The following is a 116187-nucleotide window of genomic DNA, read 5'->3' on the forward strand; positions in this document are numbered from 1 at the left end:
TAAGGTGCAATCCTACAAGACTTCTCATGCACATCCTTGAAAAGCTGCACTGTATAGAGAGGAAATTGTGAATAGAATTTCATAAAGTACATGCCAAACAGAAGAGATTCCTTTGTACACCAATGTTACCTGGGCTAGAGTCACTTCACTTCTTCCTAACATTCTTCTGGGAAAGCTGTTCTGTATTAGGAGGCTGGAACAAGTACTGAAATAAACAGCACAAGTTGGATAGTCTTTGAAAAAAATCCACACCAAACCTTAAATGCTACCCTGTGCATTTAAGAACCTGTCTCTCATGTGATTTGGGGCATGCAATAGCTGAAAATTGCCCTTACCTAGAAGAATTGTACAGGACCTAGTTAAGCTGTGCTGTGTGCCTATAGGCACACATTCTTTCTCTGACCCTCTTTCACCTTGCCTGAGGCACAGTAACTATATCTGTATTTTGGGAAAACATAGGCAGACCCTCCTTCCAGTCACATAAAATCTGCTGTCTGGACTGCTTTTTTGTTTCTTGTCACAGAGAGAGGGAGAAGGCTGCGACTGCTTTCAATACTGACTGCCTGTGTGAGGAACTGAAGCTGCAGGAGGGATGAATGGTGTTAATGCCAAGTTCCAGAGCAAGAGAGGACTTTAGACGATGTGGGATGCTCCACATTTCTCAGAGGCCTGGTTTTCCTGGATGAAAAGATAGCTGGTAGGTGATTAAGAACTAGAAATCTTTTCATGGCGATTTTTGGATTGTAAGTAAGTAAGGGCAAATCTCCCTGGGTTTCCTGTTGGCATGCTCTTTGCCTGGATCCCTTTCCCTTTGCACAGTTCCCTCAGCCACATCAGCTGTGAAAACCTTTTCTCCAGCTGGAAGGATGAAGTGTGTGGGAACTTTCCAAGGCTGCATGTTGGTGACAGCATGGGGGGCTCAGGTGAACAATGACCACCTTTTATTTTTAATACAGCTAAATGTAAGGTTGTTCAACTAGGAATGAAAATTTTAGGCCTTACTTATATAAGATAAAGGCTGTGTTTAGAAATCATGATCGAGATAAAGGACCGAAGGATCAGGGTGAATAATCTTTGTAACATGAGTTCTAAGGAGGGTATATTAGCAAGACAAGAGCCTAAGCAGTCCTTGATTGTGTGAATAAAGGTCAGCCACAAACAGGGCCACAGTTTCCACCACATGTAGCAAGACTGTATACAGCTTCTGTAAGTAAACCAAATCTGAAAAGTAGGAGTTGTGCTTTTCAGGATGTTTCAAGGCATATAATTATTTTTAGCCCTGCAAACCAAAGTTGTCCGATACTTGTTGTGTGAAAGCTGAAGAACTCCAAGGCACTCAAAGCAGCCTGTGGCAAGTATTGGTTTCACTCCCCTGGGACATAAATTCAGTGGCTGGATTGAGTGTCCCAGACTCCAGGGGTGCCTTGGAGCTGGGGTACATCTCGGCACCTGGTGCATCTGAGCCCTCCTGATGGTCCCCAGCCACAGCCACCTCTTCTCCCAGCCATGGCAGAGGTCCTGTCCTGTGGGAATGCTGCCACAGGGCCTGGACATTCTTGTCCTTTTGGAGAGTCCATCAGGACACCGAGATGGTGGCCATCCCACCAGGCCATGGGTCAAGGTTTGAGGGTGTCTATGTGAGGGTTTGGGTCAGGAGTTTGAACTCAAGACTTTCATGCCAGGAGCAGTGCCAGGAGAGCTCTTGAGCAGTGCATGGTGAACTACAATGAGCTCAGTTTAGGTCCACTGGGCTTCAGTGAGTTACAAAAAGTGCAATAACTCCAGCTGGAGACAATCAATGTAGAGCATGGCTGGTTTAGTGACTAGGTCAATCCCTTGGATTACCAGAATTAAAGATTTGAGATCCCTGCTTTGAATCGGGATGACTCGTACATGTATCAGCCACATTCCTAGACAATATTTGCATTGTTGGTCTAATTCTGAGACAGTTTGACAACCTCCTGTAAATCCATGTGTTTCCATGGAAAGCTTTGTTTTACATTGAGAAAGGTGCTTCAAATAAAACAGTATCCAGAATCAGCTCTGTTTCATATTTTAAAAAGCATATTGACAAACTGAGAAGTCTAGAAAAGAGCTACAAGGAATACTGGAGTCCTGGAAAATCTTTTTTTTGCTGTAAAATGTCTTTTTCGTTTATCTTGAAAGATAAATGGTGCCTGTTCACTGTAGGTAAGTGCCTATGAGAGCAGCAGATTTACTAGAATACAACATTTTAAGCTTCTGAAAATATAAAAATCTGCAAATGGCTCTCATGCCTGGGAGCTGAAGCTACTCAAATTCAGAACAGAAATCAATGGCAAATGTTTAAGATAAGAATAATCAATCATTGAAGCATCTTTAAGAGAAATGGATTAGACCTGCCAGCAAACACTGTCACTAAACGAGGATTATTTTAAAAATGTCTCAAGATTCAGCAAAAAGTTTTTGTATAAAATAAGTTTTAATTCAAGTGGAATTTCTGAACTTGCAGTAGGAATCTCTTGATGGCAACTCATGGTATCTCTTCTGCAGAAGGTCAGAGTAGATGACTATTGAAGTTAAGGTTTTGCAACTATTTTCTCCTCATAAGTTAATATAAAATTAATGATAATAAAATTAATGATAATAAAAAATACTATGTCAAAAATTTTCTCACTAGACATTCTGTTAAAATCTACTTAAATGGAACAAGGTTTGTTTTTCTATTCTTTTTTCTTAATTTTTCCACTTACTAAACTATAATGTAGGCAATTTTTCAGATCTTTCTTTCTTTTTTATGTTTTCCTGAAAATATTTCAATTTTTCATTTAAATTTTTGACTTTCATTTTAACCCATGTACACTTTTTGAGAAACATTGGACAAATAGCTCTGCTTGACTCAAATATGTATTTTATTTTTCCCACCACTAAAAGAATCTGTGACTTATCATCTGAGCTCAAATCTTAGGATTTTGAGAAAAGAATCTGACCTCACACTCTGGTACATTTCCCCATACTGAAGGGCATGTAACCCCTGGGCTGGCATGTCACTTTTTTCCCTTGAGGACTTGTTAAGTAGCAGTCTTAGTTCTAAAGAGGTGACAGAAAAATAATTTGTAGATTCTTGTTTATATGGATGTTCAGTAGTTATGCTTAATAAAGAGTAGCAAATTGCCATGGTAAAGGCAGATAAGTACCTAATGAAGGCTAATTAGTATCAGACCACCTCATTGCTAAACAGGGTTATAGCTGGCTAAAAGAGAACACAAATGATGAATTTCACTGGTATTAGGGATTATTTCAGCATGGGAAATAGATTGTCCTGCCCAGTGTCACTCTTTTTCTAGTGAGAATTGTATAATTTTATTTTAAGGGACAGTTCCCTGTACCCATGAATGTTTCACAGAGATGAATGGCAAAGGCTATGAGGAGTTTTTAACCATAAATATTTGATGATTTGTTTTCAAAATATCCTCTTTGTTTCCTACTGAGTATGCCTTAGATGAGGAAAGCTCCCAGGGATATGTAGAAGTTGTGCACCTAAAAACACAGAGATGTCATTCTGGAGTGGCATCCCTCGTGCTTTCTTGCTGTGTGGTGAATCCAACACACTGTTAAAAATACAGTACTCCTTCATTTCGTGTAAAATGAGAAGCTTGCAAAAGGGTTAAGTTTCAAAGAAGGTTCAATATGTGCTTTTGATTGTCTGAATGTCAGTCTGAATCACTTTATTTCTAAAAGCAATAGTAACAACTTAAAAATATCTCAGCTGGATGACTATAGTAATCACCTCATCTTATTAATTTCAAAAATTTGCACGTTGTGACTTCAGAAGAGAAAAAGGGTTCAGAATCCACCTTCATTTGTGTTGGCATCCCATTTCAGAGAGTCCCAAAAATGAACAGAGTTCAAATAACCCCTGAAGCTTAGTTTCAAGGAAGATTCCTGCCTATGAGGGAATAAGCTCATATTCAAATCCAGCCTCTTTCACAGTGAGAGCATCACCACTGGGATCTCCAGGATTTTAGAAGCTTGTGGCCCTGAACACAAGACAAAGTGTTGCCAATAGGTTCTTCCTGAAGGCGGAAGCTCAGAGGTTGAAGGAGAGGAAGGAGGAAGGGCAGGGCTGGGGAGGGTTGGGTGTGAGCAAGAGCTCAATTTTTATTCAAGAAATACTGCTGAACGATGAAACCTGAGCTGATTCATCATCTCAGATCCCAGGCCTATTTCTGTGAAATTCTAATTAGTCTACTTGGTGCTTGTGGTCAGCTGTTGGATCAAGTTACAGAACTGCATGTGTGTCTTGGTTTCAGCCAGGGCAGAGTTGATTTCTTCTCATTACAGTGTTGTGTTTTGGAATCTGAATGGCAATGGTGTTGCTAACACACTGATGTTTTGAGGTTTTTGCTAAGTCATGTTTATCCTAAATCGAGGACTTTATTTTCCCTCGTCTCATGCTCTGCCCTTGAGGAGATGCACAAAAGAAACTGGCAGGGAGCACAGCTGGGACAGGTGACCTGAAGTGACCAGAGGGATATTCCATACCATGGAATGTCATGCCCCGTATATAATCTGGGGGGAGTTTCCCAGAAGGGTGGTTGATCCAGGCTGGGGAAAGGGGATCTTGCATCAGTCAGCAAGTGGTGAACTACTGCACTGAGCAATACCAGAGCTGGAGAGAATAAACCTGTTTAGATCCTGATTTGAAGAGCCTGGAGCACTGGGCAAGTGGCAGAGCATCGTGGGTGACAGCCTGGGGTCCCCAGCTGCAAGAGCTGCCAGTGAAGCTCCTCCATGGGAATGATTTATCTCTGCAGTGCATTTCCCTCTGACTAAGCAACGGGCAACCATCATCTTCAGCAAATGCATTTGTAAGGATGAGTGTGCCATGGGGAATATGCTGTCTTCTCAAACACTGAAGGAAAGGGAAATTTTCTTTTCTAGCCTATAGCTGTAATTATTCTATTGTGTTTGAATTACTCCCAATATATGTCATGAATTGGAATGGACCTTATGGGATGTGTCCAGATGCAGAGCTTCCAAACATCCATCTAGCTCAAGAATAAACTGAGTCACATAAGGAGCTGAGGACTCAATGCCAGACCTTTTGGTACACTTCCCTTTAATGACAGGGCACTGAAAAGCTCCCTTTGTAAGGAGCTGGGTGCCTTGGAGAGGAAGACCTGAGATCTAGCTGCTTGCTGAGAAGGAGCTGTTTTTTTGGTTAACTGGAGGCAGTAGGGAATAAAAGAGAAGGCTGAACACTTTCTTCTAGTTTGTATTTCTAGGTAAATTTTTTTCCCATCTTGCTGCCAGTTTCTCAGTCTTGAAGCAATACTTAGTGGCCCAGAAATGCTTGCCTACCACTAGAAATCCTTGGTTCATATGTCTGTCTGTCATGTCCAAGAAGGCTGAAACATCCATTTCCATTTAAATCCATAAGAGCAACAGATTTATCTTTTTTTATTATTATTTTATTTTTTTCCTTTTTTCAATGCTCAGCAGAGTGACTACCTAACCTTCTGTCTAGAGCAGTGGAAATAAAAGGAAATAAACCCAAGAAAGGCTCAGTAAAAGTGTTCCCTCCTGATGCTCAGCCTGTCCCTGGCCAGTTTCCCCCTAGTTTGTATACTGAGCATGATGTTCTATGGTATGGAATATCCCTTTGGTTATTTCAGGTCGGCTGTCCTGGATATGCTCCCCCCCATTTCCTTGTGCACCTGCTTTCTGAAAAGTCCTTGAGTTTGGGTAAACACTACTTAGCAACAACTTAAACATCAGTGTGTTAGTAACAACCTTATTCCCATACTAAATCCAAAACACAGCACTGTAACAGCTATCGAGAAGAACATTAACTCTCCTGGTTGAAACCAGAGCAGACAGGCAGCAAACTCATTTGTTTATGAGTTTTTGAATCCCAGCAGGTCTTGTGGATGAACAGAGACCCTCTATGGTCAGCACTCCACAGGCAGAGGCAGCTCTAGCAATGCAGCTGCAAGTTTTTAGGCACTGAGGATGTTTTACCAGTTCTCTACTTATTCCTCTACCTCTGCTCCTGTCACTGCACAAGGAGTCTTGAAAACTCAGAGCCTTTGCTCAGCTACCATGTAAGTTGTTCTTAGCTCATTTATGTGTTTTTCTCTGACATTTTGTATGGCTGTTTCTGTGTCCTTATGGCTAAGATCTCGGGCATGTGAGGAATGGTGTGTTGTCTTCCTGTGTTATAAATTTTGCTGAAGCTTTTGGACTATTTGTTTGTTATGTCAGAAGTGTAGGTACAGGAGAAATGAGACCTGTTAGGTACTGCTGACTTCTGTTGAAGATGTTACATCACTTTTTCTCCTTTCTGTGTTATAGTGACCTGAAGTCAATCACCTTTCCCTTCTGCTTTGTTCACTGCAATCTCAGTATGAGAAATGTCCTAAAGTCGGGATGGAAGTTTCTTTACACTACAGAGCATAGCTAAGACTATGTAAAATAACTTGTATATTATTAGGAAAAACAACCAAGAAAAGAAATCTTGTCTTGTTTTTTCTGAACATAAATGTCATATCTGTCTAACTCTTCTATTTTTTTCTGCACTTACCTTAAATCAGGTTTATTTGCTTCGTGTTTGCTACAATTGCCTTTTTCACATACACCAACAGCAAGCTGTTAAATTAAGCAGAAGAAATGGGATACCTCACTCAAGTTTCCTCATATTTCCCTTGGAAAGCACCCAATATTTTGGGGCTTTTTGACCAGCAAACATTATTTTCTCCCTCATGGGAGCCAGCCACAGATACTTTTTTCTGTGCTTTGTTCTCTGTGCTCCTTTAGCTGTTCTAATTTCCTCTCTTTCTCCTGAGGACCACAGAGTAGTTAATCCAGGTAGCTGAACACAGAGGCTCCCAGGAAGCTGAGAGCTCTGTGCAGCACTGCCACTCTGCACCAGGCAGTGCCCACGAGGGGCCCCAACCCCACTGAAAACTCCTGATTAAGACCCAGCAGCATCTGACACCTAATTGCTTTGTGTGGGAGTTCTCAGTGAAACATCCTGAGACCGTAATGACTTCTGCAATTGATGGCACCTCTTGGTGCCCTTCTGGTTATTTAATTGATTGCAGGCTGGTGCTAAGGAAAACACAGCTTGTGGGTGCTTGGGCTGTTTATTAGCCATGAATAACCACGTGGGTGGACAGCTGTGTTGTGCTGATCAATACACAGAGCTCTGAGACAGGGGCACAGGGAATTTGGCACCCAGGCTGTGCAGGGAGAGAAGAGTTTCCTTCTTGCCCTTGCTCAGCTGGCCTAAACTCTTACAAGGGTCGACCACTCCCAGGTGTCTGGAGAGAAATGTTTGTACCAGGCATGAAAGACAGGCTGTGTGCTGATGCTGCACCACCTCCTCCCAGCTGAGGAACTGAACAGGACAGCAAACACTCCACCCAGATTTTGAAAAAGTACTGCTTTTCAGTGTTTTCCTGAGGTTTAAAATAGCAGATTTCTCTTTTGCTCTGCTCAAACCACACTCACTGCACAATTATGTTGAATACAAATTTTAAATACTGAAAAATGTGTTTGTACTGATGAGACAGTAGTTATTTATACTTCAGCTTCTGTGCCTGCTTTTGTGATATCTAGTATGTCAACATCCTGGCCTTCAGGTTTTTTAGTTGTACATCTGTGTATATGGTCATGGAGCAGACACACAAATAGTAGGGACATTGAAATACAGTATTCCAACTCATGGAAAACTGGGAAATTCTTATTATTTTGTTTGTTTAGGCTTGGAACAAAAGCTTGTTTCCACAACTTCCCATGAAATGAGAGATCCTGGAAACAGCTTTCAATATTTTATGCTATATGGTGCATGAATTTAATTGATTTATTTACAGCATCATTTAGAAATGCATGCAATAATCAAAGAATAAGTGGTGAAGTTGTGTTAAATGAAATTTTCATTTTGCTGAATTTTTCATTTCTAATTTTGAATTGCTTTTCTGATGCTTGCTTCAGTACAGGTGAGCATAAGCATAACACCTCTCTCTCGCCTTTCACTCTAGAATAATTTACTGATTAATTACTGATTCACTCTAGAATAATTTATGGGGGAGATATATCCACAAATGGTCACTGAGCTTGTATTTGCTCTGAGTGGAAGGTAAATTTTAAATTTCTTTTCAGATAAGCTACTGACCTGATGAGAAACAGCAGAAATTAAGGATAAAACTCATAACACTCCTTCCCTAAATTCAACATTTCATCTCTGTTTTTCCTTTAAGTTCTTTGCTTTGGGGCAGCAGTACCCACCACCATGAACATATTTTGTTATCAACAGATTGGGATCACTGCTAGCCTTGGAGAAACTAGAGGTGGTTTCAAGGCAGTGACCTAGAGATGAGGGGTGCTTTATCTCATTAGAAGGTAATCAGCACTCTCTGGGCCCCTGAGGAATTACTATTTCATCATTAGGTCCATAACCTAATAGAAAGAAAAGCCCCTTGGAGGAGGTTTCCTGGAACAATAGGCAAAAGGCAATAGAGCAGTAGATAGGGTGTGCAATGGAAATTACTTTAATCTAGAGTCTTGAGGCTTCTCCTGATAAATTAACAGCCAAGGGTGTATTTTTGTATTCAGTATATTTATTGCTTACCCATCACAGTCACAACCTGTGTCCAGCATAACAGGAAGAGCAGCGACTTGTATGGAACTGAATCCAAATCTGTTATTTTATTTTCCCCTTCTGTACAAAATGCAAACTTAGAGAGGGAGGGGTGATGGAAGTGGAAAAAGTGCATGTAAGCTGCTGCCTGTCCTTTCCTTGCCCTTTGGGTGATTGTCACATTGGGCCTTTGCAATCAGGTTCTTGGTTCCCTTTGTAAGGCTCCTCTCATTTCAGGTTAGTATTCATGTGGGGTGATGTTATGGTGAAGTGGCTTTCCTGGCACCTTCGGTGGGGTGCATGCTAACAGGGAGTGATGGAGAGGAGAAAACGTGATGGGGATGTCAGACCCTGTTAACAGAGCAGTCCTGCTCTGCCCTTTCCAGCTTGCACTGCAGCAGGCCAGAGCTCTCTGCCTTGCTGCTTTGTTCACCTCTCATGAAGAGCCTTTGTGAGGGATGAGAGGGGCAGGTCCATGCCAGCATTGACCACTGTAGCCAGGGTAAGGAAAGAAGGCTGTTCTCCTGTGCCCTCAGGAAACTTATCTCAAAGGTGGCTCTGCTGCATTCAAGGACAGGTAAAACTGGACATAACACTTCTGCTGTAAGGACCAAAAGCTCTGTCAGAACAAAAGACACTCCTGAATACAGGGCAAAGGCATAAGAACCAATCAGCTTTATTTTCTCCCTATACTGTTTGCAGCTTTGCATAATGGATTTCTCATCCTCCCTTCCCTCTCTACTTCTTGTCTCATATTTTCCCAGTGTAATATCTGTTATTATAACCATTGTTACAGCTGCATCTAGAAAACCTGTGAAACCCTGGGGCTGTGCACATGTGGACTGAGAAGCATCTCTATCTAACTGTAGCTGTTCAAAGCTCTCTAAGCCTATCGCTCTGGCTGTTCCCATCATCAGTATAGGCAGACAAAACTGTATCCAGAGAGACCCATTTAATAAGGTTCCTTAAATAAGGGAAACTGATGTTTCTAAATTGCCCCTAGGAAGGTGTCCTACTTCTGACAGATGAAGTGTGACATGCCTCATCTTCATTTCTTGCTGTGGCTTCACAATTCTTTGCAAACACCACTGACTTTCACTTTTCAGCCCTCTCCACTCTGAACTGTGACTGCCAAGGGATTAACACATATTTTAGTATGTATCTTTTAAAATATATATTCCTCCCTTTCATTCCACTTTCCAAGCATTAGAGGAGTAACTCTATAAGTGTTGATTAAAGCATTATCATGCTGACTGTATGCTCTGGCTTATGACCCAAACACACCCAGAACAACAATCATGGTCATTCCTGTTCTCTGTGAAATGCTATGGAAACCTGTTTATACTTCTAGCCTGCTGCATGTCTCTGGTCAGCCACTGCTCAAGGCTGTGCATATGCCATAAAACTTATCCCTCTTCTTTTTTTCCTAGAGCATTTCAAAACCAGGAATTTGAAATCACAGAATAAGCTGTGTTGGAAGGGACCCTCAAGGATCTCAGGTCCAACTCCTGACCTTGCACAGCACCATCCCCTAGAGTCACCCTGTGTGCCCAAGGGTTCAAGTGCTGCTTGAACTCTGAGGCTGGTGCTGTGACCACTTCCCTGGGGAGCCTGTTCCAGTGCCCAGTCACACTCTGGAGGTAGAATATTTTCCTGATATACAACCTACACCTTCTCTGACAAAAATTCAGGCCATTCCCTTGGGTCTTGTCATTGGTCAGCACAGAGCAGAGGTCAGTGTCTGCCCCTCCTCTTCCCCTTACAAGGAAATTGTAACTGCAGTGAGGTCTCTCCTCAGTCTCCTTTTGCTTTACCCGCTCCAACGCCCACAAAAAAATTAAAAATTAACAAATCAGCATTTTATAATAGGAAGAAAGTTTCACTAGAAAGTTCCCAACCAACTCCATTATTTTGTAGTTGTCTAGTTCTTGTCTTCTCAGCATGAACAGAAGGCTTCAACCCTCCCTTTTATTAAATTATTGTGACTTTTTTCCATGTAATGGAAAATACACCAATTAAATTACTTGGAAACTTTTGATTTAATTATTTTTCATTTTAAAAACACAGCATAACAAAATCTGGGATTTGATGTCCGTATTTGATATGTCTTGTTTATATTTTCTGTGGAACATCCACTGTTTTAATAACTAAGCCTGTATACACTGAAATCTGCTCTCATCCTTATCTCTTGGCTACTGGCAGGAAGGCTGAAGCCTAACCCTCCTGTTGAAAGATAAAATGACAATCCGGCCAGACAATCCAAGAGTATCTTAATTTTTCCCAGAGTGTGACTTTTACAGAGTTCTTGCTCCTTTGGGCTTCTGGCGCTGCTTAGTCTTCCCATCTGTAATGGGAGCTAAGGTAGATCTGTGCTGGAAAGATTTAACTTCTTTGTTCCCTATTCTTTTATTAGGTTGCATTTCAGAAGGATGAATTTTGCAAAACCACAGGTCTATTGTGTCTATAGTTCCAGAAAATGATTTGGTGCAGCTGCCATCAGCAATGCTTCCATTTAGGAATATTGCTCCTGCACCATATGGATTCAATAATCTCTGCTCAGCCCTGCTTATAAGTGTTTTTTGACTGAAGGCAAAATGATAGTAGTGATTATGGGGGCAGTCAGGGAAAACCTTTGGTCCCTAAACTAAATGAATTAACTCCAGAGTTTTTTGAGGCATTCCTTCTTATCCCTTTCCCTTTTACATTGCTTTGCATTTTTAAGCCAAAGGCTTTGATTTCAAAGTGATTTGTTTAGCACCTTTAGCAAGCTGTTAATGAGAGAGAGAAACCTGGAGAGGTAGATGAGACTTGTCAGAGCAGAGACAGGTGAGGAAGAAAGGGACAGGTAAGGGGAAGAAGGAGCAAAATAAGGAAGGAGAGGGTGGCAAGACAGAACAAAGAGCTGACGGAAAGGGGTGTTTTTGTCTCTCCAATTCTTCAATATCATTCTTGCTGATTTTATTCTTTTCCCCCATTCTGTGTGTTGGCAGAAGTGAAGTTGGCAAGCTCCATGGAGAAGAAGGTGTCAAGCTTCTAGTGCTGCCAAGTAGGTTCCCACATCTAGACGGTGCATGCAATGCTTGGCAAAAGGCCAGAAACTTTGTTAATGGATTTACTAAATAGCAGCATTTGTCTGTATTGGTTTTGTTAGGGCACTCTCAGAACTCAGGGTGAAGTAGGTAGCTACACTTTACCTAATTTTTTTCTGCTAATAGATGTCCTCAAAGCAAAGCACTTAATAAAGACACTTCTGGCCTGGTGGCCATTGTCTCAAGATGTCTCTCCAGATGACATACATTATTAGATATTACATTAACTGCAAATATTACTGGCTGTATTTGATGACTGAGGCAGAAATTTTTATGGTGCTAAGTGTGATTCTCCTCTTTTAAATAAAAAGGTAACTGTTCACAGCCTAGTGGTGAAACTGTGAGTCAGAGTGAATGGTTTAGGCAGGTAATTTGGCATATCAATGGGTCTTTTCTAATGTGTAGAACCAGCACTGACAAAATCCTTTTCAAAATATATGTGAGAAGACAAACAACAGTTTAGCATCAGTTCTCTGAATTTACAGGTAGCCTTAACTGTATGCTTCACAATGTGGATGTTAAATATATGTATAAATAAGAAATGTGCATGCTGAAAATAGTTGTGCCTTGGGAAAATGGATTTCAGGTACCTGTTTGTGTCTCTATTGTGATTCTTACAAATGTCTTTTGACCATAAGTGGCTGCCCCTTATTTTCCCACCTTACAGCCTATCAGTAGAGTCCCTGCTCTGCAGGGTGCAGGTTTAGATACAAGACAAGTAAATAAATCTATTCAAATACATCAATTTATCTGATTTCTCTGAGACAAAGGCAGGTGGTAAATTAGATTTTCTCCCTTTCATTGTGGAAAGGTGCAGGTGAAGAGGGGTAGTGAAATGGCTGAAGGTGAGCTTGGGCTGAAGAAACTGTAGAGCAAATGTCAGAGGCAGAAAGTCTTTGGCAGAGAGGTTGAGACAGGTGTAAAGTCCTGTAAAGGTGGAAAAAGTGAAGATCCTCAAATTTAAGAAAGGAAAAAAATAGGAAAAGGAAGCCAACATAGACCACTTTCTTAAAATGGGTTCTTCTCATTCTGGAGTGGCTGGACAAAAGTATCCTGGCCCTGACAGAGCTGATGCACCCACCATGCCCAAGAGATCCCCACTTCAATCCCTTGTCAAACTGATTGACTGTGCTCCAAAAGCTAGATTTCCCTGGCTAGGCATGGTCCCCAGTCACCACCACTGGCTCCCTTTGCTGCTTCTGAGCCCTGTCTGCTTCTGACGTGGGGGTGAAACAGTGTCCTGAGGCCCCAAGAAGCTGAATATGCACTTTATTTCTTTATCTCTACTCCTAGACACTTTCTGAGGATGCCATGCAGATACGTTTGCATTTGTAAGGCAAAGTGAGCAAAATATGTATTTGGCTGTTAGTGGTGCCATCTCTACTCAAAGTTAAAAATTTATTTCCTTGGCTATAACAGGACAGCTACAAAAGAATCTTACCTGTTCCCTTTCAATACTTGGATGACAGGAATATCTGGAGGTATGTTTTATTGGAGGCTCTTGTCAGAATGCTCAAGGGACATTGTGGTTAAAGGTGACCTTTTCTGAAGGAGGAACAAAATGTGGACAAAACAAGGACAGGTGAAGTTGTACTTCAGACCTCTCTTGAACATCACACTTGCCAAGGAAATCAGAAAAAGTTAGAAATTTTTTTCTGGTTACTACAGACACTTTCAGAGCCTGTGGCTAATGGAAAACCATTTTTCTCCATCTATCACCATTACATTTCACAGAGTAGTTCAGTCAGTAGGAAAGTTTAATAAACAGAGATACCACATCCAAACACATTTTTACTATTATAATTCTCTGTTTAATGCAATGCTTTAACTAGGAATACAACTCAGCAGAAGTACATACACATATATTGCATGTAATTTTAGTTGTCTCTTCAAAATGTTTGACTCTCATCATCTTATTCCTTCATGGCTTGTTTTGATGAAGTACCTTCTTTCTTCATCTTGTATAACAAATTAGAATGCTGCTGAATAACACAGACATTTTTCCTCCAAATGGAACACAACATTACATCCAAATTCCCAGTTAATATAACTTTATCAAACATTGCTTTCACTGTATGAATGTTGTGTATAATATATCTATACAGCATATATAAATATATATCTATAATGTATATATAATCAAGTGGGTCAGCTTTATACAGCTAACCATAAACTTGTGCTTATCTTATTTATATGAGATCAAATGTACGGCATCAAGAATTTGACCAATCTTCTACTTGTAAGATTCTCAGTTCCTGGTTTTACCACATGATTTTGGATATCATATACAAGTAATGCATTCCCTTCTTTTTTGCAGTAGTATTTTATTTTGAAGAAAAGAATGCAGGTTTTTTTTAAATATATATATATATATAAACGAATAACAAGTTTTTCATATAGTTAAGTTAAAAAAGATCTCATGAAGAGATGAGGTTCTCCCTCATTCATAGAGCTTGAAGCGTAATTTGACATTCATTGTAGATATATTTACATTATAAGCTTCTCTGGGTAGTGTTACACATAATGTATTATTTTTTACACAGTCAAGATATGGTGTTGGTCATGTTAAAACACACTATCTAAAGGTATTTACAAATTCCTAGTCTCTAACTTACCAACCAGCTCAGCTAAGTGGCACCAGAAATAAGGGACAGGATAGAAGAATGTCTGTTGATTGGCAGGCATGGTGCTCCCAGCAGTGTTTTTATCATTTTTACAGCCACTGCTACCATGATGTGCTTCAGGGAAGGGCTGTCTTTGGAGCAGAGGTGGAGAGACAGAGTCTCCAGTGGGGGCAGAAATCCCTACCTCTTCCCTGAAGACTACATGGGGGAAGCAGAAAAACAATCCAAAAGTGACTTGTTTGTCCCTTCACAAGTAAGAACACACCAACCTTGTCCCCCTGTGCTTTCTCCAGTGCTGTCAGGTGAGTCAGTCTGGATATTAAACACTCAGTGAAATCCTTCCAAAGACATTGTAGCACGGGCTGGGATCACACTGCCTCATGTACCACACAGAGCTGCTTCTGCCAGAGTCAGAGCACTTTGGGACATGTCTCAGAAAATGGTTTCTGTGTGCTTCTTGGCAAGTATGATCCAAAAAAAACCCCAAAAAACAAAAAACAAAACAACCCCCCCCCCCCAAAAAAAAAAAAAAAAACAAAAGAAAGAAAAAAAAAAAAGAAGAAAATAAACTCACAGTGGAAAGATGAAAAAGACAACTTACTGAATGGCACTTTGGAAGGCAAAAAGAATTTATTTTCTTTTATTTGGTTATTACTGGAATGAAATGCGTCTAACAAATCTACCCAGTACCCTGAAATATGAGGCCTGGAAGGATTAATATGCTCATGTAACCCACTAACTCCACTACGTAGCAAAAGAGGCCCCTGCAAAAGGAGGGAAGTAAAAATACAGGAGAAATAATTGTGTTGTGGTAAATGATTCATGTTCAACTCAGCCTTGCTGTAATTACATTCTTAGGTTTGGACTCTCAGTGGATACTCTGCTAGTAAGCTCATGAATGAAAGGGGATTCAAGGGAAGGCAGGGCTGTCTTTCTGTTGCACAGAGAATTGCAGAAAATGAATTTGTGCATGTGGCAGCACAATATTCCTCTACAAGCACATTCACTCTTTAACATCATCCACCCTTGTACCTAACACAAAGGTAACAAAACTGGGCAACAGAAGAACTGATTTGGTTTTGTTTCATGTGAGGGTTTGTTTTACTTCCAATTTAAAACCCATGCAGAATGGATTTATGGAACTTGCCACTCCACACAGTGGCTTGGGCTCCAGTGGAGGAGGATGTTGCATGCTAGGGAAGGCAGTTTTTGGGTGGGGTTAGAGAGGTTGAATGCCAGCATTCACAGTGCCTGAAAGGCAAGTGGAACTGCAAGCCTGTAGCTGTAACATGGGTGACACTTGTTAAAGTGAGGAAGGGGGAAAACTTTTTAGTAAAACTGGGGCAAAAGAGGAAAAACAGGCAGAGAGGCCACAGCAAATTAAAGACCATCTTTGAGGTTCCTTCAAGGCAAGATTGTCTATACATTTTAAAAAAGAAATATTCCTTAAAAGTCTAGAGCATTTCATGACATACAAGAACTGAAAAAGCAATATTGTATAGAAATCATACCCTTGTAAGTGTCTGTAGTGAAAGAAAAGATAATTTTAATTCTCTCAGTTTCTACCACTTGCACTGTCATCATCTGGGACTATTAAACTCCAAACTCACTGCCAGCAAACACCCCCCATGCACAGGGCCAGAGTTTGTTCTCCTGCCCTTTATTTTGTCAAACTTCAGATTCTCACCCCTAGAAACACCACAATTTGCCAAAAAAGTGAAGATTTTTATGAAGTATTCTAAGGGGAGGGAGAAAACAACATCAGCATCACTCTTCTCCACTCTCTCCCCTGCCCCCAAGCTGCATTCATGTCAGGTTTGCAGCAGGATGGCTTTGACTATTCAGTCCTACTAGGCCTCTGCCATGATTAATTTTGGGGCACAGAAGTGGCAAGGAAAGATAGTCAGCAGAGGTGAAAAATTCAGTGTGCCACCCCAGCACCACAGGAGAAGCTGGAGCTGTGTCATCTATTAGGAATATCTCATTCATAAGAATGAAGAACAGAGATCAAAATCAGTCAAAACTGGGGAAGGGAACAATGAGTTTGCTAGCAAGTCCCACAGACAGATGGACACATTCAAATCCATAAGGAGACAAAATAACAAAAAAAGTCTCTGCCCTCCTGCTCCTATCCCTGGATGGCCAGGAGCTGCTGGGCCACTTCAAGGGTTTCTTCAGCCGTGTGTGGGCTTTTCTCACCACAGCCACACTTCTTGAATGCACCTCTTCTTGTCAGTATGTTTTCCTCCACCAGAAGAGTATAAAACAGAGGGCTGATAGATTCAGCACTTGCTTTTGTCCTCTTCATGCTTTGTGAATGCCAAACAACTGATCTCTGGGGTCCACTTGAGCACTCCCATCCCTGTGAGCTTTTGTACAGCAAAAAAACAATGAAAGAAAGAAAAAACAATCTGACCTATATAGATGCGTTTGTTGTCTTTGGACTGTCTTTCATCAGGCAACATTCAAATACTTCGCTATCTTTGAATAGATCAAATGACTCCTAATAAATCAAATGAAAATCTCAAAGAGAAGGAAGGCTGACAAGTTTTTCTTAGATTTTGTTCTCACTGGAAAACAGAGTTAAGTATTGCTTCAGCTTTCTTCCTTTCTTCCTTTCTTCCTTTCTTCCTTTCTTCCTTTCTTCCTTTTTTCCTTTCTTCCTTTCTTCCTTTCTTCCTTTCTTCCTTTCTTCCTTTCTTCCTTTCTTCCTTTCTTCCTTTCTTCCTTTTTTCCTTTTCTTTCTTTTAATTTTCTGTTTCTTTTTCCTTTCTTTTTCTTTCTTCCTTCCTCTTTGACCACAGACATTTTTAATACTCAGAAAAGTTGCCCCTGGATTGATGCATCTCCAAGTTGCTGTTCTCTTCCTGGAGCAGGAAGGTAGGACTGTCCCACAACAGCACAAATCACTCCCCATGGGCTGCCTCTTTCTGGAAATAATGAAAGAGGAAGAAAAGGAGGCGGCAAGAAGTTCTAGCTGAAATTTTTTGTTGTTGGTTATAGCTTTTGGGATTTTTTTCTTTTTGTTCTCATGTGTTACCTGCACAGTGTGCTTGATTTCTGTGTGAAACAGAAGTGGCCAGAGCAGCACATGGTGTGGACATGCCTCTGGGATCCTCTGGCCAAGCCCAAGGTGAAGATGAGGCAGATCCAGCAGCAGGGCCACCTGGGGCCTTGGGGACCACAGGGTGCAGGTGACAGCCAGGAAAGCCGAAGTTACCCAGGGAGAGCTGCTCTTCAAGACTGATATCTAGATCCTGCAGAACTATCACTCAGAAGGGAAGTGAAACCTGGTGAACGTAGTTTGGGACACAAAGGAAAGACATGAATGCTCAAAGGATATTCAAGAACCAATTTCTTAGTAGTTCCGACCCATTATCACATTTTTGTCTTACTGAGCCACAACCAGCTGAAAACCCAAGAGGTTCCCAATACCTGAGGGCACATTCTGCCTCTTCTCTGCCTTCAGGAGGGGCTAAACAGTGCAATAAGAGTTGCTTCTGTACCTCCCAGCAGCTGGCAAGGCACACAAGGCAGACAAAATGCCATGCAATATCTTGAATATTAGCTGGCTGTTTTTCACATATATAAACCATGTAGAGTTGTGTGTTTGCATGCCTGTGGATCCGTACGTAGGTGCACTATGTCATCTGTTTTTACACTGTTTAATAGTCTGCAAATGTAAATGTACCACGGAACTGTTATGGGGTGGAAGCACAGAGGACTGTGTGTCCTGCAAGCCTTTTAGATATACTATAACACAAATCAAAGCACCTTGTCTCTTAAGATCAAAAGTGAGGGTGGTGCTAGGGAAAAACACTAGAAAACTTCAAACTCATAATTTTCCTTTGCTTGTTTTTTGGGTTTTTTTTTGTTTGTTTGTTGGTTTGTTTTTTTTTTTTACAAATGCTGGCCCAAAATACTTTTCTTCCTGTGGTATTTTGAGTGTCATCATATCACATGATGAAGTATAAGTGCAACCTATCTGTCCCACTTTTTAACCTGTAGGAGCATCCTTAGCTGTTAGATTAATTCATTGAGCAAGTGATAGCTTCAAATGTGTGAATAAAATATTTGCACATCTGATAGAAAGCCAGAGTTAAAAGACTAAATATGGCTGTACAAATCATTATTTCCCAGTTTGAGTACCTGTACTATTGATACCCACAGCACTTGCTGAAAGAAAGAAGCAGGTGTTTCTTTTATGCAACTTTTCTAAGGAAGTCAGATTTAGAAATCGAACATATTTGATTTTATTATATCTTGGGACTTTATCTGGATTTTTTTACCACAAAAAGGAATGAACAACCCAGGAATGCATAAGTCCTTCTTTGACCTGTCGAGATAAACCTAGAGAATGAAGTTTTAAAATTCAAGCAGTGCTCAGTTTGGCAAGCTTTGTCATTGACTTATTCTTCCTTACAAGCAGGAAGATCAAAACAGTGATAGTGGATATAACTCAAGGTAAGTGAGGGTTGCAAAATTAGATCCTTGGCTGTATAGAGACAGTTATATTAGGATGAAATCACTAGGGGTATAAATTCAATGACTTCATATTAAGACATATTAATCCGGAGTTTTAACGTGGCCTTAATTTACTGCAGTTTAATCCTCCTCATTTTCACTTTCTGCTGGGAACTGGTACTACAAAACACGAAAATTGTCATGATACCAAAGTGCTTTGACACTGTGTTCCAATAAGCTTGTCAAATGTAAAACTTAATTCTGCAAGATTAATTTCTCTGTAATCTCAGAGGCTGCTATTTTGAGGTGAATTTTGCAATACTCTAAAACTGTAGCATGAAATAACAGAATGAATTTGTGTCCTGTTTGGTGGGTGGCTTTCACTCCAGAAAAGAGACCCTTAGGACACTGTGTATGCTCTTTTTGGTAACAAAATATATAAATGTACCTTTGTTTGTGCTGGAAGTCAGAGGTACTAAGAAGAAGGTAAATAAAATATGCGTAACTCGTAGACAATCTCTGTTTTCAGTAATCTGATACCCTTTGACCTGCCCACAAAATGTTTAGTTTTGCTACAGTAAATATCAAATATTGGAATACTAAATTCTTTGTCAGGCAGAAATAATCAAAATTTCATGTGTATTTGCTACTCTAGTGTAGAGTAGCAAAAAAATATTTGAACTTAATCCATGCCAGACTCCCATCCAGATTATTTCAGTATCTGGTTTTCTACAATCACAGTTTTCCTCTCTGCCATTTTATTAGTGTTACCCCTTGGCTTAAAGTCAAAATATGGCTCTCAGGTAGTACAAGGCAATGTGACCAGTATCTTTTCCAGAAAGCAAACATCTTGTCCAGGATTCACCCAGAAAGAACCCCAGTTTCACACTAAGGGCTTAGCAGAGCTAGATCCAGATGGGTATGTCAGTCTATCTTATTCTTTTCCTCAATCAATTAATCAAAAATCATCTTTTGATAGGTCAAGAGCATGGTCATCTAATATTAGCTATTCATTCTGTGAAGCCTCAACATACCTCTTCATCTGTACATCCAACCTTAAATGGATGTAGCCTTTCATTTTCCTACTAATAATCTTGTTTCTATTCTTCAGCTGAGACCCTCTGGCCATCATAATGGCAGACTGGATGAGACCTTTAATTTACAGCTTCTTTTGGTATTCAGTCTTGCCCTGGACAACTAAGGTACACAAAGGAAGAAAAGGCTGATGGAGGTAATAGACAAATCCACAGGTCGATGTTACATGACGAACAAAGTGACCAAAATCATCTCAAAAGCTTTGGTTTACATGGATGCTGAAGAAGTCTTTGCATGTAGCAATCTGGGTGAGACCATGTCTTTTCACTTTGATCTTGTCATGATGAAGCAGTCACAGAACAAAAACCCCTGGGAGGGGGCAAGCAGCAGACTTGGAACGATATACAATGATTACATGTTGCACATAAGTACACTTTCAGAACTGATGTGGTTTTGGAAATGGTGGGGTCATAAACAACATAAAAAACTTCCATCATGATTTACCTAACATTGAGCTTCTTACACGACAGTGGCAAAACAGCTTTAGACAACTTTGAGCTTTAGAAAATTTCTGCTATGATTGATTTGGATTATGCAATGATCATCCAAACTCCTGTGCCTCTCCCACACAGTTATTACTAAAATTTGGGGTTTTTTTAACCTAGATGAAGATGTAATAAACACACACAGGAAAAAACAAGAAAAAGAGAATGAAAGAACAAGTATTTTACACAGAATGACCAAAAATCAGAGACTTTGAAGCCCTTCTGCAGAATACTCTCAGAAAGTAAGGAACTGTGCCTCCAGTCCACATACTTGATTAATTTCTCAAACATCCCCGTGTCCTAAAGATTTATTTTCATTTATTAAAAAAATGTTTTAAAGTGTAGTCCTCAGGGGTACAGCTGATGCCCCTTATCAGTATTTCCACCAACATCCTGGATTGCACATTCCATAGAAGAGCATAAAGTGCTATAGCGTTGAGGGTTTTTTAAATTTAATTTGGAACTTCTTCACCCTTTCTATAATTATTTTTATTATTATTTTTACCTTGTAGCTCCTATATTCTTGTAATGACACATAAGAAGGTGCTTAAAGGTCTTCTTGAAAGTGGCATTGCAGAGCGCGTAGCAGGCAGGGTTGATGGTGCTGTTGATGTAACAGAGCCAGTAACCTATGGTCCATACGGTGTTAGGGATGCAGGATGTGCAGAAGCTGTTGATGAGCACCATCACATTATATGGGGTCCAGGTGATGATGAAGGCCAGGAGGATGGCCAAAATCGTCCTTGTCACTTTTTTCTCTCTAGAAGGGGGTGGTTTCTTTTTGGCTGGCTGCTTTGTCATCTTGACAATTTTCCGGGCTACGCTGTTCTGCTTCTCCTCCCCGTTTGTGCCTACGATCTCCACAGTAGTGTTGGTAGGGGCACAGCAGTCCCCCTTTTGGGACTTGGTGACTATCCTGATGCATGTCAGCTTGGAGTTCTCTGCTTTGACATGGGCTTGGGAGGCAGAAGCCTGTCTGGTATCTTTGGTAGCTTCATCCTCTTTCAAGTTGGAAGCAACCACACTGATGGAGGTGGAGTCGTTGGAGCTCTCCTTCTCCCCTTGAACAGAGTTATTGGTCACAGTCTCCTCGCTGGTTTTCCCATTCTGAATTTTGCTGTGCTCCAACCCATCTCCGCTGGTCGGGATATTGTTATTGTTTGGTTTCACTATTTTACCTTGGACAAGGCTGGGGGAAACTGTTTCTTGGTTTTGGGCGGCTTCCTTCTTTCCTTTCTTTATCCGACTCTTACTGGCCCGAGAGATTTGCCAGTAAAGGACAGTCATGATGATAACAGGCAAATAGAAGGCTGCAATGGCAGTGCCAAAAGTGACAGCAGGGTTGGAAAAAAACTGGATGTAGCAATCCCCATCTGGGACAGTCCTTCCTCCCACAATGAATTGCCAGAAGAGAATTGCAGGGGCCCAGAGGATGAAGGACAGCACCCAGGCGGCTGCGATCATCATGCCGGCCATCTTGGTGGTCCGCTTTACGGGATACGTCAGAGGCTTGGTGACACAAAAGTACCTGTCAAAGCTGATAATGAGCAGGTTCATTACAGAGGCGTTGCTGACCACGTAGTCAAGAGCCAGCCAGAGGTCACACACCACAGGCCCCAAGGGCCAGTAGCCTATCACAGTGTAGAGGGTGTACAGGTTCATGGAAAAGATGCCGATGATCAAGTCAGCGCAGGCCAGGCTGAACAGGAAATAATTGTTGACAGTCTGGAGGTGCCTGTTGACTTTGATTGACACCATGACCAGGATGTTCCCAATTATGGTGACCAGGCTGAGAGACCCTGCCACCAGGACGATGAACACCACCTCAACAGTTTTGTAGGGGCTCTCCAAGGCCATCACATTTTCAGTGGAAGAGTTTATGTACGTTGAGTTATTCATTTCGCTTCTGATAACAAGATACCCAGTTACACCTGCAGAGGAAAGGAAAGAAAACAGATACCATCAGGAAGTTAGTCCCTTTGCCTTTAAGGAGTGGATCCCAATAAACTGACTTGGCAAAAGTTTAAAGCTAGAAGATGCATTCAGGAAAAAACAGTTGGCTTTGGCTAAAGGAAACACCTTACAGTGTTTAGTACAGTACAGTTTAGGAATAACAGAATTATTCTAATAAATTCTAGTTCTAAATATGTGAGAAAGGCACACATTTGGACCAAAACCTATATTTTTAAGTTCTTGGATGCATTTCTCTCTTTGCTATTTTTTAAAACTAATATTGACTTGAATATTTTGGAACTGAACCAGCACATTGTTTTCTTTCTTGCTAACAAAATAGTTCACTTGGCTCATTTCAAACCCTATTCCAAATAAAAGGTCCAGAATGGAGGGTGTAACATTCTTATAACCCAAAGTGAAGCTGTAATCTACTGAGATTACTGAGATCATGGGGAGGAGATCTCTGTTTCTGTCTTTCTTCCATTTTCCACCTGGGCATGCTTCTGTGAGGTTTATGGAATGGATTTTTATCATATCTCCCCAAAATTTTATCACCCTGCAGTTCATTTTTTAGGCGATACATACAAAGATTTTGGCACTGCAATTAATTAGCCTTTCAATAAACAAAAGAGGGTGGTTCTGTTGAAATTAGTAAGCTCACCTGAGTTAAGCATTTGGCTATCTATTTAGTTGCATACATATTTTGTCTCCATTTTTTTCAATTTTAGTAAGATTAAAGTTGTTTTTTGCTTACCTTTGAGTATTTATACTTTCATAAGGCATTGTTTTTCTTTCGGGATTTTTTCTAAACACAATATTTATCTTTTGATGCTTGCTTGATTGGACTTTCCCCATTATTTTTCAAATCACAATATTTTTAATCTGTATCACATTAAGCTACAACAAAAGGTCTGAAATGGATAGCAGGGTATTGCTAAATAAAGAAACAGATAAAAATCAGTTCTGTTTACACATAACAATTCTTTTTGTGCCCCGTATACCCTACTGGCAGTGCTCAATAAATAGTAATTAAATTGCTAGTGATACACATTTGATAGAAGACTAAGGGAACAGTGCATGCTTTTGCCTTCAGGATATATTCTATCCTTTTGTGCATCCCCTGGAAGTCAATAAAATGCACTGGAATTGTGCAGCCCATCTCTGAGCGCTCATTATTTATGAGCTGCGCTCAAGGGACTATTGAAGCGTGAAGGCCAGATGTGACAGGGAAGTTAGGGTTTTTTTCTAATTACACTATTCTGCTTATTTTTTCAACCACGCATAAGGCATCACTTCTTTAAGAGTCTCTAAACACGGTGGTGCAATCAAAGGAAGACAAAAATTATCTATGTATAGCTCCTCTATACACCAGGGATTAGAGAATTCTCCTCTGGTCCCTCTGACTAACCTGCTGATGCACAGACACATGCAGTCCACGTCATTTCAAAGGAGAAATACATTTCTACTGTCATTTCAGAACTGTGCTTTTTTATTTTTTCCCCCCCCCTCTTTCCTTTTTTCCGGATGCAAAAGAAAGAAGATGATACAAAATGTCACGGCAGCGGCAAAATCCCTTCTGACCCTTCTGAAAAAATAAGCAAGTCTGTCTCCATGGAAAAGTCAAAATGCTAAACCAGGGTAAAAGGTTTCCTGTCTGAGGCAACTTTGTCATCTTGCAATTTATACTGAAAGGAATACAACTGGCAGAGGGTGGGGCTCCTGCACTTGCCTTTCCTGTGAAAAACAGCTAAAATTTGTTTGCCAATTCCATGTTGAAGTGAATACATGAATAAATAGAGGAACATAAGGCTCAAACAGACATTTTTTTCTAGCTATCTATTTAGAGGTACATCACTAAAATCTTTGGGATCAGGTTCAAGAAAAGAAAATAAGGAAGAGGAATGCTTTAATTCAGTGTGTGTTTCATACAGTAAGACTAGGCTGAATGTAGCAGAATTTTTACTCGGTGCAAAAACATTGACAGGACACCTGTCATTGATAGGACTGTCATTTCAGCGATTCCCAGTCTATTTTCCTCCCAAAGCTTCACTGTTGAGCAGGTGGTTATCCAGTTAGACGTGTAAGACATCAATTTTTTGGACAAGCTAAGGATTTCTCCCAAGCAGAGTTGTTTATGAACATTCTTAACAGAATGTATTTTTAATGGAGAGATAAAAACATGCATAGAGTTGTATTGATATAAAAAAAAAAAGTAAAAATAATCAGCTGAAGAGGGTTCATGGTCCAGGGCTCTGCAGCTACCTCTGGTGACAGAAAGTGAGTGGGGGAGCAAAATGGAAATGAGTGAGAGTGCATCAGAGATGAAACAATTGTGCTTCATTATAAAGAAACAAGTGTTTCTTTACAATATATTTTTGAAAAACTGTTCAGAAGCTCTGTTTTGATTCCACTGAAGAACAAAATTAATTTTAAAAACTTGAAACTTGTAAAACCAAATTACCATCTCCCAACTAAATTTATTCCTCAGTCTTTTCAGGTGAAATTTTTACCCACTTTCACTGGAAATATTGGTAATTCAGTAACAATTCTGATTTTATGGGAATCTTTGGGATGCAAAGAGATGGATGAAAGCTAAAAGCTGATCTTACTTGCTAGGAATAGGATTTCATTGTGTTAATATGAATGGGAGCAAAGCAAAGAAGTCCCCTTCCCAGTGGTCTCTTTTTGCACAAAACTTTCCAGCCCTGAAGAGGGTGGGTAGCTCTGGAGTTACAGGGAGTTACATCTTTCTGAGGTATGGGGAAACAGCTGCTGTCTCCAGCTCCAGTAAAAACTTCCCTTTGGCAGCACCAGTGTGATTGTAAGGTGAAGCATATTTTGCTGTGGATGTTGATGGGAGGGTGTAGGGCTGGAGACACATCTGCCTTCCCCTGACAAATGCTGTCACTGCCCTGAGTACTAAAATTCCACACGCAGGGGCAGGGGTGTGCACGCTTCCTAACCCAAGAGCCTCCACAACCTTCTGGGCTCCTTCCTGGTGGGTTGGAATCAGGTGCACAGAGAGGGTTCTGTTTCTCCTCGTGGCCGCTTGCTGCCTCCCTACAGGGCTGCCTGTGGATTACTTTTGTTTTTGTCTTGCCACAGAGCCCATCTCTCCTGCTGGAGAGGCAGATGTTATGGGAGCAGATGTTATTCATCAGGCAGACCTACGGGGCAGAGGCGTTTTAAGGTAATATGACCTCCTGTGTGAGAAATACCAGATCTTATTCTTGAACAAACAGAGCTCTCCTCTGCAAGCCCACGGCTGTTTGTGTGAGCTGCACAATATGGCACTGGCTCCCATGGGCTACCATAATTTATCCTTCTATACTAAGTGCATTCTTGCTAAACAGAGAATACCCAGAAAAGGCGAGGAATGTCTCTCGTGACCTGAAAATCAACCAAGATAATTTTATGAAATATATTTCAAAATATATATGACTTTTTGGAGTAGATACACCATAATCGCTGCACGGAAAATGTCCAAAAGCCAAAAAATCCACATATAAAATAATTATTGTTTGATATTTGATATGTATTTGGGAAATGTTCACAGTGCAGTAGTTCCTCCCTCTAAAGAACTCAAAGAACTCATAGTACTGAAAATCATCCCCTTGTACTGACTGGGCAACTGGGGCATACTTAAGCATTGCATCCTGCTGAGTTGTGCTTTCCACTTATCCTGGCAGGAACACATCCATTTGGTGCAGGCAAATCTTGTAGCAAACATTTTAATTTTAAATTTAAAATATATCTCCAACATCTGTCACAAAACAGACTACAGAAATGTTTGGTATATTGAAAAAAATGGCTGATACATCACGCCTGTCAAAGTTTGTTAGACAAGCCATTCTTCTGTATTGTGCATATTGACAAGTTAAATTTGGTAAGGATTTAATGTCTTCTTTGAATTCTCTGCTACCAGATAAAGGTCAAGACATGAAAGAGGCAAAAAATGATCAGCACCTGAAAGTTATATTTGTGATTTAAACAGGATTACCCAAGAATGTATGTGCATTGTCATTCTGAGCGCACATCTAAGTCTCAAGCAGAAGGAAATATGCTTCTTTTAGTTTCTTTTTTTGATCTAGTTCCTCCTCATCCCAAACCTATGTAAGATGGATTTGATGTTTGCTGTAGCAATTATGGGAGGTTTTTTTCCCTGAGCTGATTTTTATCCTGGGCTGAATTGGCTTTGATTCTAAATTTCTTCCTGGTACCATTTTAAACTCACAATGTAAAAATAAAAAGAGAGAAACAAAATCCCTACATCTGTGATAAATATCCTAGGTCTGTTAGCCAGAATTTATTGCAGGCTTTCAGACAGAATATAGATATAGTCTGGAGTTTTGGTGAAAATACATTTCAGAAAATACCCAAACCTGAAGACTAAAATCTTCAACACATGGATTATCTTCTGCAATCCTTTTGAAACTAGAAACATCTTTGCTAAGTGTTACTGTCTTGGTGTGGTCTGTTTTTGGTTTTTTGTTTGTTTTTTTACTTTCATGCACTTCGGTTTATCTCAATCAACACATGTCCTGTAAAAAAGATATCCTGTGGGCCTGCGTGGATCTACTTTTTCCATCTAATTGTGAAGGATATCTAAGGGCAAAATTTAAAATTTCTGCACAGATCTTGAAACAAGTAGATCAGAGTCAAAATTTTAATATTTAAACAAGCAAACCAACAGTGTACCACAAGCAACAACTGAAACAAGGCAGAAATAAAAATATTCCCCCAAAGCAGCAGGGGACTGTACACGAGTAGGTGTCAATGCTGGCACCAAAACTGCTGCTTCAGGGCAGGGTCTGAGGATTTGTAAAGCTGTTAACTACACCTTGCACACTGCTGCTCTTGCAGTCTCAAACTGCAGAGAAAGGAAATACAGAAAAAACCATATAGAAGTAAATATAGTGTCATGAGCCCAACTTGTTGGTATTAAATATCACACAAGTAGAAATATAGACAGTATAGTAAAGAAAGCCCTCAAAACCCAAACAAAAAATAATCTCTCTAGTTTCAGGAAATAAATAATAATAATAAAAAAGGTAGTTTTCCTCAAAGATGTAGATAACAAAGTACTTTTAATATATTGGTACTGCTATTACTATTACTGTTGTTATGATAGTCACCCATAAGGCACACAAAATATTCCCTTTCTGTCAGTACAGGTTTGGCTGCAGATATGTTTTTGTTTTTCAGGACCTGTGTAATCAAGAGAGAATTTGCATTCTGTCTTTGGGCAGCTGATACCATTACAAGCTAAACTCTGCATCCTACTGAACTGGGCAAACCTGAAAAATATGCTTAATAGGCATGGTTCAGTCTAACTGGTTTTGATCCACAAAAGGGGATTTTCACCTCCTGGACTAGAGGAGATACTTTCACTCACATTCCTCCTTATTCTCGCTAGGATTATAATAAAAAACCTTGGTCCAAAACTAGTGAGAAAATAACCAATTCTCTTTGTGAAGTTATGAAAGGTTTTCCTCCCTGTTCTTGTGGAACCATGAGATTTATCCATATGATAAAAGTGGCTGAATGCAATGGTCCATATCATTCCTTCTGAGTCCCACCTGCAATCCTGTGCACCTCAGCTTGTCAGAGCTGCTTACACAGTAGAGGGAATTTTCAGAACAGCAATTGTAAAGCAGAGGGTTTCAGCACTACATTTCAGGCAAAGTAAATAGCTGGGGCTGCTCGTGCTGTTGCAAGCTAGAAGAGAAGAGCATTTAAAATATTTTTTGTTTGCTTGTTTGGTTTTGTTTTGTTTTCAGGTAAGCTGTAAAATATGTCTATTTTCTGAGATCAAAATAAATTTATAATCCATAAATCAGAGAAAAATTAAAAATTTAGTCTTTGGAGTATGAAAGGCAAAATTGAAGCATCCCACATCTTTCTCTGGAGGGCTGAGTTAAATGGATAGGATCTCCATCTAGAGGCACAGATAAGCAGCTGCCACATAAAACAGTCATTTCCAGCAGTAAAATGGCTTAAAAATATTTTTAAAACTTACTTACCTCTCAGGCAGAGGAGACCAACATTTTATTGCAATTTAAATTTTATTGTAATAAACGAGCACAGATATAATTTGATGAAAACCTGAAACCATTACAGGTAAATATTCCTGGAGCAAGCAGTCTGGGTGAAGAGGTTTATGATCTGGGAAAAGCTCAGTCAGTAAGAGCATGGTTCTAATAACACCACAGTTGTGATTTCGATCCCTGGATGGGCCTTTTCACTTAAGAGCTGGACTTGCTGATCCTTGTGGGTCCTTCCATATCAGAATATTCTGTGATCTAGTTAGACTGGGGCAATCAGTGCACAGAAACATGTGCTTAGGCCTGAGACTATTCACTGCAATCACTGTCATTTAGACATCAATTTGGGCATGATACAACTCAAAGAGATTGAGTTGGCACATACATACATACAGAAGGCCATAAATGGGTTGGAAGAGTGGATGATGTCATCAAAAGGTAAAATCTAGGGATTTTATTTCATACCACATACACATTGCATCAGTGCACCTATACTGATTTCTACTGGCAGAGGTTATAGGAGAGATAGAGAAGGGACATCAAAATGACAGACTTCATTAAGTCACTTCTCCTTCCCACCTTGTTGATTTTTTCCACCAATGTTGTTGGAATTTGACTGAAGCTCCTCACACCCATTACACACACAAGTTACAAGTTACAAGTTACAAGCACTTTAGATAAAATAATCATGTTAGAACTCAGACTAAAATTATACCTATCCTCAGCCATGAGACAGCAGAAGAGTTAGTTAAGTTTCTCTTCAGACTGAACTGAAGATCATTAGGTTCAAGGATATATCTTCTGAAGGAAGAGTGTGGTGAGAGTTAAGTAGTCCCTCTGCAGCCCAGCACAAATTGGAGGCACAGTACTTCATTATCCTCAGATCACCTATCACACCTGTGCTTTTACATACAAAAACCTTATGAGAGCTACTCAAAGTCCCTGAGTGACAAGTGTGAAGCTGGTGAAAGAGGAAAGGGATCAGAAGAACCAGCTCAGAATTTATTATTACCCGAAGCTAATGCATAAGAGAAATGTATTTCTTTAAAAAAAACCCCAAAACTTACAAACAAGCCTAAAAAAAAATCCCACAAACCAAACCAACAACCAACCCCCCTTTGACAAAACAAAATAATAAAAAACAAAACCCAAACCTCAGTCTTTCTAGTCTTTCCTGGCTTTTTTTTTTTTCTTTTTTTTTTGTTTTTTACTTTTGCAAGAGCCTGTAGGAGTATTGCTCATGGAAATACCCCAGAGAACTGCAATACAGCACAGGGAGGGTCTCTCAAGGAACCATGGATTAACCCCCTCAACCTGCCAGTGACTCCAGAAATGATTCTGTGATATTTCAGTGAATGTCTGCAAATCCCTTCAAGTCATAGAGGTCCTTTTGGGATCATGAATAAATCCATGGAGACTCTCACTCTGCTCCTCAGACAGAATCAGAGTAGGGCTTCTGATGGGAATATTAACATATGAGAGCCCAAAGAGACTCTTACTGAAGCTAAAGAAAATCTTTCCTTTTCCCCAGGTTGTAAATGGTGTAAGTACCTGGCTTTTGCAAGGGATTTTCTTATTCCCTCACTAAGATCTATCAGATAATCCTCAAATCTTCTTTGGAAAGTGCCTTATTTCTTTATGCAGCAAATGCTTTTAAAATTCTTTTAAACACCATCATGGTCAGTCTCACAAGAAATTCTCAAGAGCTTGAAAATGTAGTCTGTTCTTCTGTGTCCATAAATTCTGGGGATTTCTACACATCTTCCATTTTACTTAACAGCTTACCTGAGATGTAAATCAGGGGCACAGACAAGAATGCTGACTCAGATGTAACAGGGAATGGCTCAAATTCTTTGCAAGTATTTAAGCGTATATTGAAGTTCAAACTTGTTTCTGAGAGGGAAACTAAATCTTGTTTATGCCTGTATTACTGTAGACTGCATTTGAAGCAGTGATAGTGAAATACTGAAGGAAGTTAATTAGGTTCTTACCTTACCAGAAAACAGTCATATCTAAATTTCCAAAGCAGAATCTATATTTCGAAGTTCATTCTGCAGTCTGAGAAAAATTTGTGAAAGATGGAAAGAGAAGAAATGCCTAACAAAATACTTATATAAACATATAAGAATCTCGGATGAGGTGCTTTCTACAGCTAATTATAAATATGTTGATCACAACAATATGTTGATATGATGATTGTTTTCTGTGAGTCTGCACAAACATCACCCCTTTTGTGAACAGAGAGCCTCAAAGATTACATAGTCCTTGCCAAAGAAAGGAGAGATTTATTTAGCAGTTTTTCATAGCTTCTGCAGTAGGATAGGTTCCCTAAGTCTCTGACTGTGCTATGTTTCACTATATGACTGCTCCCAACTTTAATTACATAGACTATAGCTACAGACTAATTGCATTTTGACTCCATTACAGGTTTTAAAAAACTGTGTCTAAATCTGGCTCTGATGCATGGGTCCAGATATTGGTCATAACATGCTGCAGCTACTCTTAACAAGGTAAAATACTTTGCATTCATTCAACATGCCTTTAAGAGAAGGCTCTGTTAAAAAATAATGTAACATTTAGCAAGCTTAACTTAGTAACAGGAAACTGAGGGACTTGTCTCTGTCCATGTACCTTCTCTAAAAATTATATTCATCCTCACTGGGCCAGGTAGACTAAAATTCATAAGCAAATACTCCCAAGCTCTCTGCACCTTTTGGTTTTTAAAGAGACATTGTAAAGTCTGTTTGCACCAGATTTTGACCACACTTGAATATTGACAAAAATAAAATAATGGAAACATTTGAAATGTAGAGTTTAAGAAGGGATAAAATGGATTATTTGAAGCAAAAAAAATTAAAAAATTAAAAGCCTGAGGGGCATTAGCTAGCACAGGATGGAGAAGAGCATTACTGTGTGGAAAAATCTCACCAAAACAAGTTCACCATGTTACTTTATCAATGAAGCAAGTCTGTGTGATACAAAATTTCCACAGTGATGGTGATGAATATATTTGATGTCCCTTGCACTTTGTATTCTATATAAAAGATGAATTTTTAATTAAAAGAGAGAAAGAAGTTGATTTTGAAATTCAGAAACCATGCCATTGTATTTTACCACATGGGAACCTCTTTCACACTGTGGCAGAAACACCATGTCAGCTTCAGCACAACTCTTGGTATAATGACTTGACCCACTGATGAAGTCAGGTCCTGCCCCAGTTGTGGTGTTGAGGATCTCAAACTCCTTTCATTATTATCCTGAAATTCCACAGTTATGCTGTGCATTGTTCTCTGAGTTTCTTTGTCAGACTTACCTTTTACTGCCTGCAGGCTTCCTGTTTCTCAGCCACCTTTCCACAGCAAACATGTCTAAGGACAAAAAGACTACTGACTGATATATTTCATTCTCTGAGGTCTCACTTTACCCTATTCTTCTGCAGTGGTCCAGTGGTTCTCTGAACCTAAATCCATCTTTACATAAGAACTCTTCAAATTGGGACTTTGTGGCAAAGCAAACTTTAGGGGAAGTAAAATTAAATCTAGATAGGAATAATACCTAGCAGTGTACCTAGGGAACAATCTCCTCCATCAATCTGCTGTGTCCCTGAAGTGTCATGTTGGAGATTAAATCCCTCCCACTGTGCCATGCAACAGCAGCAGAACCACTCAGCAGTGATTGCTGCATTGCAACGTGACTCCACACAGCACAAACTTATTTGAAGAGCACAAGAACATACCTAGAGAAATGCATACAAGGATGTGTGGGGCAAGAGAAAATAATAAATGGAGTGAATGTGAGAGAGAGCAATAGGAACAAGACTGAGGCATGAATAAAAAAGAAAAGAAGTTGATTAGAAGAAAGCAAGACATGGTGACTGCAAGAGAAGCAGTTCTGCAAGAACATTCACATGGGCTCTTCAAATTGTCACCTGTTTTCAGTCAAAATTCCTCACTGACCCTAGTTTAGCACCTGTCTGTGTTATCCTATGACAGCCCACAGAGAGATAGGGTAACATTTCTTCAAGCCTTGCACTTTGGACAGTGTAGTAGAAACAATGAAGTGACTTGAAGTTCTGAAATCTCACCTCAATTGTCATTCAAACATTTAAGTTCTTAAATCCACTACCATTCACTGAGACTTGGCTTCCATAACCTCTTCAAAGAAGATGACAGAAATTATTTTATCAAAAAGTTATAATCTTCTTTCATAATCAGAAATTCCAGTGTATTTAACATTTGTATAGAGATTATTTTTTCCCAGTATGTTGCCTTTGTTGTTTTGTTGGTATTATCTAGGTCGGGAAGAGGAACTTATTTCCTTCTTTTCCTATCATTATTTTCTTGTCCATTTCTACAGAAAAGCCATGACCTTGAATATGGGATCATTAAGAATCATTTCCACAAAGGGTCTGCCTCTAAAAGGTATGGGATTCTGATGAACAAGTGGGATTCAGATTTTTACCTCCAGGTAAAGCTGGCAGCTATTAAAGAGTTCTGTATTTCTTTCTGCCTGTCATCTCTGGGGATGAATAAAATTTTCAAAAACACAATGGGAATAAATTACATAAAGTGAACAGAAAAGGGGAACTGTGACTGAACTTGGGGAACCCCTGGAGTGGGGAATCCACATCCCTTCTGTGCCAGCTGCACGTGCAGAGGCACAGCTCAGCGCTGTGGAACAGCCACAGCTCTCCATGAGGTGACATCTGGGGAATTCCAGTTGTTTTGGTGGTTTTTTCCCCTGCTCCTGGTTGTATTACTAAGTGTTGCCTCAGCATCTCCTCTCCTCAACAGTGACACTTTCTCCTCAGATATTTGCAGCAGCTTTGCGTTAGGACTTGATCTGCAGCTTGGGACAGACCTATATCACTAATTCATCCATTTCCCCTTTCATTTTCCCTTGCTGCCTAATGCAACACCTGCTCCCCTTCAGCCTCTCTGGTCCTTATCTTGTTCATCAGCCCTCTGCTGCTCACATCCATCTCCTGGCTATCATTTCTCCTTAGGCAACCACTGTGTTGCTTTTCTCATCCTCTGGTCTAACAGGTGTTGGTTTTCCTGGAAGTGCTCAGCTCCCATTTCTCTGATCACTTTAAACTGCAGAAAGACCAAAGAGATTCCTGCAGTCTCAAATAAAACTCCTAAGGGCTGTAGCAGGATGCAGTGATGGCACACTATGGTTCTGCCATTCCACTGAAAACAAATATTGCGGGAGGTTGATCACTGATTCTAGCAGACAACCTGCAGAAATAGTGCTAACCTTCTACTTGTAAGAAACTGGCACATCACTACTGACTGTTCCAAAATTATGAGACAATTTTGCTCCCTCTTTAAGAATTATCAGTGGGGCAGAGTATCTTTTTACAATATCCTTTGTGTAGGAGAAGTGATGTAAACTGTTTTGGATGAGAAATGCAGAAGACTTGTGACTGCAGAATCAGGAGACATAACTAATCGTGAATACTGGAGTATTCTGTCAGTCTGTGTGTTAGACCATGAAGGAAACCAGACCCCTCTGAGCAGGGGTTGTTTTTAGGAAGCATCAAGAGCAATCTGTGATGAGGGCAGTGTGAAGGGGTGACCTCACAACAGCATTTGAACAATGAGAAAGTGTCCAGTAGTAACAGATCGGCAGCAAGCCTAAGGGGAATGGAAGATTGTAACATTACCTAATTTATGTATATATAATAAACAGTTGTATTATAGACAGAATGTACGAGTATGCTCAATTATTTCCCCATAAACACCAGCACAGTCACTGCCCAGAGTGGAGGTGAGATAACCCAGGTGGGAAGGTGGAATGAAGATGGGAGGTGATTTTCCCCTGCTGAAATTTGTGGCTCTCTGCAGCTCTTGGAGTCTGAGGCTGAACAAAGCCTCAGAAACACCACGCTGATTTGCAGATGTCGTGTTCCCCGGTCGTGCACGCCTTGTGGTACTCTTTGAGAAATCTGTGGCTCAAAGGCGCATTTCACAGCTCCTTGCTCTCAGTCACTCACGCTATAAGCCTGTGACTTCAAAGGGACAGCTGAAAAGAAATGTTTGCAGGGAAAAAAAGGGAAAAAGAAAAAAAAAAAGAGAAAAAGATTGTCTGCTTGTCCTTTTTTTTCTGTTCATGATATAACAGGCTTAAGATGTTTTGGTATAACTGCTTCTCAGTGGGTTATTTTTCCCTTCTTATTTTACAAAAAACCAAGGAAAAAACCTGGCAGTGAGGAAGAAAACAGCTGTGTGATCCCAATCCAGATGCTTTCATCTTAGAGTGGGCTTGTCAAAGAGCAGGCAAATGACTTTCCATTCTCTAAGCAGGCCCCTTGGGTGAAGCTGGACTGATGTCTAAGATAGTGACCCTCAGTTTTTCATTTTAGGCTTTTCAGCAGCAGCACATGCTAAAGCACTACTGCTCGCTGCTGCAGACCCAGTTACAGAGTAAACAGGAAAATCTCTGAGGGCTGGTGCTGCCCTTTCAGGCTGTAGGCAAATCACTAACATGACATTTTCTCGTTTCTTAGTGGGAATGAGGTTCTGTTCTAAATTCAATACTTTTTAAGGCTTTAAACATGTTATCTATAAAATCAATGTCCTCCACATAAATAAAGTCCTGAATGTCTCTAATGAAATTCCTAAAGTGATTTTTTGATTTGGGTTTTGTTTTTGGTTTTTTCTTAGTATGTATAAAACTATATTAAAGTAGGATTAGATTTTTTTTTAAAATTTTAATTAGTTTGGATCTGTTTGGTGACCTATTCTTGATCAGTTGTGATATGCAATGCAATCCCATTGAAGGTTCAGGGCACTGAACAACATCAAATAATTAAAATGCAGACATTTTTATTTGTAGAAAGACATAGTGGATGGATTTACAGTCAGGTTAATATTTAACCTCTTAATCTTTCTAATGTTATGGTTGGAAAATGGCCTTTAAATTTAATTATCTGCTTCTGTACATTTTCTAGTTTGCAAATGAGCATTTAAAAATGTAATTTTTCTTTACAGAGATCTTTTGTACCCACTCATAATAATTCTGGTCATCCTAAACAAGTGTTATCCAACCCACCATGCCACTGACATAGGCATTTATTCTCTTCCTGACTGTGTAAGGTTTGTAGATTTCAGACCTTGTAGTTTAAGGGATAATGTGCTTTCTCCCTAACCCCACCAAAAGCATTTCAATGATAGCACATTTGCATTGCATCACTTTTGCAGAGAGGATCAAGCATCCAAAAGATGGCATTCACAAATGTAATTATATCTGGTAAGAATTAAAATGTCTTTTCTATCTACTCCTGCTGGATCTTGTGATTTACTAAATTCATACCCAAACCTCTGCACAGTCTGTTTATAATTGAACATAAGAACACGTTCATAGCTATTTCCAAACACAAGTATGGCAGAGAGATTAAGAGAGCTGAACTCTTACACTTTGTCTGGAGGAATCTCTTCTTGCTGCCTTGTAATCTTCACAGGTGAAGGGAGATTGTTGCTCTACATCAGGCAGTGAGAATCTGATGCAATTTGTCTTGTGCTAAGCAGAGTCAATATGACTTCAACTCCCATGTAAATACACATGGACTTCAAACACAAACAGAAATTTGTGTTTCAGGAATTCTAGCGAATTTGTCATGACCATGCAGCACATGACTTGTGATACTTCCTCTTCTTTCAATATTGGGGAACAAGGTAATGCTTGAGAGCAAGTAAATGGTGATGCAGCTTGTTCTGGTATCTGGCTGAGAATAAAAATAATGTAGTAGAAAGAGGAAAAAAAATCATCCATTTCCGAGCTTCTCTTTTCAAAACTTGTGATGTGCGTTGTTCGTCTGTGATCAGGAAGTGGTTCATTCTACCTTTGTTTGTTAGGGTCAGGATAAAAATAAAGCTTCTGTAGTGAATTTGGATAAGTGAGCCTGAAGTTTTGGTTTTGCAAGGCTCTATGCAAGGAGTGACAAGAGACACTGAGATTTTTCTCTGTCCGAAAAGAAAATTCCTGGAGTTGTTTTGAGACCTATAAGCAAACTGACAAAGGTAGTACTATTAATGATGGTGAATGGCAAGAAGTTTAGTGCTTCACCTTAAATAATATTTTTTTTCTTTTTGTCCTCCTATTTTAATTTGAGAAGGTGTTATATGGCCAAGAGTGACTCTTGCAAACACAGAAGTTTGTTAGAGCTAATCACAAGTCAAGTTATGATTTTTTGTGCTTCCTTAAAATGGGTTGATTCTGCAACAGATAGAAAATCAAAAGCTCATAATGCCTTCAAAGCATAATCTCTCTTTCTCCTTGTGTGTATGTATAGAATACATACTTTACCTCTATTGTGGTTTTGTTATTTCTTATCTTTTTCATTCTTTACTAATATATTTCTCAAAATGGTTGATCTGCATTACATTTTTTCCTCTCTATCTGTTTGTCATGTCATTGTGTACACAAGGGGTTTGGACAGAACTGTGAAGATTAGACAAAGAAAAATAAATCCAATATGATCAAAATTATATGTGCTAATCAACAATAACCAGTGTTTCTGTCAGAAAGTGCATACCCATTAAATGTACAGTGTGTTTATGTCTCTCCTCTATATTGTTTGGGTTTGAGATTCACAGAATTAATCTGAGCTCCCTCTGTAGCTAACAGAGCTATCTATTCGTGACAAAAACACACAGATAATATTTGCTTGTGCTAGAATCACTTCATCTGCTCTGCAAACACGCTACTTTTGTGCGGGTTTAGAATTAATTAAATATCAGGCTGCTCGTGAAAGCAGCAATCACTGGGAGGATATTAGAGAATGTTGATGGATTGAGTTGTGAAATTCCACACATCAGCATTGGCCCTGGAAGCCTGACTTCAGAGAGTGCTGAGAGCAGGGCTCCACTGTACAAGCCACATTACTCATCCACACTCCAATTTCAAAGCCTGAAATCTCATGGTAAATTGCTCTGAAAAGAGATCAATAGGTCAAAAACCCTGTGTATGCCAATGGCAAAATTTCTGTTGCTTTTGGTAGGCTCATGACTTTCCTATGAAATGGGAGAAAAGCAGGATTGGTGTCTGGGGACTAGTCCTAGTTCATTGTTTTATTAGGTCCAGAATCATATTCTGCTCTTCCCTGCTGTAAACTGTCCTGGGATCACCCCTGCTATTCATCACTTAGCAGAAAGCTCTGTGTTCAGTAGCTGCTTGTAACATTAAGAGTGCCCAACCAAGCGTTTCCTCTTTGTGAAGGACAATATTTCTCTTTTCTCTCCTTAGCACACGGTCATGCAGCACTACCTGGGGCTGTGACTGTTGGCAGGTTATTGGCATATATACATTGAAAAATAAAATAGAATCTGTCAAGTATAACGTTGGGTTCAGGTTTGGAACCTAATGAGCTTCTGATATTCTGGAGCTGTAGACACACTCTGCTTTGCAGGCTGGTTTTCCAGGTGTATTTACTGGGCAGTGCTCCGCTACTTTTAAGCACTTTTAAGAACCTGCTGCAGTTCACCCATCCTGTTTATGTCCAAATGGATCTCCATGTATATGACTATTATAAGTTCATAAAGTAACACAGAACCTTAACCGAGAAAAGGACTTTGTAAATGGCAGAGACTAGCAGAATCATCATAAAAAGAGCATAGTAACTGTCCTATGAAGATTGTGATAATCAGCAGAACAACTGAGGAATAAAACACCATCTTTTTCATTCACCTTTTCTATGGAGCAGATGCGGATAACAGGTTTCCTTTATAAATTGGAAATGAAAACTCTGGGCAAAGCTGCAGGGAGAAGAGCTACTGGGATGTCAGGGGATGGGATGAGTTGGAGGAAGCCCTGACAAAGACAAGGTCATTATAGTACAAAGAGGAGGAGAGGAAGGAAATTATGACTGCCATGGGCAAGTGTTTGTCTGAAGAAAATAAAGTAGACATAAGTCATCATCATTTTTACTCAGGCCTTGTCCCTCAAGTGAGTAAGACAAAGAAGCAAATACATAACAGCAAAACAAGTTGAGCTTCCCCATTTGCCCTCCCACATCCTAAAAGAAATGTTTCCTGTAGCAGAAACATTATTACAAGACTCAGACTTGTTTTTAGCTCCTGTATGCCACTCCTGTGGTGTAAGGTAATAGAAAAGGTTCCAGTCAACTGTGTGTTTTCCCCCTGCTGTAAAATCTCTGGGTGGTTTAGACCCAACATTTTAAAACACTTACAAATGTGAATAACCTCAAGATACCACAGGTGGCCACATCTAATAGTTTAACTCAAAGACCACTAATTAAAGCTCTCTCTATGTAAAAGGAAAACAAAAAGCAAAGCTACATGTATGTCTCCCTCTCAAAAGAAAATCAATGGAGACTACAGGAAATTTCTTAGAGAACTGTTGGGTGGAAGATTGGTTCTTTCAGTCCAGTCACTCAAGCCACACGGGGTGGCTGAAGTGATGCACTATTCCCTGTGGCAGGTGGGCTCTGCTTGCAAGCCTGGGGATACAAATCACCACTGGGGTTAACACTGTGTTTCCTCCTTCTACTGACATTGTTTTCTGCCCTGGTTCTCCTAAGTTTTACCACTGTGGTGGCAGTGGCTCTCATCCACCAGACAATTGCTTTGGATATCTCCTTATTTCCCACCAGCCTCTGGGCTATGTCCAGGGACGACTGTGTCCAGCAGATCAGAAGTATCTCAAATATACAGATTTCTAATTTTTTAAAAAAATGCTTTTCTCCAGTGACTGATGCATCTTGAAATGTATTTTGAGAGCAGAGCACATGTCCAAGGTCAATGACAAAGGATGCACTGTCAGACAGAGTGAAGCACAGGATCTTTGAGGGAAGGCTGAGGGCAGAGAGAGGCTTAGCCTGAGAAAGAGATGGCTGTGGGAGCAGCCTGCCAACACCTACAGGGAATCTAGTGAGAAAACAGAGCCAGTCTTTTTATAGTGGTGTGTAGTGGGAGGATGAAAGAAAGAAGACAAAAGGTTTTGATGACATTGAAGAGAAAAAAATCATTATGAGGCCAGCAAAGCAGTGGACACAGATTTGTGTACAGACTCCATCCTTGGAAGTTTATCAAGCTGCAACAGATAAAATCCTGAGCAACCTCAGCTAAACACTGACCCTACTTTGAGTATTAAATTGGAGTGGAGACTTCCTGGGGCTGTATCCACATGAATGATTCTATATTTCTGTGATTCTAGCATATGCCATGAGTTTGCAGGTGCTCTGGATCAGGAAAGCAGGAACACAAATATATCTGTTTAATATGGAGTCAGAGATGGCAAAAGCAGCCCACGTGATTGTGCAGAAAGCAGTCTGTGAGAAAAGCACATTGGAGACAAGGAGGAACCAGCATCATGCAGGTCCTTGGCTTCTTATCCAGCGTAAGTCAGCATCTGATCTGCACCAGAATCAGCTGCCCCAAAGTTTGTCCAAGAGGAGTCACCTGTCTGCAGCTTGCAATCTGCTGCTTCCCAGGAACAGGGAATCTGAGAGAGCCCCTTTGATTCCCCAGCTGATTTCCACAGCTCTGACCTGTTGTTGATCACTAGGTAGCCTTTGCAGCCAGCCTGAAAGAGACCCTGAGGATGGATAGAAGGGCCCATAGAGAACAGCTTAACTCTTACAGTTCTGCCCTGATTACAGCATCTTCCTGGAGAAAGGTTTCATGTGAGCAAAGCTGTATGCTGGCAAAATTTCACCACAAGAGCAGCTCCTCAGGTGCATACTTCAGCTCATTCCAAAGCAACATGCCTTTAAGCACAAGCTCCATGTTTAACACTTTTTTCTACTCTTGCCCTACCACAAGTTCACACAGCTGTTGTAATGAATCACATGAGAAGATCCCAAGCTCTGCACTGTCTGCCAAACAAGAGTTACTTTGCTCTCTTGTGCATAAGCAGGAGAAATGCCTGTTTTAGCAGGCCCTGGCAGAACTGTGCAATAGCAGTGAACAGGATCACACAGCAGAAAGCCTTTCCGTCTCCATTACATGATTTTCATGTATGAAAATGAATTACATGAATGTAATTCATGAATGAATTACAAGATTACATCTTTTCTGTCTTTTCCCTCCCCTCCAAATTGCTTTTACTGGTGGCAGTGACAGCTGTCCATCTCTGATCCCAAGCATGCAGGTCTTGAAGGAGCAGCTGCTTCCTCTCTGAGCATAATAGCCCTGACATGAATGGAGTCTGCAATGATGATGCAGCTGAGATTAATTTTCCAGTGTAAATTCTCAGCACAGAAGTATCAAAAGTGCCAACCACAACCAGTTCAAACACAAAGGCTTGCAGGGAGGTAGCCAGACTCTTTGGGTTACCATTTCTGCTGTTAACTTGGAGGTTCTGTTCATCCATTGCTGAAGAGGATGAGGGAATAAAGATTGAGTCCATTTAAAGAATAATCAGTTCACTGATGCTCCATGAAGAGTTACCTCTGTAATTAGTCTGGCTCTAATTACAACCCAGCCAGATCAGCGTTCTCAGTTTTTTGACTGTCATTATAATGTAAGAAATAGACTTTGCAAAATACTTGAGTATGAAAAAAAAAAAAAGTAGAAGGATGTGTTGTGGCAGAACTGTTACACTAGAAGTGATGATTGATATTGCACATGATGACACAGAGCTTTTGAAAGGAAAAGGGTTTTGGCATAAAATCAATAACTTAGATTGAACTTTTCTGGAATCAGTGTCTGTCCCTGAAAAATGTGGGCACAGCACTTCATCCCTAACCTCAAAGGCACGTCTAGAACCCAGAAATGCTAATGCTTATGGCAGTCTATTTATCCATTTCAGTCTCCTGCCTGTACATTTTTTTTCTCTTTTTCCTGCTCCAGGTTTATCTTGCAACTGGGAGCTCAAAGATCTACAGGTCATGGGTGATGTCTCCCTCACCTCAGAGTGATGCTGGGAACAATAGGAAGGCCAAGACACCTGAGCTGGTCTGTGGCTTCATGGCTTGCCACAGCTCGAGGCATGGAACAAGGTTTGTTCACATTTTCATTTTCTTATCTGTTTACAGGCAATGAAACAGGCATGCACTGAGGGATTTTAGCACAGGCTCTGTGGGCAGTGGTGGATTTTGGGGCACATCACTGACATCAGGCATTTCCATGTAAACACACAGAGCTTTTGCTAAGGGAGAGCTACAACAATGCTCAAAGAGAAGGGAGAAATCAGGGTCTAAGAAAGGAAAAAGGGAAGATAAGAGGATTCATTTAAATGCAGTGGAGCTGAGCTAAAACCTGGATCAAAGCCTTGAAATGATAGCATGAAGTTGGTGGAAGCCTGGTAGAGCTGGCCCAAATGAGACTACTAAATAATAAGTGACTCATGCTTATAATTCCCCCTCTCTTTCATCTTTTTGTGCTGAAGGTAAGTGAATCCTTATTCCATTCCTATATTCAGTGAAACCATAAATAAGGAAGTTATTAGTATTTTGCAGCTCCAGCTGTAATGATAAAACCTGGAAAGGGCCTGAAAGGTTTTCAGTAGTTTCACCAAAAATAGCAAGAACAAAACAAGTAGCCCATCACCTCCAACTCTTATCAATTCTTTTCATATTAAACTACTCTGGAAAGATATAATGCCAATTTTATATATTATTGCTTCATGGATAGCAGATAGATTGTGTCATCATAACCACCTCTCTTTTGCTTTAAAAGTTCTGTCAGTGAATCCAGTATCAGAAAAACTCCCTGGAATACCTATACATTCTGACTCATTAATTCATTCCTTTCCCTAACTGGTTCTCTGATGCCATTTGAAATGAAAGTGCCGAAAACATTCCAAACACATTTTCTTCCCTAAAGATTGTTTGATGCATAGCACAGTGTTTTCCATCATTTGTATCCACTAAGCTGTGGACTGTCTCTGTCTCTCTGTTCTGTCATTTGCCGTGCTCCCAGGAGATTAACAAAGATAAGTTATTTAAGTTTTGACGACTCTGCAGGGCTGCTTTCAAAGTGGCTTTTTTTTTTTTTTTCATGCTAATTTTTTTCTGCTTGGAGAAAAGTGTCTTTCCTTGTGGAACAAACTTCTGAAAAACATTCTGCTTGGTATTTTCTTTTCCTGCTAATCTTTTATCTCCAGTGTTGTAGACATTCAGGAAATAAAAGTGCCAGTTCTGAGACCTGAATGGCTGTGATGCTTAGAAGGTGTTGAAGAAAGGTCTTGTCAGAGGGCTACCCTTCTTTGGATTCAGAGCAAGTCCCCTACGTTTGGCTGTTGTTTCTGAAAACGCTCCTGCAAACTTTCTAAAGGTTGTCTGAATTCAGAAAAAAATCTTCTTTATGGCACTTATAAGATTTCATCCCTTCACAATATGGATTGTTGAAATACCTCTTTAAAGTATACTTTAAATGGAGAAGCTCACAGCTTTAAAGAAAGTCACAGTTTTCACATGTCTTGCAAGAAATTGTGAACTATTTTGAATCCTGTGAAGGAAGTCAAAGTATGGGTGTCCAGAGGAGTAAAATTTTTGATTATTATTGTTTGATTTCCTGGTATATTTTATCATATTCAATAGAAACCTGAGTAGCTTTCTGCAAAGAATATTTCAGTTACTATTAACACCACTGGAAAGGAATAGAAGCCATGCAGGTATCAAGAGCCATGTCATGTGTCAGCATGCAGTTCAATACCTGGCTTCTGGTTACAGATTTACTGATTAATTACTACAGAACAAATAGAGAGTGAGGGAGAGAGTTTTCATACCTACAGCAGCTGATGTTTAACAGTGGTACCTAAATTAGCAAACTCACCTTTAGCTCTTCAGTGAATGAGGATTGGGAGGTTTGTCACAGACATTTGGCTTTTCAGACCTCTGAATCAGGCACCCAAAATCTTCCACTCTGCTCCCTCTTAGGGTCCTAACCCAAGTATCTCAGCTGAGCCATTTATTCTCTGTTATCCACTTTATTCTTAGGGAGTCTTTCAATAATCTCATCTTTGTCTCATCTCTCCTCCACAAATTATTGTGCAACCTGACCTGGAGAAAACAACAGTCAAATAGGTATATTATAAATACCTTGCAAAGAGTGGAGTAAACAGCATGGTAATAAAGCTGACCAGCCAGCCTCCCTCATGAGCTGCTTTTTATTGTGTTCTGCTGCTCTGTCATTCCCCTAATGCTGCCCATTCGTCTTGTGCCGGGTTACAAGTCAAACCTGCCTACACTCATGTTCTCTTGGGGCTGGAGAGATCCAGCTGTGGCCTGCTCATGGCAAATAAACTGTATCATAAAAATACAAGGGTTCCCCCATAATTTTTTTGCCTGATTTTTTGTATCGTTGCTATGGAATAGATGATTGCAACTGGACAGCCCACAAATGCCTTCCTTGGCATATTTCAGACAGCTAGGCATCGTTTATTTGAGATGCCAGGGCAATATCAGAGGGATTTGGGGTGTAGAATAAGAGATATGGATCTAAGCAGTGTGTAGAATTGAGGGGAGGTACAGGGAAATGGAGTTTACCTATGAGTAAACCAAGCAGTGTAAACCAAGCAGTGTAAATTTGCTGGTGCTCCTCTGGTGTAACACTCACTGGGGAAGGAAAAAGCTGCTTCGTGAGGTGAGGGGGGAACAAAGAAAAGAGAAAAAATCAAGCATGCTGTTGTAGATTATAGTGGTAATTTATATGAAAGCGGCTGCTCAGTTTCTCACCCTGAGTCAAACTGAGACAAAAGGTCAGTGAATGCAATGATGGCAGTTCAGTATCTACTTCAATAAGCAGCAAAGTGACTTTGACCTCTGCAATTTTTCAACATGAAGAAAGATTGCCTTGGTTTTTTTTGCACTTAAAGAAAGTAAATCATATCCAGCTCTAGAAAGTTCAATAAACCCTTCTGGTTAACACATTTTAGAAACTCCATTCAAACCGTGTAGTTAATCTGAAATCCTAAAGCAGATGCTTTGACAACTCTACAATATTTACATCTTCTAATCCTGTCACTACAGCAGGGAGAGGCTTTTTTGTGCTTCACTATAGAAATAGATTTCCTGCTTCTTGTTTTTCTGTTGAGTCATAAAAAATTCCCTGCTAAAAAAGAACCAAAACCAATTTACATTATGTCTTTTCATATCCTGGTTCAATTATGGCATTTATTACCTCAAAAGTTACTTTAAATGCTTCATCTTTTCCAAGAAGTAGGTAATTAAATAAATAAACAATAAATTTATAAGCTTCATTCTGATATTTACCACAAAGTCCTCTAAGCAGCTGGTTCCAAGCTGTATAATGACTACCCTGGGTTAGGATTCTTCCCTCTGAACATTTCAGATAGAAAGGTCTTTTATCTCCTCTGTCTCTACTAAGGTTAATTTAGCTGACCTGCTGAGACATCAGAGACTGACAGTGTCTAGCTTGAAGAGAAAAAGGAGAGGATGCAGTGATCACATGAAATGCACTGTGTCAGACTGAGATTGAACTCAATGCTTATTTTGCCCCATTCCTCTCAGCTAGGAGCTTTAGAGAAATTTGAAAGTCCACAGATGTGACTGGCACAGGGGCTGGGTTTTCACTGCTGCACATATGGCTGCAGAGCACACTGCACTGAGTGGTTTGTGGTCTCACCATCATCTAAACAGGACTGAACGTGTGGCCTCACAAAAAGTACATGTAAAATGTTCATAATACAGGTCTGCAAGACTATCTGCACAGGGAGATGGCGTTCTGGTTCTTGCTCACCTGTGGCTGGATTCCCAGGACAATTTCTAAGCACTACAACTTACAGAGACTTTTGTTTTTTCCTTTTTTTCGACTTACAGCTATTCATCCTGTTGTTTGCTTAGGAGCTTCCTTAATAGCTGATAAGATTTGAAGCAATAATAGACACAGAGGGAGGATTAGAAACTCACTGGGCAAGTCCTGTGTTCTCATGGTCCAACACTATTTGGCTATCACAAAGTGTGCTGAGATCAACCCTGACCATGCACATCTTTCAGCCTTTGTTAGACCTTTAGATCTCCCAAATATGGTGGTTTTTTGAAAAAAAAAGTGCTCCCTCTCTGTGCTCTCGTGTGCTCCAGGGACCTTAGTTTAGTCCTGCTGTGAGGATGAGGCGGAAGGCTTGGAGAAGATAATGTATTGGCTTTTGTATCTGAAGGTACTTACACTGACATAATTGCAATTATTAATACTGCTGACAGGATGTGCCCAATCTATAATTTGAGGTAATGTTTGGCAACTTGAGCAATACGAATCATGAATCATTCATTAAGTGAGCAATGCATTTAATGAGTTAGAATTAATTTTTAGATGTCCTCTGTCATTTTGTTGTGTAACTTAAGGTCACACTTTTTGTATATCATCATTTCATCGAGGTTTATATGCGGTCTCTACACTGCAAATATATTATTTGCTTTAGTTAATTTTTTTTTTTTTTTTTGCTTATGGGAAAGACCTTGGGAATGGTGCCTGCTCAATATTTCAGATCCTCTTTGATTCTACATTAACATTACCTACCACTCAAAAAATAACCAGAACGTGACAATGTTGCTTGGAGCAGGGATCTGTTTCGTAGTCAACAGGTTTCCAGGCTGCCTACTATTCAGCCAGACACCAATACATTCAAATTTATTAGTTTTTTTAATTGCTTCACCAAAAATCCTCAAAGGTTTGTGACCTCAGAACGTGGTACCATTGCATTGTGTCAGCCCAAAATGGAGTGGCTTAGGCAGAGAAGCCCATCTTTTCTGAGATGTATGAAAGGCATCTTTTTCTGCACTGACTCAGGCTCCATTTTGCTTCCAGTACATCCTAATAAATAACTGAGAAAATCCCCTCCTTTCTGCACAGTTCTGTAGCTTGCAGGACTGTGCAAAAGGAACATGTTCATTTTAGTTGTACATGTTCTGTCTCTGGAGACAGTCATCCCTACACTCCATCACCAGAGGAATGAAGACAAAACGCCAGCTTCCTGAGAGATCTCTGAAATGTCTTTAGCTGCATAATAATTGATGTTTTTTATGGAGTTCCAGATCATTTACTGATATTGAACACTTCACTGGTTTAATCCTTTCTCACACAATGTGTAGACAAATAATAGCTTGATAGACTTCATCATTCATGAAAGGCAGACAGAGCAGGCAAGCCAGCATGAAAATATTTTAATTATACTTTGTCAGAAGTATATAACAGGAGATAAGTGTGCTCTTCTTTCACCATTTTCATTTGGAGAATTTTCCCAAGTCTAAATTTATTTGCTATTAATTGCACTTGGGTTCAGGTGCTATGTCCAGAAGACAAGAAGAAAGTGAGACAAGATAAGAACAAATAATAGCAGAATGCTACAGAACTTAGGAGAGCAATTTCTTGCTTGAGGCAAGGCTTGGAAAAAAAAAATCTTCCTAGAAAACAGAATAGGATAGGACAAATCTCATGTTTCATTAACTCTTTGCTTTATGCAAGTTTAATATGGGACAATGCTACAGAGTACCACTGGACACAAATCAGCAGGGCTAACTCACTGCAGAAAATCTTCCCTTTGGTAGATGTTCTCCAGCATAACATGTGCTCTCCAGGAATTTCTCTCTAGCTTCCCAAACTATATGTATAAAGTATAAGTATCTAGAAGCATGAACAAATGGCATCTGGGGCTGATGAAGAACATGGTAAACTGGATTTCTGATCAAATAAAAAAGTTATGTCATAATTATTTTTTTTTTCTGGAGCTGGATCCAAGCTTACTAAGCTAGAGGGGATTAGTTTTGGGATAGAGCCCCTGTGAAGGCTTGCAAGACAAAACAGGATTGTTGACAATATAGTTATTGCTCAGCTTCTGCTTATGTGGGTATTATTATTTTCATGTTGTATACAGTAGTACTTGATAAAGGTTGTTGAAATTATTTTGTCTCCTGTGCAAATGTAGTATTGCTTTTATATGCGACTGCTGTTATGTTACTGGTGGCTTATCTTCTAATAATATGACACAGTAGGAAATACACGAGAGAATTCAAGATAACAAAATGGGGTAAACCCACATAAACAATTCTATTTTCTTTCTTGTCAGAGTTATCCTAGCATCATAGACATCAGAGTCCCCATAGTGCTGAGATAGATTGTATTGGAGGACTAAAGATAAGACATAAAGTATTCACTTGGCCTTTGGTGAGTGCAGAAAATGGTGAAAAACTTTTCTGTCACCTCACTTGCCACTTGAATGTCTTAGAGAAAGAACTAAAGAAAGGATTTCCAAGTAAGATTTCTAGAATTTTCTCTATTCTGCTACCATTTAAAGGCAACAACAAAGTGCTTTAGACAGTCACGGTGGTGAGGTCATAGCAGGACAGGGAATTGAAATTCTTCCCATCCTAAAGCTCTACATCTACTATCAAGGAAATGGGATCAAGCCTGAGGTTTCCAGCCAAGCACCTTGTTCAACAGAAACTCCAAAACACAGGCATGTATCCAACATGTAACTCATACAAACACCAACTGCTTTTTTAATCTTGCCAAGTTTTTAGTGTCAGTAAAATTTCCCTGCAGTGAGAAACAACAATTCAATTAAATGTTGCATGAAGCCATTTCCCCTGCTGTACATTTGCTGACTATTAATGCATCCTGTGCTATTCAACTCAAGGTAGGCAGACATCTCTATTTAGCTCTATTTAGCTTTCTCAATGCAATTAATTTAATTTTTATGACTTTGTCATGATTGATATTATTTTCTTTGCCAAAAAAATTCCCTAGCATCTTCAATTCCTTCTTACGCTGAATGAAGTAAGATGTCTCCCTCAGTGGGAGGAGGGAAGATGTTCCCTCAGTGTCTTTAGACCTTCACATTTCTGGTTTTTTATTTCTTAAAGAGAAGATAATTGAAACAAAAGACAAGAGGGCTGAAACCACTGTGGATGAGACACTTAACTCTTCATTTTATTCACTTTTTTCCTCTTCAGTTTTATGTTTCTCATTAAGAAGAGGCCCTTAATTGTTGTTTTTTATTTCTTTCCCTAAGAAGGTTGCTTTGATTTCAAAGCTGATGTTTGTAGATGGATGCACCTGAGACTGCCCATTGCATTTATCAACTTTGTACGTGATGTAATTATTTAGGAGTGCATTAGAGCCTTACATATTCTATCTTGGCTAACCTAACCACTTCCATCATCTAATTTTGCCAACTCTATATTTCCCTTTAGCCCATTGACTTCATTAGGGTGGTAATAATTGCAGCTAATTAAGAGCAACTATTGCAGAGAGTAGTCCATTTATCTGCTTGACCTTATACTGAAGTTTGACAGTTATTATTTCAGTTGCCTTACTATCTCATTGGGAAAGCTTTTTCCTTAAAAGTGTGCACTCTGAGGAGAGCTGAAGGATGGAGGTGAAGAGTCTTAAAGAACATAAACCAAGTCTTAATAGGACTTGTGGATATTCAGGTACTTCAAAGCCCTCATGCTATAAAAACTTGCATTGGTCTGAATAGCTTCTCGGCCAGAGAAATGTGGAAAATTGAATTGTCTCCCTGTAGGAAATATCACTAATTTGTTTTCAGCCCACACTGATGAAATTTTGACATCTCAACTATTTGCACATAAAAGAAAGTGGAAAACAATCTTAGTGTGGAAATATTGGACTGCAAAATGTTTTCTCTCTTGACCAAAGAGAAGATCATTAATCTCAAAAGGCTGATGTATTTGGCATTCAAAAATTTGTACAATACTTCTGACAATTGGATATATTAGTGTTGGGATTTTTTTTTTGATTGAAACATTTTTTTATGAAATGTTCTATTTGAAATATTATATAACTAATATTACAGTGAAAACATCCTGTTTTGCTTCGTGGTGGTGTATTTTTTTAATTTTTTATATTCTAGATTTTTAAGAAAAAGATTCATTCAAAAGATTTTAGATAGCTTCTCTCCTAGTGTCTATTTTCCAGCAAAAAACAACAAAAGGAAGAAGTATCTTTGAGAGGACACTCTCTTGGTTGAATGAAGACATAGAGAGCATTCATGCAAGTGCATCCATAAAAATGGATATCCATGAACGTGCCAGAGAAAGGGCATTTTGAAAAGATGTCCATTTTAAAAAGACACCACATGTTTCAGCATGAACTCAGAAATTCACTTGCTTTCACTCGATTATTTTGGGCCTTGGATTATTTTTGACATGATGGTTAACACATTTTTTTAATGGTTTCTAGTTTTCATTTCCATGAAAACATTTTTGATAAATTATGTGCTCTCTTTATTTGCTGTAGTTGTTAACACAATATGGGAGGAAATAGAGGAGAAATGTTTGTTTCAGTATGGAAAGGGAACCTAAACCCAATAGAAGGAAAATCCTGGTTTTGATTTCAAGTAAACATCTGTGCAACTGGAATATTTTTTTTTTTTTTTTTTTTTTTTACAGCTGTCACCGAAAGAGAAATTTGATGTAACTTAATGTTCAAGTTACCTTGTTTTATTTGAATTAGCTTGGGTTATTTGGATGAGAGAGCTCTGTGGCAAAATGCATGCCACCTTTCAGATTTCCCGAGGGCTCCACCTCATCTCTGCCACCCCAGGCAGGGAGCCCGTGGTGTTCTCATCCTCGCTGCAGGCTGGGCTCACAGGAGTCATTAGGAAGAAAAGTCAGCAGTGTCAGACATAAATGCTTCTTTTGGATTTTTGTGACGACATGAAATGGGAACCAGGGTTTTGGAAGACATGGTCATACGTATTTTATCTGCCAGCAAACAATAGGTTTATCCCCTACAAGTTGATGTCTGATGCCAGCAGAGGCTACATACCCATGCATATACAGATTCTCATTGAATCACACTGACCTTTTGCATATGACACAAATTGAATATTTTAATTAAACTTTTTCTACCTCCACCTCAATTTTTTTCCTCCCTAAATTTGGCCTCCACGAATCCCTGAATTGCTTCACTCTGTCAGGCAACTCTCTACTGGAAGTGACAAGTTTGTGCTGATAACAGTGACACTGGCAGCAGGTAAAGTACAGGAATATGGGTACCACGGTGTTGCACTCCAACAGAGGCATCTGAGACAGGGGAAATGGATTTCGTGTTTTTAGTGATTAAATACAAGGATCAGGGAACCTACATCAGCAGTGATTGAAGAATGTGGCCAAAGAGTAAGCTACAATTAGTATTTTGTTTTTCATTTACTCCAGACTCAGGCTGGAGCTATTGCACTTTCAGGAGTCACTAAACTGCACAGAGAAATAACATCAAGAAGACATTTTATATTTTAAATTAACATTGACCTTCCATTCACCTTTAAATCCTCTTGGGTTACTCAACTTCATATTAGAAGTGTTCATCTGCCTTGCTTCTACCCCCCTTCATTGGCTGTGTAATTGGAAAAAGTCAGTACAAGTGCACTTCTGTGGTTTGGTTTTAGTTGCTCATACTAACAACACTGCGGAATATTGCAATATTCAGTGTAGAAAATCACTTGTATACGATGGACTTTCCTAAATATCAATTTTGAAACCTCTTCTAAAACTGCCTGGGGTAGATGGGTTTAAATTGAGATATTTTGCAGTCAAGCTAAGGGAGCTGGTGAAGGCAATGGTAACCCATAATGGATTAGAGGAATTTCAACAACTGTAGTGTAAACACTTCTCTGCTAAGCTCTACTCAAGCACCATGACTTTGTATTTCAAAACATATTGAATGCTTGATTCCTACTCATTGTCTCTCATATTTTGTTTGGGAAAATATGGAGCATTTTTCAAGCAAATTAGACTTTTCAGTGAAAACTGGGTGAAATATAAGGTTGCAGTTTGATTTCCTGAGATATTTAACTGTTACATTTTAAATGAAAGCAACGAGAAATAGAAATGAAGAGGTCTGCCATAGGTTACCAGCAAAAAACTCACACTTTCACAGTTCAAGTCCTGGTACCTCACTTCTTCCTGTCTCTATGTGAAAAGCAAAAATATGTCTGGATGATTTGCCACTTGAGGAATGTAAGTTTTATCAGAATTAATTAAAATCTATAGATACTTAGGAGACCAGTAATGTCCCTCTTCCCTCAAAATCAGAATTGAATTCACAAATCTCTTTTTATTATGGTCAAACTCAAGCTAAATTCTCCTCTGTGGAAATTTACTTGAAGAAAACATTGTAAATTGGCCATCTGTTGGATTAGACAACCACAGTCCCAGACCCACAATCCCTCATCATCTCCTTCTCTCTTGCCTTCCTCCTGTTCAGCACAGCACGTTTCAAAGACTAAAAAAGCAGCTCTGAAGCCTTACCCCAGAAACCCAATAATATGCCCTGAGGAAACAGATTCTCCTTCGAGGGCAAGTCCCTTTGATTCTAATTCCCATGCAGGCTTGTTTTCCTTCTCTTCTCCTATACTGGGGCTAGATATGGGCATCCCCTGTGTCTCTCCAGGGCTTGTCATTGCTTCACTTTTAAAACCTCGAGTGCTCTTCAGCAGTTGTGAGAGCTTTGGGCTCACTTGTTCTCTGAGCCACTGAGAAATCCTGAATATACAGAACAGATATTGTGTGTCAACAGCAGGCACTGTAGGTTGGAGGTGTGTGCTTAACAATCAGCTACTAAACCTGGAAAAGCTTCTAATTGAATTGCTAAAGTCACGCAAGGGAGGGTTGGCCTTTGCAACAAAGTTCCCACCAAAGCTGTTTTTCTGCTCCTAGGGCTTCTCTTTTGAAATGTTTTCATTTTCCTGGCAGCAATTCTATTCTCTATTACTGCAGTTTCTCTTCAATGGTTACTCAGATAAAGCAGTTTGAAATCCTCTGCTGTTGAGCTCTGGAGTTTTCAGGTGTGCACATGGTGGGGGATATTGAGAGAAGAGGAAAGTCTGGAGTCCCTGAAGAAGTGTTTCCTCCCTCAGCGTGCTGATACAGAGACCAGTTCAGATCCTTTTCTTCAAAGCAGCACATTTCAACAATTGAACTGTCTTTTTTCAGAGACCATACTGGAAATAAATGTCTCCCATTTTCTACAGCCTGTGACTACAGTGATTGCGAGGCCCCAGCTCTGAGTGCTGCTCTGCTCTGGGCTCTGGGTACCTGCCAGTGCCAGCAGGGCTCTCGTGGCACTCGTGGTGCCAGTCATCTCTGTGCATTTTACTCAGAACTCAGGTGTTCAGATACTCTTCCAGTCTGGATACTTGATCAGGTAAATTTACGACAGTCTCATCACAAAGCACAAATATTTGTGATTCTCCTGTGCATCCACTTGTTTGAGCTAGGCCTATAAGCCTTTTCCCCCACTTTCCTTCTGGCTTAGGATGAGAGGCATTTGGTTCATAAATGACAGTTTCAAGGAACTCTTAAAACAAGAGTGCAGTGGGAGCACTAAAAACTGTCAGTTATCAGAAAATCCACAGACAAAACTCCAGAAAATGTTTAACAGCAGAGTTCAGGTAGGTGTCATCTAAATTATCCTATGAAAGTCAGCGTTACTCTGCAAGCACATCGAAGGATGGCTTCTTATACACTTGCTGCTAATATTTTGACTGCTGAAATCTGATTTTTTGTCTTTGTTTTAATTAGGTGATGTTGTCAGCTGTCTAGGAGTGAAAAGTTGCACAACTGCAACTGTTACAGCCATACGAGGGAATTCAGACACCTCCCCATCCTCTCACTTGGGGCAGGGATGAGGGTGGAGTAGGACACACCATTTTAACTGGTATTGCAGAAGATCATCTAATATCCAAATTCTGTCATCCATTTGCCTGTATCAGAATAGAGAAGGGCTTTATATTGCATTTATAAATAACATTCCCTGAGTCACTTTCACACCTGCTTTGACCCATCTGAGATATATTTTATCTGCTGAGCTCTGGCTTTTGAGATCTGCAGCAGAAAATGCAGCTGAAGAGTCATGCAAATGACATGCAAATATGCCATCAGACATGGCATATTTGGAGCTGTACCAAGGGATAACACGAATTCTGTTCCTCAGCCGTTCACTGCTGCCATGACTTGGACATTTTTCCAGCTCTACTGGTGAATAGAGCTGTGCTCAAACTCTATGAGCGCACAGTAAGCACACACCAGCTTAACCTTCAAAATCATGGCACATAGTAATGCATCACCAGAAAAGGTGCCAGACAACTGAATGACAGTCTCTTTGGTTTTCATTGCTGATACTTGAAGTAAAAAAAAAAAAAAAAGAGTAAATATTGCACCTTTTTAAAAGACCAAACTGAGATTACAGTAACAAATTTAAACAATTAATCACAGAATCACAGAATGGTTGAGATTGGAAGGGACCTATGGAGGTCAACTTGTCTACCTTCCCACTCAAGTGGGGTAACATAGAACAGGGGACCTTTATACACCTTTAATCATTTTTTTTTTTTAAAGTTTTTTGGTTGCATTTTCAGTAAGTGACCCTCCAAGTGCTTAATTGAATTTAGATGAGCATCCAAGACCTCAGAATTCTCACTGAAGATAAACTGAATTTTTCTGAAACTTGGTAAACAAACCCTACTGAAAAATCTCATGAAAATCACTTATTTTGTCACACTGAAATATAATGGAGTAGAAATTAATTTTCTGGATAGATTTCCATTTGTTTACCAGAATTTGAGACGTAGCTGGCCTCATTCTTTAAACTATTGATCACCTCTTTATTTGTTATTTCTAAGAGCTCCTATTTCTTCTGGTTTTGACTAATTTGATTAGAACAGTCTTTATTTTGCTGTCTTGGTATTTTCAAGTTTGGATAAATAACAAAAGGAAAAAAAATCCCATGTGAACCCAATCTTTTCATAATTGCAAGTCGAGCTCGTGCTATTGAGAAAGTGTTGCAGTTCATTAGTGTTCTCCTGTATTCACAACCACGACTTTCTTCAAGTTTCAATTACTTTCAGGTACCAGAGTTCATGGCCAAACAGTGATTGTAATAGAGAGATTAATCTGAGACTCCAATGCATGTCGACAGCACACCTGCTCCAAATGTGACACGGGGGGAGGAAAGACCCAGAAACCCACCCTGCCTGATAAGTGCATGATTTAGTGTTATTAACACTTCAGAACCTAATGGGAACCAATGAGGTGAGGAGCACAGGGTGCCTGTAGAACACAATATTAAACGCATCAAAGCCCCAGAAGGGTGTAGAGTTTTCAACACTCTGTCTGAACTGATGGCAGCACTTTTTAAATCTGTTTCAGGACAGAACAGACACCTTTCTTGCTTTGGGATCAGGGACCCAGCAGTCCTGGAGTGTGTTCCTTTAAAATTTTCAGGGGAAAGTCACCAGCTCAGATAAAGCAGTATAACTGCATTGTGGCTTTAATTCAATTATGTCAGTCCCTGAGCATCTTGCCCTTGAATAGTTGAAGAAGGAAGCTCTTCCCTCTCAATGACTTTATAAACTAGATAGATAGGCTGGAAGAAAGCAAATATTAGTCTGAATTAAAACTTAACTTATTATAGGCAGGTAATTAAGGGATAAAATCATAGAGCGCTACATTTTCTTTCTCACCAAGAAATCTCTGCAGCAGAGTAAGGGAAGACATCAGAACCTTACTGATGGCTGCAGCATTTTAATTTACATGGTCAGCCACAGACAAGTGGTGTCTTAGAATAGCTTGGTGTCCCCTCAGAGGACTTTCCATGGCTGGCAGGCTGGTATAAAAGAGATTTGTTGTTTCTGCTTCCTCCTTGAAGAGGAGAAGAAAGGTGACAGATGCAGGCTTCCCTTACAGATAATTTGTATTGAGAAACTCCCTTTCAGTATAAACAGTGAGGACACCAATCTTTTTCACAAGTGGTGTAAATTAAAATAAAAATAAGGAAATTTTGTGCATAAATTTTCCAAAGGAAAGCCTAGGAAGTTCACAACAAAGTACAGCTTGGAACCCAGGTTTGAGCATGTTCGTAGCTTTCCTGTTTGTGAAATTGCCCTCCCTACATATTTAATTTCTTCTATCTTTATTTCTGTTTAAAGGAATACCCTGTCAACCTCTCTAGGTAATAATATGTTTCAAGAGTAATCCCATGACACATTTAGAGATTTCTTAGCCACTGCTGTGTTTGTGCCCTAATATTCTTCAATGCAGCTTCCCTTTGATTTAGACCACAGGAAAATAAATTTTGATCTCCACTCCATGATCTTTTGGTTTGTTTGTATCTGCTTATCCTTAAACTCTTTTAAATTTCCTCTTCACTTCTTTTTTACCTTCTACTTCCAGTCATTGGCTCTGTTATCAATATCTGTTACTTTGTGCACTGATAAAGGCATTCTTTACAGCTATCTGAAATGCCTCCCTAGAACCAAGTTATATTTTGACTATCTCACTGCTTGTACTTGATCCTGCACTTAATCACGTGCTTAAAGGATGGGAACCCACCTAAAGAGGATAAAACTTCCTGAATTTCAGTTCACCTGCATCCATTTTTTGTACACAGGATCTTTATCTGGCATGATATATCTCACTTCTCAGAAGGAAAACATTCTGTCTGGGGACAGCTATGATATTCTTTTTACTGACTTTTATTCTGTGCTAAAACTGAACTAAAACACTTCAAATGTTTCTACAGGAGTTAAACTGCCAAAAAACTATTAATGGACCAGGATGCCTTTGATTCAGGAACCCTGCTATGTATACTAACTATTTTCCTTCTATGATTCTAGCTGCTGACATTATGGAGCTATTATGTGACTCTGTGGAGTCACAGAAAAGAAGCATGGTGAATCACAAGGTATTACTCCTTTTCAAATGTGATCTGGTATGAGAACCATCCCACCAGAACCCCTCACTGCAGTTTGCATGGAAAATGTTGGTAACAGCATCCCTGTCAGCATTCCTGGTCCAAGAAGGTAGTTTGTCTTGCTATGAATTGCATGTAGTCTTTACCTAACAGTAAATTTCAAAATATTTTGAATCTGATCATTGCAAAAATTAATCAGCAGTTAAGTAACCCAAAGTCAGGTGTTAGTAGTTTGAGAGTGTCACAGCTGCTTGAGCACCCTTGCTATATAAGAAACTCACTTTTTAAATGACCATACCGTCTAAAACAGTAAAGGAGAGGAGGATGGGAAGGAAAGCCTCTTTCCCACAGAAAAGAAATACCAGCTAAGCACAAGGATAAAATACCATGAGTCTGCCAGTGACCTAGAGTGTCAGGAGTCTGAACTGGAATGGAGTGAAGTAAGAGTAGTTTTGTGTTCCACCTCATGCTGACAGCTCCTGCTGCAGGAACGGGGAGAGAATGCACTCATCAAAATGTGTAGGAATCTTGCAAAAATTGAGGTTTGGACTCGTGGAATTCTCTGCCATCTGCTGTCAGGGATTTGGAAATTTTAAAACCAAAGCCCAGTGGGGCAGCCATGGATGGCTGATACTCCTGGATAAGCTGAGACATCCCTCTGGTGCCTTCTGCCAGCTGTTGGGCACTCTGGACTGTTGCTGCTGGGCTCTCTGGAGGCTGGGTGGATACACCAGAGGAACCACAGAGAGGGCCATAACACCTGAAACTCTCTGTCCAAATTTGTCTGTACAAAATTCTGTTTTGTATTTGCAGGGAAGGGACCAGCTTTATCAATCTTCCCAGGTGGTCTATGATGGAAGAAGAATTCTTCCTGAAACAAATATGACACCTGACTGCAGTGGTTGCCATGAGAGAGAGAAATCCTGTGGTCAGCAAGATAACTCATTGCCTCGTTTAACCACTTATGTCACTGGAAATGCCTGCTAAACTGCCCCCTTGGCCATTCCTTGGGGGGAAATGAATAGCTGAGAAGGAAAATGGCCAAGCTCAACAGCACAAATGATATAATTGCAGAGCATGTTAAAGAGGCATTATTAAGTGAAGTGGGCTGGATGATTTACTTCGAATCTGCTCAGTGAAAATTTTACACTGAGAGACATGGGACAGTGCCAAGGTTAATCATCTGCATGGCTTGTCCATAGCAAACACTCCCTGCACAGACATCTATCTGCTCTTCAGAACAGAGAAAGCACGGAGTGTAATCCGAGGAGAAGAATGAAAAATAAAACCCTCTGTATCATATATTCAATACAAAAATCTATTATTTTACATTGACACATGGTATTAATGAAACCACGAAGATAACAGAGCATAAGGAGAACACACCATCTCCCACATGGAGTTTGCATTTTAAAGCACCCTGGGGCATGTCTTTACATGTAAGAAAATTTGTAGAACATAACTAAGAGGTGTTTTATAAGTCAAAAGCATTTCTGCATGATTACACTGCTTATTAAAGATGCAAAAGATTGAGCTGCTCTTCCAGACTGTTTGATTTCTTAAGACAATTTGGCATCACTCTTTATGGCTGGTTTCATGCTTGTCGGGGAAAATACAATCAATACTTGCAAAAGTTTCTTGAATAATAAAATTCAGTACAATGCCAGAGACTCTATCTGGTCAAGAAGACAAAATTTATTAGCTGGATTCTTGACAGTGTTTGGGAAACAGAAGAGTCATGCAGCCAATTTCACAGAGGCATACATGTTAATTTCACTGTTTACAGCAATTGTCAAATTTGGTTCTGCTTTATGAAGGCTTAAGCATTTATTAAGTGTCAGCAAGAGTTAAGGTGTATTTTTCTGGTTATCTTGTCTTCAGAAAAAATAATTGTATTAGTCACTTTTCCACATAATTGATATTCATACTATAAGAAACGTTATCTTACAATAAATGGCTGCTTTTGAAATATTCATTGCTCATGAAGAACAGAAGAATGCAAGAAGAGACAAAGACCTTGGATATTTCTGTTACAGAATTATTGTGTACATTCAAAAAGTATTTTGAAGTAATTTTAAGTCATCATTGGAGAGTTTATTTTAATGTTCTAGACATACATAAGATTTTTTTTTTAAATTAATGTAATTTTCTTGTTTACAAGGGCAAAAAATACACTTCTGTTTTAATATATATTTGAAAAACAAATAACCAGACAAAGCAAAGCTTTGGAGGAAAATAGCCCATTGAATTGGATTGAAAATACCTCTATTCTGTTCCTTCTGAAATCTTCACCAAAATGCAGAATTTAGGATTTTGATAATGCAAATTATGGAGTTTGTTTATCATGTTAGGCCTGCATATTTGAAATCCCCTTCCAGACAATACAAGGGTGAAAGAGAACTGTGAAGAAGGAATGCCTTGCCTGTGGAAAACCATGTGGAAAACCCTGTGGAGCTTGTTTTTCCAAAAGAAATGATTCTCAGCTGTCATAGCTTAAGCACACCTGGGCTGGTCAGGCAGGGAGAAGCTACGCACAAAAAGCAAGGAAACACTTGGAAATGATTTTTTCTTACAGCCTTTTGCTACAGAGGATGGTAAAGAATAGATGAATCTGGGGACATTTAATGGTTAGGGATCCTTGAGTATGTAATACACAGATAGAGACACATCTGAACCCCGTTTAATACATTTCTAGCAGTGGAGAGCTTGTCCCAAGCACTTTACCTTTGTGAAATCCTCTCAGTTGCCAGTTTTTCCCTAAAATCATGGTGGGTAGCAGGGTTGGCATACTTCAAGCAGGTTTCTGCTTGCAATTTCTACCATAATTTTGGCTTTTTCCTTCCATATGAATTTTACAGAGAGGTTTCCTCCAGAATGTGGAACCCTGCTGTGTTGACACATGACGGCCACCTCTGGCCAAAGCCCTGCCCTGTGGTGCTCTGGTGAGACAACTGTATTTGAGCATCAGGGTCATACTTTATATAAAGCTGAGGAAATGATTTTATAGAGGTAGGCTTCATTATAAGCAAACTGTTGATTCTTTTGTCCCCATATGTGTCCCCAAAAGTCATCAAAGAAAATGTGGCTGCAACCAACACCAGCTCCGAAGAGGAAAGCAATTTCCTTTCCAATAAGCAGTGATGCCTGGAAGAGGCACTCTTAAGCCATGCCCTAAGAGGATGTGCGGTGCCCAAACATAACTGAGCTTAGTGTTTCTGGTCACAGACCCCTTCCTCTGGAAACCTGTGTGATTAAAGACCTAATTACATTGTTTTCCCTATCCTTAGTCTGTATGCCCTGACCTGACGTTAGAAGTCTCATTTGTTTTAGCAAATGAAACATGTCTGTCCCAGCTAATTAAGATTTGGCAACACTGCAGTAGAAATTTTTCAAAGAAAACATAGCTCTTGTCTTCTTGCCAGAGGCAGGTAAATGTGATGTGAGTGACAACCTGACTGCTGATTCTGGCTTAAGAATTAAGAGAGTGAGGCTGAGCCCCTAGTGTGGAAGCACAGGGGACAAAATATCTTGGCAGTGACAAGCGTGTTGCAAACTCTCTGCACCAGCAATGCCAATGTTTCAAGGCTGCACAAAATTCAAGAAAAAAGGTCACTGAGGAACAGTTGATTACAGAATTTGAATGATGCTATTCTGAGAAACCGAATCTCATATAAAAGTTTGTTTCTGTTTGAGAGATTGTGAGTGATATTATAGTTTGCCATTTTTCTTCTCTTCACTTGTCTAATAATAAATACAATGAAATTCTGTTAAATTCCATTATGATTTTCCTGCCAGTTGTAGCAACCTTGCTCTCTGCCAAGTCTGTTGGCAAAATTCCAGTATGCAACAGGGGAAATCCATCAGTTATAGGAGCAGAAATCTTGGTAATGCCCAGTCATAAATAGAAGCAGTTGCAATTGCTGAGGTTTGCTCAAGGTGAGGATGGTTATCAAAGTGCAGCACTAGAAACAGTGTATTTATTTTAGATGGGAGTTTAATATCTTTTGTCCAGTCAAACCTAGTAAGAGCAGATAAATAAGTATATTTTTGAAATTCGGGAGCAAAAACAAAGGGACAATCCTTCTGGTTTCATGAAGTTGCACAAGACAAGGAAATCTTTTGAAAGGGAGAGGAAAGGAAATGTTTATTATTACGTGAACTGTGAATTTCTCATCTTAAAAATAGAAAAGTGGCAGGTCTGAGAAAGAAATCCTTTCATAAGGTCCACACATGTTGAAGCACAGAATTTAGTTTTGAAGTATAGAATTTAGTTACAGGTTAATGTCCAGATATGTTTCAAAATGATACAGTATTAGGAATTAAATAAAAACATCACTGAGGAAGAATGAAAGGAAAATTATTCAATAAGTCATCAGACACTAAATTGTCCCTGCTATTTGCACTGGTAGAATAGTTTAGTAAAAAAGTATCTAGATTTGGAAAGGAAAAACCAACCAACCAAACAATGAAAAACCCAGAGACTGAACAGTGAGGGTAAATTAGAATTTAGGTTTCTGAAACTAAAAAGGGTCGTTAACTGGGAATGAGAGAAATCTACAAATGAGAAGGAAGAAGCAGAAGACAGATAGGTGTCTGTTTTATACAGGCTCCATGTCACTGTTACCTGAACACTTCACAGCCTCACCATGAGGTGAATTAGTTCCCCATCACACTCCTGAAAACTGAATAATGAAAACTTTCCTGGACAGTGGAAATGAAAAAAAAACAAACAAACCAAAAACAAATAAACAAACACAACAAAAAGACCCCAACCAAAACAAAAACAAACCAACCAACCAACCAAACAAAACACTAAGGCCAGGAAAGATAGTATAGTAAACTATTTATTGTCTTATTAGTCTTTAGGTAATTAAATTTTGACACTATAGTGAATGGCTCAAATAAGCAGTTGGATGACTATTTACACTTGGTATTTTCTGTTGGGCTGTGTTCTACTGAGCTCAGTCTCCTGTAGAAGAATCAGTAAAGAATTTTTCTCCTCTGCTTTCTAGCCTTTTTTCCTAACTCTCTGCCATTTAATAACACTCAGATTCCACATTTGGTCTCATTTCATATTTGGTTCATATTTCTGAGGGCACAGCTTGTGAAGGCAGAGTGAAGGCAGAGTGGAGGTGCTGCAGTCTCTAGCAAAAGCATGTGAGGGCTGGCTGCCCTGGCCTTTCCTCCTGAGCCCCACAGCGTGGGCACCCTCCTGCAGCACCAGCTCCGTGCCTGCTCCTGTGTCTCCAGTGAGTGACATCCACAACATCCAGGCAGGAGACAAGAGGGTCCCTTCCTCTCTGGTGACAGGGGCACACAGTGCAGTGAAGAGGAGGCTCCCAGAAATAATTCAGCTGTCTCTCAGCTCACTCCTCACCCAGTTCTGAAATCTCTTAGGACTAAATCGCTGGTTATCTGCTGCAATGGTCATGCCCGGCCCAAAGGGCTGTATGGAGGTTACACACTGAAGGATATGCAGCTGAGGTGGTATTGGTTCCTATCCCAGCTGGAACAGGAGAACTGGAAGTCACATTAACCCTGACTCTGAGGACTGTCCCTGCATGCAGGTTTGAACCTTGCTGGTCATGTAGTGCTGCTAACTAGGTGATATTTTCCTGCACTGACAATGCCTGTGCTGTGAAGCACAGGACTTTGTTTCTCAGAGTCATCAGTCCAATAACTTTCATCAGTCCTGACCAACCTTGAATAAGTGTAATTTCTTTAACTTTTTTTTAAAAAAGACTGTCACCTTAAGGTTGTTAGAAGACAATCAGTGTCTGACTATTTTAATCATCTTTTACAGGAGAAATGACATGTCCCAATCAGACATCCTTTGGGGACAAGACCTCTTTTATCAGCACACTTATTAGAGTGAGCTGCTGCTCTTAGAGGCCACCTGATGAATACAAATCTCCTTGCCATTCCTGTTGAAAGCTTCTGCAGTGCCTGGTGGGTTTGAACACAGGTTTGCCCTCCTGCAGCAAGTGGAGCTTTAGTCTGCATTTACACCTCTGGAGGTTTCTTTGTTGATTACCAAAACCCCACATCAGCATCCTGGGGTCCCTGGCTTGTACCTTGCTGGGTGCCCATTAGGGAGAGAGACTGGAGGCTCTGGGAGCCTCTGGGGTCTCAGAAATGAATTGCAATGAGCAGCTGCCCAGTCCTGGCTGAACACTGGCAGCTGAGAGAGTCTCCCATCCAGCATGCTGGGTGTTTCCAATCTGTATGTAGAACTTTCTGTGTGAACATCTGCTCCAGCCACTGCACAGGACTGAAACCTTGGCAGAAAAGATTGAGGGCAATGGGAAGTGTCTGAAAATAGAGGAGTAAAAAGAGGGACAGCAGAAAGAAGACCAAGGGAAAAGGGAGAAAAATGAATGGGAAGAAGGAAAGGCATAAGGAAAAGTAAATGAGATGTTCATTTTACAGAGAAATGTCACAGATTTTCCCTGCAGGATGTGTACAGGTGTTGTAGCTGGTGAAGAATGACCCACGTTTGAAGCTTCAGAAGTTTCAATTGGTTTCTGGACACACAATAGTTGGAAGCAGCCTAAGACTAATGAATATCCTTGTTCTTTTCATATATAACAAGAAAAGTTTGAGCCTGTTGATAAAGACCAAAGATTTTTTCTTCAGACTTTTTTCAAGCTAAAAAAAATTAAAGATAAAAAATTGATGTTGCAGACACATAATCAAATACCAGAGCTCTGTCATTCATCTGCTTTCTTCAGATCACCATAAATTCTACCTTAGGGAAGGTATGCAGCCAGCCTCGATAAAGGATATTGAGGGAGGCTTGAAATACCATTAAAACCTGCTTTCTCACTGCACTTCAGGATGCTTCTGCTCATCCTAATGCTTTTAGGCAAAACTGAGTGTAGTAGTGTAAGAATATCAGGCAGTAGCTCATAAGAGGAGACTGCACACTGCCCCCAGAGCACTTAGCAGTGCTGTGCTGTCTGTGTGTAAGTGATCTGAGCCGTGGCATGGAAACACTGCGTTATCGCACCGTGTTACACCACCACCGCCACCACGAGCTGCAGCCCCACCGTGTTATCACACTTGGTCCTGAAAATAAACTCTCTAAAGGTTGCAGTTATAAATAGACCTGGTACCCTGCCTTATCACCTGCACAGCCTGAGCTGAGGGCTGGTGGCTGGTGTTGGCAGTGAAATGGGGTTGACTGCACGTCCCCAGCGTGCCAGAGCCCATCACAGCAGAGCCACCATGGGCCTGTGTTTTGCCACCTGTGTGCAAAGTTGGATGTTTCCTCTGCTGGAATCTGGGTGGTTCCCTGTCTACACGAAGGAGTGGCATTGTTTTAACCAGCTCAGTAAAGATCTAACAAGCCTTAGGTCACAGTAGTCTTGGAGACAAGTCCTGGGATGGGCAGAACCCCCCGCTGTGGGCAGTGTCAGAGGAGCAGACACAGCTCAGGTGCTGCTGCCTTGCTTTTGCCACCCCCCAGCTCTGGCATTGCCCCTCTGCTGTCAGCAGGCACCTCAGAGCAGGCACTGCTGCAGGGATGGCTCCTGACCAAACCAGCAGCTGCTTTCCCCAGGCTCTCACCCTCTGGCTCCCTCTCCTTATTCCTGTTTGCTTCACCTTCTCCTGCCTCTGTGCTAGAGGCAGCAAGACATGGTCACAACTGAGAAGCTTTCACCCAGCTCTGAATTATGTGCATCAACATCCTGTGGTTTCACTGGAAGGTCACTGGGTGTTTTTTGAGTACCAGAGCCCTCAGTTCCACAGGTACTAAAAATAAAAATGTGATAGATAGATTTTTTTTTTTAAATTTGCATCCCTATCATATGTTCTATCTGCATATTAATTTTGCAGATAATGCTCTAGGAGACAGAATATCAAATAATTTTCTAAAATGATGTAATATTATATTAAAGTATGTAATGTAGATTTCCATGAAATGTTGCTTTCCCCAGAACCCCCATCTGACTTAAATAGGAACACTACTGTCTGTGAACTAAGGAAAAACAAGAGATTGCAAATAAAGATAACAGTTCTGTGATATGTCTGATCTGGAGGGTGATATCCTCTAATGTGGCTACTGGGAGAGCTGTTTGATTTAATTTTATTTAACATATTCATTAATTCAAGAACATAAACAGCTTAGAAATGAAACAATATGAATATATTATGAGAAATAATGGAGCAGATGGAAAATAATACAAATTAGCTTGAGCTCTGATTTGGGAAAGCACTTAAGCAGGCACTTACTCAGAAAAATCTTAGGATGAAATATCAGATTTTAGGAATATTTCTGTATTATCAGTGGCCAGAATATTGATGGAAGACACTGCACAGTGTCTCTTTTTGTCATATGTCCTCGTGAGTGCAGGAATGAGAGGAGGGGAAGAGATTTTTCCTCTTAGCTGTGAAATATGATGCTGTAATTTTGAATTGAAACTCATGATTAGTCTTAAGTGTATTTTTAAACTTTTTGTTCAAGAAGATATTTTTGTGAATTGAGTGCTCAGGAGATTTGGAAGCAGAGCAGGAGTAAAGCTCTATCAATTGTGACATTTGAAGAAAAATTGTCAGAGTATTAATTTACAATGAAAATGAGAAAAAATAATATATTTAGAGAGGTTTCAGCAATAAGGAAAAATGACTAGGTAGTGTGTTACACCACTAGATGGATATCAAGGAACAGTATTAATGAAAACTTTCTTTAGAAAGCTGATTTACCAACCCAAAAGCAGCAGCTGTGCTGATATCACACCATGGGTGAGCACATTTCCCTCAATGGGCCAGGTGCAGACAAACCACACAAGTTTGCGTAGTTCCACAAGACTGATAATCTAATTTAAAAAAAATCCTGCTCACCCACAAACTTTGCCAACGTTAATGTGTGGGTATGAATGATAAGCAACTAGCATAAGAATGAGAATCTCAAGTGATCCGGTACACTGGGAAAAAAATTAAATCGGAAATTAAAATTTGGTAAAGGCAAGAACAAAATCCTACATGGAGGAAGTGGAAATTAGGTAGGCAAACACAAAACAGAGACTATTCTTCTTGTGGAAAATATCTTCATATCAGTAAGATCCAATATACAGTGTTGCTATGAAAAGATAAATATGATTATGGAATGTGCAAATCTGCAAGTTGAGGAAAATAATTATTTTGGCGCCTTACAATAGTGAGTACTCAGCTGGAATGCTACATTCTATTTAGAACACCACCTTCAGAAATTCACAAATGTATTATCAGGGGTTCAGGGCAGTAGAATTAAACTGATCAGAGGTCAAGAACTCCTGCAATAGAGTCAAAATTGGGAAACTGAATTTTTTTAATTCTAGAGAAGTTTGAATTTCAGAAGGCTGTTTCAAAGGATGAGAAACTGTTCTCCACCTTCACAAGCAATAGCACAAGGAATAATTACTTTGGCCTGCAGAAAAAAGAGATTTTGATTCCTAATTAGGTAAAGGTTCTAGCTAAAAAGAGAGTTAAATGCTGGATCAGTGTACCAACAGAATTTTGCAGTATCTCCATCTGTGAGGGTCTTTAATATCAGGATATACAGATACCTATCAAGGATAATCAAGATATCATCCGTACTGCTTCCATGCACTAAGGGTAAAAACATCACAGACCCCCTTCTCGCACTTTCTGGTGTCATTTTTAAAATGTCTAATCATCACACCATTACAAGGCTTGCAGAAAAGCCCTGAAGAGAGGGCATACACCAGTGGGTGGTTTGATAGCTCTTTTCCATTTTTACTCTCTGCTATTTTCACCTTTACCTTATTGAGCTTGTTTGGCATTCTGAAGGATGGCTGGCAAAGTGACACATTATTTCAGTGAAGGGAATGTCTATGAGTGCACAGAACAGCAGCACCACTCGGTATCAGAGCGGGCTAAGTTATATAAAATAAATAGTAATTCTTCCATACGAGGAAGGGGATCCTCTCATACAACACCTGAACCTGTGGGAAGAAGCAAAGAGATCTCTTTCATCATTTCAGTGTAGCTATGTAACACGATCTGCATGCACCTCTCTGTCTTGAAAATTCTGGAATGAGCTCAGAAAGAATAAATTGGAGCAATTAGTTGTAAATGACCCTCAGATGGTGTGGTGGTGGTTTTGGCTGTAAAAGTAAGGAGAGAGGGGAAAAAAACCACATTCCTGCATGGGTGCAATTGAATTTTTTTATCCATATTGGCACAATTTGAGGAAGTTACTTTCATGCACCTTCTAAAAGGTAAGCTAAATAACCTGCATTCAAATGGAAGAAGACTTCTCTGCACAGGGCAGAGAATTTCTGAGCTGCTGGAAATATTATGGCTATACCAAATTGTCCTTCTACTGACTGTAATGAAGCTGTGTCACGTAACACTTGCTGAGGCGCTGACATTAGAGCTTACTAAAGATAAAATGCCTTTTGACTTAATGTGATTTCTATTTACAGTCATTTGTCTTTACATACAATCTAAAAATGCAAGCATTTATCTATGTATGTTTTCTAAATCAAGTCACTTCATACTTCTATTGGGCTCCCTTAATAATTCTGCCAAGATCAAATGAAGAATTAAATGGGTCAAAGAATAAAAAAAAAGTGGGGTAAAACTTCCTGCACAGATCTTTGGAATCTGAAATCAGATTCCAGCTTCCAATACTTATAAAATGCTACAGGATAGGGCAACAGAGGTGAGTGACCTCAGAGCAAAACAAACCTGCTTAGTACTTTCATTTTTTAGGATTCAGTTCTTTGCTGACAGAACATCTGAAAACATATTCAACTGGGCATTACTTTCAAATGTATGTCCATTTTGGAAAGGCTACCAGGAGAATTAGCAGTTCAAAGCAATCCTTCACAGCAGGATAGAAGCTGTTAGCCCCAGTAATTCTTACTGTGTACATTAAGAAAATGCATGGAACTTAACTACACTATAATTTAAAATCTGTCTGGCTTTGCCACATGCAGCTCCCCTGTTCTGGGTTATGCAGAAAAACTAATTTTGTAAGATTTAGTGATTCTGCAGTGTTTTATATTACAGCAATTTAATTTTGAGATAACCTAAAACTACATAGAGCAATCTGAAATCTTAATACTGATGCAAGTTGTGGCTGATTCAAGAAAATGCATAGATGGAAAGGAAACTACACAATGGTATTTTGAAAACTGTACACTGCAAAAGGGAGAGCATTATTCACTTCCTGGCTGTGTTGCCTGCCATCAGAAAAAAGAAATAAATCTAAAAATCAAAATTTCATTGCCTGAAATCTTGCTTGGATGGATTTTTTAAAACTGATATGCAACCAAAATAAAATATTCATATGGAATTCAGTAATTTGGAATTAAATTTCTCTGCTGGGAAAATCAGTTGTTTGACACATCAGAGAGTTTTATACGTTGGTAAATATAATAGTAATTGATATAAAGTGCAGCATGTTGTAGTTTTAGAAAGTAAAATGAGTTCAAAAAAAGAAGAAAAAACCCCCACAAAACAACAAGAGCAACAACAAAAACCTCAAAACTTTTTTTCCCATTCCAGAAGCCAAGTTTTCACATTAAAAATTGCAGAGACACCAATAATATAATGTTGGAAAGAAGGACTAAGATCATTGATAGCAGTAACTTTGTGGAGCCATGGTTATCTACTCTTTTCTGAAAATAATTTATTTATGAAACTTCAAGAATCAAGCTGTCTGGAGCTAAGTCTGAACTCACTGTTTATTCAGTATCTAGTACAAGGGGAATTTTCATGGGAACTTTGAATCCTCCTCTCCTGGCACCATGAATTAAATAGGAATTAGGTATGGCAACTTTACCTGTATTTGTTAGAAAAACCCCTAATCTACAGAAGTAGCTTGCTCTGTACCTTACAACTAAGGCAGAGCATTACAAATATTGTGCTGGGGGTGAGGGTATGTTCAGGGCTCAGGGTCCCAGGTCACAGATACTTTCTTTTTCAAAAGCAGAGGCTACTGAAATGATTGGCACTCTGTAAATGCATAACAAGTTCAGCACAGACACACCTGCTGATAAAAATCCTGTTGAAATCAATGGGTCTGCTCCCAATAACCACAGAAAAAATCTGAAGTCTCTACAAAGCAGGTGGCAAGGGAGAAGAGCAAGCGAAATCTCTTCTTTCAGGTACCAAGGGAAAGGGGCACCAGGTCTCTGTCACTGGGGTATTTCACCCTTTGTTCCTTGTTCTTCATATTTGATCAGAAGCTTTATATCAAAGGCTGTAGGAAGGTACCCCATTCTGGTTGAAACAAAGGTTCATTGGGTTTTGAGGCTGGAAATAGGAAACAACAAGCAAAACAGACTTCAGAAGTGATTTTCCTTTTCCTTCCATGGGATACTCTTTGCCTAATTTTAGTTTTCTGAAAGTTAGGTACCTTAACAAAGCTATCTAGAGTCCTTCCACAGCAAAGAACATCACAGAGAAGGGAATCCAGAAGGGAGTATTCCCCCTCTTCCTTATTCTCATGGTAGAACTTTACTGCACAGGAGCACTAGGCAGACCTGGTAGACAAGAAGGTTGTAACTGGGTTTTGAAACCTATCTGGGAGGAATCCCACCCCCAGTACTGAACTGGAGTAAATTTCACTTGTGAAGCATCCCACTGCAAGAAAAGAAACATCATCACAAATGTGCCATGGAATTCTCAGTGCTTACTAAGTAGTAAAGCTATTATTCATTTTCCTTGGCATTAGAAAGGGCTCTTAAAGCACATAGATCTCTTTGGCTATTGTTAGGTAAAATGTCAGTCCTCTAGCCTGTGATTAGAAAGCTTTCAAGCTAAAGGTATTATTTCCTTCTCTCCATTATGTGTGTGAGACAGAACTCACAGTTGGTGGAAATGAGCTGGAAGGGAGTTCTGAAAACAAAAAAGGGTAATAATGGGATTTTTTTATCCTCACTGCAAAGATTGGTGGTAACCACAAAAGCCACACTGTGAAAGTACCAAGTAGGGTTCTAGCTCATGTTTGCTGCCTCGTGTAGATCTCTCTGTCATATTAGCTCAGTGCACAAATAAAGAGTCAATCTGATGTCTACAAGGCCTGCAAACCCAGCCTTGTGCCTAGACCCTCCTATAATAAAAGTGCAGTGACGAAGGCAGAGCTGGCAATTCTGCTGACAGTGCACACTTCAGATCAGAGCACAGCTCATTCTTCCAGATTGTAATGGCTGTGCAATGCTAACAATAGAAAATCTTGGTCAGGAAACGAAGCAGAAATCTTCAAGGACACATACATAATGTGGATCAAGAAGTCTTTTTCACACTTTAGGCTGAGGCTACATTAGCTGTGTAGATTTGTGCTCTGCTGTTCCTTCACAACACCATTAATGGCATTGTTCCACCACAGCCCATCAAAAGCACCTGCTGAGGAGTGCCTTATAATGAAGATCTTTGATGCAGAAAACAAGAAAGCTCATCCTGTTGCCTTCAAGAGGACGACAAGCAGTGTTGACACAAGCAGTCTGATATTATCTGGGAATTTGGTGCAGCATCTCTCCTGTCACCGAGCCCTCAAAGAAGGAATCTGTGCCACAGGTGTTGTAATTAGGGGTAGGAAGGTACAAGCAGGATGGTCACAGCTTCTGTTCTCTGAGCAGAAAACAAAGCAATGAGATGGCTACATCCTTCAAGCAACTATAAAAAGAAAAGGAGAGCAACAATCCAACTCGTGAACGGCTTCTATTCAGATTTAAAACTGGCTTTCATCTTACTGAAATCCTTCAGTTGTTAATTTCCTTGTCCAATAAAATAATATTGATTAACAAGATGAAATTCTGATCTGTAGTTTTTGGTTGCTGTGTTTTGCTTTGTGATTTTGACTGTTTTTTGGGTTTTGTTTTGTTTTTATAAAAATGACAATAATAATGTACCAGGAAGACCCCTCCCAAAAATAGCAAAAACCAACCTAAAAGCCTTTATAAATCAGATGCAAAATCTAGTACTGACAGATCTTGTAATTTAAATACCTCATGTGTTTGGGGTTCTTTTTATTTTGTTTTCTCCCTTAAAATACCAGTTCTGTTAATCAGGTTATGATAGCATCTAATATTTTGAAAGAAAGTAAGCTTTCAATCAAAATCAAAACATTCCAGCATCTGGAAGGAATTGAGAACAACCCAAATGTTTCATTTTAAAAGATGCTTGTTGAGGAATGATCTTCGCAAGACTGATCTGTGGAGATCTACGGGGTTGAGGTGAAGATAATTCCATATCTGTTGTTTGTAGAAAGGAATCACAAAGGAGCCCAATGAAACCTTAACACTAAAATAAAGGTTGTTGCTGTCTAGTGTCCTATATATGTCCTATATATGATAGTGGCTTGTGCTACTAGTGAGGGAAGACAGAAACCCTTGCTGTGCTGAAGGTGGCACAACTTAAAACCTACACTCTCTTAGCTTACGTGCTAGAAGATGAGAATTCCTTCACTTGCCCCTACTCCTTTTTCTTTCCATGTGTGAATGTCCAAAGAAGGGAAAGGAAAAGGCAAATTCCAGCTCATACTGAGGTGCACTATGCTGAACAGATTTAGAAACCCTGCCCGGTGCAATATTAAACTGGATTAGTCTGACGGATTGTTTTTGCAGCTTGTGGTACCCAGATTCAAATAGCTGCTACATTGTTTATCCAGCCACACCAGAATGGGAAGGATGGATTTATAACTCTTATGAAATCAGCAGGTTGAAAAGGACAACTTGATTAGCCAGTTTGCAGTACACTTTACACTTTGCAAACTGAACACACCAGCTGGGATTAGTTACCCTGCTAGCAAACATCCATATGCCATGAAATTTCATAAACAAAGAAAACTGGGCTTGTTTTTTCACTTTGGTTCAAAATATAATCTACTTTTTTAAGCATGTTTGCATTTTTAAGAGATGCTGCAATGAGACAGGGAGCAACTGAAGTCAAAGCTACAGCTACAAACATGTGAATAAGCAGCTGCCATGGTGTACTGTAATTCAGCACCAGTCACAGTCTAAAAATAAGAGCCATAAACATGGGGACAAAAGCCCTAAACCCATAAAAAATGGTCCAGAGTTGCTTAAGGGAACCTGAGGGAAAAGGAACATATTTTATTGTTCGGAAGACAAGGGAAAACCAGTGACAATGACTGCACCCTACTCTCTAAGGGCACGTCCAGACAGATCGGTATAGACAGTTCAGAGCCCCTCGGCCTCAACAAGGTCCCACTCTACCCCAGGAGTTGTTTGAGGACAATGAAAGATGCATTACTGGGCGACCATTGTTTTCAAAAACATCAGTGATCTGCTTGAGTATAATCCACTCACACAGCCAAAATTTAACATGCTACATCACAGAATCCTTTTGAATGAGCGGCAGCATTAATTTCTTCCTGATTCAAACCGGTTTTGCTTAGTAACAAGATCTGGTGACTCCTGGCCACTTTGGAGTCCAAAAAGTTTCTTTCACGACATTAGATAAGCAGTACAGAAGTCACACCCCGTGTGCTCTCTTGCTCTCTGTCTGCTGGAGGCAAATGGCTCTACTGCAGATTGCTTTGGAGAGGGCTGTGTCCCCCGAGCCAGCTCAGCAGTGTGATAATAGGGCACTGGGAAGTGAGTAATACACTGCCTCCACTCTCCCTGGTTATCACTTCCCCCCTGTTCTCAGCCATTAGCAGCAGCTCTAAGGGCTCAGGGGAAATGGTGAAACAAACAGCCCCTCAGCTGTGGGTCCTGTGTCGATTTATACAGGTGAAACAGCCCTGGTGAAACAGAGAGCAAGGGAACACGTAATTCCATGTAACTCACAGCCACACGGTCACAATCTATACTGTGTAATACAGGTGCATTGTTTGTTTCTGAAAGTCATTTTATCTCCCAAAGAACTCTTTCACTCTCTTAATCTCTTTTCCTTTCTTTTTCCCCAAGGAAAAGAGAAATGATTCACAGAAAGCAAAAGAGCTCTCTGAAAATCCCATCAATTCTCAATTGCTCGTCAGTGGCAGACCAGATATATTTAAATCACATTTCAGTGAAGCATGCATAAGGATGATCCCCCATTACAGAGTTCTTGCTCATGTCCAACCTCCTATTCTACTCTCAATTAGAAATCCTGTATACTAAACACAGAATGTAAGTCCAGTAAGAAGTGGAAGCTTCTTACTGGAAAAAGTTTTACCACTGACAATTCCTGAGAGCAAAAAATTCCTGGTTTGCAACAATTCATTGCCAATATCCTTGAAGAGCCTTGCAAAAAGTGAGTGTCCCAACAGCCACAAGGTCTTCAACCTGAGCAGCTGTCTTCTGCTCCAAGGTAATTTCCTTCTCCCAGAATGACACGGCTTGTCTTTACCCAAGTGAACCCCAGAGGTCTCGATACTGAATTACATCAATGTACATAAACACATACTATCATGCAGAAGACATGATCCTCTACAGGTATGTCTACACTTCCAGGTGTAAAGTGAGCTCAAAAAATAGATGTAAGGGTGCTGTTCCCCATGTCTTCAAAGCTTTCCATCCTCACTGGTATTAATAGCTCAGTTTTCCAGGGAAAAGGAAAAAACTGTCCCTATGTGCTGATGCAGTGGCAGAGTTACATGCTCTGCCTGGAATACTGCACAACCTGCTCTGCCTGAAATATTTAAATGAGATTTGGGTTTGTGCAGAGGTTGGGAATGGGCTCAGGCTCCTCTCTCAGAAGAATCATAAATAAACTGAATTCAGAACTGCTACCACCACTGCAGGTTTTCACTGAGGGTGGAAGGCATCCATCCACATGAGTTGGAGAATGGTCTCATACCCATACATTTTTGACAGTGTAGTCATACCGCTTCAGAACATGCCTGATTTCTTTCCTTTAGATATTTACCCACTTACTATTTTAATGGTTTCACAGGCAACATCATCTGCTCATTCACCTTTCCCTGTGACAAAAAAAATGAAGTTTGCAGCATTTACAGCAAGATGGAAGAAAATCCACCTCAGACATGTGCACACACATGCACTTGCTTGGTAACAGCCTGGAAACCTCTTTAGCTGTGTTTCAGTATTGACTGTGCTTTAGTCCCCAACAGAGAGATGGTTTGCTCCGTCTCCTCAGTTGTGGAAGGTTTTGGGTTTTCTCCACGGGTAATTTCCTCCAAAGTGAGCACAAACAATGCAGTCAGAAGAGCTCCAGAGGCAGACAGGGAAAATAACCTGGTAGTTGAGAGGAGTTTATTGGCTTCCGCTGCTTATGAACAGCTCAACAGCATGGAGTCCTCCAGGTTGGTGTATCTCTATAATCTTGACCCACCTGGAGATCCATGGTGTCGAACCATGAACTCAGGAAGACAGCGCTGCTTCCAGTGTTCCTCTTCATCCTCAGAGCGCCGAATAGCAGATTGCTGAATCCTTTAGCATTTCTTCTATGACAGGAAAAGTCCTTTCCTCCTTTTTAGTACCCCTTTTCAGTACCCCTTTCCCACCATTGCACACTTTAATACACATGGGTAAGAGGTCACACACGCCTTTCCTTCCAGCATCTGGTAAATCAGTCACTCCACACCTTCCATACTCAGCACCTTCTGTATCAGAGTATCAAGGTGGAGACCTCCATCAGGAATTACAAAATCTGTGATTTTTTTAAGTCCTAACAATCTTTTTTTGGTAGCTGCTTTGTTTTGCCATGATGTGGAGGAAAGTGAGTAATGATGTGAGAAATGTATTCTGGTTGGCCAAGAAAGATTTCTAGAAGGAGATGCCTCAGTATTTCTCAAAGATGAGCAGAATCTGGATTGTCTTTCTGGCCTCAAATCACATGGTGTCCAAGGAAGAGTGTATCTATGGTGATCATGGTGATATTAGAAATTTTTCTAACGTTTCCAAGCAGAGTGCAAATGTGCAAGCACAGTGTCATAAACTGTTCTTTCTTTCCTCGGTACTTCACTTTGGTGCCTCTAATGAGACCTCTCTTGCAACCTATTATTTTCAAGCTTTCTGGTCTGCCCATTATTCTCCTTCACTTTGGGTTTGATGTATAAATAATAAATGGTCAGCGTGATGGCTATAGGACCTTTAGGGAAAAGTATTAAGAAATCTTCTTTCTATGAAGGTTCAGATAAATTAATTTAGCTTAAAGAGCAAATTTCAGATGACTGCTTGACACTAATTAGCCTAGCCTTACAAAACTCCTCCAAGGTATTATATGAATTTTAAAACATGCTATACGTTTTACAGACAGGTTCACAGAAAGACTAAATGCCACATTATTATTTTATGCAAACAGCTGACCAGTGTGGTGATTAAAATGTGTGGTGATATATTCTTGACAAGAGTTTTAAGCTTGCTTCACACGGGAGTGATAGCAGGACATTTTGAACAAATAGGCATCTCTTTTGGAACTCATCTCCCCTACTGATTTGTAACCTAGCATTCTTAATTTTTCAGTGCCTGTGCAAAGGCAATCTGTTTAAGCTGTGCTTGTACATTTTTTTTTCCTTTATTTTTGACTGAATGATAATTACAAAAAAAAAAAGGAAAAAAGTCACTCCAAGGGACAGGATTATTTCTGGAGACTTCATACTTGTAAATATCTCTGAGGTTATGGATATGTGAATGGAGAAGCAGACATTGAGAGGCAGACTTAGGATAAATTGTGCAGCTGTACACGGGAAAGTGAACTATACATGGAAAAGCAGGAACTAGTAAACCTCAATATCTGTAAGTTGGCAGGTAGGTTTGCCATTCATTTTTCTGCCACCCCAATTTTATTTTTTCCTTTTCAGGGGGAAGAAGCTGTAATTATTCACTACTGATATACAATGACAGTACATGACAGCATTTCCTGGATAGAGAAGACACAGGGACAAGATTCATGCATGCCCCACCACTCTGTCACACGGAAAAAGCACACACAGCCACCTCACTCTGTAAAAGCCTGAATAACCTGGGAAAAGCAGAAGAAGAGATCTTACACATATTTAGGCTCCTGTTCAACAGAACAGTAAAAGTCACTCCCTAATCTTTTTCTCTAGAATTGTAGAAAAGGAACAAGAAAGCAGATCTAACATTTAGTATTGATATATACAATACGTTCCTACAAACATGTAAAGAGATGCCAATGACAATTCAGTTCTGAAAACTACACTGTATTAAGGAAGTACTACTTAAGGCAAAGAAAGTATTGCTGAATCTTGCAGTTCATCCCTATAAAGATGTCTCATATAACTGTCGTGAAAGTATGTGGATTAGAGGTTTTTGGTTTCTACAATGGATGTGTTTGGTGCTTATTTCTTCTGCACTGTATTGGCATGATTTTTTGTTCACAGTCAAAATACACGTGCTAGAGCTGGGGGGTTTTAGGGAATGTGGGGTTTAGGGATGTGCATCTGCTCTTGCTGCTGTATCTTTATTTGAAATTACAACGCTGTTTGTGCCATTAACTTTAGTTGCAGCAAAGATGCTGCTGATGTCACAGCAGGGACAACTAACAAGTATAAGCAGAAAGGACAAATGAAATCTTAGTCTTTGTTTTCATGCACTTGCCAGCAGTCGTTTCAAGTAGATATATGCAGAGTAATTCAAATTATGTTGATGACATATACTTAGTTTATGGTGAACAGTACATTACTCTCTGGGTTGCTGTGGGGAAATACATGGGATTCCTGCTTAGTAAGACATTATTCTTCAAATAGCCCAGTTGGAATACGTGAACTGCTGCTGAGCAAACCCGCAGCAATGTGCAAGACTGATAGGAAAACTAGCTCTTCTCAGAATGAAATAATGTTTCAAGCTCTAGCTCTAAGAGAAAAGTAAGTAAAAGACACAGAATCTGATCCATAACTAAATCACAAGACTGTGTTTCAGCAAGTTTTGTACAACTGATCAGCAGCCCTTTGACCACTTTACTGTGTAATGGCACTGGAGATTTGTTGTTTCCTGTTTCATTTCCATCAAATGTAAATCTGAATAAAGTTTTATAAAATCAATTGTCATGAGAAAATCTTTAAAGGATAGGGGTAAAGAGCTGCCAAAAAGAAGGTACTAAGGAAGGTGAAAGACAAATTAAATGTATAGTCTGACCTTCCAGTGCTCTTTTCACTTTCATTTACCTCTCCTGCCTCCTTCCTTGCTCAGGTAGGACTGTAAGTCCGTGCTTCAAATATGCTGCAGTGATAGCTGACAGCAATGATGCCAGTGTACTGTGGAAAGATAATTGATGTTGCATTCTGTCAGTCTCCCTTATGATATTATCACTGTAGCAGCAAATTCCACTGCACCACCAGAGACAGTTTCTTAAGAACTTCCTGACTGTCAGCAGCAGAGCAAACTGATAAATGTGGAAAAAAAAATAAAGGAAAAAAAGTTGCAAATGTTCTTGCTTCTACTTCTGTGAAAGTTCCTGGCTGGGGATCTGCTCCAAGGTTACTTTAACATGCCCAGTGATCTGTAGTGCCTGCTGACTGACTGATCACTGTCCAGATCCCATATCAATCTCTTTTGCAGGTTTTAAAAGATGACCCCATCTCTGTGATTTCCTCTATCCTCAGAAAGCTAAGAGTTTAAAGAGACTCAATTCCTTCCAAAAGCCATGAATACTGTTAGACGTTTTCAGTTTGGAGTTCAAATTTGTTGTTGCAATACTACAAAATAATATTAAAATATTATTAATGTAAAATATGTAAAATATTACATCTCAGCTGTGTGTTATTGCAAAGTCTTTCAGTGATTGATTTAAAGGCATGTGAAAGGCATTCCTCAAAGCAGATTTTCTTTTATTCCTCACTTTTTTCCTTTAAACAGTTTTGGTTTGGGGCCTTTCTCTTTTAACATTACAAGGGCTGGATAAAACTACCTCTAGAGACCATTGGTATCACCAGCAGCAAATTACCAGCAATTGTGCTATTCTCTAAAACGATAATGAGCTGGATTGAAGCAGATAGAGAACTGCTATCCTAATACAACTTGGGTAATTAAATTCCAATATGTAAAATTCTATCTGGCATTGCAATGGGATACCATACTCTATTTCCTACCCTTTGATAAGGCGTAATTCTGCTAAATACTCTGAAGCAGCTGTCATGCTTCAGCCCAGAAGTGTGCTGAATATGATGCAGTAGAGAGTTTTTAGTGTACTGGAGCTGAATCAGTTGGTAATATATTTTATTATTCCCTTAAGGTGATAGATAACAGGAAAATGCAAACCATTTCCAGTAGCATTTGATTATGGAGAACCTAGCATGATTTTTGGTAGTGCTGAGCTCTAGCACCTCCAGCTGAAGGCTACGAAAGCAAAGAGATTCCCAAAATCTCAGTAAATCAGCCTCAAGGGCTTCCCTAAAATGCTACAGAAGACTTTCCTGTAATTACTGCTAGTAACATGAGGGAATGAAGCAGAGACAAGATGAAAGCTCTGGATGGTAATTTTTATAATCATCATAGAAGTGAAAGTTCCTGGGTAGAAGTTATAAGATGAAAGTTCTGCCAAGTCAAGGCTTTTCCTGCCTGTGTAAAGTTACTAGTCCAAGGGAAGTGTCAAAGAAATTTATTATTAGTATTTGTATAAAATTTATTTCAGGATAAAATCTTTACAAAGTGAATTTCAGTCAAAAATTTCCACTAATTTCTGTGGAGGACTTGATCAAGACAGATAGCTGTTTTATAATGTTGCAGGCTTCTCACAAGATTAAAAATTTTCCTATCTCTGAGGATCTCTGGGGAAGCGTGCCTGTGTTGCTTCATTTTAATCTGGAGAAAGATGTTGTCTAATACTACCTGGTCACAAAGGTGTAAGATGAAATTTTGTCACAACCAGGAGAGAAAGAAGATCTGCTTTGACCACAGTGGAAACAAGATTTCTCCCAATCCAACTTTTTGTGAGCTGAGATTTCTAGATTTCTACCTAATGGGCAGAATTAATTTGATGTGAACTGTGTGTTGTGTACTATTGAACTAATGAAGAGTTGCTGATAGATATGGTATCTGCAGGGCATTTCACTCTGTTGAGTCACACAGTTTTTTGCAGGATGTCAAAAATGAAATGATTCTTCTAAGGGCCAGCATTTTTCTGAAGACAAATAAAGACCAACATGCAGCTAAAATCTTTTTAAGGGACAGCACAATCCATCATTTCAGAGATGATTTTGACAGTATCCAATATCTTAGTACTGACCATGCAAACTGCCTGTCCCCAAATACTGCCACTTGCCCTCTTTCATCCAAGAGCTATAACCAATACTGAAATGATGAATGGTTTACTATAATTGTTTTAATTGTCTTATAAAACCCAGCAGCTCTCTGATAAGTACAGGAGGTGACTGTTCTGCTTTACTCCAAGCTGTGCAGCCTCACCTCCTGTCCTGTGTGCAGTTTTGCATGCTGCAGAAGAAATAAAGCTGTTAAAAAGCATCCAAAGGAGAGCAACAAAAATGATGAAGGGCATTGAGGGAAAGCTGCAGATGAGGAGCAACTGAGGTTTCTCGGTGTGCTCGGCCTGGAGGAGACTGAGGGGAGACCTCAGTGCAGTTCCAGCTTCCTGTGAGGGGAAGAGGAGGGGCAGGCACTGATCTCTGCTCTGTGGTGACTGCATCCCCTCGAGGGAGGGACCTTAAATTGGGTCAGTGGAGGCTTAAATTGGATATTAGAAAAAGGTTCTTCACCCAGAGGGTGGCTGGGCACTGGAACAGGCTCCCCAGAGAAGTGGTCACAGCAAGAGTTCAAAAGGTGCTTGGACAATGCTCTCGGGCACGTGGGGTGATTCTTGGGGTGCCCTGTGCAGGGCCAAGAGTTGGAATTTGGTGATTTTTGTGGGTCCCTTCCAACTCACGGATATTTTAGGATTCTGTGATAACACTAAGGCAGAAGCTGAGAGAAAACACACAATTCTAAAAAAAATTCATCTACTCCAATTCAATAAAGAGATAATTTTGAAACACTTGCTCATGAGATGTATCCATAAAAAAAGGAGAAGAGAATTTGAGTCCTGAAGAGTGTTGCATAGGACAGTATGCTAAACTATTACCAAAATTATCCACAGGAATATCAGAGGCTTCAGTCTTTGGAGAGATTTGCTTGAAAACTAAGAGAGCACCACTTTTTTCACCTAAGAGACAATCTTACCCCAGTCCATGGGTGTTCATTCCCATCAGGGATTTAAATCAGACAACTCTTTGAAGAAGACTCCTACTAGCTGTACCATTATACATTGAAAACAAACACCCTGCTGAGAGTTGCCTACAAAACCTTGCCTCTTTGATGAGTTTAGCTTCTGCTGTGAGGAACATGGGATCTTTAATCTTGATCAAATGGGACAAGCAACACCTTGATGTCCCTGGCATTTTCAAAAGAGATTATCTTTCACATTCAGATTTTTAACTCCTTGCCAGCTCACTCCTCAGTGTGCTAGTCATTTGCTTAATGCCAAAGAACGAGCCATCTAAGTACTGAAAAATCTCAAGCACATCACAAGCCATTTCTTGAACTAAAAGGCTGAGCTTCAGTTCAAGATAGTCGTGGTATTTAAACAAATTGCACTCTATCTCTTACCCTATTAAAAAAATTAGCCTGGCAAAAGTAGTCCTTTTCCATATTGCTGTTTTATAATTGGGCTTTAGGTAGGAAATCAACCCTCACCAGTAGAGGACAATTTTTCACAGGAGTTTAACTCTGGTGTCAGAAAATCCAGTATTTTCATGAGGATTCTGATCCATTAAAAACTGAGCACAAGCTTTGATAGAAAGCTACATCTTGCCTAAGTGGCTTGAACAAGGCTTTGGTGTTTTATTTCTAATGTTCCTTTTGGTGTTTGTTCATTTGTCTGCCTGTTTGTGTAATGGGTTTATGAGATTTGTGTGTATGTGCAAAACTCATGATGCCAGCAAGGACCTGAAGAGAGTGAGAGGCAAGAGAGCACTTCTCGTTCTCTTGTGTCCCAGCCTTGTGTTCCTGCTGCAATGCCAAGCTCAGGAAATTAGGTTAATTTTCAGGGAGACACTCTGCTTTGCCAGCATCTGAAAGCTCCTAAATTCTGTAAGTCTGCTACACATCACTCATGACAGGTCACAAGGAGAAAGAAAAGAGCACTCACCAAAGAGAAAGAACAATCTTAGGAGCACCAGTGTTACCCAATAAAACTCAAATGCTGCTTACTACATAATGCATTACATGAAAAACGGATATACAGGGTAGGATGATCTCCTGCCAGTGACAGTGACCAAACTAAACAAAAAACTAGACATTTATCTTTAAGGAAGAATTCTCTTCCAAAACAGAAATATCCCCAGCAGGATGTTCTCATTTTGAGATGGTCTTGTTTAGAGACTTAACTGGAAATCCAACTTTTTGGTTTGGTCTGTTTTTCTTTTGGTTTTCCTACTTTGTAATAATTTTGTCTAAAAGCTAAAGGGAAATGACAGGCAGGCAGAGAAATCTTGTAGTTAAAGGATAAACTGATTAAAATGAAGAAAACAAAATTACATTAAAGGGCTGTGATGTGTTGCAGGACAAAAAGAAAAAACCACCACCAGCAGAACAAAACCCTGGAAGATGAGGGGCTTATTACTTTTTGCTTTCAGAAAATGATGATTGCTCTTTTGACCAGTAGAAACACTGTTTTAGAAGAACTGATTTTTTCCTCAGGTAAATGGAGTGAAATTTGATTTTCTCTTACTACTGAAGCTCACAAGAAATATGGTATTTTTGGAACAGGCTGCTGTGCATATCAGAGGTAACTGGATAGAACAGCTCGGTAAAGTACACAAAATCAGGAAAAAAATTTGAATTAAACTCAAGTCAGCGTGCACCAACATAAAAACCAGAGCAGATATTAATTGCTTCTGCTATTGCATGTTAATTTTTTAAAAAACTGCACTGCACAGAATTAGTTAAGTAATACCAAGAAATACTTTGCATCTTGTCAGAAAGCAGAGGTAGTAATTGACAGTAAGCATCCTCATGGTAATACCTTGGAAAAAGAGACTCTTTAAAGATATTTTAATTTTCCCTGCTTTTTTGGGGCTTTTTGCTATCCCAGGCTTTAAGCAATTTTCCAGACTTCTTGCTTTAATAAAGGTAGAACAATGTGTCATATAGAAGTGATATTTACCAGCTGTCAGATAATTTCCCAGCATAACTCAAAGCTGTTCTCCTCGGCAGAAGGCTTCCTGTAATTCTACATGGTTTTTCATATCGCCCACAAACTCCAGTTATCTTGTGAAATATTTTCCTTCAACAATCAATAGACTGAACTACTTCCTAAACAGTTTCAGGGTAAAGTGTAAGACCTGCTCCCAGTGCTCCTGGATAAAAGGATGCCAGCTGCAAGCAGCCACAGATGACAAAAGATTTCTATTTAAGCATTAGCATTAACAAGGAAAAGTCTCCTTCTGAAGAATGCTACTGAGTTGGAACAGCAAGCAGATTTCCAATTAAGTTTTTTACTTCTTCTAAGCCTTTCAGGAGCTTTATCAGTAACACTTCAAGAAAATCCACACAGACATGTAGAACCAAAATAAGAAGAGAATAATAATGTTAGTAATAAGGAGAAAGAAAAGAGAATAAGATGGTTTATTTGTGCATTTTTTTCATCTATTTTGTTTATAAATCTGCATATATATTATCTTCTAGTTTAGAAAAAAATGAAAATTACAATTGTTAAAATTATAAAGAACAAATCCGTCTTCTTTTTTTATTTCCAGAGTAGCTTGGGCTTTGAGAATAATTTCTCTTCCATCTTTACAGCTGAAAGATGCTTCTTTTCATCTCAGGGGACTGTGATAAAAACCACCCTCTGCCAGCTCTGCTGGGGCACATTCTGAGCAGTCATGCCATTGACCTGGGCAGGCTAACACAGAGATGCTCAGAGAGGCAGCATCAGGTGTGTGTTTTGCAGCCAGGCAGTCTGGAAACACCCTGGGCTCCAAGCTAAGGTAACCTGGCACGAATGAAGCAGGCACATGTATGCTCATTTCTGCTCCAGGCACAGGCTGCCCTTCAGGGCTCATTACTGAGTGCCTACTGTGGGAGGCCTTTGAAGTCTCTCTGGCCTGCAATTGCCAGTCTCTCTTAATTCAGTGTTCCTTACATTATTGCATTTGTGGGCTCTGCTGGCAGTTCACAGTGCAGGTGTGAGGGTGCTGGGAGCAGGCAGACAAAGGCTGCTCGTCTGCTCTTTATCTCATGCCTCTGAATAATTGCTGTTACTGGCAGCTGGCAGCGTGAAGGAGACACTGCTTTTACCCTCTTACCCAGCTATTTTTACAAGGAATACACATGCAAGGGCTCTGACAGTAGCTGCCACAGCAGCACTGTGGAGGTGAGAAATACCTGAGCTTTGAGGCTGGACTCTCTCAGCCAGCCTCTACCTGTGGATGTGATGGAAGGCCACAGTAAAATGCACCGAGCTGGTGCAGCTTTGCTGGCAAGCAAGTTTTAAATTATCCTGGGACAGTTTAATGTTGTCACACCACCCTGTGTGACAGGAGCTGGAGAACCAAACCCCTCTGTGCTGGTAAAAAAAAAGGAGAGGCAGAAAATGAAAATTAAGTTTGTACTGTACTTTCAAGAGAATGCATTAAAAGTAATGTAAAAATCGAGCTTCACATTTGTGAACCAAATTCCAGCTACTTTACTTGGTTTTAGGAGTCCCTCTGTGAACACTCAGAGCCCGCAAAGGATCGGAGGATAGGATTGTACCATCTAACTTATTCTGCAAAAATCACTACAGGTGAACATATAAGGAATAAGACATCAGGTAGGTAGGTGGAAAAGAGAAAGCAGAGGCAGGAAAGAAGTGGGGAAATCCTTATGTATGAGTATAAAACAAGCTCCTGAAACATGGAAAGAAAGAATGGAAAAAGATCATACACCAGAAACATAACAGAAAATAACCTCATAAAATCACCAAATCAAACCAAAACAAAAAACCACACAAAACCCACCAGAAAATAAAAAGAAAATAATCCAAAATGAGTGAATTAGGTAACAAAATCAAACTCCTTCTAAACCCCAACCAAAAATGCGATCTAGTTTAAAAAAACCAAATGGATAAGGAAGAAGCCAGCTGGAGAAGAAATGACTGACAGCTGAACAGAGTTTAAGAGACAAACAGGAGTCTGGCTTAAAGCAGTGGGATATATTCATCCCTAATCTATTTATCTAAAACAACTAGCTTCATTTGCATTGTTCATTTCTCAGTCAACTGATCTGTCTGTGTTTTGCTGCAAAGGTACAGTGGTTATCTCAAGTTGTCTTCTAAATCCATTTCTTCATCTTTAAATTATGTTTTCCATGGGACAGACATTGGGAAGTATTGTGATGTTTTTATTTATTTTCCTGTACGTTTTCCCTACAATAAAGATAAGACACACATTAGTGCTCACTTTAGCTCAGAACAGAGAGGGAAAATAAATTAGTTTGGAATCATGTTTAAAAAATTGTGTAAGCTAGACAATTTTACTGAGGTAGATTTTTTTTTTATATATCTAGACAAAACAGTATTTCCTCAGAATTATTCCCTCCAGCCCTGTCTCTCCAGACAGGTCTCTCCTGTCCATGAATTGTCCATGCTCCTCCAAACCTTCATGTGGTAAAAGAAATGAACCAAGTGACAATTTGAAGAAATTGCCTGCTATTCAAAACCCTGCCACAGTCAAGCAGTGGCAAACAACTGTGATCATATTTCATCCTAAACAAGCATTGATGTTTTATGGTGATTTTGGTAGAAGACAGGAAAATATCAAACAAAGGTTACTTTCAAACTCATACCTGCCTACTTTGCCCAAACACATGAAGAGCCCACAGCAGGCACAAAAAAAATTATTTCTGTTCAAAGTAGCAAATGAAGCCTGTTTCAAGAAATTGTCTTAGTGGCCCAGTCACAAAAAAGAAAAACAAAACAAAAAAAAACAAGCAACCAACCAAAAAAAAAAAAAAAATCCAAATTTAAATGGATCCAATCCGATCAAATACATATTTTATTCTCCTGTAGGAAAATAACAAATTTTTAGGTCACAAACTTATCATGGGCTATATCATTGTAGTAAAAAGTATATTTTTATAAAATTACCATTATCTCTTAAGGCTTACATCATCTCATTCTCCTTTTGTCCACTAAATAGAATTGTCATTGCATTTGGTTTCTTCACATACACCTTGCACACTGCTGAGCTGGTACTTTGATCCCTCCAAACAATAAGAAAAAGCAAAGAAGTTCAGCAAGGTTTTTAAAACTTTGTTTTAAAATGAAAGAAATTAAAGGCAAAGAGCTTCAACAAGCTGTTGGAACCTGAGAAAATGGATTTGCATTTGTTTTGCATTTCTAATGAAGCAATTAGTAGTTTTTGTTGTTTTGATTCTTTTTAATCTAGACAGATGTTTTCCACTAGAATTTTTAGCTAATATAAAATTAAATATTTTACTCAGGAAACTTCTTTAACAAATTTATTAAAGCAATAACTTTCTTGAGCTTCTGTAATTTTTGGCAGTTATTGCTTTTTAATACAAATAAATGACAGGGACTGGCAGTTGGAGCTGTTCTCTTTTTTTATCTTCCTCTCCTGAAACAAGATACAAGAAACAAGAAACAAGACTCCTGATAGGTCTTTTCTTGTTCTTAAGCATAGGAAATTTCTGAATCTGAAAAGAAATAAACCCCCTCTGCTCTAAAATATTGTTTTTCATTAGAGACAGCAATAATTCTATAATATATATACTAATAAGGAAGTTTAATACATAAAGAGATACTATAAAGACTAAAAATGAAATAGTAAGACTGTTTAAAAAATAAAAAGACTCAGTCAGAAATGTAAAGCTCTTTGCAAATATGGTGTCAGCTCTGAATCTTAAAAACTAATTAAGGAGTGTAAAGAGAAAGGGTGAAAAAATCACTAAAATGGTAATACTTCATTTCAAGTCTGGACATTCAATAGAGATAAGAATAGCTGAAATCTTACTCTTCAATTCCACAGAGACACTGAAAATACATCTCAGGTGAGAAAGAGGTTCATGAAGCAAACCTGATGATTTTTTTTGTTCCCATTATTGCAACAAGACTTCAACTTCACCTGGTCTATTCAGAACAATTACCCAGCCAGTGACACATTAACCTAAAGCAGCACTGGGACACATCATTAAAGTACCAAAATCAGATTATTTTGGTGTCAAACAGCTTATTGTAAAAAATGGAGTGAACATTTTGTCTTCCAAGTCCGTCTGTGTGTTAAAAACCCGGCTGATGGGACTGGGGCACAAAACTTCAGCAGGAAAGTGCAGTGCATAAGCACAAACCCAACCAGACTGCTCATTGCCAGCTCTCACAGTGAGCCAAGGCTGAATAGCAGCAGATTTCCTCCTGCTGGGAAGGTACCCTTACAGCCTGCATGTTTCACAGGTCCTGTGCCGTGTCAGTAGCAGCCTTCCCATGCAGATTTGCAATACACAGGTGGGAAATCAGAGCTGGATCTCTCCCTCACTGCTTGGAGGTAATGAGAACTCCTCATTCCCAGTTCAGGACTCAGATCCTGCAGTTCTGGCTCAAACAAATGCCTATTACTCAACCAAATCTCCTAACTTCTTCTGAGGGACCACTTGTGAGGGTGACAGCGTCCAAAGTGTCAGCGGGAGAAGAACACCCACTCAACCTCAGGCTAAGGACACAGAGGCTGCTTTAGGGATGGCAGCTACTCAAAAATTACTACCCCAAAGCACTTTGCTGTTTGCAGAGCACAGGGAGAATAAGCCAGCCCACGAGTTTGAGCAGTACTGCAAAGGTTGCTCAAGTTCCCTCCAAACACAACTTCCGTAAAAGAAACCTGGGGATACTGTGCTGGCTGTGTAAATAGGAGGTCTAACAATTATAGGTGCTGCTAACAAAAAGGCCAGTCATTGTTATACATATAAATCTTAAAATAAAAAGAAATTCTTTATTCTAAAGAGATGATTTCCACCCAACACCCCCAACCACCCCCTCCACCAGAAAAGTCAGTATGGAGATCTGCTCTCAACAAAAAAACACTTAGCAAAGAAAGATCCAGCATTCAGGCAGAAACCATCTTTACCTCTTTCTGCTCCAGGCATTTTTTCACTGTTCTCTTAAATCTGAAACTCCCAATGACATGCTGTTGAAACCCTTAGGTTTCAACCTGGTGTTAGAGAATTGCTGGGAATAAGATTTTATTTTATTTTTGATGGTTCATTGGTTGTTTTTGTTTTGTTTTTTTAACTGGTAAGTAAATTAATGAAAGAAAGCTTTAAAAATTGAATATTGCAGTATTTTGACCACTTGTATGATTAATGTCCAGACCTGACTAAGGAAGCAGTTTATATTGAGTGCAGTGTGTGGAAACCCCGTCACAGTTTATCCTGAATTTTGATCTGCCTGAGTTTTTTCCCTCTCAGCCCCACTGCAGCATGGACCTGTAAGAGACCCTCTGTAATTCTCAACCTCTCTGCTGCTGCTTTACAATAAAGATACAAAAAGTATAAAATCAGATTTTACATGAAGAACATGACAGCAAGTTAATACTAAATGTGAGCAGGGCAAGGAGATTTATAAAGTGGATAGCTGGCATGTATTTCAGATCAAGATCTTCACCAGTCAGGAGCTGGAAAATAAAAACAGTTTGTGACAGGCAATAAGCTGTAGTGATGGTAGAACGGCCCTTGTAATGAAGCTGCAATCACTCTTCTGATCTCCTGCCGTCTTGTTTCACTCTTCTCCTTCTTGAGGAACTGGCACTTCCAATCTGTTATAATTCTCTTGATTCTAGGCTTTGGTTTATACTGCTCTGGCTATTGTACCTCCTGTCAGAGGAAGGAGGAGTTAAGCCTTCGAGGTGGAAAGAGAGGCAGCAGTGACATGAGGGTGAGTAAGAACAGAGAATAATACCAGCGATTAGACAATGCTGGTGGGTGACGTATGAGCCTGCCTAGCTCTGTAATTATGCATAATATTTTTTCTTCAGTCTTGGCTGATGTGAACAAATACAATGTACCACCCCCCAACACCCTGGGTTAAAAAATAAAAGGAAGAGAAAGTAAGCTCCATGTAAAATTATAGTCCAATAACAAGAGCATGGTGCTGAACTCAGGGTTAGGACATCTGGGTTCTGGCCCCTTGGCATCAGCATGAGACTAGACAGAACACATTTATTCTTCCTGCTGCCTTTGTTTACTCTGATGCATTGAAATAGATTTCTAGAAGCTCTGCTTTGCTAACAAAGTGCAACAAATGAAGAACAGACTCTTTAGAAGTGACGTCTCAAATAGAATTTATCTAACCCTGCCAGTTATCACACTTGTCTGTCTATTTACAGGTCCCTGGGGCCCTGTGAGGCTCCCATGCTCTCTTTAGTCATTCTTTTATGGTTCTGAGACATTCTTGAAACATTAGAATCTCCATGGAGGCAGACACCACTGATGCCCCTATTCAAGGGTACAGCAGTCACAAGTTGACATATAAGAATATATATATTTATGTATATATATAAAACAAATTATGTATTAAATAAATAATATTATAATAAAATAATATAGTCATTATTTATATTTAATTCTTTGAAAATCATGCGCTGTCCTCAATAATCAGCAGCCTTTTATTAAGTGGAAGTATAATTCTCTGAACTCAGTAATCAATGTAAAACCAGGCACATAAGGTCTGATACCACTAGTAATTTTAATCATACTTGAGAGTGATGTCTATTTCCACATATTGACCAATACTTCTTAAAAATCCATTACATTTCTTGGTTCAGCAAATGTCTATATTCAGCTGCTTAACAGTAAGGAAATCACTGAATAAAATATACCTTGCAAACACTTTCAAATGTACTGCCCTGTATTTTCAGCCTGTGTGAACAGGTTCTATGTGTAAAAGAGGAGATGCTAACAACTGTGGGTGAAAAGCTAATGAAAGATTTTGCAGTCTTTGCTCAGACTAGATACTATTTCATTCCTTTAGTATTTTGTGCCAGATCCAGGGATTATCATTCACAGTATGGAGCAGCTGATGTGACAAACATTTCTGGGGTGTTTGTTCACTGGTGAAATACTAGCCAAACTGAATAAAAGAGCAGTTGCCTCAATCCTAAAGTGAGCTGAACTGACAGCAGGTAGTATAAAAAAAGGCAGTGCTAAAGCAGCAGAAATGCCATAAGACAGGAATCCCTTTGCTTGCAAGTTTTTGTGAAGTTTTCACTAAAGTTTTCAAGATGGAGCAGCCAATGCTGAAGTGAAGGAGACCCTGAGACAGAAATGAACTCTGCAGGGAAGCCAAGTCTATCTTAAGTTCACAGATTTTACCTTGGGATGCAGAAAGCAAACCAGGATTACACTTTTGGAGTGGACTGAGCTCTGCCACTTCCAGGATGGAGGAGATGCAGCACAGTTTGTGCCGTGTGTGGCAGCAGTCCTGGTGTACTCAGGCAAAACGTGCCCAAAGGGAGATTCTCCTACTACCCACAGTATACACTTGCAGTTTAATACCTCTTGTCCTTAAACAGACGGGTGGATGATGCTAAATAATGCTAAACCATAACATATCAGTGCTATGTTCACAGGTATTGCACCAAAAGATCCTCCTGCAAGATGTGATCAAGTAGAGGCTGAGGTATGGAGTCAGCCACCAGTGATTTGCAATAATTATATGATGTGGGGAAAGGAGCAATAAATACAGCCCCTACTGAACAGCCCATGCCTTTGGTTTTGTCTTTTCTCCAAGATATTTCTGGTTTGCCATCTCTTCCTTCAGCTGTGCTGCTCTCAAGCCCTTCTTAGAGCAAAAGGGAACAGCTGTTGTCTAGCCTGCCTAGAGCGCCTTCAGCTTCTGCCTATAGGGATCAGGTCATTAATTTAGAGGTGGGAAGATGGTTTACGTGTGTTGAGTGAACAGTCACACACAAAAAGTACCAAGTTCTCAATACTGAATGTGAAAAGCTTAAAAGAATCTCTTGGCCTTGACATAATAATCAAAGCTATTAATCAGACTGTGAAGCTTAGCCAGCACACTTGCAGATGTACAATTTAAAATATAGGGGGGAAATATCCAGTGGACAAATTAATGACAATTAACAGATTGTTCAGCATAGGTCATTTTATTTTCAGTGATCTGAAAGCAGAAGGAAGTGTCAGCTGTCTGATGAGACCAGTGACTGATGAGACCCAGGACTGAGGGAATGTTCTCAGAAAAGCCCACCTTCACACAACCCTCTTTGAGGCTATTTGGGAAGACTAAATTTTTCTCACAAGCCTAACAATGTTTTGTGTCGTGCCCTCTCTTCCTTAGGCTGAGGGCAGAGATAACAGCCAGACAGCCCCACAGAAGGCACAGACTACAAACTGCTCAGAACAGTGACGTACTCCTGCAGTGAATGTGCAAAACCTAGAAAATCAGAAGCTCTGTGTGTGAATGGGGCTGGATAGGTGATCATAACTCATTGACTCAAAGACTCAAATAGCAGATGAAGTAATTTTGTGACTGACGAGGCTGTGTCTTTGAAAAGAATGGTGAGAAGTGCATGGTGGAAGGAAGAGTATGGAGGGTGGAGGAGTAAAAAGGAAACTGAACAGAAGAGTTCTGTGTTTTCAAGCTGCTGGATGTAGACCAAAGAAAGAAAGTCTCCTCTCTCTTTCCCTATCCAAAACAGAGCACTGCTTTCCACATAATAATAAATCTTTAACTTGTTTTTGTAAAAATGTTGCTATCTTCAGTTAGATGTTTAATTAGAGCAATAATAAATTATTTAAAAAATAAATAAATGTGGGACAGCTTTGGCAAAATCTATCCTTTTAAAAAACATCAAGGAAAGAAGTATTTGATTTTCAGATTATTTCCCCAATTAATCCTTTCATTCCTCACTGTGTGAAAGATAGCATAATCATCTATGTATAAATAGATAAGAACAACTGCCTGTACTCTGTTGTGGAGAATATGGAGGGCTTTTTTCAGAATTTTTTTTTCTTTTGCCCTTGAGGGACTGTAGGTAGTCATTTCAGCAAGCAGCAAGAGAAAAAAAAAAAAAAAATATATATATATATATAGGTATTGTACCAAATCCCAGGTATTCCTGAGCTGAGGGAGCTGCTTCAGCTCCTGCACCATTCAGTGCTCAGGACTGCACTTTGCTAGGATGATGCGTATATAATTTCCTATAGGAGCACAAATAGCTCTGTCATTGTTTGGTTAATTTGCTTGAGAATGCTTATCTAAGCAAAGATCAGCTCTCATTTTCCTCACTGTGTGATTCAATTCGGAGTTGAAGGAACGGTGGGAGATCAGACAACACACAGTCCTTCTCCCTTCTCCCTAGTGGGACAGTAGCCACCACTTTAAAGCACAGACAGTGATGTTCTCACTTTCTAGCTGATTGATTCCCCCCTAAAAAGGACTGACATCACAGCAGCAGCAGCACTGAGGGGTAGCTGGAAACACACCTTGGCTCCTACCAGAGCAAAGAAGTGCATCTGACTTCTCCAAGGTGCTGTCTTCTTCTAGCACCTCTCCTCCTGCTTTCATGCCTGCCTCATAAACAGCCATGGAGCCCCAGCTTGTCAAGCCCTGGTGTCAGAGAAAACATGCTGCCAGCTGACAGGCCTGGATTAGGCTCCTTCTGAGGCTGCACTGGAAGCACCCAGAGTGCTTGGCTGCAGAGCAGCAAGAGGTCTGGCACCCAGCACACATGCTAATCCTCTCCCATCATGGCAGGGAGCACAGGCTGATAAATCCCTGTGCCTGTACTCACTCGGTGACCCTGTGTGCCCTTTCAGCATCCAGGATGCTGTGAAATCAGGGTGGGCTGTGCACAGCCTGCATGCAGCCCCAGATCCCACCTGTGGCTGAGCACTGCAGCAAAGAGGAGTGGGTTAAAGAAGACTGGAGGTCACTTGGCATGGTCACTACAGGAGGCTTCTAGGTGGCCTGCATAATAACTAATCATTAGAGAAGAAAGAGTGATAATTACTCCTTAACTCTGCACTGCAGGAACTGGCTTCATGGCAGAGAACAAGAGGCTGAAGAGATGAGGGTGTTTGTCAGCAAAAAAATGCTGATGTGATCCCTAACAATGAGATTTAAGTAGACCTTCAAAATAAAGAAATGATTCCTCTTTACTTAGTTATCATCTCTTCTCTGTCTGTGTTCAGCTGCAAAAAAACTTCTTCCTTTCTGGTTGTTGTGCTTTTAATTTAGTTCCTTCGTTTAAGAAGCAATAGTGTGCAATGAATAAAATGTTGATCTGGAGCTATTCTTGAGAAATAAACAAATTATGAAAGGAAAAAAAAAAAAAAGTGAGAGCTCTCCTGAGCTTTTTTCCTTGTTCTTTTTGTTGTATTGCATTAACACCACTGCCAGAGGGTTAGGAAATACATTTAACCAGAGTTTCCTCATGCCTTGAAGGAAAGGCCTGAAGACTTTTTTTGTTTGCTCCATCTACTCAAACTGAAATACAAGTTAAATTGAGAGCTTTTCACCTGCTAAGATGTGCAATCACAAGTCTCCCAGCTGATTCAAACTGAACATAGCATCCAAAGAATATCAGAAAATGCAGAGAATGCATTTTTCCTTTGCTGTTGAGCTCTAGGCATTTGTTATGCTGTCATCCTCAGCACAAAATCAAGGCACCTTCAGCTGGTCCTGTCTACTGACCTGCACTGAGGAAACTTGATGTTTCAACTCTTAAACATGGGGAAAAGAAAGGTGTAGGGAGGGCCAGGGGCTCATTCTCATTCAAGTCATAGCATCACAGAATTTGTTGATTGCCAGGAGATCCCCTTTGAGAGAGAATGACCAGCCTGCCTGTGTGCCAGGAAAAGGTGATTCAGTCAGTCTTCAGCGGGACTGAGTCTTTAGAAACTGCACCTTTTGTCCACAGCAGCCAGATCCAATGACTCTCCTGGAAGAGCAGCACATTTGATTTCTAGGCTGCCACTACATCACCTTGTCACATCTCCCCAGCCTGGGTAAATATGCTGTCACTGGTTTGTGGGCCTAAGTGCTTTCTCTCTGCAGCTTTGTACCTGCATTTCCCTCAGGGCAACTTCCCAAAATGTCTTACAGTAGCTTTAGTTTTAGTAAGAACCTAGCCAAGAAGGACAAAAAGTTTCTGCTGAGCAGAAAAAGTAAAGCAAGCTGAGCACTGTCCAAAGAAGAGGGCTCACCTGATGACTCAGTGCAAAAGCAACCCTCCCTAAGGCAGCTTTTCCACTTTCGTCTCTCAGAAGTGTGGCAGCAGGGAGCAGGCAAAGGGAACAGGCACATGGTGGTAGCACCCCAGCATAAACTGGGGTACCATGTACAGCTGTCTGTGCCAGTGACACCAGGGGCCAGTGGAAAGGCTCCCAATCTCCAAAGGCCCATGTTATTAAGTAATTTCCACATGGAATAAAAAGTAGCTGAATATTGGGAAGATAATATATCCTTCATTTCTTTCTATGGATGCCCAAATTTAGATAAGGTTAAGGGTAACTTAGTGCTGACTGCTCAAAAAATGCTGCCAAACAATTTAAAATCTAAACAGGAAGAGCAGACAAAGGCTTGTGAGAATTAAAATGTCATTTTATACTATATCCATGTTAGAAGCTGAGGAGGTAACTGGGTTTGTCCAAGGTCATGTCAGCAACCTGTGGTGAAACCAGGAATTCAGCCTTTGTCACTACTTTCTGAAAGTACTAACAAGACAATTACTCACCTTTTTAGCTATGTGTCATTTCCACACCCCACTTTGATTTTTAAGAGGAATTAAAGACAATAATGTGGAATATTAATTGTCAAACATGTCATTCAGAAAGGATGGCAGTGCTTGACTTATCTGGGCTTTTTTAAACCTGATATTTTGCATACCTCTGTGTTTCAAAGTAGGAGATAAACAGTGTCACTCTTGGCTAAAGAAAGGGAGAGAGATAGTTACAGGCTTTCTTCAGACAAAACATAACAAATGCTTTTGTTCATTTTCTTTCTTTTTTCTTTCCTTACTTTTTTATTTTCTAATTGTATATTTTTGGGTTTTTTCCCCCTTTACTGAAGCACATAGCAAAATAATTAATAACAGTAGGACATTCCTTGCAGGAAACTGCTTCTGATGTCAAAACCTTTCAGAAAAAATCCTTACATTTACTCCCAGTGGATCAGATTGTGAAAATGACTAGCAGACATCAAACAGACATTTTTAATGAGAATTTAACAGTGATCCCTTCATGTATTCTTTCCTTCTAGTGGCAGTTAAGTGTGTGGGCTATCACAAATGTCAAAAGCAGGAGGGTAACTTATTTTACCTTCCTTCTTCCCTGCTTTTCCTCATATTTAAGAGCCTTCTGTGTCTGGCTAAAGGAAGAAACTTCACAACCAAGATTCCCTGTTTAAATTCTCACTGCTGGGGCTCAAGGTCATTCTGAGAAGGCATGACATTGCCAGGTTAAATATAGTGCTTTGGTGATGGCCTCTCCTCTCATGTCACTTGTGCTCTGACAGCTTTCATCAGCTGAATACACACTGCTAGAAAAGTGAAATTAGTGTGGGTTAAGGATGCCAGTAATGGATCAGGGGATCAGTTTAAGTTTAGCTTAATCATAGAAAAGCAACAGCAGAGAAAACCTCTCTTCTCACCAAGATCCAGAGCAGTTGCAGCTTCAGTATTTTTTTGTTTGAGGGATACTACACATTTTATCTTGTCCTCCTTTTCTGAACAGAGACTTTCCCAGTAAGCATCTCAAAAATGCTCAATTTTCCAACACCCCAGTGTGAAGAAAAACCCTGTGGATGGAGTCTGTCTGTCCTTTTTTTTCATTTGGCAGCACCACAGGTGAACGTCACTATCTGACAATCTGCAGGAAGCAAATCCCAACAACACTGTCATGGGACCAGGAAGAATTATTGTCCCTGCCTCAGGATGCCAAGCCAAAGCCTACCCAAGGTAACAAGAGTTGGTGTCTGACCTCAGCAGACTTTGTGTGAGGCCACAAGAATGTGTCAAAAATCAGGCAGCAGGTTGGTGGCATGGTCAGGAGCTTATCTGTGATCAATTTGGCCTCAGTCCAGTGTGCTAAGTGAAAAAATATGCTCTCCAGTTCAAGCCTGATGCTTGCACAAAGCACCAGAACCCTTAGTCCAAGAAATGTCTGGGATATTCAATGGGTTATTACAGAGAGATCAAAGAGGTATGAAAGTCTAATAAGATGGTAAATGTTGGTGAGTTCACCCACCTATGTGTTGGTAAGTCAACAGCTACAAGCAGGTTAAAAAACCCCATCAATTCCTAAGTAATTTCTAGAATAAGTGGAGAACATAAGAGTAGGTGCTCTTAACTAAATAGCTGAAGATGTGATACAGACAAAACACTGAAAAATAATAAACTTATTACTACATTATGAACTTGAGACAAACTGATTATAATTAGTGAACTGCTTAAAAAGTACTGAAGGCAGAAATAAAAAAAAATAAAATAAATTAAAAAACAAAACAAAACAAATGCCAAAGAACAAAAGAGAAAGAAAGTAAAATCCATGGATTCAAAACAACAGGTGTTTCAACAGACAGTTTCTGATTCAGTGAAGTCATGTGGAAAGCAAACTGGAAGGCAAGACAGGAAAAATATGAAATGTTAAAGTCCAAGAAGTTGTTTGAGCCAAGCCACCAGGTTTGAGGAAATGACACTTCGTCTCTGGTGAAGCCCATGGCTAAGGGAGGGAGTTAAAATAAAACACAAACAAAATGTCATTGGTAAGTGAAGAGGTCCAAGGATGCACAAACTGACAGGAGCTTGTGGGGCGGTGTACAGAGGGGGGAACTACAGGACATTTCTCAAAGGTCTTAAAATCACTCAGTGTAGGAGGAAACCAGTGGGATCTGCTGCACATCAAGGGGCTATTAGGAATAATTAATGAGGAAAAGGACTTTGCAGATGTTCTGAATTATATTTTTGGTTAAATCTTCTCTGCAAATGATGCTGTGCCAATATCCATGTTAGACCTATTTTTTTGGAGACAAGAAAGCATGTGAGCTGTCAGAATGTGAAACACTGAAAGGGGAAACACTGGAACAAACTGATAAACTAACCAGCAGCATATCAAAAGGACCTCATGGTTATATATGCAAGGGTTTGGAAAGCATTTGAAATGGAAGTGGCTGTGCTGATAGCAAAAATAGGCAGGTTGTTGCTGAAGTCAGATACTCTGCAGAAGGACAAGAGGGTAGCAACAAGCATACCTATCTTTAGGACAAGCACAGGATTAATCTCAGGTATTATACACTGAAAAGCCTTGTTTCTCTTCCACCTTAATTGATTGAAACTAACAAAAACTAGATTTACATATAGGAGGGGATAAAAAAGAATCATAGCTTTCTTAAAAAAAATGTTGTCTGACATATTTTTTGAAGCATCAAGCTAAAAGACCAGGAAAAACAACCTGACAAGTCTACATATATAGGTATTTATATATTGTATTAAATTCTTTGACACATTTAAGTTGTGATAGACTAGGTGGATTATTATTACAAGCTGGAACATGGTTAAGAAAGAGAAAACAGAAGCCAAACATAAATGATCCTTTTTCACAGTAAAAGATTAACAGCTGGGTTGTCCAAGAACTTAGAACTTCTTTGCTGAAATTATTGCTCTTAGAAAAAGAGAATAAGGATTGAAGTACCTCATAGTATGTTAATTAAGTTGGGAGAACCTAACATTTGGATCCCCAATGGAAATTAACATTGGCTGAGGCAGAACAATCAGAGGTGGAGTGAAATATTTGGTAGCCTTTCTCTATTCTAAGCCACCTGTGGCCACTCATTATGACATTACAGTGAACAACTCTATTCTTCTCTATTACAGCACTGGTCAGAAATAAAAAAAAAAAAATCCCAAACCAAACAGAAAAATCAAAACTTTCATTAGCATGGGAGGAGTAAGAGGTGTTAAAATGTAAATTATTTTATTGTTCTTTTCTTCTGTCATGCTGGAATAAATGAATGGCACTTTTACAATGAACTGGCTGTTCCAGTTGGTCTTTTCCTGTCACATAACAGAGAGGTATCAATAATGTTGAAAGACAACTAATTTAAATAGATCAAAGGTTGTCTGAAATATGATTTTCCAAAGAAAATATTTAATTAACCTGCTGAATTCCCTGCTACATGCTATCACTAAGGTACTGAACTTACTGGGAGGCAAAACAGCATTAGTTTCTTCTCTGGCCAGTGAGTACATCTGCAGCTTCTCTAAAATCACTAGAGGTTTCCATCTGGGGAGGGAGGCGAGTAGATCTTTTTGTCATTTGGAGAAGATCTCTGGGTGGTGAGCAAACCCAAGATGAAAACCTTTTACCTGAGGGCAGTGCAGACATCTAGGGCAGCACTCACTACACCTGTCTTTTTGGTAACCAACACTGATAGGAACACTCTACAGGACGAGACAAAACACCTGTCTGATCCAATGCTGTAATCATTATGTTCTAATGCTCTGTAAATGGATGACTGATGCCTTTTTGAATAGGAAAATAATGAGCAATGAGAACAAATAACACAAATTCTGTTAATAATTCATGCTAACATTCATGAAACTTTTGAAATGTGTGAATATTTTCATGAATAAATCATTGGTCACTGGCTCGCTTTAAAGGGTTTCAGAAATAATAGAGGAATAAGCTTGTTGCCATTACTCATGAACAAAGTTATGAATAATTTTCAATATATGGCTGCTCTGCTTTCTAATTGACTGAACATGAGATAGACGAGTTTAAAATAGACATCAGTAATTCATTGCAAAGCTGAGAGAAAATTTCTCAGGAATCTATGAAAATGCTCTGATCTATATCAGAAACCAGATTTTTCCCTATAATAGTTTTTACTAATTTTTGTTTCTCTCATGGTGGAATGGATTACAGAAGAGAAGGATCTAATCTCCATGCCTGAAAATCATCCTATCTGCACAGAAATAAAGAAATCTTTATATATTCAGGCTACCTGAAAATCCTGAGCCAGAGAAATCACTAAGAAAGAAAATTCTATTAAATTACTAGGTTTATTTTATCACCTTGGTTTCCAACACTAATTTTGACAATGATTCAGAAGACAGACCTATGGAGATATTTTTGTCTCATTACACCTCTCTCAAAAAAAGCCAAAAAGCCCCAAACAAAACCAAACACCAAACCAAAAAAAACATAAGCAACCAAAAAAACTAAGAAAACCCACACATGCCCACAGTTTACTCAGAGCTTTTCTAAGAGCTTGAGGGAAACCCTGGGAAATGCTGATTTACAGAATTTCTCGCCTATTTATGTTGTGGCTGCTCACAGAGATCTTTATTGCCATCACTGCGAGAGGTGCCCCGTGCTATTCCCAATGCCCATTATCACACTGCATTTCCCTTTCAGCAGAGTCTGATGAAACAGAGCTGTTCCATGAACAGTTGTCAAAACACTGGCGTATTCTAATTACAACACTTACTATGTTTCTGTGAAAATCAGATTCTGAGCTCAATTGCACCAGAATAAACCAGACGCAATTAAAATCACGGGAGGCACCCCTGATTTGCAAGAAGGTAATTAAGATCAGAATCTAGCCCATGGAGTCTCAAGAAATACTGGAATGACAGGAATCACCTTATCAAATAGAAAACATGCAGAAGACTTTGAGCAAAGTAGCTGGCCCTAAATGCATTCTCTTTCATTTAAACTGCATCATATCCTTAAAAACAAATACATGGAGCACGTGCACTGCTGAAATCCCATTGCACTTCTTAGTGGCACTGGCAAACATTCTTTAGGAATAAGATCACTCCACCCTATCCTATCCTCTTGGGACTTCAGATTGTGTTATATGAGAGATATTCTTTGTAGGACCTGCTGATATATAACCCTGTCTGTGGGGAATAGATGGTGTTAGACACAGGTAACAATACAGCTTATAGGGTAGGACTGGCAGTCCAAAAGGACAGGCAGCCCCACAGCTTGAAGCATTTTTACACAGCAGAAAGCTCAGGGCGCATGGGAAAAGGAGGCAGCCCTTTAATGCAACTTCAGGAGTGGTCTCAACTTTTAATGCTGCCCACTTCAATCAGGGAAGTGTAGGAAGGCAGTGGGATAAATCAGCAAGGGATCCCTCTTCGATTTAATATGGAGAGCTAGGAAATGCAATCTGCTAGGCACAGGTGTTTGGCAGTCAGCTGGTGGGATGTGGACAAGCAAGTAGGGAATACAAAATACAAAACCGTATTTTTTGGGCAGCTCTGACACAGGAAAAGCTGTGGAGACCCTGGCAAAACTGAAAGCTACCTTTGCTAAAATATGGAAACTGGAAAAGATGGGTAGGTGGTATGCATGGAGCCTCGCTTAGCTGTAGGAGTTCTCAGTGCTTGGTTTTTCTACAGCCTGGTTCTCAGAGATGGGAATCTCTAAGATGGGTTCAACAGGGCTTGAAATACTACCACACAATTTAATGCTACCATACGTTAAATACCAGCATACAATTTAAGCTTTTTAAGATTTAAGGCTACAAGTATTTGTGAAAAAGTTATCCCTGTCATTCATATGAGATGGATCTAAGCCCCTTCAGCTTTTCTTAGCCTGATTACTGTTGCCTATCCCATCCACCCACCTAAACAGCCAGTAGAAGGTCAGGGCAGCAGTTTCACAAGTGAGTAATCCTCTTCTGTACCTTCAAATCTCTCAGAATTAGCTGCGAGTTGCTTCAAGCTGCGAAGCTCAAAGCCAGAGAGATCCACAATTTCCAAAAAAAATGGTCAGACATAGTCTGGGCTTCCCAGCTCCAATTTCTTCCCACTTTTTATTCCACAGCTTAACCCACCCAAGCCATAATCTCCCAGTGACCAAAGCAGGATCAGTTGAATCAGCTGATTCAAGCTTTCAGCTTGGAAGAGGGAAGATCTGATTGGCAACAGACACTGGGAAGGATGGAAGAATGCCCTTTTCTCATATCACTTGCCTCTCCCGCTCTGCAGTAGTTGGCTATGAAGCCTCACATTCCTTGTGCCCGGGGATGCTCTTCCTCGCCTGCCTCTGGCACTAGAGGGCGCGGAGATCTGGGCTTCGGGCTGGAAATCCAACTCTCCGCGGCCCCCTGCTTCGCCTTAAACTGAACTCAACTTTCAAAGAGGTCTTGATTTCACAGAAAGGGAATTGGCTTCATTATTACTGGCTTGTCTGAGTTCCCCATGCTGCATTGCTATGGAAACAGGACCAGAAACTACGTCTTTTGCATGTAGGTCATGATATTAGCAGAAAAGGGAAAGCTGGGTGAACGGGTGAGTGGGTTACAGATGTGAAGTGGGACAGAGAAACCTCCTGGGATTATATTTACAACATTGAGGGATTTCATAGTAGATGTCCTCAAAAGGCTTTTGAATGAGACACCAAAAGGGCTGAAAGAGACAAGCATTTTGAGTAGCTGAGAACTGTCTCACACACACACACACACACAACAGGGATTCAGCCCAGAGGTGACAACCAAAGTGACAGTGGGCACCGGGCTGAACATCTAGGAGGACAAAAAGTGGTTTTGTTTATAGATTCAGTTTTGAACTGATGGCCTCAGTTTCCCCCTTTCAGTGTCTGGGTCTCCATCCTGTATGGTGACAGAGCACAGCCAGACTCCTGTCCCTTCCATCTCCTCAGGACATTCGTGGTCACACATGGTCCAGGTCTCCTGAGCTCTGCCCAGATGCAGGGTTACAACCATTCAGGTAGAGGATACTACACAAAATCCTGGGTTTGGATGGGAGAAAAGCAGGACCTCTCCTTTTTATAATTTTGATCTCCATCCAAAGCAAGCTGGGGACATCCTAAACCCTCCCTTCCCATATCCTGTGCCTTGTTCCCAAGTGGACTGCAATGCAGAAATCAGAGAGTGCTGAGGGAGGGAACAGAGAGGGCAGCTCAGTGGGGCACACGCTCAACAAACCAGAGAGATTACTACACTTCTCACTCCCCTGGTGCAAAAGCAAACAGTCTGGGGGTCCTGCAGGGGGGAAGTTCAACCAAACTTATACTCAAAAGATCCCAAAGGAGGGAGGAAGTGTATTCTGTGTAGCTTAGAGAGGTTTATAGATGAGTCACCAAGAGCGGCTGGTGTCATAAACCACACAATCAAAGCTGGTGTGTATTCAGACAGGGGCTGTGATTGCAAGTGATGCAATATCATAAAAGACAGCATGCATGCCTCCGCTCTCCTGTATTCACCTTCCTTATTGTTTTCTATAGTTTATGGATTTGGTATATCCCCCAAATAGCTGCAAGAACTGACTGTCAGTTGGGCTGTCAGGCAGAGGTTAGACCTTCTTTTTTTGTCCTTGCCTTTTTCCTCCTGCGAACAGAGTATCTTTCTTAAGGGACAAGGACAAGCCAGTGTGTGCCAACACACTAGTTGATACATCAAAATGGGAATAGATGTCACTCTGGCTAGATTTGCAGCAAGAATTTCCAGTTGGAAATAGAGCCATCTCCTTGCCCTGGAAGGAACTTTAACAAATGAAAATAGTAGGAATAAACAATCTTACAGGGGTGGGAAGAAGCATCCCTTGTTCTTCACCCAGCAAAGGGGTAAGGACTCACCCGTGGGCTAGTAGGGATGAGTTGTGAGCCCCGAGAGCCTCCCCTCGGGTTTGGCAGCGGGCACAGCCGTCCTCCAGGAGCTCCTGGCATCAGGGCCCTCCGGCTGGGCTGCCCTGCAGGGGGAAGAGCAGGGGAGCTCCCAGCCTGCCTTCCCCCATCGCCCTGGCGCTGGGGCAGCCGCCAAGCGCGTCATGGGGCAGGCTGGTGGAAAGGCGCAAAGCCAGAAGTGCCCTGGCTGGAGGGATGGCCATAATCGGCTTTCGCCCGAGAAGCAGATAGCACTTTGTCCCTTCAGAGCCCTCGATACGGCCTCGCTGTGGGACTGCACCAGGACCTCGATGCCCCAGGGCTGTTTCTGGGAGGCAATTTTTCATCCACGGATTGATCGGAGCTCCCTCTCAAAGTATCAGCTCGCTCCTTCTGGCCCTGAGCACCCCTCGGTGACGGCACAGGCGAGAGGAAAGGGAGCCCGGAGGCACGGCCGGGACCGACACAGCCCTGCCGGGGTCTCAGCCGGAGCGGGGCAGAGAGGCCAGCCGGACCCGGAGCATCCCTTCCCGCAGCACCCTGCTTCCTGCTCCTGGGAGCGAGCCCTGGGGCAGGGATGCGGCCGAGGGGAGCCGGGAATGAGCCGGGGGAAGCCCAGACCCTTCCCACCCCCGGCGGCGCCCCCAGCCCGAGCTCTCCTCCCCGGGGCAGGACAGGAGAGAGCGGGCAGCGGGAGCTGCTCCCGGGCACAGCAGCGGTTCTGGGGGCGGGGGACAGCCCCGGCACGGCGGCAGCCTCCTCCCCGGCACCCCACATCGCTCCTGTCCCGCAGGGCAGGGATCCCCCCCGCCCCGTCCCTTCCTGCCCGCCCGACAGCGAGCGCACACCGCGGGCGGGCGGGCTCCGCTCCCCGCTCCCGGGGACATCTTGCACGAGTCGTGGACAAACATGTCACAGAGGCATTCGGGAAGGGCAGCCCGGCAGATGAACCTGTGTCGGAATGTAGCATTTGTAATAAAACCCCCTGTGTATAGCTCTTGAAAAATGTGAAGGTTTCTCTATATCAGGCTACGTGTCGCTCCCGCTACACCATGCTAGGCTCGCTTCTGGGATTAATATCGCAACTGAAACTCGACAGAGAAGGGCTCTGTGCTGGGAACAATCGCTTTGCCTACTCTCCTCTCGCTGCTATTCACCGGTGGCCCGCTCGGCTGTGACCCATTCAGCAAAAGTTTCCCTATGGTCTGTTCTGCTTCTTCTGCCAGGAAACAAAAGCTCGTTTCTTAGACATTATTTCCTTGGCGGGAGCTTTCCTATGACAGCAGGGGATGAAATCCTAGGTGCGGCGAAGAAGGGGCGGAGGGTAGAGGACGCGAAAGAAAAGCCAAGAGAAAAAAAAAAAAGAAAAAGAAAAAAAAAATGGAAAGAAAAATGAAAAAGAAGAGAGAGGGAGAGAGAGAGAGGAAACGTCAGTAAAAACCAAAGCTTTCCTACCTGTGATCCAATTAGCAGAAGTTGCATCTCATCCCGCTGCAAGCGGCTCGCTGGAGCGGCCCCGGCCGCGGCGGCAGAGGCATGCGGGCTGAGCGCCGTCAGCGCCCGCAGCCAGCGCCTTTATCGTCCTCTTCCATATCTTCCACCAGCAGGGAGGGGGGTTGGGCCGGGGGAAATACAGAGCACTTGGTACCGTGATAGTGGGGGCAAGGAATAACAGGTTGGGAGCTTTAAACTAGGGGTGGCATTGTCCGGGCTGATGGAGTTTTTTGTCTCCCGCTCCCCTCTCGCCCTCCCACACCCACAGGCACACACTTTACACACACACAGCCCCTCGGTGGCTCTAACCCTCGGGAGTCGCTGCTGCAGTTCAGCCAAGCTGAGCTCTTTTTTAAAAAAAAAAAATAAAAAAATAGAGCAATAATGCTATCAAACCTGGCTTAAAGGTTTAGACAAAACTGGAGTAATTAAAACCAGGTGAAGCCGGGACTCGTGAGGGAGCCGGTAATAATTCCTACTTCTCCCAGAGCTGGTGGGGAGTGAGGGTAAGCTGGCGGCGAGCGGGGGAAGCGGGGTGCCTAGGTGAGCATCTCGGCTGGGTGAGTGTCCTTGCCGGCTGCTGCGGCTCTGGGAGCGCTCGCTGACCGCCCCGAGCGTGTGCGGGGGTGTGTGATGTGTGTGAGTGCGAAGTGGGCTCGATTAGCTGCAATGGCAAGGCAATTTCTGCAGAGAACATTTACAATTTTCTTTCAATATGACAGGATTAGTTGCTGTTGAAGGCTCTCCTCCAATAAGATCGCGCTGCTCTCTGATTTGGTGGCTTTGCTGAATAGAAATTACTGGTTCTTGTTATCTCTCAACACACTCTCCAGTCTTCCTCATCAGGCACTCCCCTCTTTCTCATCACAAGTCTTTATCTACAATTTGCACATCAGAACATCAGAACCACTTTTTTTTTGGTTTTTTTTTTTGTTTTTTTTTTGTTTTTTTTTTCAATTACCTCCTCCCCATCTTTCCCTGTAATACTGTCCTCTTCATTTCTGGTTATTTATTTTAATTTAATTTTTTTTTTTTTTTTTTGCAACTCCTTGATAGCTGTAAGTCTAAAGCAATGTATGAGAGAAGAAAGAGAGAAAGAGATCTTGTTTTTAGATTATTGCAGTCATGGGAGGCTCTGCATATTGTGGAGAAATGTTGTTACACTAAATCCAGTTCTTAAACTAAATCCAGTTTCTTAAACTGATTATTGTCCTGAAATTTTCATGGGGAGAGTCTTCCTTCACACTATGACAAATAAATTAGGGAAAACAGATACATTCTGAGAATAGTTCTCATAGGGTGTAAAGAATTCCTCTTTAACTAATAGTCTTTAACTAGCCTAAGAAGTATTCACCTTGCTTAAGGAAACTTGACAGTTCTATGGACATAATCTAGATATAAAAATCTTCAGGTTTTCTTTGTTTTATTTGCCTCTCTCCTGGACCAGAACTGATTTGTGGTCTGAAGTTTGCTTTTTCCCTTGGGATAGGGCCTGTTGGAGTAGGAAGCAGGAGAGCAGAACCCATCTCATTTATTGTCCAAAGCCTAGTAGGGGGGAAGTGCTCAGTGCAGAAAAGAGAAATGGACTTTATGAAGGCAGTCCAGGCTTTTGGCTGCTGCCTCCCCTGCCCCATCTCTTGTCTTGAAAGTCTGAAGGAGCCACAGCCCTCCTCTCCACTCTAACCACTGCTTCTCCAAATATTCCAAATATTCCAAATATTGGCCTGAGATTGCTCCAGGAAGAGAGTTTCCTGCATGACTCACATACATGTAGCTGTGGCTCCTGGAAGGTTCTTAGGGGTGGATTTTCCCCAAAGAGGGTGATGTGCCTTCCGAGTAGGGCTGCTGCCTAGAAGGGCTCAAGGCCAGGCTGGATGGGGCTTGCAGCACCAGATCTAGTGGAAGATGTCCCTGCCCATGGCAGTGGGGTTGGAATTAAATGATCTTTCATGTTCCTCACTACCAGCTAATTTGGAGATGGGGAACTCTGAATTTTGGAGGTGCTTGTCCTTCAGTGTTACACAAGGCTGTGTTTCTCTACCTGAAAGCACTTTTTCCTGATTTAAGGGCTGGATTACTTGTAGCTCTTCAGGAGCATCAAAGCACCTGGGACCTGACTTCTGCCCCTGGGTTTCTCAGCTTTCACAGAAAATTTGCCTGGACTTCACAGCAGGTTGGAAGACAGCTATCCAAGCCACTCAGATGATATTTGGTATCGGGAGGTTGGAAGTATTCCATAAGCACATTTCAGCTCCATGGGATTGCTCCCCCTCAAGTGCCAGGGCAGGGGACAGGCACCTCCACAGGCTGGCTGTCCTTTCCTTTGCCAGACAGAGCCTCAGCCCCGGCCGGCTCCTGCACCTCCCACGGGTTGTCTCTCAGACCTTGGCACTTAACACACTTTAACATTCACTAATCAGGATGATCAGCAGCCTCAAAAGTCACAACGCCTGCTTCTTCTTCCCCTTGTTATTATCATTATCGTTATTTTTTTTTTTTTCCCTCCCAGCGAGTGTTTGATTGTGCGCGTTGATTTCTGGAGATTTAATTAGAGTTCAGTCACTGCGAGCAGGAGTCAGCCCTTCCCACCGTGGCGAGCCGGGAGTGGGTGGCGGCCCTGCCCTGGGCTGACCCCGGCAGCACACGGCAGTGCTGGGGACTCCCCAGTCTCCCCTGCAGGAAAGGACAGAGGCCCGGGGATGGTTCCAGCAGCACGGCTGGAGCGGAGGCAGGAGGCAGCTCCGAGCTGGCGCTGCACAGCTGCAGGGGGCTCCCCAGTGCCACGCTGCTGAGCGATGGAGGGACATCCTCTGCCGCGCCGGCCTCCGCCGAGCGGGGAGCGCCGTCATCTCCCAGGGAAATAAAAGTCCTGAAAACCCCTGGAGTGTGACCCTCACCTCCTCCGTGCCTTGTCTGCAACCCGCCCGGGGAGAGCGGAGATTCCCCGCACCGCCACGCGTGTGAGCGGCGCTGCCTTCCCGAGCCCGGCTCTCCATCAGCCTCAGCAGATACATCCTGATGGCACCGGGGACTCCGCGGTAATTGGCACCTTTTACGTCTGACAGAGCATCCGTCATTACGGGCTCTCCTCTTTATAGATCTACGTGCTAGATACTCCTCCTGAGGGAAACAATGCCGCTTCTGAGCTTAAAACGTTTAAAACACATCCCCCGACCCCCCCACTCCCCAGCCGCTCCAAAGTCCCCTCGTCCCCGGCTCATGCAAGAAGAGGGAGCCGAGTCCTTTACAGCGCGCTAACTGTAGAATTAAATTCCTCTTAGAACCACAGAACAAAGCACTCAGCCCTTCGCTGGGAGGGGAAATAAAAAGGTTGGTGAAGAAGAGAGTATTTGCTCATGCTGAACTTCCCCTCCCGCAGAGGGACCGGGAGTCGCTCCCGGGGAGAGCAAGCAAAGACATCAACTTCTAGCGAGGCTATTTCCAAAGGAAACCGCATCCCTACCCAGAGATGCCGAGTGATCTCTAGTGAGACTTTGCTGAGGGCTCTCCTTGTTTTTGGCTACACGTCTCCCAGATGGCTCCTTCTCCCGGCGTGGAGCTGCCTCGTTGGGGTGTGCTCCGGCAGGATGAGTCCCCCGTCCCCATGGATTTATAGCCTGGAGGGAGAGGGAGGGGCGGTGTCCCCAGGAACCACTTCCAAAGGGAGCTTTTTTACTCTATTTGTAGGGATGAGCTCCTTCTCCGATTCAGCTCTCATCTGCACCTGGGGGTCACAGAGATATCTGCAGAAACTCAAGATTCTCTCAAGGCTACCAAGGGGCTGGGTGGGTGATCCCCATACTCCCACGGCTCTTATTTCCTCTTATTTCCTCTTTCCCAGCCTCCCTCCACACCTGTTTCATCTCATTGCCGCAGGATTAGTGCTAGAAAGGGGAATGGGAAAAGGGCAGGCTGTGACTTCTCTCTCACAGCCAGAGGCTCTCACATTCACCTGAGTCAGGGCAGATGAGAGCTTCTCTCCTGGTAGCCTCTTCCTATCCCCAGATGGATGAGGATGGACCAGGAGAGTAGCCCAGCTCCTGTCGCTCGCTGTTTCCTGCTTGCCAGGTTTCCTAGGAGGAGGGAAACAGGGAGGGTGCACGCTAGATGTGCAAATGCCTGGTGGATGGGGATCTGATGGCTCAGCTCCCTCCCAATATGCTCTCCATGGCTTAGGTGACTGGCTTCCCAGCCAGCACACAGCTTTCTTGGGACACTGAGAGAGAAAGCCCAAGAACAGCCAGCTCTGCTAACCAAAATTCTTGATTTTCCTTCAGAGGTGTGGTCCTCTCCCCGGTGCCTGCTGGAAGTGGACATGCCCAGGGGAAAGAAGTGGGTCTGAGAGCCGTGTTTATTGAGAGCACCTCTTCCCTGTGAGGTTTTGCCAGCAGTTTTAGGCAAACAGGACTGGGAAGAGCAGGACAAAGCCTTAATTTCTCTGTGGGAGAAAACACCAGGAAAACAGGTTCTTAGTGCAAATAATGAAAGGCCCTTGGACTTGTACATTTATTTACCCCCAGCCGTGCAATAGATAGCTGAGTTTAATGTGCAGGGGAGGCAGGTGCCTGAGAGATGATGGGAAAATGCTGGTGAGAGTGGGACAATGGAACTGCAAATCATCCTGACAGTGCAGAACACAGAGAGCAAGAAGAAAGAAAGGAACAAATCCCAACTGAGACAAAGGCAGGCCAGAATTTGTGTAAATAAATTCCTAATAGATGCAAATATGAGGAAATTAAATGACTTCAATAAACTGATGGTCAAACCTTTAACAGAAAATTATGTGTAATCCCTCAGCTCTGTCCAGGGTAGTGCATTTCTAGGAGTGTTACAAATCACAGTTAGGTCTGCCAGGGTAGGCAGTGCAATGTTGTCACGTGGTAGCTTGGATCTCACTTAGTGCCAGGGGACTAAGAACATCTTGTGTTTTTCTTCTCAGTTCAAGCTTTAAAGCCCTCCAGAACAGCTGGCAAGGAGGGGCGTTGCTTTCACCCACCAGCTACATTAAACTGCTTTGTTAATACAAAATCATCAAGTTTTCTTTTCCGTTTCCCCTGAATGATGATGCACTTTTCATGTCCCCTTTGAGTCTCAAAGCCCAACATACCCAGAATTATTCAAATCAGATGAAAATGGATGCAGTGGAAATTCCCAGCAGGCTTAGATGGGGCTCAGGGTCTAATTTTAAGAGCCAAACTGATCCTCTCACTCGTGGAGCAGCTAGGTGGCGAACTGGAAAATCAAATCTACTGTTTTATTAAGGATAAGCACAGTATCTGGAGAGCATTCTGCTATGCACAGCAAAGCTGATGGAGCACTTTTTAATACAAGCGTGCACGTAGTTATCATCCTAGCAATAAACCCCTATCAACTGCAGATCTTCACTGCAGTTTTTGTTGGGGTTTGTTTGTTTTGTGTAGGAATAGTTATTCCTTGCAAATGCTGCAGTGTCTCAGGTGAGCAGATCTGAAACGAGTTGCAGAACAATCTGAAAAATATATCTGCTGAGAATCAGTGTCAACTTTGTTCAGATTTGGGAAGACAATGACTGATAATCACAATATAGCATATGTTCAAGGTTGTCAGATACTTCAGAGTACAGACAGGAGAGTGTGTTTCAGAAAAAAAGAAAGCAAGAAAGAAGTATGTCACGTCAATTTATGTGATACAGGAGTTTAAAAAACACACACTAACGAGGGGATTAGCAGGGATATGGTTTTGTTTTTAACATGGTAAGTTTTATAGCTGTTGACACAAAGCTCTTAAAAGGCAAAGAATTAAATAAAATTCTCACTAATTGTGTACAGGTGTGTGGAATGGCTTATTTGCCACATAAAAGCTTTACTTGATGTTGACCGTAGAAAAACAGATCCTCCTTGACTTGAATCTCAGGGGTTCATATCCTGAAGTGTCTCTGATGGGGGGAAAATGGGAAAACCCTGAAATGGATGGAACCGCCGGAGGAGTTTGGAGCCTCTTTCTGCAGCACCCTGGAGAGCGGCCTGCCCGCAGCTGGCGTGCCTGATTCCTTGTGTCCGTGTGTCCGTGTGTCCATGTGTCCCTGTGTCCCTGTGTCTGTGCACACACACACGGACACAGACACATCCTCCTTTGCATGCCCCTTGCTCGTAGTTGCGCTTGCAGCTGCTCAGGCAAACCCAAGCCAATAATGGGCCGTGTGTCCCTTGAGGTCACACCTCTAGTCATGAATGCCACATCACTTGGAAGATGACTCCCCGCAGGAAGCTGGAGAAGGGTGTTTCTGTGTCTTTCACGTGAGCTGCAGTCAGTGGCTAGAAATGAGGAAGAGCTCATTGTGCCTTTGAGAGCGTCACAGAACCCCAGAACCCCAGAATGGGAAGGGTTGGAAGGAACCACCAGAGGACACCTGGCCCAGCCTCCCAGTGTCCCCTGGAGCATGTTAGTCAGGGCTGCATTCAGATGGCTTCTGAATATTTCAAGAGAAGTTCAAACACACAGAACATGTAACCTGAAGCTCAGCACCAGGAAAACTCCTTTCAGTATGGGCTTAAGCAAATAGTTGTGTTATTGCAAAAGAGGAATTTTTCTGCAGAGAGCCTCAGTTACTGGAAACCTGCCCACTTCACTCATGTTGTACACAAGGATGATGTGTGGACACTGGAAAGCAGGTGTTAGACAGGCCGTGCCCTTCTTTTATTTTTAATTAGCTGGGAAAAAGACCAAGAGGTATTTCAAACTCAATTTTTTCTCAGAGCAGCCAGACTGTTAGCAGCTTTATGTGCACCCCAGTGGCTCCAAAGGTGCACCCCAGTGACTCCAAAGAGGCACCAAGGACTGTTTGTTTGATGAAGAGATTTAAAGAAGGTCACAGTTCAGGGGGAAATTTTTCCCCCAAATATTACTTTACAAACAGACTCAATAGTTCATCTTCCCTGGGCATGAAGTCAAGGGTTCTGTCTGCTCTTTAAACACTCAAGCCCACATAGGAAGCTCTCCTGCAATGTAACTCTGTAGCTGCTTCTTCTTTGAACTTTTGATTCTGCCACCGGGCACATGCAAAATCTGATGCTGATACTGCTCACCCAAGCACACAGGAGGAATGAATGGCCTGGGTGAAGCACATAAATCCAGAAACAGATTCCCTAAAATAGGAGATCCTGAAAAATTTTTTAGTAAACTACTTCAGCAAGCAGCTTAAATCCATCCTAAAAAAAAAACCAAAGTGGAAAATTAATTCAGTTTCTTTTGGGGAGAGGGCGTTGGAAACTGTACCTTTTATTTTTTCTACTCCCAAAAATGCTGTGTTTTGTGCCTTTGTCACTTACTGGAGCACTGATGCCTGCAGAAGAAAGGCATTGCCTGATTAAATGGCTTAACTTCATGTTGGTCACAAATGCACTCAGCTGGGATGAGAATTCAAGCAATAATAGCAAAACTGACAACCATTTCATTTTAAACCCAGCATTAACAACAACATTGCATGGGCAGTGCTGGATAGCACCTTCTCCTTAGTGTCCAGTGAGTTGCTGATTTGAATCAGAGTGAAAGCAGTTCTATTTGTCCTGTGTTCTGGGGCAGACATCACTCATCATGCTCAGGAATAATATGACATTATTTTAGCCTTTTCCTCTCTCCCACTGGTAGTGATGGGAGTGGCACACTCACCAAAGGGTTTGCACCATGCACTGCCAGGAGTTCTGAGATGCCAGAGGTGTTTCTGCAATGAGACACAATATTTTATAAATATCTGTTCCATGGATCAGGGCTTATGGGCTCAGATAAAGCTTCATGTGGTTGTGTCTGCTCTGTTTCAGCACCTGAACCATTACCCTCCAGTGACTTCTGTAGATGGCCTTAAAAACACATCGTTCTTTTGTTTACCTTACTCTTTAACCTGAGTTTCATGTTCATTTTTTTTCTACATTTTTCACTTCTTCTCCTTCACAGCTTGAATTTCTCTTAAAGTTTTTTATCTTTGTCTCAGGCTCACAGCATGAGGAAAGGAAAGAATTTCCAATCTGTAGGCTGGCAAATTTAACAGCTGTTCTCCAGCAATGGCCAGATTCAGGTATTTCTGTAGAAAGAGCCAAGCAGTTTAATATGGATGCTAACTGTAAAACAGAGAAGCCCGGTGCCTGTGGAAATTGCAGGCCACATAGCTTTCTCAGTCTTGCCTGAGAAAGTGGCCTGAGAAATCATGGGAAGGAATTAAAACAATCCTCAGAGACAGAAAACAGCCTTGCAGGTGCTGTTTGTCTGTTCCTTGTTTTCTTACAAGAGACGGTTGAGGGGTGGTGAACCCCACTGACCAATGATGGTGATGTGTTAGTTTATTAGCCAATAAGAGTTTCTTTTCTGTACTTTTCACATATCAGTCTATAAAAAGGATCTGAAGTAATAAACTGAGAGAAATTCTCCTGATTAGCTCCTGAGAGAGTCTGTGTTGTTCTTCTCGCCGTCCCTAATAGAGCGACAGTTTAACCCTTAGACAAGACAAAATCTGTTTCCTCCTAGAAGACTCCTCCGAATCATGGAGAATTATAGTTGCATAAATTCTCCTGTGTGTTTTCTGTTCTCTCTTCTCCTGTTTATCTTAGTATTATGCTCTGTAAATTAGGATATTGATGATATGTCTAGAAACACCCCATTCTTTGAACCTTGGGAAGTTTTCACACCCAAGGTCATCCTTGGCTTTGAGAACTACAGTATAAATAGATGTTATACGCTTCAAAAGTCTGTGAAAAATAGTATTTTCTTATATGAGTTTTGAATTTGATACCTAGTACCTCAATTGATGGCCCCACAATGTTTTGGTTTTCTGTCTGAAGTGGCAAAACCAGTGATTTCCTGTCTTGTAAAAGTAAATTCCCAGACTGGAATTATTAATTTTATCTTTATTTTTTCTATATTTTTTCTTATGTCCCTACTCTCTAAGGGTAAGAATTCCAGGTTTTTTTTCTTCACCCTCTGTTCAGCCAAGTGCCTCTGTTTTTGCTTTCTTCATGGCAATTATTTTTCCCCTTTTCTGCTCCCCTTTTACAGCATCTTTCTTGAGATAAATTAATTTTATTGCAGATACTATTCTGGATGAAACCACACCACTTAGATAGATGGTCTGTATAATGTCCGTATAATGTTCTAATATGATTGCCCAATATTATTTCATAAATCAGCATAAACCTTGTTGCTTAACATCCTTCTGCCTTATTTACTTAGCTAATCTCTGAACACATCTATGCTAATCTGTTTTGATTAATACTTTTGTCACTGATATGTTTAACTGAAAAATTTCAGTAAAATACAACATATATTTTTTTCTTCTTCAACATCTACTGCTTTGTATTTTCCAGCACTGAGATTTGTAAACTGTGCTGTTGTTCAGCCACCGTAGTTTTTAAATGCATTCAACTGTTCACTTTCTCTACTGCCTCCAGCCCAGCACAAAACCCATTCTCAATTTCACTGCACTCTTCTGAACTGCTGCTGGTGTCCCTTTGTCACAACCAATTCTCAAACTCATTTATTACTAATGTCTGAGTGCTAAATTCTTGCTCTTCCTTCCTTCATTACATCATTCCTATCTTATCTGCTTATTCTTTGAAAGAGAATAAAACTCCACCAAATGGAGTTGCTTGGACTTCCCGTCCTTTCTACTTCTAGCAGTTGCACTCAAGTTGTACTGACTCACTTCATCTGTGTACCTACAGCTTCTCCACCTCCAGCCTGCAAATCAGGATAAGGTTAAGGAACAGTTCCCATATCCCATTACTCAATTTTTTTACTCTTAAATACTTTTTTTTTCTTGTGCAGCTTTGAACTGTAGCCAGTGTTATCTTTCCATAGAAGTTAAAAATCCTACCGTGTTTCTTATCTCCTCACCTTCATTATCAACACAGAAAGAACTTCACAATATTCCTAAGCATCCTGGAGAATTTACTTGTGTATTTTGCTGAAAGGTACTCCCACCTAGAAAGGGTGAAATGTGCCTATGAAACATGACAATAAGCAGCCATTCTTTACTATGATTTTAGGTTATTTCTTGTCAACAGGATATGTTTAATTGTGACAATACTAATAAAAACAGTAACAAAATTTTCTGATTCAGTTTGACTCAACAAACATAACATTTATAGACCCTCTGTCAGGATTTCCATATTGTACAGCTTAAAATTACCTGTTTTCACATTCCTCTGTATTAAGTTTTTGGTAGAATTGATTTACACTGGAAGGAATAGACTCTCATGAGGAAAGACATGACAATAGTTTTGTAGCTCAAGCTGGTATTAAATCAAATATAAGCAGTCTTTCTAATAAGCTTTTAAATTAGAAGGAGAAAGCTCTCAGATGAAGTTCTACATTGCTGTGGTGATTATTAAGAGCAATGAATCATATGGGGTCAAGTTCAGCCAGCAAACTAAATTAGTTTTGGAGCACTTTTAGAATGTGTCTTGCAGCCACACTTTTAATACTCTTTGGTGATCCAGCAAGACTGTAGATCACAGCATGTGGCAATCTTACACAGGAACAGAGATTTGTATCCAAGTCTGTATGATTCTCTTGTGAATCCTTAGAATGAAAAATAGCTAAAAATCTCCTTCCTTTCATATATTTTTTTCACATACCAAGATATCAGTGTGGACTTCTGCTGGGTCAAACACTATTTAATGAAACAGTACCTTCATCAAACCATCTTTTCTATCAGAAATACCAAATTTGAATTTTTACTCTTCCTCACTGTACCACACATTTCAACAACTGAATAGCATTTATTAAGACAAGTTCCTTCTTGTATCACTAGCAGAGACAACAGATGATGCAGTAAAACTCTGTATATGTCTTCTAAGAAGAAGAAAGTATGTGTTTTCTTCCAGAGTAAGTATATAGACCCTTTTTGACATTAATGAAAAACATGGTGAGTAAAGTTAGTTGCATGCAATTATGAGCCACTTGGAATATTAGCATGTCAATGTATTTTAGAACCTTTAGAAGAAGTCACTCTCTGGTGCAAACTTAATAAGCTGCTGAGACTGTTAATATTCTGTTCTTGATTTGTCTCTTCAAGGAAAGATATTCCTGAGTACCTGAACTGCCAAGCCCAGTGTAGTGTATTTTTAAAGATTATACTTAGCATTACAGCTGAATTTGTGCACAGAAACAGGCCCAAGTAAGAAGATGTATGCCATAGAGAGACTTTTCATGCCTCTTTCCACATGCAAGATAAACCCAGATATTGATATCTTTTCTAAAATGGTGTCATCAGGATTATTATTCTGACAGTTCATGAAATAGTTCATGAGAATGCCTATGTGAGTGCTCAGTGTTCAGCACAAAAGTGTTGGTTTAAAGGACCTGAATGTGGATGTTATGCTCTCACGTGGACCTCAGGGAGTATAGAATAAGCTCAGGAGTCAGAGTTATTACTTTAATACTCACTTGAGTACCAGTTCTCAATACAGTTCCTTCAAGTGCAGGTTATGCAGAACTTGTGCTCCAAACGCAAGGCTGCTCTGACAGAACTGCAGAATATCTACTGTGTGTGTGGCTGTTGAGCAGAGCAGCTGTTACTGAGAACCAGGGCTTTTCTTGGTCAAGTTAGTTGTTTAAAACCTGAAGAACTTAGTGAAAATATAGGCTACAATCTATCGTGGCTTCCTTTTCTCATTTCTAATTCTCAAAGGAGTTTTGTGAGGCACTGCTAACTGAAGTCTTTCACATGGGGAAAAGTACACGTGGCAAAGATGCTATTGTACAAATTAAGAGAGGAGCAGAGAAGCACATATCTGTTTCATGTAATGGGTGGGTTATTTGTTCCTCCTTCTCATGACTCTGGTTCAACAAGGTTAAAATTTACATGCCCAAATACTCATAAAATATCATTATATTCATGTTTACAATTAATATTACATCTCTGTATAGCTGTTTCCTTGATTTAGAATCAATTCACTGTATCAGTAAGAAGAAATAGATCACATTGTTTATACAGTTCTTTAAAACAAAAGAAAAATGCTTCAGAAAATGACATTTTTTTATCTGTTAGCTAAGGTAGTTTGGGATTTTGTTTATTCCTTTTTTATTTCAGCACATTTTACAGAATTGCTATTGTTATCTAATGGTCTTTTCTGTCAGAGATTTCCACCTCTGATCTACACTGAGCTTGATTTTTTTAGTACATAAATTGCAATTCCAGAAAAAAATTCCTTGTATCAACTCCAGGTATTTTGTACGAGTTGTTACCTGAGCTGAGCCCAAACAAAGCACTCTGGAGAACAAGGACCAAAATCTTTTCAATTCCAGGCAATAATAATATACAGGGAAACAGAACAAAAACTTTCTTTCATCATCCCAAGCCATTCTCTAGGTCTCTGGAGGATAAGCAACAAGATCTAGCCCTGCAAAATGAACTCCTTGGTACAACATTAACTTGCAGACTCCAGAGCTTGGACCTAGGCCCTTGAGTCTTCCTGTAGAGGCTTAAGGCTTTGGATTCATAAAAGATAGTTCAGTCAGCAGGCAAGTGCAGCCACTGACTAATAAGAGTCCAGGCAAAGAATGACTCTTGGTGCTCAATGTTTCTGGTTCTTTATACACAACTAGATTAAGTTTCATCCTCTGTGTGTGTCTGTGGGCAAGGTGATTTGGGACTTCTTGCTGACCAGTTTCTGCACACATAATAATAGTATTGGTAGCCAGTTGTATTGACTTTGTCTGTGATAAATTTGGTTTTCCTTGTAGTAGTTTGTATAGTGCTGTGCTCTGGATTTATGATGGCAGCAGCATTGATAACACATGGGTGTTCAAGTTATTGCTGAGCAGTGCTGACACAGCATCCAGGCCTTTTCTACTTTTTATTGTGGAAAAGAATCTGGGAGAGAACACTGCCTGGACAGCTGACCCCAACTAATCAAAGGAATTTCCCGTATGATGCGGTGTTGGGCTCAGTAATAAATACAGTGGCAGAGGAAGTTTGCCAGGATTGACATTGCTTGGGGACAGACGGAGCATCTGTTGGCTGGTGGTGAGCAATTGGATTTTTTTTGCACCACTTGCTTTTATATTGTTAGGTTTTGGCTTTTTGGCTGGTTGTTTTGCTTCTGTTTATTTATTTAATGAATTAATTTAGTTATTTTTGGTTTTGTTTGTGGGAAGTGAGATAGTGTGTCTGTGGTGCTAAACTGACTGCCAGGATAAAACCACAATACTGGCCAGCTACGGTTTTCACAATTTGTTGCAGAAGTCCCAAGCTCTAGATATTTGCTAATGCAGTTTAGACCACTGGGCTCAGGTTGTCCAGACTTTGCGTAAGACATCTGAATTATTTTCTTTCTTTTTCAGTAGAAGGGACAATGGAAAGGAAATTAGCTGCATTCACAAACTTCCACTTTTTTACCTTTCTCTTCCTCCCTTTCTTTCTTTCTTTCTTTTCTTCCTTTTCCTCCTTCCTTCCTTCCTTCCTTCCTTCCTTCCTTCCTTCCTTCCTTCCTTCCTTCCTTCCTTCCTTCCTTCCTTCCTTCCTTCCTTCCTTCCTTCCTTCCTTCCTTCCTTCCTTCCTTCCTTCCTTCCTTCCTTCCTTCCTTCCTTCCTTCCTTCCTTCCTTCCTTCCTTCCTTCCTTCCTTCCTTCCTTCCTTCCTTCCTTCCTTCCTTCCTTCCTTCCTTCCGCACTTCCGCACTTCCGCACTTCCGCACTTCCGCACTTCCTTCCTTCCGCACTTCCTTCCTTCCGCACTTCCTTCCTTCCGCACTTCCTTCCTTCCGCACTTCCTTCCTTCCGCACTTCCTTCCGCACTTCCTTCCGCACTTCCTTCCGCACTTCCTTCCGCACTTCCTTCCGCACTTCCTTCCGCACTTCCTTCCGCACTTCCTTCCTTCCTTCCGCACTTCCTTCCGCACTTCCTTCCTTCCTTCCTTCCTTCCTTCCTTCCTTCCTTCCTTCCTTCCTTCCTTCCTTCCTTCCTTCCTTCCTTCCTTCCTTCCTTCCTTCCTTCCTTCCTTCCTTCCTTCCTTCCTTCCTTCCTTCCTTCCTTCCTTCCTTCCTTCCTTCCTTCCGCACTTCCTTCCGCACTTCCTTCCGCACTTCCTTCCGCACTTCCTTCCGCACTTCCTTCCTTCCTTCCTTCCTTCCTTCCTTCCTTCCTTCCTTCCTTCCTTCCTTCCTTCCTTCCTTCCTTCCTTCCTTCCTTCA

At 40.7% G+C, this 116187-nt stretch overlaps 1 protein-coding gene and 1 long non-coding RNA gene across 3 annotated transcripts; one reads left to right on the forward strand and one right to left on the reverse strand.

The window, feature by feature from the left end:
• The first annotated feature begins 536 nt into the window (after window positions 1–536).
• Window positions 537–56844, forward strand: LOC131592189 (uncharacterized). Its single transcript, XR_009280533.1, has 4 exons — window positions 537–697; window positions 5901–6086; window positions 55936–56003; window positions 56826–56844. It is a non-coding gene; the product is annotated as an uncharacterized LOC131592189 (long non-coding RNA).
• On the reverse strand, window positions 19960–102260 carry LOC131592187 (muscarinic acetylcholine receptor M2). Of its 2 annotated transcripts, none has more exons than XM_058863524.1 (2): window positions 101987–102260; window positions 19960–22311 (listed from the first exon to the last, which is right to left on the reverse strand). In XM_058863524.1, the coding sequence occupies exon 2, from the start codon at window positions 22277–22279 to the stop codon at window positions 20882–20884; it is 1398 nt and encodes a 465-aa protein (XP_058719507.1). In that variant the 5' UTR covers window positions 22280–22311; window positions 101987–102260; the 3' UTR covers window positions 19960–20881. The 2 variants fall into 2 exon arrangements, with proteins under 2 accessions (XP_058719507.1, XP_058719509.1); XM_058863526.1 differs by lacking the exon at window positions 101987–102260 and adding an exon at window positions 43119–43242.
• Window positions 102261–116187: the final 13927 nt, after the last annotated feature.

Source organism: Poecile atricapillus, chromosome W (genome assembly GCF_030490865.1).
Source record: "Poecile atricapillus isolate bPoeAtr1 chromosome W, bPoeAtr1.hap1, whole genome shotgun sequence".
In the NCBI taxonomy this organism is placed as follows: Eukaryota; Metazoa; Chordata; class Aves; order Passeriformes; family Paridae; genus Poecile; species Poecile atricapillus.

Bases quoted from the DNA above. Each gene is read 5' to 3' on its own strand.
- LOC131592187 (XM_058863524.1), bottom strand. From the start codon at position 22,279: ATGAATAACTCAACGTACATAAACTCTTCCACTGAAAATGTGATGGCC.